Source organism: Netta rufina, assembly GCF_964035555.1.
Source record: "Netta rufina genome assembly, chromosome: 19".
In the NCBI taxonomy this organism is placed as follows: domain Eukaryota; kingdom Metazoa; phylum Chordata; class Aves; order Anseriformes; family Anatidae; genus Netta; species Netta rufina.
The window spans coordinates 5,284,223-5,428,401 of record NC_140143.1 but is presented as its reverse complement, the minus strand read 5'-3'; the positions used below and the strand labels follow the sequence as shown (position 1 = coordinate 5,428,401).

Sequence of the window (144,179 nt, the reverse complement as noted above, 5' to 3'; positions counted from 1 at the left end):
ACAGATGCTGTCTTGTGGTGTTGCCAGAAATACGATGGTTGATCACTTGTAAGTTTTAATACATATATATTTCTTTCTTCACATAAAAAAATCAACAAAATAAAAATAAACTGCACATCTCTATCATAAATCACATGCAAAAATAGATTTGAAGCAATAATTGGGGCTATTACAAACCCACAGAGGCAAGATACTCAAATGTTCGGGGTCCTTCAGCACCGCTTAACGCACCCAGCCTCCAGCTTGCCACTGCAGCGTTCGTGCTGTTAGGTGCAGGCAGGGCTGAGCAAGTCAAGCAGGAAGCCGAGCTAACGTGCATCCCTTGCATTCTGTTTCTTGCTTATGTGGATTCAAGTCAAAACTTTAGTTCCATGGTGCTAGGTTTAGTGACTTTTTAGCACCATTCAAAAAGGAAAAAAATAACTCTCCCCTACCCTCCACCACATGCTTTCCCAAGCAGAGTCCCAAGGTGCTCATATTCACAAATACATCTCGAATTCATTTTATTGTTAGAGGACATTCCTTCTCAAAAAGAAAGAATTCACTTCTAAGACTTTGAGGAAAAAAAAGAAAAAAGAAAAAAAAGAAGCATTTTACCAATGCTTATGTTTTAATAGAGGTCAGTGAATTATTTAGACACAATAGTAATTATTCTGCAAATATATATATTTCTGTTTTTATAAAATTAGAATGTCTTATGCCTACAAGCTCCTTCAAAGCCATCAGAGGTGTGATGATCCCAGCTAAGCTGACCTTAGGACCTGAAAACAAGCTAAACTTTCTGGGTTTCCTTGATACTGCCATTCTGGGGAGACAGCCTGGTTGGAGAACCTGCGTCTTTTTTCCAGGTTTTAGCCCGTATTTATTTTCTCTTCAACTGAGATTGGGTACTGAGTTCCCACAGTAAGAGGTGAGTGCCCAAGCCCCACCGACTCCTATGAAAGTCCCCCCAAAAGCCTCTTGACGCCCCGCTGGGTGCCCAGGCACTGCCTCGTCCCACCAGGCTCTGAGCAGGCACAGGGCTGCTGCTGGACGAGGTCACTGCTGGAAGCCTCTGCTCCTCTGTGGCCGTGACGTAATAAATCTGTGATAGCCAACCTACAAAACTACCATCTTCCACCCCTTCCATGCCCAAAAGAAACTAAATAATCATCTGCAATTTTTTTTTTCCCAAGCTGCCTCTTATATTTTAAAGAACATTTTGTGGTCACAATGCAGTGCAGTGATGGCTCTAGCTATTTACGTACCAGCCCATTTCATATACTTAATTTCTGCTGTTCAGGCATCACCCCAAGAACACTCATAACGAGGGCGATGAGAAGCTGTTGCATTTTGCTATGTTGCTGCTAAAAACGTATCCATAGCAGTGGCTGGCTGCCTGAGCCCCCCACTGTCACAAAGCCTACTCCAAAGGAAAAACAAGGTTTATTTCATAGGGGATATAGCAGATACGCTGACTTGTACCAAACAGTCAGCCTCGTTTCTCTACCCATGCATCCAGTAGTTTATACTGACCTCTAGAAAATAACTTATTACACTTTAAACTTCGCTGCAGCACATGGAAATTCAGTTCACTGAATAAATGGTCCACAGGCGAGTACTGCACATTAAGGGACAAGTTGGGTGCGTTTGAGGAAAAATACTGGAAAAATGCCATTGATGTGAGGATATTTTTAATGCTGAACAAAATGTTGGGTCCTTCGCAACAATCTCCTGAAGCATGAATAATTATTTAATGGAATGAACAACCTTTTTATTTGAAAATAACGTCAAAACACTTAGAAAACTGTGAGCAAGACATGTAGCACCATATTTTCCTCACATGTTAATAACTGTACGCAGTGCGTACAACTGTATATGTGAACAGAGATATATATTAAAAAAATCAGCTGGAAACAGATTCTAGCAGCAGCAGCAGAATTAGAAAAGACTATGTTTTTTATTATATACTGTTTTTCTGCCTTTATAAAATATTGTATTGTCCAATTAATAGTTGACTAAAATCCATATTGTGCTTTGTCCCTATTAAATAGATTATTTATGTGTTTCTGATGGAAAATAATAAAGTCTCTCTTTTTCAGTAATATGGAACATCCTTGAAAGCCGTGTTACTTCCATAAAAATTTAATTTAAAGCACAGAACATGCCGGTGTGCCAGTGGCAGGCTTAAAATATTAAAGATAAAAAAAAAAACAAACAAAAAAAAACAACCAACAAACCCCTAAGCATTTCCTTTCTGTACAATAATGGAGAATATATATCTTTGCTATATATTTTAAACATGGAATAGCTTTTTCTCTTTGCTATATATAATATATGTCTTTCAAAATACATTGTCAGTATTTGTACTTGAAAAATACTGTACAAAACGAACATACTATAATTATTCTGTATAAACTTTATACATGTTATAATATCTATTCTTTTGGTCTATAGTAAACACTTAGATTGATTGGATTAACCACAGTATATGACAACACCATCCCCTTCTGAAATACACCAGTGTCTCTTACATTCATTTCTCAGAAGTCCACTTTATATTAGAACACACGTGTTCAAAAGCAAATAGAGTTTAAAACAATAAAGTTCAGAACCATCAGTTCATGTCACACTCAAAACAACAATCACTAGGAAAAATGGGCTTTGCAAACCAGTGACTTCTTCTAACTGAATAAAAGTGATTTTTCAAACAGCAAGATATAATCCACAGAAAATATATTACAAAACATGGGAAAGAAACAACTGAATTTAGGTTATTTAATTTGTAATCACAAAATGGAACTTGAAGAAATGCATAACTAACTGGAAACAGAAAAGCCCCTCTGATTTCAACATCGGATCTGATTTGATACTATTAATTTTGTTGTTTCAACTAATTATCCTGCTTCTTATACATGCGCTCCCCATTGCAGGGATACAATTAGCATGCTCACATTAATGTGACTTTTACTTTTTAATTTTATTTTGTTGTTAAAGACATTAAAACTTCTGTTGAGTAGGGAAACCATCCTACGTCCACTAGGAACATCCGGGCAGCATGCGCGCTAGCGTACAATAGGATTATTGCTTCAGGTACAGACAGTGCAAAATACACACGCTGTGGTCTATCAATAGTACTCCTATCTACCTGGGGTCTGTGGAAATAAAAGGAACCTTAATAGCTATAGAGAAGCCATTATGGGATCTATAATGAGTATAGCTAACTCAGTCTAACAGCACTTTAAATCTGAAGACAATTATCACCAAAACTTAAAATACAACAAAAGCAATCTATAAATTAATAACTCTGCAGTGTAGTACTAAATTATTATTTGTGCACTTTATTAGCGTTAACTTTTCTGATTAGACATAAACAATAGCTTGTTACTCTCGAAAAACTGAGATCTACTTTTTTTTTCTTTTTTCTTTTTTTTTCCTTTTTTTTATAATTTATACTGGGATCTTTCCAAGTAAATCAGGAGGATGGAACTGGTTACAATAAAATAAAAACCCTAATCTGAAGCAGCACTGAAAAAAATATAATAAAAAGCTTACTATGGCGGTTCTCAACAGTCCAGGTAAAAATGTGGCACCCTTTGAAGAGGGCTTCGTAAAAATGGGAAGTGCCGAGATGCGTGCGCACGCACACACACACACACACACACGACATGCACACGCACACACATATACAGATGTGTGAACACACATGTGCACACATACGCAGGTACACGCATACGCAAACAAAAAAAAAAGAACGTAAGTCAGTTTTGTTTCTGCTTCTGGTAAAGTGCTGAAGACAGAAAGGTTGGTTTGGGCGTGGTGCTATCAAACAGGAAACACATTGTCCATCTATTCAAATGCCAACCCGCAACCGAAAAAAAAAAAAAAAAAGAAAAAAGAAAAAAACCCCGCTCCCCTCCCTTCACTTTACAGGGGGCCATGTCGAGCTTCGTACTTCGCAAGGACGTTTTTGCATTTGCCCAGCTCTTTCCGCAGGTCGGCCACCTCCTGGCGGAGAGCCGAGTTCTCCTTCTCCAGAAACGAGGCGCGGATGGCGATCTGGTTCTCCTTCAGCCTGCGGGCATCCCTCGACCGCTTCGCAGCCATGTTGTTCTTTCTGCGCCTTGCCCAGTATTTGTCATCCTGCTCATTAAACACAGAAGGAAACAAACAAGATATTAGATTTCAGTAAACTGAGCAGCCAGCAGGATGTGCTCTCGGCCACAGCCTCGGGGCTGGGCATGACTTAACACCATGGATTTTGCTGGCCAGGCCCTATTTTGTTTGCGAGGCCTACGAGCCCCGACAACGCCAGGCACTGCTGGGACAGAAGTTACAGATTTACACGGCATAACCCAGGCAGGGAGTGCAGAGACCTGCCTGTATTTCTGCCAGAATGAAAGGGGCTAAGCCCCTCATCCTGTTGAGCATGAACTCCTCCAAGCACAGCCGAAGCGCTTTTCCAGCAGTACAATCCCTCGCACATCTCCGCTGACCTAGTTACAGTTGGCACATCCACCTTCACGTGTGATGACTCATGCTACCGGTTGCTGGAGCAGTACTAATTACTTCTTGTATGTCCCTGCTCATCTGTTTTGCCAGCCAACACCTGGTTCACTCTGCTTGTTGGAACCATCCATGTCCTCTGTCATTCGGCTCTTTCCCTACAACACCCTAAAGGGTTCACGTTTGCACTCTAGAACAGCAAGTCACTGGAAGAGGATCCCTTGGCACAGCTTTGCAGCCAATTCAGGAATGGCAAAACAAGGACGGCTGCTTTGGTACCATACACAAAGAGATTAGTACAATAGGCTTTGACAGTGAATAAAAAAGCATTTGCCAGAAATAGGTCCACTCATCTCTAAAGTTTCATAAGCTAACACATTCCCAAAGTGTTGTCCTTAAAGCTTTGTCTCTAGGATATCACCTTAGTTGCATTTGTGCATCAAAGACTGTAAGTCACTACTTAATTTCACTTGATTTTCTGGCTCTTCTAATGAAATGGCCTTCAGTGAAATGGCAGCTTCTGCACTGCTGTGAAAATTAAGCCCTAGAAATTTGGAAACTCACTAAACACGAAGTGGGCAGAGTGTCTCAGGAAAAGGGAAATTCCATCCCCTGCAGAGTGATAGAGCCACTCAACACTCAGACTGCCTGGTCGAGCTGTCCAGCTCAAACTTGCCCTCCCAGAGTCATCCCTCCATTTTTATACTCTTACATTTGCTTACGGTCTGAGGGCAGCCCTTGCTTCATCAAGCACCGCAGCACAGCCCCATATCCAGGGTGAGAAACAGGAGCCATCTGGTACTGCACTGCACTGAGCAGGGAAATCCCCCCACTCCCTCATCCTTCTGCAGGAAACAAGGCAGGCCTAATGCTGCTGCTCTGCAGCTTCTGCTGCTGCTTGCACAAGGCAACGCAAGAGCAAAACGACTGCTACAAGTACTCTACAACAGCTTCATACTAGTTTAGCTTTGTGAGGTGTGCAGCAAAGATGATTTGGAGTCAGTGCATCTTTAAATTGCTTTTCACCTGCACTTGGGACTGCCCCCAAAAAATCCGCTTAAAAACAAGCATGCAGCAAAAAGCTATGACCTAAATCTTGTTTATAATTTCCCATCTCACTCCACTCCAAAAAATCAGCTTTAAGCAATTTATTAGTGTGCCACCTAGGCTTCATCCATCTTTATTTTAACAAATTGCTATGGCAAATCCCTTAATCCAGACCCGAAAGAGGTAAGGCTGGCATTTCAAAATCACATGCAACCCAGAGACGATTGACTGGTCTAATCTGCTTACCCGCCCCGAGAACTCAATAGCCATTCCACACGCCAGGGCAGAAGCAGCGCTTGGGTCAAGCACTCTGAACTACGTCAAGGGCATCTGATGCAAGTATCTCAAAGAAGAGAGGGACCCTGAACTGAACCCTTTCAGTCTTAGGCTGAGAACTTGGGTGCTCCATTGCTGCATGCAAGGCACAGACATTTTCCACATCTGGTATGAAGCAGTCCAAGGGCACTTTTGGCAAAAGCTTGCTTTGACAATATAAGGACACTGAGCAGGTATCACAGAATGAATGACACCGAGGAGCAAACTCCAGTCTCCTTACACCTGTGTAGCTGTTTCTGTACTGAACACCCCTCTTTAGGCAGACCTCAGTACACCGTAATGCCAGCAGAGCATCAGAAGCAGTAAAATTTGCCTGAAAAATAATGGCACAGCGCAGATAAATCTTTCTGAATGAAAACTGAGGACACCACATAGTGACACTACTGGTGTTGTGCGCTCTTTTAGCTCACACATTAGCTTCAAAAATAGTGAAGAGCATCAGCTTCCTTCCCTAATACTATCAGTGTGTAAACACATGCCCCCTTCCAGCCTCTGTGTAGAGCTGAAGATTCCCACCAACACCCAACAGGCTTTCAATCTGTATCTTGGGGGGCCATAGCAGAATTCTTCACTGCCTACTTCTGATTAAAAACAACCTCTTGGAAATCACATACAGGGAATAGAATTTGGCAAATAATGACAATTTTCGCAGTTACTTGATAAACTGAATCAGCTGATTAATTTGTTCAGCTCTCTTCTGGCAAGTTCTTTGTTCTTCACATCTCAGAATCAATGAGAAACACAAACAAGTGCTTTTTCTTTTTTAATTATTGCATTATTGTTGTATTATATTTTAAATATTGTATTAAAATACGCTTACTGGCAGAATTATTTTGGTCTGGTTCCCTTCAACTAGTTAAGATCCTTTCACCTAGTTTAGATAGTATTTAGTGTAGTGTTCCCATTCATTGTTATATACAGAGCTAAAGAAACTTCCAAACAAGACAAACTGTATTTCATTCTGTCATTATTGGGGGCCTCCATGGACTACACCCTGTGAGGGAGGGATTCTTCCCTGAAGACTTTACAGTCTCTGCTGATGAGACAGACAGAGAGTGGAGGAAAAGGAAACATGATCAGACTGTTTCATAAGTGGGAAATATGGGACAAAGTAAGCTTGTCCAAGGTCATGCAGGAAGTTTCTGGCATACAAAGGAAATTAATATTGATCTCATGAATTTCAGTTGTTGATTAACATATAAGGGACATTCTTGCCTCAGTCCTCTTCAGAAGTGTTACAGTTTTATTCTACAACAAAGTCATAATTAGCATGGCAGATTTACATTACATGAGAAAACAGATTCAAGCTCTAAACATGTATGTGAAAGAACAACTGTCACAGAGCGTGTACAAACAATGTCATCACCAGTTCCAATTTACCTTCAGGTCATCTGGAATGAAGACTTTGCGAGCTTTCTTAATCATCGGCTGTGGTTTCAGCTCTTCTTCAGAGAATTTGCGCTTACGAGGGTCAAACATCTCCTGGCCAGGAATACTGGAAAGAGCAAGATCTGCAGGGTCAGGTTCGTAGCCAACAGGAACTTGGATAGTCTCGGGATCAATGGGACTTGGTGTGTTTCGGTTTGTTGGCAAGATTTGACCTACAGAAACAAAGCAGGTATTCAGCTATGTTAGAAGAAACTATGTAAATAATATCACTGAACATGACTTTGAAAGACTCTGTAGATAATTTACAAGCAGTAATTCTTAAGCTTTCATTGCAACTTTGGTAGCTACTCTGGCTAAGTATTACATTGCTCATTTTGTAGGGTGTATATTCAGGTCCAGACATGCTCACACTATTATTTTCAAGACTGGTTCCTAATTCTGGTTGCCAATCTTGAATGCCCATTTAGGATCAATGAATCCAACAGAGCTGCACTCAAGTGCAGGCAGAGGACTTACCATGCCAACCTGTGCCTAATGACCACATCCTCAGGAACAAGTCATAAGTACTGTAATTTAGGTCTGATTTATCCATTACGCCATAATCCTTCCCAGTTTTCTCATACACAGATTTCTAGAAACTGACAATGTGTAGTATTTGCAATAGGACAAAAATCTCATGAAAATGTACTGTCAAGCTGTGCTAAAGCACTCCACTAAGGAGATTGCTAACTATTTTCTATGAAATCCTACTGGCAATGTTCTAAAAGACGATGAGGGAAACTAGCAACGTGAAAGGCTACAATGACTGCTTGAAACTGCTCTGCAAAAATGGAAGAACACTTATTTACGCGATGTTGCTCTTTTATGATATATAAAATCTCGTTATAAGGAGCCTACCCCCAGGAAAGCATTACATATGCCATATTTTTCTTTTTTTAATCTTCGATATAGCCTTCAAGACCCCAGTGCTACAGCACCAATTCAGGCACCATTCCCACTAAAAATCCTATTTAAAATCTCAGCCAAAGGTTCCAAAAATAGGATCCTAAAGTCAGCTGCCTAAACACAGACTGTCCCCATGGGCAGAATTTTCAGAAGTTTTCACATGCCTCAGAAGTACCAGCATCGCAGACTTCAGAAGAAGGCCTTGTGATTGAAGGATATATTCTTTAAAAATTTTGGCTACTACCTAATTCACTTTGTCTTTACAGATGTGATGGCTTTCATAATAACTACACAAACATCCTGTGACTGCGTAATATTTCCTTATTTGTGTCTGTATCTGCAATATTTATGGTGTAAAATGGTAAACATTAAACGCCATTTCTAATTCCAAATCAAGGCCAGTGCTAACAATGTAGTTTTTATTTTAATCTAAAAGATTGCAGCAACAATATTGGAGCCACACAGAAAATGCACCAGGGAATTGCGTTGCGCAAAACGGGGCTTACTCGCAGAGAGCTTGTCTTTTGTAACTCTGATTTTAAAATAGCACTGATAAAATCAGCTTCCAGGAAAGGTTAGTAAAGGCCTGGGAGAAGAAAACAGGAGGATCAAAGTTATTTGATTAATATATATATATATATATATATATATCTGTATGAGAGAGAGCGAGAGGAAAGAATTCGTCTGCCTGCACTGTGCCAGCCCTGCGCGTTTCCTCTCCTGCTGCAGGACGTGGCGCGCTGCTGCCAAGGCCCGGGTGCTGAAAACACTGCGGTTCTGGCCGTGCTTCTGGCAAGGGGCCTTGCTGGGTGGCCCTGGGTGCTCGGTGCTCAGTGTTTGGTGTTTGGTGCAGGCACCTGGGCCCTCTCATGGCCTGTGCCAGCGGCTGGCAGGTGAACGCCGGCTGTAGACTCTGGGCGTCAGACACTGTGATGAGACTCATTGGAGAGGGAAGTTTTCATGGGAAGGCTTTCCAGCTAGCCCCGGAGATAACGATAATACGTAGGTGCGTGTTTAAAATGTTTTTATGTCTTTAAAGGTGTGTGGGGAAATCCAGACTATTAACTGTTTTAAAGCCAGCCCAAAAGGCTCGCGAAGCCGAGGCATTTTTGTAGCCTTGCTTTGAACGGGTGGCTAATCTCATTCCAGATACATGGGCTGGCAGAAACAGGCTTATTTAAAGGATTAAATGCAGGAAAGCTTCCTTTAATGTTAGCGCACTTGTATCAGAGCAGCCAGATTATTTTTTAATGCATACAGATATATAGACATGTGCATGTACAAATCTTGCAAATTCTGAAATGCAGCTAAAATGAAGCAAGTCGCCGGCTCTGACTACTTTATAATATTTCTGGTGAGCACACGGGGTGTTCCTACAAATCACGGGGATTGTGCAATCTGCCTCAGCTTTCTAATTGCCCTAAACAAAAAAGCCGGTATTTAAATACAGCTGAAGTTCTAGGTACATGGTATCAGCTCACGTATTGTCATTTATCTCTAATGGGCCATATTATGTAATTATATGAGGTTTGTAATCAGCAGTCTCAAGAAATTTTACAGTATCTCTCTGAAGAAGGAAAGGGCAAAAAAGATCCTTTTAAACACAGGAAAACAAAGTATTGCATCTTGCCAAATGCAACAGCATGAAAAAACGAAACGACATCAAACCCAATAAAGCAAAGAGTGCTGCACTCCAGGTGATCTGGGAGAACAACCTCCAGTAATCCTGACCTGCCTTTTTCCCTACCTGCACCTGTTTCCCTTTGCCCAGTCTAAGAAGCCCTCAACACTAAAGCCCTGGTCCTTCAGCAACCAGAGACGTCCCAGCTGCCAGAGCAAGGCTCATCCAAGGTGACTGCTTTCACTAATGCAAAGCCTGAGAAAATAACGCACAGAGCTGAACATTGCCACCGAGGAGGCTGAAGCCCGTTGTGCTGTACGGCACTCACATGCTCCCACCACCCGCACACCTCTGCCAGGCTGCACTTGCTCCCCCGTTCTGGTGCCCTCTGCGAATTATCAGGAACTGCACTGAGCACAGGAGAGTTAATAAGGGTGTATGAAATCCCAGGCAGAGAAACCAGTATTTCCTTGTCCAGTGTTTTACATTAGGCAACTCCTGGCACTTTGTATCTTTTTATTTATTCTATCAAGTTTTGCCAATAATACAAGCCAGGAACCTGTCTTCGTTAGTTTACTGGCTAATGGCCATTGCATCTATGTGGTGCTGGAACTCCTCGTAACCCAAGACGACGGCGTGGGCTGCGCCGGACTTGGCACTGGTGTTACTGCACTAGTACAGTATGTGGCCTCACGTTACACTGCTCTCCAGCCTCCTCTCCCCCTGTGTGCAAGGCACTTTAGCTGTGCATCCTTCTGCCAAATTTGTTCAGGGTGTTATTTTTATGCACTAAATTCCTCGCAATCAGAGGTAGGTCAAATAAGAACAGCAATCTGAACGTCATGTGCCTAGCAGCCGACTAATCCTCACATCAGCAAGCTTCACAGCTGTCACAACATCCAGAGAGAGAGCCGGTCAGAGGCTGTGATGTGCAAGCAATCAGCCAAGGAGGAAGCCTCCAGTGCCAGCCAGCAAGGCCAGGTGAAGGTAAAGCCCCTCTCTGCTCCATCAGGAGCCAGATGCCTTTGCTGCCAGTCTCTGTATTATTTAAACACTCTGCACTCACGACAGCAGCCAAATTTTCACAACAGTGAAGTGGCTGGGCTGTTTAATGCACTTAGCTTTGTTCTCAATGGGGGCTGATGATTGCCAAGTGTTTTGGAAAGAACTTAGCCCCTCTATTTAAGTTGCTGAAATGAGAGCTCTTCAGTATCGAGCTCTTTTGGAAATCCAGCTGCAGAACTCCACGGTGGTGGTGGTGGAAGCAAGCTGGGAACAATGCTTAATGGAAACTTCCCCTCATACCACCCCAGTGATGTGTCTCAACCATGGCCTGAAGAGACCACAACTATGTCAACACTGGCCTTTTGTCTGGAGCCTTTCCCACTTGTAGAACTCCACTCAAGCAATACCGAGTATGCCAGGGTAGACACAGCTCCAGGTCACTCCCGGCAGAGAAAGGAGCAGGTTTTAACAACCCCAGCAGTTACGGCTGCCCCAACATCTTGCCTTCACTAATGCTCTTGGTGTTGCTCTGGCTCATATTAGCAACAGCGGAAAATTTTCCAGAAGGAAGGGCTTGAACGAAAGTTGGCTGTTCTAACCCTTTCAGTCCTTCTCCTCCCAGTAGAGACTGCCAGCGAGGAAGTCGAACGTAATGGCAATATTTTCAGTGTGGTTCCTTGTTCAAAGAGAAATGGACCGAGGCCATTCACTCATGTCATCTAGGTCACTGAATGGCTGGTAAAAAAAAAAAGGAGCTTTTAATTGCTTGTGATAATTAAAATGCACAAGCCAAAAGTTCAGTAACATTTTATGTATCTACAGAAGTACTTGTATATACCTACAAAACCAAAACACAGAGTTATTGTGGGGAGCTCAATCATGGTATCCTGATTCGTAATTTCTCCCTCTTTAAACATCCTACCAGCTGTGCCCAGGAGACTTAAGACGGAAATAACCTCTTCGACTGTACCACTACTTGACAGACTTATTGTTTGTATTGCAAGAGATCCCTGATGAATTATGTAGAACTCAATTTTGAATCATTCAACTCCCATAGAAATGTGCCTGATTTTCAGAAGATCTCCCTTCTCACAGCCCTTCCACACTTGTCATCAGCTCAGCAGCTGGATGGAAAACAGCGACTGAGAAAAGAAAAGAAAAGGAAGTGGAAATGTTCTAATCAAAATATTTTTCCCTATTTTTTACACATATGATGTTGGAGGGAAGGAAAAGAGGAGTTTCTTATTCAATTTATTAACAGCCCAGGGAGAAAATATGTGTTTGCTAATCATTTTTCTTTTTATAAACTAAAGGCACTTTGGGTATGTCTGTTATACTAAATAGTACGGCAGTGCATTGACACATAATCCTCACCCAGAGCTGCTCTGGAGAACCCCCCTGCTCTGTTGATACCATTTCCAAACCGTTTATCCTGCTGGCAGCTAGCCAGCTATTTGGGATACTTCTCTCACTCCAAATCACAGACTGTCCCAGACTAATCTGCCATCTATTTCTGCATTAACTCTTTGTGCCTCCAGGCAAAGTCCCTCAATGCACAGCACAAGGCAGAGTTCAGGAATCGAGAGAAAAACAAAACAATAAAAAAATATAAAATAATAAAAAATAATAATAATAATAATAATAAAACAGGTATTAAAGTATTCTGGAGGCTTTTAACCACAGACAGTATCTTGGCAGGTCACAAATCCTCAGTTACTATACTATAAGCTACATTTCACCTTCCTGTCTGATTTTCCTGCTCTTAGGATTTTAGTGCCTTTCTGAAACCAAAATATCTGTGTGGCCATTACACCCATCACCTGCATGACAAGCAACACGGCTTCATCTTCCAGCCCTCACATGGACAGGCAAAACCAGCCACTCTGCCCGGGGAGACAAAGATACCTCACCCTCGGGTGCATTTCTGTGAGCAGTTATTAGAGGAGCTTTATTTTCTTCCAAAGCAATAGCGTATCTTGCCCACTGCTCCAACCCGCACAGACATTCCTCTATTTCTTATCTTACACAAACTTCATTCTGCAGAACGTGGGGTGACTGCAAACCCTTCCTGCGGAAAGAAGTATCATAATCCAATGCAACCACAACGTGTTCACTGCCCCTAACACGCACTAAAAGACTGGCACTTGAGAGTGTTTTTAAAAACATGTACTTTTTTAAGATATCAGCATTGTTTACAAATCTTGTGCATTTAATTACGAAAGCATTGTCATTTCCCCTCTCAGCATTGTGTGCCTCCTGCTCTGGGCCTCTGCACTATTATTACAGGCAGGACTGGTAGTCTTATTAAGGTTGCCTGACACTTCCCATTAGAGGATGCCGTCTTCAGTTCCTTAGACCTTTGCCAGATTTCAGCCGTTCTGTTTGGATTTGTATGCGCCAATTCATGTTTCTGCCAGAATGGTTCCTCAGCTTCCCGAAAAAATTTCAGCAAAAATACTTTGTTTTGAACCTGTTCAAAAGTTCTGGCCAGCTCTTCATCGACCAGTACTAGTGGTCTGATGGAGCCAATGTGGCCCCTGGTGCCAAGTCCCAGAGATCCCCTGGTGCTGACCCTACATCCCCCTGGTGCTAAGCCCCAGAGCCCCCAGCCACCCCTCGGCCCCTCACAGCCCCAGTGCCAGCCGCAGGCCTGAGGGGCACTCTCAGGCCCAGGCCCAGGCCCAGGCCCGCTCCCTGCTAAGGAAGAAAATGCAGGTCGTCTTTTCCATTCAGTTTTAAAATTCAATTCAGGCAATTCTACAAGAGTTGTTTGAAGAATACACGGTCGCAGTCGCAAGAATCTCTAAGCTTTTGAATGCATAATTCTTCTGTCCACAGAGCAGTTGTTGTTGTGGAGTCACTCATTTCCCCCATTTTGATTTATCCGGATGGACTCACACATTATTTGCCACGAGTTACTCTAACCTGCTGTGCAGACACAACCAGCAACTTTTCAGGACTTCGCTCCAGCACTCATGACTATTGCATCTGCGTGCTTCACAGAGAGGTTTTTTTTTCCCCTCAATCCTCACAGGAAAGAAGGGGCAGCCCCTCCTCTCTGCAGGTGAAGAAGAGAGGTACAGATACTTGAAATCTGACATACATAGCCTCTCAGTTATCTAACATGCTGTGGCATTGTCTGCATTTCACCTCATCTGTCACTGACTCCTGTTGCAGGCTGGGGGCTGTACATCGATATACGTGAGGGCTACCCAGGGTTTCAAACTGGGCTCCTCACAAAACGGGAAGCAAATACTCAGTGTGACAAGTTAATGTAATTAATTGACTTGCTCGGAATTCTACTAAACTTCATGGCAAAGGAAGTAACAAAATCCAGTTTCTCCAGACAAAATCGCTCCGTCGTTACTGCCAGACTTTCCCTTCTCTTGCAGTTCCTCGTGTCCTGTCACATCTGCAGTAAATGAGGTCAAGATCCAAGATCCTACAGACAACCGCTTCCTTCCTGATGCAGCCCTGATTCAACCCAGAGCTGGTCTGACCTCTGCATTCAAAAGGGAAAGGCAAAAAAAAAAAAAGAGGATATGTAATTAAAGCCTGTATCTCAGAGCAGACGAAGGAGATGGCTGTGCTATCTGAAGCTGCACACGTGGCCTTCATTCTGGTATCTGCAGGCTTTTGAGGGCTTGACTTTGCAACTCCTGCATGTGGTTAGCATTATGTGCATGTAATATGCTACGCCTGATGTGCCCTTCAAAAGCAATAAATAAATCCAAGACACCACTAGGTAAAATTTTCCACGATGTCTACTGTACTTAGGACTCTGCTCTTCTGTAAGATCTACACTCTGAAAACCTTACCCTTGAATCTGCATGAAGGCGGCACCTTCTTCCATGAGGACCTGTTTCTGACAGCTACCAGGAAATCCCCCTCAAAGCAGCTCCTGACAACTGCTGTGCAGGACACTGGAAGTAGCAAACCCCATTTGAAACACTTCCCTTGCACAAATGCTACACAGAAAGCAAGGGGTTTGTCCTGCTCCTGGGACAAGGCACAGGGATTCAGTCCCCCTTAGGAATCCTTGAAAAGCCCAAAATCTACAGTCCTCAAATGACTGATTCTTTGGTATGGCGCTGCTTTCCTTACAAAGACAGGCCAAGATGACATTTAGTGGGGACAGGGCCTGAAGAGAAGCTGTAGGGATGCAGGTGTTTTATTGCAATTCACACTCAGCTCAGAAGCACGTTTCAGTTCAAGATGTTGGTACTCTCTGGTGCATTGGAGCTTCGTGACATCTTTCCGCATATCATTCGCATATAGTAAAGCTCCCGAGAAAGTACAATTCTTTTCTATTTTCTTAAAGGGGAAGATCCAGAAAAGCATCAGAACTGTTAATCTGTTAATCCATTTCTCTTTCCTTACTCCCAGCTTTAGTAAATCAATCCTCAACCAGCAGACTTTAGCTGAGCCTGCTTTAGGTGACAGCCTCATATAGCATCCATAAACACCCCTTTCAAAACAAAGATGACACTTGCCCCCAGGTTGCATTTGTGTCACTGCCAATGTTCTCTGCAAGACTCCTGACCAAGTTCCTCTCGCATTGTTCTTTTTATTTGGCTAATGAACATCCAGGACAGCATGCTCCCAGTCAGTAAACAGGTCTCGCAAAGCCACCATGTAATCCTGAAAGCATATGCCACCCGTGAGTCATGTATCTATTACCCAGTTCTGGTACCCAAGCCCATCTTGTTTGGGTGTGTTATCAAAACATAGGTGAGTGAGATTTCAAATGGCATGGAAAAGCCACGTGAAACAGGTACATTTCCTCCAAGTCCCAGTCAGTAGCTAATAGCAGGCCTGAGAGACAGACAACAGATGCTATCAGCTGCTCTCTGAATATATCCCTTACGAAAAAGGGGTCACTGGGCAGAGTTACAGCAACTTGCAGTCTCGCCTTCTCTTTTGAGCTGTTCTGTACGCAACACAAACCTGAACTACTGCATTAGCTTTTCATTTTATTTACATTTATTTGCTATAAAAGCTACACTGTTGGTGACAAAATTAAATTAAAGCTTTGCAGAGGGTGATTTGTGTAACAATCACATTTTAAGAAGTATAGACGCCAGGAGGAGGACACGCTGTTCCCACAACCTTCTGTGTAAGGCTTAGTACATGTTTTTTTTTCCGCTTCAACTTAATTTAGGACCCCCTAACATGGTTGGGGAAAATGAAAACAAAACAAAACAAAAAAAAAAAGTGTATTTTATTTTATGTTTTTACAGCCCAATAGCCACAGAGGCCTAATTTGGTTTCACATACTAGTTTTATTCTCAATAAGCACAGAGAAAGCACAAGGGCGTGTGGTTGCATCTTTCCTATTGATATAGATATCTTCATTTATAAAGTACACAAATGCATCAGTCATTGTGTAAAAAAAATAGGTGAGAGGAGGAAGGGAACATGCAACTGAGGCCTAGGGAAAATTCCAGGAGACCAGACTGTTGCACATGGATGTTACCAGTGGGCCTGTATTTCTCTGCAGCTGCTGCACAGCGTAGGTTTCCATAGCACATCAGATGCAGACAAAAAATGAGGAGCTGCAAAATTAAGTCTGGTAAAAAGATATGATGACACTGAACAATGGGCAAGACATTGTCTCATAAGTTCACTTCTATATGTAAAAGTCATCTAGCACCAGAAAATAGCTGAAAACGCTACAGTGCTGAGTGTCAAAACCCAAACTACTGCCTGCAGAGATTTCTGCACCTAACAACCGCAGTCATGTTTTCACAGAGAGATGAAGGTAAAATAAGCAAAACATCTCAGGGAAAAGTGACCAAAGAAAACACCATTTACCAAGATCTTTAGGCTTTTATCTTTTAAAAATAGCTGTCATGAAATAGGTATATGATAGAATATTTCTTGAAGAAACTCTGGAATACTTTTTTTCCTTCTTGTGACCTCCTCTTTTCCCCCAGTTTGTGTGTAATGGAGATGTACTTTTTTGCACACTGCATGGCCCTCCGTTGCCAAGCACTCAAAATATTAAATAGCTTGAGAGTTGTCTTTAAGGCAACATGAACTGGCAAATCACTTCACAATTCACATTGTATCGAAGTTTTTAAATATGTCTACCTTTTAAAAATATGTATAAGCAAACAGGACTTTGTTTTCTGAAAGTTACCATTCAGTGTAAGCCAATGGCAACCCTATTTACAGTAAATGTATTTTTAATACTGCATTTTTCTTCCAGTAGCCATAGCTGCAAATTTCGAAATCAGTTGCCGACGCAGACATCCCAACTTTCAAACAATATCTTGGCACTGAAGCATTTCTTTAACAGAGACACTTCTGCCCCCTTCAAATATAGTAATTTTGCCTGCCAGTGAACAAAGCCCTTTGTGTGCTGTGCTCGGCACTTGGCAGCAGCCAAACAAGCAGCTCAACACCATCCTGATCAAAGACAATGTGTTTTCCTACTTTCATGGGCAATGTATCACTGCTATGCAACATCATTATTTAGGGTTTATCTGGGAGGGAGGAAAGGGACAGTGTACTTACCTTCGACAGCTTCAGTCTCAACAATCCTTACCATTTATATTAAATATAACAGTGCATTCCTATAAGCTGATTCCAACATTTGATTATCTGGCTTCCTTTTTATGACAGTGGTCGTATTCTCTAAGTGGAATACCTAAGAGACAGCATGGGTCTTAGAGTGCTTTGTTGTCCAAAGCCTCTGTGAGGATTTTTTTGGGGTCCCAACCCTACATGTTCTGTTCCTCTGCTCACAGCAGGCCACGTGCTGCCCTGCAGAGCACCACAATGTGCCCTGCTGAATGTGGGCATGGGTCTGGCCATGTACCCGTGCCAAAACAAAAGGAGAAACATTGGAGAGATGTAAAGCACTGCAAGCTGAGGGCAGCAACAATTCACAGGCTTGGAAAATTATGTGGGCTTTACCTTTTACACTCCTGTTAACTCTGATTTTCATGAAGTAGGTGGTGTTGCTACAGCAACTGTCATATCACATCATTTCTGCTGTCTCTGTCACAGAGATCATCTTATTTTATCTTAAACTCAGATATGCAGTTCTTCCTCTGTTCTAAAGCTCTCTGTTTTGGATATAAAAAATTACAGAAAACAGAGCTGCACCATATAAATGATACTTTTAAAAATGTAGCAAAGTCTGTAGCATGTTTATTTGTTCTCCTTTTATATATGCAGAAGGAATAAAGAAAATAGCACTGACCATATTTATGGTGCTCCAGAGGTTCAGAAATAAATTAAGAGCAGGTCTCATGATAAAGATGCTTCATGCCACCTTTAAAAGGGTTCTTCCTACAGAAGCAAACCTTGTGTTCTCGTGCACTTCACCAGAAGTAACTAATCCATTCACAGGTACAAACACCTTGCTTCCTCATGCCCGGGTCTATTTATGTACATACATTCCACACTGCTCACACCCAGCTTAGATGACACTTCCATCCACTGCACACAGTATGCTCTTCAGCTCGCATACCTCAGCTGCTTAACCTGCGGCCTGGACAAAGTACCAGCTTTATTTTCACCTGTTTGGGAACATTTCTCCTACCTGCTGGGCATGAGGTGGCTGCCCCTGCTTTGCAGCTCCCTGGCTGAGTGTCACAAGAACTTTGCTCAACCTTGTTTGCCTTCATTTCACTGTGGGGATAAGGTCTTTGAGTACTCCATGCATGAGTGAAACTCAGTAAAATCTTAATCATTGAAGGGCTCTATTAAATTTTTGTTATTAATGTGAATTCCAACTCCAGCATTCACAGACTTTTCCTTCGAAAAATAAAAAATAAGCAACAGTAGTAAATATTCAGTTCCACCTTCAGGCTACTCAGGATACTAGAGAACTAGAGAAAACCTACCGATAATGAGAAGCTATTTTGAAGCCCTGAGCTCCTAACACAGCTCAAGCTCTGCCACAGCCTAAGCCAGTGCGCATTTGTGCCTGCCTCTTTACAAGCGCTTCCAGTCCCTTGCAAAACGATGACTCCAGTCACCCAACTGCACCTCATTGCTACAAGGACAGGCCCTGGGCAGGTGGAAGTCTGCCTACGTGGATCTAACCCTTGGGCAAGAACTGTCTTGTGTCCCTGGTTAAAGGCTGTGTACGCAATTAAGATGCCAAACAGCCTTCAGTTCTGATGATCACTTTGCAAGCTTCATTTCAGTGCCTCACTACAGTTACTCTTTAGATCAATTTCCTAAAGAAATGAATTTTGTGTGGCCGTGCTGTGCACAACTGTGTAGCCTCTTCCCAAAAACTTTTCAAACTGTTGGCCAATTTCAAACAAATTTGGCAGACACGTATCAGTCTCAAATGTATATTACTAACAAGCTTTGTGAAAACAATATAAATCAAAGAAATTCTTAATTCCCTGACCGAAAGGCAGCCTCATGAGCTCTGTTACATGTCAGAGAATCCATGGAGATTTTGCTACTGATGGAACTAATAGGAAGGAAGGAAGAAAATTCTTCACCAAGTTATCATTTGCTACAGCAGTCATGAAAGTCAATTATACTCGTAATTCCAGTAGAGAATGAGAGGAGTCTTTTCACCTTATCCCACCCACTCATTTACTATTTCCAGTAACCACAAGCAAAATTATTTGTTTGACAACTGCACAGTCACTTGACAATCCCTCTGAACTCGGCAGACACATCTAGCACTGATAGCCAATAAAACAGTCACAGACATGTCCTGTCTTATCAATCACTGCAGAAGATGGTCAGATGTGGACAATCAAACTGTCTGGTAGCACCTGAGCATATATTTAAAAGCTGTGTGAGAAAAGAGCTTTTTTTTGCATCACCTGCACCACTTACATAGCAAGCAACTGAAGTTTTCCAATAAGCCCCAGCAGGAGTGTTTGGGAACCAACAGATTTGTTCTGGCAGCAATGGGACATTCATTATTGGCTTTGGGGTAGGGAGTGTTTTGACTTGTTTTTGTAAATATTTTGTTAAAATGCAGGACAAAAAGCTAGATGATGAACACCGGGTAGGACTTACAGCTAAGAATCAGTGTCTGGATTTATGCTGGAAACTGCATGTCTCTGCCCAGCTGGGGGCTAGACACTGACACAGCTCAGTATTTGCAAGACCAGAGACTCCTTCTAACCTTGTTCTTACTCACCTTGCTGTTACTGCTGAGTTACAACTGCTCACAATAACGGAAGCTTGGGGAAGAACAGGTTAAACTTTGCAAAGAAAAACAAGCAGCAGAAACACCTTTCCTCTTTCTGCCTAACTGGATAATTGGTTAACAGGAACCTGCTTGATGGGTTTCAGCAGCTCCTGGAGATCCAGGCAAGGCTGCTTCAGAGAGCGGCTAAAGCTGCTGACTGTATAAACATCTTTAAGCCGACCAACAGGGTACCCCTCACTAGGGTTGTATTTTTTTTTTTTTTTTTTTTTTTTTTAAGCCAAGATTTTCAGAAGGCAATGAAGCAGTTCGTAGAGCAGTGACCCATCCAAACCCAGTAAGAGCAAGGAACTGAACTATTTTAGGCAGAATATTTAATAGACATAAAACAAATCTTAAAACTATCTTATGGCCAGAAGAAATCCATTTCAAAAATGCTGAAGCAAATGAAGGCTAAATTCTCACTGCAACAGAGAGAGCATAACAGCAAGGTTCTCACAAATAAAACAGGTCCTGTCCTGGTAACTTAAGGGGCTAAGAAAAAAAAAAATTATAGTTCTAAAGATTCACATGACAAGTGTGACAATCAATGGGCTTCACTGGATCTGTAAAACCCTTTGGGCTTAATAATCAATACCATTCATGTATAACACAAAGATTTTACTCAAGTAATTAGTGTTCTTGAGTCCAGCTGTGTAAAGAGAAAGTACAAGAGAGCTGATTTTCACATGGGGATTTATACTGTCCTATATAAGCTGTATGTATACGTACATGAGATTAAAAAAAGACAAAACATTTTTCCACAGTTTATCTAAGCTTAAAACTCTAGTTAGACATAAATGTATTATCAAAGCAGCACCTACAGCAATCAGTGAAAAATGCTGGAAGAGATTCATTTAGCATCCTCCATATTCTCATCCCAACTTGTATTTATTCGTCCTGATGTTTCAATTAACCAAGTGCTGATAAACGGACATTTACACAAGCCGAGCTCTAACATCAAGAGCCAAGCTCTCCCTGCCTGAAGCTGTCAGTCGACACCAGCTGAGACTCCCTGCAGGTTTCTTTCTCCCAGACTCTCTTCTTTCTGAGGATGCAGGAGACACTAAGAGAAGGCATCTGTAAATACAAATTCTACAGAACAACAAAGATTTTGGGAGAAGTATGCCAGCATTCACTAGTGCCTGTCTGCTCAGACACAGTTCAAGGAGTCTGATAAAGCAGCCACAAGCACAGGCTTCCAGGCTGATTACTGCCTGTATGAAACCATCCACAAAACCCCCATGCTTCAAGAGAGACGTATGTCCCTTCACAAAGTAACACCACTGCTTGCGATAATGTTTTGTGCCCCCTTCTGAAGCCTTGTGCTTTTGTACTATTCTTTCATTCAAGGGTGCCATCCGAGATGTTAGGGTTTCAAATCCAGAGCCAACTTTCCAAAACACACTGTATTCTGAAAAGCCCATTTTTGTTTCACAGAAAAATAAATGAGTTTGCATCATAAAGCCTTTATCCCCCCAAACCCAAAGCCTCCCATACTGTTAAAAATCAAATCCAGCTTTATTTTCCTGCATGAGTCAGGCTGCATGCAAACAGCTCTGGAGGAAGGCGAGCTTGGGATGCAGAACAGGGCTGAAGTACCGAACCCTGAGTGGGATACTTGTTCTTCTAACAGCACACTCCTATTTCCCTGAGATAGTTGCTAATATTTTCATCTTGAAACTAGAGGAAAGCCACCCCCTTCCCCCAAAAAAGAAGTTTTACAGATTATAAAGACACACAAGGACAGACTTTATTATTTTAACAATTATTGCTATTTTCAGAGCTCCAGCAAAGCTACTTCCTTCCATAATTGGACTTCAATCAAACCCTAGTGAAGCTTTTGATCTTGGAAAGAGTAACAACATAGCTCCGTTATCGGCACACAGGGGGCAAAGAGTAGGACATCAAGAATTTTTCAATAAAAGAAAGTTAATTGCTTTGACTTATATTTACCAAAGGTCACGACTGCAAGTTCTGACTGCATGTACATAACGGTGCACACTGAGAAATCTTGTACAGACTGGCCAAAGTAAGTGTTGGGATTATACTATTTGTGTATTAAAAAAAAAAAAAAGGAAGAAAAAGGCAGCAAAACAATGCTAGATTACTATCCAAATATACCCCAGTGGATGTCCTGCCAAATAGCAAATATGTGGCTGTAAGCTCCAAACTGAAATAAAAGCTTGGCCAGAAGCCCAGAGCTTCACTGTATTTTGCTCAGCTAGCCATAGTCTGGCAGAACAGAGTGAACACATTCTCAGCCACGTGATAAAGAAGCCAGTCGGGCCAAGCTGATTTCCTTGTGTTGGTTAAATGTGATCTTCAGACTGTACACACCAGCGGCTTTGGGAAAACGTGAGAAAGTGGGAAACAACAAGCCACAGGCTATAAACTAAAGGGCAGAAGAAAAATCACTTAAGGGGTTTTGCTTCAACACGTGTCGACAGGGCTGTTTTAAGTCGGGGTTGACTGGGCTCACAGGGCTGAGCACATGCTGCGGAGGTGCTGAGCACCGTGCATTCACCTGGACATAAGCAGTTAAACACCAACACCTTCAAGCATGCAGACCCTGAAAGGACCTGATTCTGAAAAGCCACTGTGAATCCTTCATGGTACAGGATTAGGAGAGCCTCTTGTGAGTAGCTCAGAAAAACACTGCACAGCTTCAAATCCCGTATGCAGGAGAATTAGAGGTACTTAGGCCTCTCAGGGTGGGGCCCAGTAAAGGAAAGTTATGAATCTGATGGTGGTACACGGCCCCCCCAGCTCAGATTTTGCTGACGCTACTTGAACAGCCACCAGACAGTAGTACTGAGCACTGAGGAACATTCACAAAGTGAGATAAAACTTGGCCAGAGGATTCAATCCAAAAAAACGCACAGGGCATAATGGACTAGAAGCTGCCCCAATTATAAGGTAGTATATTTTGATAGCAGTGATAACGTTTTCAAATAACCGACTCAGGAAGGGATCAACAGCATCCCTGGCCAGCAGCAGAGGTGCACGTGATGCTTGAGAGCACGCTGCATGCGGGAGCAGAAAGAGAAGCCTCCAAATGAGCCCCAAGAAGCACATCCCTGCTGCAGATAAGAGCAATGCAGATGAAACGCTCTTGAGAGCACCTAAGAAAAGTGAGCTTTGTTTACTTTCTAACAGAAATAAATTGATAACCTAGACACGTGCAGTATTTGGTGAAATCTGAGAGACACACGAGTTGACAATTACACCTCCAGCTCTTTCCTTCTATTTGGCTCATGATTTCTATTCACGTGTTCAGAACAGCTTCCAGAAACTACCATGACTTTCAACAATGACTTCAACCACGTCGCACTGAGAAAATTGAACAGATAAGAATATGGAAAAGTGTGTCCTAAACCTGGCAGTAAGTCCAGTCCAACAGAGATCAGCCCTTCTGCGAGCAGCCACGTGATTGTGGAGGGATGAATGTCAGGTCTCAGAGCCTGGACAATCTAGGCCTTAATTTATTTATTATTATTTTTTTAAGTGCTGAGGTACCAACTGAGAAAAAAGGTGTTTTAAACAGACAACCAAACTGCAGCTGTCCAACACTTGTAACTGAAGGCTTGAGGTCTAACCTCCTCAAAAGGTGGATATGCAGGTTAACTTCAACTATGCTGTACTCATTCCTAATTACACAGAATCACAGAATTTCTAGGTTGGAAGAGACCTCAAGATCATCGAGTCCAACCTCTGACCTAACGCTAGCAGTCCCCACTAAACCATATCCCTAAGCTCTACATCTAATTCTCTCACATAAGCATAGTTACATGATGCAGGTGTTCAGACGGTCAACTTCCTGCTCCCGTTTACTCAGCCAATGTTACTCTCAACAAATGGCTCAATCACCATAAGGACCAGACCAGTACCACTTCAGAAAAACCTGCACCTTATCAGTACACTGCATTTTGCCCAATGTGAGGTAGAGTAAGGCATTAGGGAAATGCAGTTAAGTAACACGGCAAAATCTCAGTATCCAATTTAAACCCATATTGGATATCTACGCTCTTCTCTTCCAAGAAACATAGTCTTCACTACTGACAGGGGAATTAATCCCTTGCTTATCACTGTACTCACAGTGGTGCAGAGGGCAGGCCCCTACACAGCTGGTGACAAAGGCCAGGCTGTGGTCAGCACCTTGGGACTAACCTGCTTGGGTAGCTGCAGTCCCAGGAGAGGGCTGGAAACCTGAGAGTGGGAATTACACAGAGGTGCCCTACGATTCTGTTTCACTCCCCAGAGCCTGCACACTCCTTAGCACTCCTCAGAGCAGCATTCACCAGCGGACTGGGGCCGTCCTGACCACCCAGCTCCAGGTGCCAGCTTGCACTGCCTTCAGCCCAAGCCCTCATTGTTCCACCCTCACCCTGCAGTAAGCACAGAGAACAGGGCTCCTCCGTGGGGCTGGCCCAACGTACACGATGGGTGTACCACATGAAGTTACCTCACAATGCATGGAACATATAAAAAAAATTTACACTGACACTGTCATCAAAACTTAACGCAGACATCCATACGCTGCTGTGATGAACCTCAAGTGGCACTGAGCTTGGCACTTGCAGTAACTCCAGATCTGCACCTGAATTTTACTCTCCCAAAATTACACTCAAGGCAATGTCTTAGACTTAGCTTAAAATAAAAAAAAAAATAAAATAAAATAAAATAGGCAAAGCAAAAAAAATTGTAACATTTCCATATAAAATTTCTCCAACTTAATTCTGAGAAAGCAGGATGAAACTCAAGAGTTTCCATATAGCTTTTTCTTTCTTTCCCTTCTCTTTTTTTCCCCTCTTTAAAAAAAAAAAAAAAAAACCAAGAAGAAAAAAGAAAAAAAGACACTTCATATAGTATATACCACAATATGATGCCAGTGTCAGACCAAATGTACTTTCAGGACTCAGGTAAGCATTACCTTACCAAAAAGGGTATTGAAACATCTCAGTGCTGGGCTGGAAGCAGAAGGTGGTTCTGTTGTAACAAACTCCTAAATGCCCTGACAAGTATGTGCGTTCGGGGCAGAGGGAAGGGGACGCGAAGGGAGCAGGGGAGTCGACCCAGCAGCGCCGTATTAGACTGCAAGTGTGTTGTGTCATTACAGCTTTATCCCGACACACCCATATTTACAGCACACAATGTACTGTACAATTCACAATGCCAAGAAACTCAACATATCTAATCTGGCAGAAAAACAAAGTCATATCAGGTTAATCCAATTCTTAAATTGCACAACTTCGAAAAGCCAATAGGAAAACAAGCCTTCCCCTAGCTCCCGCTCCCCCTTTCCTCCTCCCAGCACACATACCCTGCCACGACCTACTTTTCTCTTTGATCCCTGAACATTTTTAGCCCACTCTCACTGTCCCATGTTTCTCATTCACTTCTAACCCACCTCCACCCCAGACCCCAGTGGAAAGTTACGCTGATTAGAACAAGCTGTAAAAGGGAGCTTTGTGCAGAGCACTCGGGCTGAAACACACTGTGGAGAATGAATGGCAGGACACATACACAAGGTCACTTGGCCGTGTGCCCACATGTGATACTGCAATAATTGTGATAAGATAACAGGCCTCAAATTTAAACTTGGCTGACTGCAAGGGAGTTTCAAATTTGGCAGTGGAGCTGGAGCGCTTCTGCTGCACCAGAGGAACAGGATGGAGCAAGGTTGCACAAACATTCAGCTTTTTAGGTAAAATAACTTTAGAGAGGATCAAGATCATTCCATTACCTGGGTTTGGTGCTTTTGGGATTTCGCCTGCAAATCATACAGCTGGTTTTCCAACTTCTCTTTTTAAATGAAACCTTAGAGTCACATAATCACACGACTCCAGGAGATGAGGATTTTGAAGGAAGAATAATGGTGGAAAAAAGTTTGACACCCGCTGGCAACCAATTAAACGTAGTTTTTGCAGACTTGTTTCTCAAAGTGAATCACCATCTCATGGTGTCTAGAAGGGTGTCAGCTCTCACCGAAGCACTTCACACACATCAGGCGTTTTAAAGGTTTTATGCAAATTCTCTGATATAGAAAACGCACATTTACATTACAGCTCTTCCTGCTCACTAACATATTCCTATCATATCCAGCCATCTATTTTCATGAAATTTTAGCAGTGTAATTACTCTATCAGAACCTCAACTTGCTTGCCACATTTGCCTAAAATCAACCTATATACTCAAAAATCGCGATCAGGAGCACACAAGAGGCCCCACACACCTAGCATAACGTTTGCTTTCACAGCAAATCAGGCAAGAAAATCCGCAACATCCATCTACCACAATCAGCGAGGGAGCTGCAAGAGTTACATACACAAAATGGCCAAATGCCCCACGCTGTAACACGGGGCCACAGCTGCAGGGATTACAGACGTCATTAACATCTGTATTTCCACTATGCAGCACAAAGAGAGGGAACACAGTGGTATGTCTGATTGCTGCAGGCTCCTTCAAATTAAATCAGTTTAACCCTCTCTGTTGTGATGAGGAGCAGAATTTGTTTTTGAGTGCCAGTTCCTTCTTACTAAGCACCCAGCTGGTTTTGAGACAGACTCTTGCTGGAGTGGGTCTCACTTCCAAACCTTGCAATGGTGAGTTTGTGAAAGTGATCGAAGCATTTTGAATTGCCTCCTTTATTTCAGTGCAGCCCCTCTTATTTTGAGTCTATTTTATTCTCCACAACCTTGAGTAACATAGGCTTCTAGGAGAAGGTTTAGTACTATTATTTCAGTAGTCTCTAAACACGGATTGCTCCATAAAACAGAGCTCTGCAGGAGTATTTTGTCTTTCGAAGTTTCATGTTACTGTTCCTTCCCTTTTCCAAAAGGCAATCTACAGTTTCCTTCCTTGCCTCCTCATAATCTCAAGTTATAAGCAGTTCCTAATGGGACCGCATTTAAATTCAGTTTTGGATGCCTTCCTCTGCATTACTATTGCTGAGTTATCAGGTCACCTCAAATAACACGGCATCCACATACAGGAATTAAGAGTGGCAAGCCTTACAAGTGTTCCAAAAAAGTTAAGGTCCAGTCATTGCCACACAAAGTAATGATCTTGCTGGGGATGGAGAGCCCTGTTCATTCATTTGTTTATTAAATTCAGGAGTACCAACCAGCTCTGTAATGAATTACTTAATCTTTGACCTATTGTCCACAGCCACGTTCCAGAACAAAGAATTTATAGCAAGCTGAGCTCCCTAAGGCTAATTGGAAAAGAACTTTTTTCCTTTAAAACCATTATCCGTCTTCAACCAATCTTTGTCACAAAATGTGTTTTCGCCTCTCTGCTTATACACCTGAATATCTAAGGATGACATTTTGTCACAGACGAGCTACTGCTGTAGTTCACTCTGACATCTGCCTGTAGTAAACGCATGCTAAAACATTGATCCATGGGTACCTGCCAAGTTATGTTCCAGTAATAACTTACATCTTCACTTCAGTTAATGAGGACCCGAGTTTTCTAGGACCCTAATGCAATCTGGATTTTTTATTCTTTGTTCTACAAGTGGCCACACACCAAAGCACAAGCTTATGAGCAAAGGGTGTCAAAATCCTCGATGCCTGTTTTCATTAAACAGCAAATAATATGAACAAGAGAATACTAGCAGTAAGATGAAAAGCTAAAGCTGTTTCTCTAAGAGTTGAGCAGAGAACCCCTAAGCAAAAGAGTGCCACATCAGAGACGCTAAGCAAGGGTGCTGGATGGTGTACAATGAAAATCTGGGCTGAATTTAGCCCTGGCAAGATTTAGTTCAACCAGAGAATGGGACAGGGAAGCAGAACTATACAACAGCTTCAAAGCTGGTCAGAAAATGAGGTTGAACAATAACTTGTAGTCATTTAAAACTTGATGGGTGGCACCTCAGTTACACAAAGCTGAAGTGCCCTAAAGAACCCCAGCAGAAAAAAACCCTGATGAAATGCCTACCAGACACTGCCTTACCTGCCTGCGTTAGCTCTCCCTATGTGAGGTCCCAGCTCGGCTTCGTGACAGACAGCTTCTTTAACACTGTTTGCTGGCTCCTTCAATGCCATTTGTTCATGAAACACCGCCATACAAGCTACAAAATCTGTTTATACTGTATTCATTTTGACATAAATGTGCATTTTAACATCCATTTTCTATATTTACTCCTCACATACAACTTACTCCATTAGCTCCTACTTTTTTTTTTTTTTTTTTTTTTACAGAGCCTTCGCCGTTTACCTCACTCAGAATAGCTCAAATCGCCGTTTTTCTTGCATATAACTTTGTTGAAGTGCTCTTTCCTGATCCTCACAGTCTTTTGTGGAATTCTGACAAAATATTGCAATATATTTTGTTATGAAAGTAAGACTTTTCAGAAGCAAGCTAATGATTATGTTAGCGTGTAATACAAATATTAAATAGCTGCAGGATGTTCTGCCAGCCAAGCTTCTGATTTCAAATGAACTCAAGTACTCTTTACTCAAGTATGTCCTTCCATCCTGAGAAATCTCCACTGGTACGCTGAGACCAGCTACCCCCCTTAAGAAGTCCAGAAAGATCAGTGACAAGAGAATGGATGGTGACATTTTGCTGCTCCACCTAGGAGCTGCTGAAGGAGGACAGTCAACAAGCTGGGCTGAAATCAGTGGCACCACACCAGGAGTAAAGTACTCATCGCTGGGATTCACTGGGCAGAGTCTGGCTGCTGCTGGCTCCCACAACTGCCAATCTGTTGTCATATAAATATGTACAGATTGCAACAATTTAGGATGTTTCCTCGTAGCTTCATCTAATCAGATAGCATCATTGTCTTCGTATACATCTCCTGATGACATCTCGTCTCTTAACTCTAACATAGTGTTTCATGAAAGACTTCATGGTGTACTCACTTCTTAAAAGTCAGACCCCTGCAGCAGACAACCAGTCAGGCAAACACTCTGAACTGGGAAGCAAGGCTAGGAGAAAGTCACAGCATTTTTCTAGGTAAGTGCAACAAGTTCAACTCTTCCTCAAACACCTTACTCAAGGGACAAAACCCACACTGCTCCCTCTGCATATCCTCTTGCTAACACCAGACAGCCCTTACATGCTTACACAGCTGGATCTGTGTGGAAGGCACTGCTCCACAGGAGAACTCAAGCATCAGGCCAGGCACATTTTAAACATATAGTACAAAACCCAAGACCTTTCTTGCTGTTTACTGTTTGAACTCCTAAGTAACTTCAAGTTCTTTCACGTAGTTGAGCAATTATTTAACTAATAATCAACATTTAACAGCGAATATTAAAATTAGATCTTTTGAAAGAGACACAGTGTTCTTGCTTCTAGCATTAACAAGGCTTGTTCGTTCAGCACTTTTTCCCCTTGTTATCATGTGACAGGCTATTTTTAATATTTGCCAGAATATATTTTGCATCTTCCTTTGATCCAGAAAGCAGCGTGCGAGGCTTGCCTGGATATTGCCTTCCCCTCGCAGCGCGCAGAGCTGCGCTTTCCCACTTGACTGCAATTTCGGCACCGGCTGGTAATGGCAGGAGCACGCAGCCACGCACGCGTGCCTGCTGCTCTAGCAAAAGCCGTGCTGAGCAGGCTGCACAGGGGACTGCCACGTGCCCAGAGCACATGGTGGTGCAGGCAGCAGCCATTCAGAGCCTCACGTGAGAGGCAATGTGAAGAGCAGCTCTGGTACAGCCTGCCAGGCGGTTTAGCTGGTCATTCCCTTGTTATCACGTGGGACACCAAAGATGGGGAAGCACCCAGCTCCTCTCAGTGCTGGCTGCAGGTAGAAGCCCTCACCTTTAAGGAACGGGGCTCACGTTATGGCTCACGCAACCCTGAACTGCTTGTAAACAGCGATTAGAGCTCAGGAGAGGGTTCCGCAGACGAGCTGGCTGCCGGGAATGCTGCCCTTCACACTACAAAGGCTGTGCTGGAAGAGGAGGTCACATTAAGAAACACAGGGGAAGGAAGGCTACAATAAAGGGAGTGTTGCACACACCCTTCTGTGGGCTGCCCCCTTCACCAAGTCATTCCCAGTATGCAGCTGAGTGGCCGGATGGAGCAAGAGCAAACCATCCCCGTCGGCATACGCCTATCACAAACCAGTTAAAAAAAAATACCAAAACCCACCCAATTCTGCCTGGTGTCAGTCGTTACGATTCAGTATACATGCAAGAAGTAAAAGATAATGTGCTCTAGATGAGATCTCTCTGCTGAGTACGTACAATAGAGCATTTAATAAATCTTCGTGTTCTTCCAAGAGGGGGCTGAGGGGAGCACACTTCAAACAGAAATGGTGTTCAGCTTTTTGATGAATGCACCTCTGAATCTTATTTTGTCACCGAAAGCGAAGACTTCTAGATCTCACATCTGTATTTCTGCAACAGATTACAAAGCTTGCTTTTCTTTTTTTTTTTTCCCTTAATCTTTGGCAGATCCTTTGCAAGTAGTCTAAGGCACCAGCAATCCAGGCACTGCAGAGTGAAAACCACTGTCACAGGAATGCAAAGACAGGAGTTTTTTTTCCCTAAGCTTCCCATGGCCCTATCCGCCACAAGGAGCAGGACTGTGACAACACAGGGGATATCACTGTGTCAGCAGTATCCCCCCCGACATAGCCCTGTTGCCAAGGCTTTTGCTGCAAACAGAAAATTCACATCTAAATCTCGAAGAACAGAAATCCTCTAATTAGAGTCTTCCACCAGACTTAGCTAATGCTTCTGAACTCTCACTCACTCCATGCGAACCCTTCATGCTGCTATCCCATTTACCCAAATAAGGGTTACCCATAGAAAAAAAGCCAGGTAATAGCAACAAGCACCTAACTTCAAAACATGATACTCCCTTTATATACGAACGGCTATGAATACTCCCAATTTCATTAAATGACACCACAGCGATTTACATTCAACCAAAAAAAAAACAAACAAAAAAAAACAGCAAAAGATCTGCAACAGATGGAGAAACAAGAAAACGTTTGCAGTAACAGGTAGCTTAAAAAGCTAGTTTTAAAATAACTGTTTTACTGAGAAAGACTAATTTGCAACCAACTAGTCAGCACCCACTACGGGGAGAAATAATGTTTCAGATACATCTATGTTACAACAAATGACGGTCTGCAACACTAAAATTAATAAATAGCATTTTGATTTAGAGTGATACCCTGAAAAAGAAATACTTAAATACTTTAGATTCCAGTTTTGAAAAAAAAACAACACCACAGAACATTATCCTGCATCCCTTCTCTCCACAAAGACCAGTTTTTGCATAGATTGCCGAAACAGAAATTTACAAGAAAGCGGGTGCTTACTTTGTTATTTGCTATAGTTCACATAATAAATGACAAACTGGTGAGACTACACATTTTTCTAATAACCAGACAATGCAAACTGGAAATAAACTCAAATTTATAAGGAACCATTTGTTGTTGTTTTGAGTTTTGTTTATTAGTTTCCCACTATTACAAGATCCACGAGGATCTTGTAATATTATGTTTAGAGCCATGGTCAGTCCAGCTTTGCTGAGCCTGACCCCAGTTCTCACTGAAAGGCAATGCAAATTCTCAGATCTCTTCCAGAGGTGGTATAAAACACATATCTAGGTGACACCACTAGTTTCTAAAGAGAGGTAAGGCTTGCCCTTCAACACATGCACAAAATTAAGTTATCTTATGTCACTTCTGTGTAGACCTCTGTCTGAGATACACCACGCACGCATGGGAGACATGTTTGGTATCCACACTCATGTACACATCCTTCCCCGTACACAGCCTATGCAAGTCTCAGATTTTTGGCCAGCTACATGTGATATACTGATGTTAAATTCTGTGGAGTCATTTAAAGTAGGGATGCGAGAAGCACAACATTTGACTCTTGCTTCAGCCCAAGTCCACATCATATACTCAAACAGTCCATCAAAAAATTAAGATAAAGATCAGTGGAGACAAAACATTTTAAGAACTACTATCACCTAGAAAATTCAGTCTTCCTAAAAATAATACAATCACGTGGAATTAATTTTTATTGAAATTGTGTACTTCATACTATTTGTCTTGAGTTTATTACAATAATACAAGTCACAACAGCCACATATATTGAAACAGTAACTCACACCAATTAAAAAACCTTACTTCATGACAGCTTTAAAAGAGTCTTTAAAGGTCTTATAGGATTTATTAACCAAAAGGCTCCACTATAATAATTTTAACATTTAGCTCCAGTCTGACTTTAATATTTCAAAGCAGCACATTTGCCTCAGCGCTTTTATGACAACTTTAAATGATCATTTTTATTTTCACTAGAAATGTTTTTAATACTGTGTATTTTAAAGATCACTCAAATGCTAAAATGCATGACGATCCCTACAAAAAAAGATTGTCAGATTTTTATGACAGCACAAAAAAATACATTAATCTGACAATAAACCAGACTACTGTTAATTAAGTCATAGTACCTATCTGTAACAGGGGAAAAAATCTTAAGAAATGGAATGGAGCTCACCCTTCCAAAAAAAAAAAAAAAAAAAAAAAAAAAAAAGAATATAATCCAAACCTATTATTCTTAGGACAAGATGGCATAGAGAAAAAAATACCTTCAGACTAAGGTGTTTTATCCTACCCCAAGAGACCTGACTCCTTTTACAGCCATACATAAGCATACAGTTTTAGTGAGAAAAGTTTATAACCCCCAGCTGTACACAGCTTAGGGAAAAACCCAAAAATCAATGAAATGAAAGCAAGTCATGCAGGCAGCTGATTACAAATAAATTCTGACAGGTGATCATTAAAAGCCTGGCACAAAACCAGCCTCCCTTAAAAAAAGAATGAGGACGGATTATCTGCTTTTAATTTTGTGTGCAGAAGTGACAGAAAATGGGGTAGCATACCCACACTATTTATAAGAACTGGCTTGGGAAAATCAGGGTAGGGTTTTTTTTGTTTATTTTTATTTTTTTTAAATATTCCACTCTTGCCAACTCCAAATATATTTCAACTTTGTGAACCCTCATGAGTTACTGGTTAACTATGAAATGCCTTGAAATTGAAATACAAAAAGTAAAATCCACATAACGTGAGTAAATGAAATCCACAACTAAACACACATCTGACGTGGGGCCAAGGAGTCTGTTGACAGGTTTGGGGGGTTTTGCGGGGTATTTTATTTCTTTTTTAATGAGAAGGGAATGTTGTAGATTTTAAGACTTTTCCACTTCATCCTGCTCCACAACTTTTGTCCTTCTATTTATTTATTTTGCCTCCTTATCAGATGATTCTGACAATGACTTCGCACGCTGAGCATGGCAAGCGATCAAGCAGAAGAGAGAGGAGTGGTTTCCTGCTCCCAAGAGCACACTTTGCTCTAGCAAACCTTGTGTGAGCAGAAGAGCACAATAACTCACCCTTAAACTTTTTTTTTTTTTTTTAATAAAAAAAGCAAAGCTCCATGTTTTCCAAACTTTCATGCTAACAAAACTCCCCAAACCACGATCTCAGCCATGCTGGTGTCAAGCCATAGCAGTTATTCTGGATTTGTGTTTGCTTCTAAAGGGATGATTTAAAGTGTTAACAAACAAATAGAACACTTCCACTGATACCAAACGGGTTTGAAACACACATTATGATCAGAACTTGACTCCATGATGCCTTATTTTCCCATAGCTTAAGGTAACCGTAGAGGTAATTTATCTATACTGGTCAGAGTTACACTTAAGTTTATTCTGCTCTAACCAAGATTATAATGCAGTTAAAAATGTAGTTCCTGCCCCACATACTGTGGCAAATTTTACTGTGTTCAGTACAGAATAAGACTGCAGCCAAAATTCCAAACAGGAAGCACCATCTTTAAATTTCATCTTCAAAATAATTACTTACGCTAAGTCTCCTATGCTCTTGCATCAAATACTAGTCAAGAAAAGGAACGCTCACTTTCATGGTCCTCCCTGTTTATTTAACACCATGGCATTTACGCATTACTATTCTGCTTGTGTATTTTTTGCTTGCCAACAGCTAGGCTACCAATGAAGAAAAGGTGACAGGAGTTTCCTTGGAATTCCTGCAGCTTCCTGACATAATTTAACCAAAAATCCCTGTGGAGCAACTTAGCAGTATCTAGAGTGGGGCTGTTTTTTGCATGCAAATGAATCATATTGGCCCTCTCTAAACTGCCTGCCAACTGTACAGTGAGAAGTAATGATTTACAGTGGGGAGGAAGGCTCACGCCAAAATCCATAGGAAGGTCTTAGGGCTGATTTACCTGGTCTGACCGGGCTCTGCATGCAGTTCTGCGACACCATGCCTGGATGGACTGAAGTAGAAGCCCTGCTGCTGAGGTCCATGACAGAAGGTGATGCTGAGGTAGCTTGCTGGAGACCTGGCTGGTGTGGGCTATGCTCGTGCTGGTTTGGGCTGGGTGGAATGCCATTTTCTGAGAGGAATTCTTCCAGGTCCATGTATTCCAACTGGAAAGTGTCTCCGTCATATGGCAGTGTCTTGTCCCATAATGTTGGGCCCAAGAAAGCTGACTGAGGGACTGTGGTACTGGTGCTGTCATCATCTAATTTCTTCTCTTTGTCTTTTTCTTTACCAAATGCTTAAACAAAACACATAATAAATATATAAGAGCTGAGTAACAGAAATATCACTGCTTCTACTTATTTTCCCTGCACTCTCAGGAAATGTAGAAAACGAATACCTGCTTTACAAAAATAACTCCCTTGATTCCCTCTGGTTAGAAGAGAAGTCACATCAACTGAGCACCTCTGCAGGATCCAACCTTCCCCCTGCTTTTAGTTAACAATTCCACTGCGTGCATGGATTTGAACGTCAGCTTCAATAAATACTAATGGACTTAAAAGCAAGCATTTGAGCTAAAACCAGCTGGAAGACGTCGCTATATTCTGCTGAAAAGGAATGGTCTCGACCTCAACTTCAAGTATTTATTATCTTGTCACACTTGAAAAAAAAATAATTAAGGTCCTAGCCTTGCTAGTCCTTACACAAGCAAAGTAGCCGTCAAATTAAATGTGTTTCGCTTGCTTTGCCTGCCTCATACTATGCAGTAAATTATAAAATAATGTATTATTCAGATAAATTATGGTGATGTTAATCTTACTAATGTTTTAACATCACTAAATTAAGCCTGACAGCCTTTTTTTTTAAAGCCTGACAGAAGAGGGATTCTGACATGCAGAGAAAAATTCAAGGGTAGCACGAAAGCATAAATAAAAGTTAAAATCCCGTTTCCTACCTATTCCCACAACACCCAGTGATTCCAACAAACGGTTTTAAGGGAAACTGGGAATTTCTCCCAAATATTTGCAAGGTTTTAAACAGCTAAAGCCTCCTGCCCCACGCCGTGCCTCGGCACCCCCCGGACCACCGCCTGCAGCCCCGGGCAGCCCCCGCAGGGGCTCGGCGAGCAGCACGGGGCCTCGGGCCATCACCGCGGTTACCTCACTGCCGGGGGGGGCAGCACAAAATGAGAATAAACCTGGCGATATCGGGGCGGGGGCCGCCATTTCGGGGCGGGGGGAAGGCCGGGGGGTCGGGGCTGCCGGGGGAAGCCTCACCGTCATCGTGAGCGAGCGGCAGCTTGAGCGGGTTTTCCAGCAGGGACTTGAGCACCCCGTAGGTGGGAGGCAGGAACGGGGGGGTCAGCGGGAGCGGCCGCGACATGGTGGGCTCTGCCTCGGGGCGGCGGCGGAGGCTCCTTCCCCTTCGGCTGGCGGAGCGGCTGCTGGACGGGAGCGGGGAGCGGGGGAGCCGGGCAGAGCCGAGCCTGGCCGGGCCTCGGGGCGCCTGCAGGCCGCCGGAGCAGGGGAGCGGGAGAGGCGCCTCCGCCGCGCAGCGCCCTCCCTGCCGCCCTCCTGCCGCCCGCCCGCCGCCCGCTCTGCGCCGCGCGCCCCGGCCGCGCGCCCATGTGCAGGCGCTGCCGCCGCTGACGTCAGGCGCGCCGCGGCCTCGCCATTGGTGCGGGGGGACGGGCGGGCGGCCACGCCCCGCTTTAATGGCCCCGCCCCCTCCCGGTGGTCCCTCCCCCTTGGTATGACCACGCCCCCTCCTTGATGACCACGCCCCTCGGTGGGTGTAGCCCCTCCCCTTCCCACAGCGGCACGCGGCGGGGCGGGGCGGGGCGGTTGCCATGGTAACCGTTGCGCGGCCTCCCAACGGCCGGCCCCGCGCGGCGCTGAGGGGAGCGGCGGCGGCGGCACCCCCGTTAGGGCAGCCCCCACCCGCAGCCCGGTCCGTCAGCTCGGGTCTCCGTTGGCCTCCCTGCAGGGATATTAGACCCCCAGTCTCCCACCGGAGGCCCCACAGAGCTCCCTCGCCGGCAGCACGGGAGGAAAATGGTGTTGGCCCGCAGCCGGGGTGGGCACCGGCTGTGGAGGAGCTTTCCACATGGCACAGAGAGCGAGAACGGGGTAACAGCACAGCAATGTGTGTGGTACCTGGGCAGGAAAACGAGCAGGGGGTTATTAAGTGATTGTACACATACCGGCGGTGCCCCAGATGGCCAAATTGCTGGTTACTGAGAACCTCTAATTACAAAAGTACAGAGTGAGGGACGTAAAGAGAGCAACGATTGGCAAGGCGTGTGGAGACACGGCGCACAATTCTTTTTTGTGCAATAGAAAGAAAAAATATAGGTTTAGGAGATTTGGTAGGCAACAAAGAAGAGTAAACAGAAATAGAAGATGTAAAGGTAATAGGGATATTGGGTAATGCCAGTAACAAGCAAGATTAGCTAGGGATGTAATGAAAGCTCGGCTTGGGCAGAATTACTGAAGTTTTTACGGCTATTGATGTAACTGACATTTCAGACAAAATATACCCAAACTAGCAGCATTTTCAATGAAATCGAATGACATGAAAACTGTACTGTTTACCACTTGGCACTGAACAGGATAAACTATGTTTAGATCTGCGCAGGCACAGAACAACAAGAAGCAACAAGACATGCTGAGGACCAAACACAATTACAGACCGTGCAGGAGCTGGGAATTTCCTGGCTGAGGAAGCTGTAACAACACTTTCCAATACATGGACCAGCCAGAAAAACTGAGAAAAGCACCCAAGTACTGGCGGTGCTGGAGCTGTGCTCTTCAATTTTGCACTGCAACAGGAGCAGTGATTTAACTCCAGTCTTGCCACACAGGCAGGTTTTGTTCCAACCAGCCTCAATTCACAGGACACTGAGCAGACTGTGGGCAGGTATCTGCCCGTTGGTGATGGCTGCACCTTCTCGAGGGGCCCACTGCTCATTCGTGCTATTTCGGCCCCTGGCCGACCCCTTGCACCACACCCCGGGTCAGGCCAACACAACCCTGACCCAGCTACCTGCACGCTAACTGGACTTCTGCATTTTCCAACCTGCTAGAAGTACAACTGGGTGTGTATTCTTAGCGTTCACGCAGAGCAAGTTTATGGCTTGTGAAGGACCGTGACAGCCATTTAGTTTTGTCTAGAAGGCACCTTGACTGGTCCCCAACTGGAAAACCAAAAACCCTTAGACAATGCTTATGATCGTGTCCTTGGTGTTTCCATCGCAGAAACGTGATCAGATGCATGGTGCGAAGATTGAATTTTTCGAACTGCATACATGTAAGTTAATATATCGCTTTCCGAGTTTTTTTTTTTTAAATTTAATTTATTTTGTAGCAGAGAAAATCTGAAGAGACCACTACAGCTGCCAACACCGCCACATGGGGGGCGTCCTTCCACCTCCACACCAGGACCCGATACCAGTGCCTCAGGCACTCGAGCAGGGCTGGGGGCACGCAGGGACCTCAGCGGCAGTGCAGCAGCTGATGCAGGCTTTGTTTTTTGTGTGTTTTTTGCTTTTTTTCCCTTGTTTTCCCTCAGCAGGGAGTCCCACAAACGGGCACGTGCGGGGCCACTTCCCCACAGCCCTGCCCTCAGCGGCCGCCCCCCTCACGCGGCGGTGCGGGGGGGGGATTAGGGGGGAGCGGAGGGAGGGGGCCGTTAGGCGCGCGAGGCCGTCACGTGAGCGCGCGGCCTGACCTACTTTGGGCCAATGGCGGGGCGCGGCGAGCCTGGAACCGCCGCAACGGCCGCGCCCCGCCCCGCCCCCTGCCTCGCGCCTCGCCTCAGCTCACCTCGCGCGGCCCCGGCCCCTGAGGCGGCGGCGCGGGCACGCGCACGGCCCCTGAGGGGGGGGTCCCGGCCCCGCCGCCTGCTGCCTCCTCCTGAGGGAAACGCCGCCGAGGCACGGGGCGGAGGTGCACGGAGGAGTGGGGAAGCCTCAATATTCAGCCTCCTTGAGCTCTGATGTGCCCTAAACCAGCGAAACAGCCCCGTGAGCGGCTGGTGCGTTGCTCAGGTTCACAAAAAGCCCCGCGCCTGGCTGCCCTCACCGCCACCAGGGCTGAAAACCAGCAGCCTCCGCAGGGAGCAGCTCCCGGCAGCAGCTCCAGGGCTCTGGAAGGGGCCCCTGCTTGGCTGCCCCAGCCAAGGCCCTCCCCAGTCCCTACAGCCCCCAGTCCTTCAACGATTCCGCAGACATTTGCTGTCCACCTGGCGTGCAGCAGAGCAAGCCCCAGGGCCACCTCGCACAAGGAAGAACCGTGATCTGCCCCCACCTTTTTCAGATTTTTTTTTTTTTTTTTGAAGACTGAATTGAATGTAGGAGAGACAGGTTTGGAACTGCTTTTGGGTGATGGCAGAGGAACTTCTCTTAAGTAATCTGAGGTGGTTCCAAAAGACATTCCAGTTCTCAGAAAAATAAGAATTACTAGTTGCTGCTTATGTGCTGTGAGTTGAAAGATTAATAATTTTCTCTGCCAACATTTACAGTCAGCCCTTACCATGACAGTAGATCAAATACATGTACGTGCCTGGGCAGCTGACCTGGTTTGAACCCAGCAAACGCTACTCTCAATGATGACTGCATTTTTGGAACAAATACTTTGTTATGCTTTTTAAAGCAACCGTAACCTTGTAAAGCATTAACCAGCCTCTCAAGCCTGTTTCAAGTGCCTGCTGCCTTGGGGGATTATTTAGACCCGGTAGGTGTAACCAACCGGTTAAATGAGATGACAGAGATGGACAAAGACAAGCGATAAGGAAATAGCTGGCCAGTTTTGCAGTCGGACATTTCTCTGAATAAGGACAACTCCCAGCTGGTGCCAATGGGAGAAACAACTCGATCCTTCCATTTATTCCTCTGCGCTCCATTCCTATTCCTTTCTCACTTTTGGCTTGCATGCAGCAGGAAGACAGTTAGAAATAGCTGTTCTTACATGCTCAGGCTGTTTGATTTTGGAAGTTGGCGCTGGTTTTACTGGAGATGGAAGAGCACCCACGAGCAGAGAATAAAACAGGCAGAGCTGGAAAAGGAGGAAGGAGTGAAAGGTACAGGAGCTGAGCATCTCCCTCCTTATTCACAGTTTCTATTGAAGCCAGTGACCCAGATTTCTCTGACTTCAAATGGCTGTTTTCAGTGAGCTTGCCAGAGGCATGGTGCTGGGGAAGGTCAGGCAGAATTTAGCCAGAAGTATTCTGCATGCATAGGCTTATCGGATCTGGATCTGTAAACCTTGATACCAAACACCCTGTACCAGACCAGTACCCCCTGGGGTCCAGTCCTACAAGGCCCCTGCCCTAAGCCTGAGATTCCTGTTTGTCCTGTACTTGTGCACTCAGTTCACTCCTGGGTTTCCCCTTTTCAAAAAATAAAAAAATAAAAAAATTGGAGAGAACCCAAACCAGTTTTAATCCCATGGTATTATTAAGACCCCAGAAATACAGTAAACCTTGTTTTTTTGGCAGGGAAGCCTGATCTGCAGGACTTTTCCCAGTTTTCCAACTCGCAACAATCAAGCTTGTAAACAAAAGCATTAAGTCATGATATGTCTCATTAGGAAAGATGATTTTATTTTATTTTTTTTAACATGCTCCCACTTTCAGTTACATGCAGCAATGGAAAAGGTTCTCAATATCAATGTCAGGCTGCAGCACCCTTCCTTAAAATTTATCCTCATGTCTCTTCTTATGAACCATCTTATTTTTTAAATCCCTTACTGGGGATTTCAGTTGGAAACTAGTTGTTATCTCAGTATCAGAATATACACATCAAATATGTTTAATAGCAGCATAGCAGGTTCCTGTATTTTTGGAAACCTACTTTGCAAATGCCATAATGCAGAGATGAACAATGAACACCATTTTAAGATGAAAATGTACCCTGGATCCTGTGCATGTATCACCATACTTTATTTGACAGAGAAATTCTGATTAGATCGCTAAAGATTACAGTTTAAAAGGGCTTGGGAAAAAAAAAAAAAAAAAAGAAAGTATTAGTAACTTGGATTTTTTAAATGTATTTCCAAACATAGAATCAGCTTTACTAATACTCGTTGAGCATCCAATCTCTGTGTTTCAGTCATATGCTTCAGTGTTTATCAAAAGAAGAGGAGGTATTTTCCTATAATCAGTTGTTGGCTCTGCCTCAGCAGCATCCAGGGCTGCTGCTTGCTGTGACGCAGGATGGAGCAGCAGCACACCAGGAATTGTGCTGAGTGCAAGGAGCAGATGCCGGGCACCACGAGTCCTTCTACCTCTCCCTTCAGCTGCAGTCAGCAGCCCCGTGCAGAAGTCCTGCTGCTCATACATTCTTTTAGAAGAGTGGATGAATTACTCGCATCTCCCTTAAGGGCAGATGTGTATGGAAAAGATGTACAGTAAAAGAGATGCATAGTAGTTGCCATTTCAAACATGTTCAGCTTTGGTAAATTGTTTCCATGCATTTTAGTGAAATGTGTAAGTTAAATAAAAGCAAGGGTAGCTGACAGCTGCATCATATAAACCCTAAATACCCATACAGACACAAGAAGCCATAGAAAGATTGCTTGCTTGTTTCTTTATTCTGCCTTTTTTTTTTTTTTTTTTTTAATAAAAAGACTTGTGTTTTCTTTTAAAATTATCTGCCCTGATCTGCAGAAATGTAGATGCATAATTGACTATATTTGGACTAAAGATGTTCTTGCTTGTATGTTTTCCTGGTCAGGCACTTAGACTATAAGCTATACTGAAAGCCTCAGGCAGAAACCTATCCTGACATATCCATCAGACATAACTAGTGTCATATTAAAACAGTTCTCTATTAATTTTTTCCCATTCACTTTTTAAGCCTTTAAAAAAGAATCTTTAAACTAATTAATTGCCTTGCAGAGTAAGTTATTCTTGAAGGTTCACAATTAGCATTTTCATAGGTGGTGGTGTTTGTTTATTTTTTTTTTAATGCCAAAAGGCAAAAGCATACTTACAGCCATCTGACAGCACGCATGCAAGGAAATAAAGATGTCCTCCTGTATTTTCCCTTAAATGGCTTATGACCTGGAGAATACATTATTTTGATTGGCATAAGAAAGAAGGCTGTGATCTTATTTTTACTGTTTGCTATAGTTGTTTCAAACTTATCAAAGGAAGAAATAGAGGCTTTTTAGATGGCTGCTTGCCAGCATCACTAATCAGAATTTTAATGAGATTTTTTTCTTTTTGAGTCCTAAATTAGGTCTAATTAACGGTATATAAAGCAACTATACAATGCCATAAAGGGGATGCAGCCTGCTGTCTCTTATATAGGATGTGTTTCAACCTCTTCACAAATAGAATTGTTTAGCAAAATACACATTTTCATGCTGCTTAAATGTATGCAGGTTTTTCTTTACTGTTATGCATTAATTAACAAATTGCCTTTAGAAAATAAGGCCCTATACTTTCATAACAACTTTGAAATCTCTGAAGGGGGGTAACGCGAGTGCTTATGGCTGAAGCCGTCTCTGATTGCCACTCACTTTGACTTTGACAGACTCCTGAAAGCTGCTGTCCAACACATGCTGCAGTCACAATGACAGGGTAAGCTGTTCCCTTTTACTTCCCTTAAGTACTCCATTTGCCATCATCACATCTTTGGATAGACCATGTGTTCCTATTGTTTGTGGGGTGGATAACTAGCCTGCAGCTCCCATTTCCCAACCATCACAAAAGGCACAGTTATATTTAGGCTACACACAGTTTTCCTCCGAGCATTTAGGACAGAAAATGATTAACTACAAAACATCATCCTCAAAACACAGCATTGTTTCTTCCCCGGCAAAGTATATATTGCGCAAAGAAAGAGGAATAAACCAAAATGACATTTCTCTTTCCCCCTTGCAAGATTTTCTTGGTACTTACGGTTCCCTCCTGGGCTGACTTATCTGAAACATACAAAACATTTTTAAAAAGGGAAGCATCTTTAATTAGAGTTGCTCATATGCTGCTTAATGCAATTAAACACCTAAAAGTATGGAATTACAACATCTGCTTAAACAGAGCATTTTATTCACAAACTGAGACCATTAACCAGGAAGTCTCTTGCAAAGCCTTTTTCCAAATTTCATGTTTAGTAAACAAATCTCATTTCTTTATCCCTGTTAAGTCCATATCACTTCTGATTCATTTGGCTTGTGAAACTAAAGATGATTAGCAGCAGTAACAATGGGGGTAAAAAAACAACAAACCATAAAAACACAAACAAAAACACCACCACCACAAACACACTAGAGCACAGTGGAATAGAATTAAAAAAACCCAAGCAGTCTCCCTTACTCAAACTCCAAGTCACCAACTCAAGCGGTATTGGGCTGAAGTGCTCAGAGCACTTTAGCAGAAGAACACTTCAAGGGCTGTTCTGGACCAGGTCTGTCTGGAAAGCCACAGGTAGAGCTTATGGTAGTTGGCAGTATCTGTAGTTAATAAGGATAGTCTGTCAAGTGCCCATTGTCTTTGAACTAACATCAGACACATTCTAAGTAAGCTTAAATAGCCGTTTCAAACATGTATTTCTTGAAGTGTGTAAATAAATATATTCACAGCAATTTTAAGGAAGGAGCCAAACCACAGGACAGAGCGAGCCAGAATCATTTTGCATCTGTTACAACACTCAGGATAATGTTTTGGTTGATTTATAGTGGAAATATTTGTTTTTCAGCTGGAATTCTGGTAACTCAGAACAGATGTTCAGAGCAATGTTGGAATACTGTCTACCCATCCTTCGCTGTTGAATCAAATGGTGTTACACATTTAAACTAACCAAGGTTAGGGTAACCTGAAATCTAATACACTGTGAAGTTACTAATCTTAGGAAAGGTACATAGTAAGGGAGGTGCTGATGGAATCCAAAACAATTATTTTTCCATTTTATTAGAATCACAGGGCATACAATGATGCATACAGAAAATTAATAGATCTATTAGATTTTATCTGGTTTGTGAGTGGGGATGGAAGAGAAGTGTTTGTCTATCAATTTTATATTTTTTCAAACCTTTGTAGTGTTGAACGAACACATCTTCCTGACTTTTTTCCACCCTCACTGAGCTAGGAAATGTTTCTTAAGGAGAGAGAGACAGATTCTCGTAATGAGGAAATTATTTATTTCTTCCGAAGAATTGTCTAGTTGTCTTTCAAATCATTAATAATTCAGCATATTATTAAAACTCCTATTCATATTACCTGAAGACCTCTGACTACAGAACAGACACAAGTATAGCCCTCTCTTCCCCACTGGAGTTACTCACATCCCTCAGCACTTTGTCAGAGAAGGACAGGGAGGCTCTGTCCCTGCTCATTAAGCTAGGTTGGTAGGCAACATGATCTGAAACCAACTGACATCTCTGCATTTGCTTCAGTGGCACTGAGCTCAGAAGCGAACAGCATTTCTCCCATTTTGCCTTTTTTTCCACCCCCCCCCCTTTTTTTTTTTTTTTTTTTTTCCTTCTTCCCCCTCCTGTGGAGGCCAGACAAATAGCATCCAAAGCTATTCGCTGATGCGAATTCCAGATTGTCAGTGGAGTTGTGCCTGATGCCTTTACCTTACGTCGGCTGTTGTTTCTTCTAGGAACTTTCAGCTTCTCTGCTACAACATTCTTGCTTCCTAGGAAAGAGCCACATAAGCTGGCATGCAGCTATTTAATGCCTATCCCATTTGCAGCTATGTTTCTTTCCAGGTGGCATCACTATATTCCTAACAGCTGAAAGCATTAACGATGTCAGAGAGGATTCAGTTACTCAGTTCTGTGTGGAGAAAATGCTTTGAATTGCAGTTACTGCATTAAGCTCTTGAAGATGTACACGGAGAGGCTCCTGTATTGATCTGATGCACAGCCAGCAACACCTGATAATGCCCAGCCCAGGGAGGGCTGCGTGCTGCCAGGGGTACGGTGCCCGGTGCTCAGCCCCAAGTGCTTCCAGCAGAGAACAGGAGAGGTAGAGCACGCCCAGCACAGCTTTTGTTGGTCCGAAGCTGTTTTACACCTGGGCCTCCTCTGAGCCATCGCTGTGTGCATTAGCATTTGGAACAAATGGAATCTCAGCACAAGCCTGCTGTGCAAGTGCAGTACAAATGCAGATTTTACTAGGATGTATTCTCTGCAAGCAAGTTAGAATTTGTAGCGGTGACATGAGTCGCCTCCGTAGATACCATGGATACAGGGTTTCACCCGGTAACTCCGTTAGGTACACTCCGTACACTCAGCTTGTCACAACACTTTGTGCTGGCACCTGTAGGACCCGGTGTTGCCTGTTCTGCTTCTTCAGACTCTTCTTCCCTTGTCCTGGCCAGAACCAAAGCCAAAGGACACTTGAGATGTCTCCATGGCCACAAAGCCTCCATGTAACAGCAGCAAAAATCCCACTGGTGCAAGCTTCTAGGCAAGCTTTTTAGAATATTTCTGTATTTTGCTCAGACATCCAACACCATTATTTTTTTCTTGGTCATTATCTGACTGACTTGCCAACTGTTGTATTATGTGAGTTCTTCCTTGGAAAAGCTGTCCCTTCTGTAAGCAGTGCCATATTGTCTCATTATTTGAAATTTACTTGAGCAGCAGGCTTTAGACCTGGGCATCCATGGGCTCTCACTGCTATCTGCATCCTGTGCCCTGGTCATAGGTTTAAGAAATGGGGTCATCCTTGGTCTGCTTATAATCCATTACACTGGGGTTTCAACCTTAGAGACTAGGAAACAAAACTGTCTGTAAGTGAGAAAGACTTTTGGAAACCAGAATGGAAGCAAAGCCCAGATTTTTCATATCAGGTGACAAGGCCAGAGCATCGAATTACAGTCAAGGAAGAATGGATCTTGACCTGCAGGAATTAGGCTGCCACTGAGGAATGCAGATTATAATTTTGAAAGGACACTAGATCCAGAAAGCTTGTGTGGGAACTGGCACAAGTGCATTTAGGAGGTACTAGGCACTTATGGAGGGGGATGCAGAGCAGTAACACCTGCTATGGCTTTCCCTAGAGCTAACAGGGCCCCTCAAGAAGGAGATCCTAACGGGGTGGGTAGAAGCATGCCACAGCTCTGAAAGGTGCAGGAAGATCTCGAGAGTAATGTGTAGCCCAGGTGAATACTTACAGGAGTTAGCTATGTAATTTCATTTATAAATAAGGTAACGAGCTCTGTTGTGACACTGACAGATTGCAAGCTGGACACATCAGCCGGGTACACGTTTCTAGCAACGAGCTCTGCAGCAGTACATTATATTTGCCTGCACCTCACACAAGCACCCTCTTGTTTCTCTCTCAAGCCCTGTTAATGCGTGGTTCAGAGGCTGGGAGGTGGCAGCTGCTTAGCACCTGAGCTGGTATTGATCTTGGACGCTACAGGTTGCTGCACTTTTCTAGAACAGACAAATTGTCTGATAACTGCTCCTTGCAGGAAACCTGATCCAAGAGCTCTGCCAGGGCAAGAGGGTTCAATCCTGCCGGGCATGGAACACTTCTCCAGGGCTGAGCCATCCTCAGCCCATCAGAGGGAGGTGGAAGCACTCCCTAGGCTGCGTGTCAGATGGCTTGAACAGGAAATCTGTGCAGGATGCTGCCCGTAAGAAAGCACTGATTGCTTGGGGTTACTGGTAGGTAAGCACGGTTTACTTATGAGTTGCACCAAGGTCCTTTGGAAGCCAGTCAAAAGCAAGATTATGGTAAGATTAGTAGCTCATAAGTAATCTCTGCTGAAACAGTTCACTCTCACTGGGCTGTTGAAGTTTCTCTGGTACCGCACCTCACTGCCACGCAGACTGGTTTTTAAAATCAAAGACATCTGTGAAAACACTGTGTTTCTGCCATACATGTCAGAAAAGGATCGGTCTTTTCTGAAAAGGTAATGCTGGCTTTATTGTAAATGTGAACTTTCCTGTCCTCTAAAGTTGCTTGTAAATTTTAATAGGAAGTAAAGTACGCATGAGTTTCTGGGCTAGGATTTTGTAGCTCTAACACACGTTGCAGTTACAAATGCAAAACTTTGCACTTTTGGTTCATTCAGAGAGCACATATTTCAGCACTCAGAGACAGCTTTATGACTGGGAATCAGCACAGACAGCACCAATGAGAATCTACAAATCAACTGCTGAAAAAAAAGATAATTTTAAGCTTTCCATTTTTATGCTAGGTAACAGGAGGTGTGATTTTTTTCCCAATATTTGGAGGAGTTCCTCTCAAAATTACAAAACGCTGTCTGATTTCTCTCGTCTCCAGGCGGCGGGTGCTGCAGGGCAGGAGCTGTTGGGCCCTGGCAGGAGAACGTGGCACCGAACTCCACGTGTCCCCCAACAGCCCAGCCCTGTTGGCCCCGCACACCCAGAGCTGGGGCCTCCCCAAGGTCTCTTCGCTTTCATTCAGGCGTGGGGTTTCTTTCTGCTCCAATAGCTGCCATTCCCTGCTGCACACAGAGATGTCAGCCAGGTTTCCTACAGCAGGATTTTGCTCTGCATGAAAGTTTTCCATGTTTCCGCATCCCCTGGCTTTTTGGTCCCTGTCTTACAGCTGCTCATGTGGCTGCATAAAGATCAGAACAGCCTGGTGCCAAGTGAACCCGCAGTGGTGTGCTCACAGGCAGTTCAAGAGGCAAGCTTTTGCCTGAACGCTGGGATCATACCAAACTAATCAGGTTTAGTAACTTCATATGCCTTGCTGTTTGCACAGCGAGGGCAACGTTTGCTTGCCTCACACTGCAGAGGAACTGGGGTGTCCTCACGAGTCCTGGCCTTGCTGTGAATGCAGCAGAGGCTGCCCTGGAGACCCTGAGCCACTGCTGCGGTGGCCCCAGGGGCAGCCTGCCAGCAGCCATCATCTCTGCACCCAGAATCATGCACAAACATCCGGACAGGGGGAGCCTGCTTGTGACCTGGATTCAAGAGGCTTCACTGTTAATCCCCCCTCCCTCCTAAAATTGCATGAACTGGGGCTATCATGGCTGAGGTTCTTATCCAGAATCCGCATGTAGATTAAAAAAAAAAAAATCTTGACAGAGAAACTTGCAAGAAAATCTGTTAGGCAGCAGTCACTAGTGGTAATTACCATGCTTTCATCTGTAGCTGTCATTGCACTGTAAAAAGTGGCTGTTATTCTCATTTTAGAGAAGAAACAGATGTTCTAGGGAATTCTGAATAGATTAATACAGAAGTTGCATGCCTAAAAGGTCTTCTAGAAAATCCCATCATTATCACACGGCTGATTTTGTTCAGTACACCCAGGAGTTCTGTAGATTTGCTGCTCGTGCTTTGCTTTGCTTCTCTTCTCTTCTAATTTGCCTTGAAGCAATAGTTTTAGTTTGGAGTTTTCATTTTACTCTCATTCTGGGGGAGAGGAAAAGCTGAAATGATACCAGCTATCAGCACTTTCTTTTCAAGGCAAACTTTCAGGTAGGGATTTGTTTGAAAGTTCTTGAGGTTTAATTTGGTTTTGTGATCAAGAGACACAGAAGTCGCATTTGTGCAATCCAATTAGGCTCCAGCCCTGGCAGGGACATGGCATAATGCACGTACATCCAGCTGACTCGCTGTCCTTCCCTGCTCTCAAAACCTTCGGCCTCCATGGCAGAGCCGTGCTTCTTATCACAGGTACTTGGGATTACTGCACACTCAATTTTCCTGTTTGGGAGGTGCCAGAGATGCAGTTTTTCCCTTGGAAACATGGTAGGTGACAGGGAAAATTGAGAGCTGCAGATAGATGTTGCATTGGTATCAGTACCGTGAGTAACTACCAAAGGCAGTCAGTACTGAAAGTGTCCAGGAGGCTGGGCAGTGTTCTCGGTGTTAATAAGGAATTAGAAGCATTTCTGTGGTATCTCTGCTCACCTCTACTCATTTAATGCTCCCACCCAGAATCAGAACCTGTCACTACCTATGCTTTTTTTTGGAATGAGAACTCTCCACTACGATAAACTGAAAGGTGTTAGAGCAAGGAGGAGCGTACCTGGTAATGTTCCTCTCCAGGAACCAGACCTCACGTGCTGTGGGTTCAAGGATGAGATGCCCTTACGGCGGGGCTGCATCCCCCAGTTTGCACTCCCAGCTGCACCCAGTGCCCTGACTTGCCATTCCAATTTGGCTGTAGCAGCCACAATTTCTCCTTACTTGGAGAGCGGCAATTTCTCCCAGCCACAGCAGAAACCACACAGCTAATTACCCTGCTGTGCTGCTCACCTCTGTGCAAAGTATTGTCCCTCGCCTGGGGGAGTCCTCTTGTAGAACCCTCCTGTGCTGTGGCAAAACTTCATTCCTGCAGGCTAAGCAGTTTTCTTTTAAGAGGGAAACTATATTTTCTGAACATGCTGAAGTTAGAGGCCTTTTCCCTTACTTCCCTGACACTGTATTCACTTGTAAGTAGGTTAATTTGTGTATAGGTGACAGTCAGGACAAGCAATGATAACAAACCTTGACTGAAATAAATGCCAGAGCTTTGTAGCAAAATCTCTGAGCACAGCAGTGAAACAGGCTTTTTGGTTATCTTCAGCCAGCCACGGGACTTCCCACTTGGTGTGCATTTACTGCTGATTTTTGTTTTTTTATATCATTTACCGCAGGGACCTAAATGGTTATTGGAACAAGGTAGCCCATATTACTATGCTACTTTTGTACTGCTTCAGCATATAAAATCAAAACTAGTTAAGCGCAAACATATTTTTGAGAACTTAGCTTGAAGTGACTACACATGAACAAGATGAGATTAATTGCATCTACACATTTGCCTTTAACAAGATGATTCCTTTTAGCTGCATCTTCCAAATAGCCAACAACACGACAGTCATTCTTTAACACAGCAGGTGTCCTATTTCCTGTTTCTCCGCATCTTTATCATTTACAACACTCCTGTAGTTAATGTGAAGGAACAGTATGTTCCGAGAGTGACAGGCAGCTTTCTTAATGGGCTCGTCAGCTCCTCTTCATGCCATGACATCAATTATGTACACTTGTCTTTGACTTGGAATTTGTAACCCCCACGGTGACTAATTACAGTACCTAACGTTAGGGTCCCTGGTGACACAGACTAGAGATTAATAAATGCAGTTCAGCCTACTGCTCGGGGACCAAAAACTTCACTGTCCCTGGAGAGCTCAGGGCTCTGGGTTTTCTGAGGCTATTGGGGTTGGAAAGGAACGGTGACACATTACCAGACTCTTTGGAATAAAAATTAAAGCATTAGAAGGAACCACAGTGCTTTGCCTTTCCAGAGATCCTTTCTCTTTCTCATATCAGTGCTATTATTGTTGTATTTTTATTTTAGGCCACAAACATAATTTTATTTCTTTTTCCATTTTAATCATGTTTTAATGAGTTCTCTTCCGATACAAGAACAAGGAATGTTCTTAATGATAATAATAATTGGGCCACAGGGAAATATTGACTGCTTAATAGCTAAAGAGCGGAGTACTTTAAAAGAGATTAAGGCATTTCTGATCGGTTTGTGACTTCTGGAGGTCAGGGTGAAATCATGACTTACCCAAACTGTGGCAAAACTGATGATTTTTTATGGTTTACGTTTACCCAAGAGGTCTAGCTATCAAACTGACATTCCCCATAATGGTATCAGCTCCCAATTTTGCATTAGTTCACCTCATCTGTTATTGACGCAATGTAAAAGGGACACGTCTCTTGAAAAGAGGTCTCTTAAATCAGAGACATCATATTAATTGCAGCTTACCTGCCCAAAGGTGTTTCTTGTCTCAGCTGTGATGCTCCTGGAACAGGCTGGCTGGAGGCTCTGTGGGTCTGCAGCAGTTACAGAGACCACCAGCTCCTGCAGTACTCTGACCCTGCAAACTCTGGGCAGGAAAATGAACAAAAGCTTGGATACTGGTAGAAGAAAACACTCCTTACAACTCTGATTCAAACCTTTCCCTTCAAAGACAACAGTATTTCCTGTTCTGTACAGCTGCATTTTCCAGGTAACAAAAGGCCCATTCCATATTTTTTTAAGCCATATGACTTAATACGGAATAATACACACCTTGCATCTTTCTGGGAAGAGAGTTCAACACTTCTACCTCGTAGTAAAATAATTTATCTCAAAAGAATGTTGCAAGAGTATCAAACTATTAGATCTGTGGCAAAATCAGCTACTGCCTGGAATAAGCAACAAATAATCAAGCCACCAAAAATGTGAAAAGGATCTGGATGGCACAGCCTGCGAGACAGCTAGGATTTTTAGTATTACATGAAAACAATCCCCAGGGAAAGGCAAAGCTGGTTACAGAGGACAAAGGGCAGGCTTTCTTCATTAGTATTTGATTTTTGGTGCACTATCGTTGCAGGCAGTAAGGGGAAAGATTTACTAAGGTATTTAGGTACCTAAACATGACTAGCAGCATTTATAGCAGCATCTAAGTAGGTTAGGTGCCTAATTCCTATTAACTCCATCAACATCTTTAAGCTGCTGACATCTTTGCAAAGCTAGCCCCAGAGCTGGAGCAGCCAGGTGCCTCTGTTTAGACTAATGGGGCTGTGCTTGCTCACGGCTGCTGCAGCCCCAGCAGATGTCTCTTGGAGCAGAGTGCTGCAGACACCAAACGAGGACCGGGAGCACAGAAGGCTGCTGAGCTGACTTGAAGGTTTGCTACGGACTTAAGCTAGAACTCTGCAAAAGTCACTTTGACCAGTATTTGCAAAAAGGGCATGGAAGTTCAGTGTTACATTTGGAACTAGCAGTAAGGTTGCTGGGTAGCTCTCGGGGAGTTTCTTGAGCAGAGCATTAAGAACCCCATCAGTTCCCAGAAAAGCCACTTCCACAGGCTATGCCACAACAGAACGTGCAGGTACAGGAAAGCCTTTCCATCCAGTCAGTCCTTCACCACCTCGCCTATTCCCACAACCACAAATGTTTTTCTTAAAAGGATTTCCCATGCCTTCAGGTTATGCCTGCAGACACCCTAGCCCTTAGTCGTGGGAGGTGCCAATGAGGCCACGCTACAGGGAGTGTCCATGAAGCAAATATGTGCTGAAATAAACAAGCTAATTGCAAGGATCAGTAGCAGATAGGAAGTTTTATTAGGGAAACAGGAATTGCCCCTGTTATATTGTTTCTCATTTTAGTGTAATTTCTTATTCCTTCATTTACAATGGAGGCCAAAGATGCTGATGGATTTCCAGATCTGGTACTACTGGCTTCTGTTCCTTAAACTACAACCAGGTAGAGTTGGTAAACTATGGTTTACCAGGTAAACTATGTGGGGCTCCAGAGACCTGCACAGAAATTGCAGCAAGCTAGATCTGCTTTTCCAGCTTCCTTTAAAAATTGTTCTTAAAAATATGAGAAAATTTATGTTAAAATAGAAAAAGTGGGATTTGTCCTCTCTGTCCTTTACTGACTCGTGGTTCTGTCCCATTACATGCCTACAACAGTTCCAGAAAATACACAAGAGCAGATTCAATAGCTTGCATAGCCTGAATAGTAGGTGATGAAGTGACTGGTACTGCTTAGCCACATAGGAAGCAAGTACTTTCTATCGCTGAAATCTTTACTTTGAAATACACAAGAGATTTCCACCAGCAGAAATATTTTTAAATACAAAGAGGAAAGGTAATCTGCATCATTTATAGTTTTAAAGTGTATGGTATTAAGCAGGGGGCTTTCTAGACAAAGTCTGAGTAGGATCACCCTTTGAGAGAAACTATTTGAGAACTGAAACTGAAATTCTCTGTGCAGTCTAGCACCACAGCAAACCCACGTGAATCCCGAAGGCTCCAAATAAAATCAGTGTCAGAATAGATTTAGTGCGGTAAGGTTGTGTCCAAATAAACATAGGTGATGGCTCTTACCTTGTATCAAATGTCTGTGCACAAACAGCAACTGCTTTTGTTTTTCTGATTGATCATAAAAAAATCTATAGAGGCTACATGTATTTGCTTACATAATATCTGTATCTTTTCTGTAGACTTTACTGTAGAAAACTACAGTGCAGCCATTACACTAACCTGCTTGTAAAACACCAGTGGCTTAGGACAGGTTAGGCAGTGTGGCTGTGCACCAGCCAGCACACATGCCTGAAAATGTATGCAATGCCCATGGAATAGCCAGCTCATGTATGTATGTGTGCGTGTATTTATCCGGTTCGTCTGTTGAAAGGATCATCGAATTTAGTGAGACACTGAGTAGTGTTCCAAGGAAATTATTTAGCATCTATGAGTTTGAGTATCTAATATGTCTATGTAGGCATTTGTGTTAAGCTACTTGCTTTGATGACAGTGGATGTGCCAGTTTAAGTTTACTGGAGTATTTGCAGTATTTGAAGGGCAGTGTGGTGCAAGTATTCAGGTAAAGATTAATACCAGCGTATACAAGAACAGTATTTTTCAGTGTCATCTTTACATGAAAAATAAATGGAGGTACAGGAATTATTTATGGCCCAATTGCCACTCCCTTCTAAAGCTGTAATTTCTTATTTTAGATGTTACAAAGTACACTTCCGTTTTTTTTTTTCCACATATTTTTTTATTCTGCAATAAAAATGAAAAGTTATTGTTTACAGTGTTGCATATTTTGACAACCGCTCTTTACAAACTCTTTTTAAATTATCCTAGAACCATTTTCTCAATATACGCAGTTCCCCTTAATAAAAATAATTTCACAAAATATTTCACAGAAAGGAAGAGACAAGGGGAGATAGAGAGAAATAACCTAGGAAACAAGTATGCCAGCGTACAAAAATAGATGAGAACATTCGGAGATTCTAGGTATGAAAATGTAGCCTCAAAAGCAGAGAATCTGATCTAGTGGATTATCTGAAGAGATAATGCTTACTGGAGAAAAAGCTAGATAGATGCAGAGATCTGTTTCTAATGTCTTTAATTTCTAGGCAAATTTATAAGAGAGAGGGAGAATTAGTCTCCAGGTTTCTGAAATGTTCTCATCTGGGGGTGGAGGCAGTAAGCAGAGCCGGCAGAATGCCAACATTTTGTCTTGATTTCTCCCCCTCTCGTGCACAGCAGGCTGTGCATTGCATGCTCGGAGCAAGAGATCATTACCAGCTCCTCGGGAAGGGCAAGCAGTATGCGCATAGCTGTCCTCCTCCAGCTGATCTAGCAGAAGGACAGCTTTAAATTGCTGCTAGGTCTCTATAAAGCCTCTGCTGATGAAGCCTGCCTGATCCACAGTCTCTGTCCCTAAATAGCTTTGCCTATTTGAAACACCCAGCTAGCTGTCAGAAAGCCACTAACACAATAAATCGACTGCGAGGGTCAAGTGGAGATTCAAAATTCTCTGAAACAGAAATGGAAAACTGGAGTCTATATGTGATCTGGAACTGCATACTATCATGGAATTATGAACCAAAAGTGCCTGTCATTAATCAGTCAAATTACTACTAAGGCTACAGTAAATATTGCAAGGAATTCAGTACCTTACGTACAGTTTGTGGGTCATGCTCTATGCCATTTTCAGAAAAGGCATTTAAATAAAGGTGCAGCTAGAGTGCCTGGCCCTGAAACTGAAGCACACGCTTTTTGCCTTCAGACTGTTCTCGGGGAACACAAAGGAGGCTATGAAGCACGTAGGAGCCATTGGAGCGAAATACAAATGAAGCATTCAAGTGTTATTGCTATGAGAAATTTTCTCAGAAATATATGTTACTGTGGGTCTGCTGAGCAAGCTCTTCCTCCTAATCCACACCACCTGTGTAGATTCATGGATAATTTGGTTCTGACCTAGTTAAAAGTACAAAACATTTTTTCCTATTTGCTTATTCAAAATATCCTGACATCTTCCAGCAAAGCCTGCAGAAAACTCTTTTGTGAGCTGCACTTTGTTCTCCTGCAGGAAGAACATTTGGTGATGTGCTCTGCAGCTCACAGGCCATATGCAGTAGATTGCTGCACTGCTATTCAAAGAGACTTGACTTGGGTTAAAGCTGTACATCAGTTTTGATTCAAAAAGATCAACAGCCACAGTGTGCCTGACTGGGCATGGTCTGGTCTTTATATCCATTCCCCTGACTAGATGAATTTTTAATGACAAACCTGCTGGATACAGACCTCTAAAAAATGTGGCTGTACAGCTTCATTTCTTTGTATCAGGCAGTAAGAGTGAGGTGAAGATGGGTACGTCAGCCTTTTCAGGGATGTTCTGAAGTCCTGAAGCATGCACCTTAGGAAAATGCAGATTGTAGCCTGTGCCTTTCTCACACTGTTAAAATACTGTTTTCCTTCTTGGCCTGAAGATCAGAGAGAGGGTTTTCCTTTGGGATATTCATCAGTGCCTCTGCAAAGTTTCAGATCCTTCTTTCATTCATTAGTCAACACCTACCATATAATATATATAATACACACACACACATAAAGAGCCTCCAGAAAAAAAACAGCACAGAATCATATATTTGACAAAGCTGGCATCATATGTTGAGCTGTGAATAATGAGATTTAAAATATCTTGTGCTTTTGAAGTACAGTGAAACTTGTTCATTAGATTGCAGTAGCACTCCCTGTCATTTTCTTTATCCTCTTTAAATCACCACCAATGTTTACAAAATGATTTTGTTCTACTTAAAGATCAACTTTGAGGAGGTGACTGATTTCTGCTGATCCTGGAGGTGGTTTCACAGGTTTCATTGTACTTGAAACTTCACAGCTTCCACTGAAGTATTTGATGCATGTATGTATCGGTTTAGCAGAGTACAAAAGTAGAATAATTTTCTTTCTGGCCTCGTATTGTTGACAGAGCATGGTGTCCTCTACCAAACGGTTTATTTTTACTTGACAACTTATCAAAGATTCGTTTTCCTAAAGTCCAACCAACGATCTTAAAAATAAGTATTTGTTTTAAAATACTTAAATGTTTAAAAATAATTGTTTTAAAAGTCATCAGGACTCCAATACTTGTAATAAATTGTCAAATTTCTATCAGCAAAACTCCTTCAAAAACTTCTATAAAAATCAGATTATTCAGTAGTTGCACAAAAGGCATCTATCTACATTACACTCATTAGTATTGGTTAAAAAAAGAAAAAGCTCATCTTGCGTCTTTCAGCAAAGCATCAGCTGGAATTTACCAGGTGAAGTACATCCAATGGCCCAATCTAACTTTAATGCTGGTCAAAACTGTGAAAATTTGATCTCAGGTCAATGGAGTTATGCCAATACAGAAGTCATGAAAAGACTGCAGCAGCTCCCAATGTAAGCCTGATCCCTGCACACTGAACTGGGGCTGGTTAAGGACTGCACAGAGACTTCTGCAGCTTCTGAGGCACCCAAGAACAAACCCACCTAAACAAACAGCAGTGCTCCCTCTGACTTCAAGGGGAGAAGTGTCATGGGGTACTATTACATCAGACTAGAAGGTAATTAGATTAAAAAGTGTGCATCTTCTCACTAATGTACTGAAATTAGACAAACTACTTTTTGTCAGCAGAACGTCCTCAGCTCTTGGACACAGGAGACTCTCTTATTCTATCGTCGTCATCCTCAGAGCAATGCAAGCTTAGTGCACTGGTTACAGGATGGATCCATGATGTTGTCTGGGTCACATGGCTAGAAAAGAACCAAGAAATGCTATTAGGAACCCAGAAGAGGTTTACCAACCTCAGAAACAAGACATACTAGATGGAATCTGCAATTTTCTGGCCTCGTTTTGATCATTACCACACTTTCAAATACAGAATTCTTTTTGTCTTGCTAACTGTGAGATTTTAGAAACAAAATGAGGAGCCTTGTGGGTGCTAAAACGTGGACTGAAGGTCTCAATTCCAAATAAATATGAGAGAATGCTTCTGTAAGAGACTCCTGATACAGCCTAGTGACATTTCCTGTTAATTAATAGAACTGCAGGCAATTAACCCAGCAACAATGTACAGCCCAGACTATCAGTCTTAGAAAACTCTGAGAAGCTAGCAGGGTATTAACATTGCCATCAGACCAGGTAGACACTAAGGCACAGCCGACAAGAGGAAGTTGACCAAATGCTCATCATTAAGGTATTTATCTTCTTACAGAAAAAAAAATATTAAAAAAAAATATAAATATTGATGAATAAACCTTAAAAAGGATGCACTTTAGACATCCTGTAGAACAATTTCTGGGGATGCTCCCACAGCCTTTACACATGAAAGTAATAAAAGGGAGTGTTATTTTTTAAAGGCTTAAACCCTATACTTGAAATGCAGCCTAAGCTGCTTTACAGTTCTTGTTAAGCTTCTACATGAATGGAAAGAACCTGCTCAAGGCTCAGTAAGGACAGACAAATGAAATGGGCTTACTGTTTGAGGGTGAGAACACTGTACACCTTATGATTGGTAGTATCCATGCTAGCCATACTGTGTGTGGGCAAGACACAGCCTCTTCTCCCTTCTGGAATAATATGTTCTTGGTAAAGGAAATAGCTTCTTTTCACTTAAAAAAATCTTGCTAATAAATTCACCGTTTTTATAGTCAAGTCAGTGCAAAGATGAATTTTGTAATACAAGTTCATTACAAAAAGTAGCTGAAAAATATGGCACATAAAATATACACCATAAAAGACAAACAGTTGCTCTCAGTATGTCTCACAGCTTCTAACATATCGTGTACCTAAAGCCCATGCCTATACTCATCTTTCAGGTACATCAGCTTAATTAAATATGAAGTGCCATGATGGAACTACTCTAGATTTACCTTTTCAAGTGAAAATACTTCCCCTTTCTGTCTTCAAGAATGCTCTCTCAAATATCTGACTGTGGAAATCAATCCATTAAAGTAGGAATTTCCAAGACAATGTTCCACTACACTGACTTAATGGTATGGGGGTCGCTTTTCCAGTAACATGACTGGGTTATTTTACCTTGCATTCACACCTTGCATTTGAATTCACTGAGCTTAGACTAAGTTGAATGTGATGAGCGTGACAATAACGTTCCCCAAGAGGAAAATATGATGCTAGCATAAATCACACCTCGAGCTGCATTAACTAGCTAACCTATCTCTGAACTGGTAATCCATGAATATAGCCAGTAATTCAACTGAGGCAGTGTCTTAGTAAGGACCAAGCAAGAATAAAAAAAAACACAAAAACCAACCCTCAGTTCTCATCCTCAAAAAAAAAAAAACAACAAGAAGCTTTTCATCCAGTTTCAAAATCCGAGGCCAAATTTTGCTCTAATGTCAATTAACTGTAAAAGCTTCTGATAGTTCTTCAGTTCTTTTAAACTAGCACTAGATTTATCCCATGAATGCTTCTTGTAGGACAGTTTGTTTTAAACCCTTTGTTAAAATCCTTACTAGGAAAAGAACTCTTATAAATAAACATTAAGTCCAGATAACATGTCTCCCATTGTAGAAAGACACACACAATATGCACAGATTATTTAGGTAAAGAATAAATATATAAACCCCTGGCTATTTATTTTTAGCTCCCCACAAGTGCTGTGGCTAAAGAGCTTTGACATAATCAGTCCAAGGAGATAATCCCAGATTTACTGGTTTGCAGAACATTCCTGTATTAGAAATACATCCTCTCTGATTTGTGTGTTAGGGCCATCAGTATGAGCTAGAAGGAATTCAAACCTACCTCTAGGCTTTGCCTAATTGAAGAAACTGTTCTGAATATTAAAAGATATAGAAAGCCAGCACTACACATTCTAAATGTAAAATGTGTTCCGTTTGCAAATGTTCTTGTTCAAAAGATTCATTTCAAATTTTCAGAGCAATTAACAATATCTAAAGACTTGCAGGTTTTCAAACAAGTCATTGCCATCAGAGGGAAACCAAAGTTATTGTTAGAAACCAAAAACATTTGATCTTGAAGTATGTCAGTAGCTTAGTTTATCTTCTTAACATTACCAAATTACAGGAAAAATTTTAGAGCTTGGAAAAACAAAACATGAGATTTTTTTTTTTTTTTTTTTTTTCTGGCAAAGAAATGGTAGTGAATTATTTAAAATCCCAATATAATTACCCTCCTTATGGCTCTTACTTCTTTGCAAGGAAGATGATTTCTTTTAAAATGAGAACTTAAGACAGTCCTTCAAGAAAAGCATAATTCAAAGAAAATTCTAAGACAAAATTGTGTAAAACGTCTGTGTCTTTGTTAGGTTTTGAACATAATCAAAATGCTCAAAACTTTGCGTTCACCTTAAAGCAAATTCTCCAATTAGGGCTAAACTCTGGATCCTAACAGGGGACTGTGAAGAGTCTTGCAGACTACACAGCTGCTGTAAGTCACTGTGCAGGATGCTAAGCCACAATGCAGTCATGCAGTATTCTTTGGAGCTTTGTTTTTCTTCTGACATGGGACCACAGCCATTAACACCTGGCTGAATTTTTCCACCAGGATTACTTAAAAGGAGCAATCTGGTGCAAGACCCATTTGTCTTTTGAGGAACAGATACTGGGAGGCTCTGCAAGAATAACTAGTTCTTAGCTATAACTAAAGAATTATAATTTTGTAAATAAAGGATTAGAATAAAATAAAACAACCAAGTAAAGTTTGTGCAAGTAAAATCAATCAAAGAGCATTTGGGAAAGACATTTTCCAAACTTGGAACCTACAGGTAATTTGGGAAGGGTTTTTGTATTGTATTTATGAAAAATCATATGATTTGAAATTAAACATTTTTCCCCCCCTCTCCCTCTTTTGTTAAAATTGGTTTAAAGCTGGACCCTCTTTCAATGCATGGAACATACACAGCATATAACAGTAGTCAGTCACAGGGAGATGCTAGGGCCTGGAAGGTGGCAGTGACCTTACCTTTTATTGGCTGTAATAAGATTGAGAGCACTTGTCACTTCTTGGAACTGCGTCCTAAGGTGCCATAATTTTATTATTATAATTATTTGTATTTCCTTCAGGGACTGAAGATTTTGCTTGTACAGTAATTAGAAATTGAGGGATATAAGGTGAAACTCCAGATGAAACTTCTGTAATTTATTCCTTGATAAAACAATTGTCTACTAAGAAAAATCTATGGGCACTTTCAGAAGGCAGTTACCACTAGGATGATTTGTTCATCTAAATAATGTGCTAGATCATTAAAAATTATTCCCAACAAACTAATAGGCTAGTTGAAAATGAAAACAGTACTAATGGTAGATCTGAGCAAAGGCTGAATAAACCCAAAGGTCTGAGCGACAGGATATGCAATCTTCTTGCAGTTTTAAAGCATGACCTGAAATCTACCTCACCCTGGTATTAGCCATCTGCTATTACCCTAAAAGTGCTCTTTAAAAATATACAGTACCTCACAATCCTGTGTCTGTTAAGTAAACATCATAAAAACTCCAGTGCAGTATTTCTGCAGCAGCAGCAGACCACACAGACCAGCAGCGTTAGCTTTGCGCATCCAGCCCTGCTACCACTGCTCCAACAGGGAGGGACAACCCATCCTCTTCTCAGGGTGCCCTGGGGTCCATCAGCCTGCCCCCCTGCTACACCCATCCTGCATGGGACACGGGGCCTTTTGTACAAAGACGCTCAGTTTGCATCAGTCCTGTGGGCCTGATACCTTGGTAAGCAGAATTGGGCCAAGATGACGTAAGTTTTTTCCTACTACAGCCTAGAGCACGCTCAAGGGTTATTTAAACTACGTGTGTACTGAAATGCATTAAAGCCTGAGTGCCTCAGAAGAAACACATACAGAAAAGAACCCTGCTGTGCATTGTTCTGCTTCTGATGGCTTTCTCAAAACCCAGGAAGACCTCAGGAACACACGGCTTAGCCCATAAGTGCCAAATCTTGCCCCAACACAGGAAACCTTACTAGGAGTGCAAATTCCAAATTTCCAGTTCTATTTGTAGCAGTAATATCCAAGTGAATGGATGAAAACAAGACCTCTGATCACACCAGTCTAAGAGTAAAATTACCCAGCAGAGGTAACAGAAATCAACACACTGATTGCAGTGGTATTTACAAGTCTTGAGCAAAAAATAATTTCAGCTTCAAGTATTTCCTCACTGAGGAAACGTTAACAGATGTCTTATATGATAGACCAGAACCTGGACAGTGTGTGCAGTGTGTGTGGAAGCTGAAAGAATGTTTCTCCATTTTGGTTCTTGAAATTAAAAAACAAACAACCACTCAGGAAAAAAAATTACCCAACCAAAAGCAGCTTAAGGTCTTAACATTCTTGTATTACCAGCTCATGTTATCATAAAATCCAATGCAAAGTTTTCTAGTTTTTACATCTGAGGCCATTTTCCTTATAGTCATGCAACAGGGTTTCAGTGGACATCAGAGTAACTGAATTCCCTGCAACTTGATTATCTGGCAAAAAAACACTTCCAAACCTTAGAAATTATTTTGAATTTTCATCTTATCCCAGCTGTCCTTAAGCCCTCATGATTTTTTAGTTAGCAAAATGTCTTACACTAAATCACTGCTGTTTCTTTTAATGTCTTGTTTTCATTCAACAATGACAGTGAACAAAGAACAACCAGGGGGCACAATTTTTGAAGAGGAACATTACTTCTGTATGTATTTATTCCTAGCGACCAATTTGAGACACAGCAAAGGGGCAGGTATTCAGATGCCAGACATTAAGACTTTGTGAAAATAAAAGTTCTCTGAGATGTCACAAGCTGGACATCCAAAAATCAAAAGGAAATATGTCAGGATTACCCAAATTCTTACAGTTACATCTGAAAGTGTTTCAACTGATGTTGAGTTGATGTATACAGAGTTTTAGAATGTTATGCTTTAAAAGTAGTAGTAATAGTTAGAACTTGGTTAGCCTGAGCCAGCTTTATTTAAATATTTGCAAATTTTTGTGACTATAGAACTATTCTTTCCTCTCTTTTTAGATAGGAAGGTTTGAGGATGACAGGAAGGAATTATTTTCAAAGCAACTTCTATTTCTGAGTGACGTGTAAAAAAGGAAAGGCCCAATTTCACAGATGTAAAAAAACTGCATCATTCTTTGAACTCAGTGGAAACAGAATACTCCATGCCTCAAAATATCCATTCCTGCTCACAAACCATCAAAGTTAATAAGATGGGAACACCCACAATAATGATTTTGATAAATATCAATTTTGGTGCAGCTAACTTGCCTATCACTATGGAGGGAGTTAGAAGCAGAGCTGGTCCTGGGTTCAGTCCAGGGGGATTTCAATTGCATGTTCAGTACAGCAGATCACAGTTTTTCTTAGCTTGCTACTCTCAAGTCACTGAAACATAAATGTTAGTGGGACATACAGAAGTTTACTCCTGGATCACCTCTGCTAGAATTTGAACTTTATTGAACTCGATTTCTTCTAAGAAAGGCCACTCCAACCATTACTTAGGTTCTACACTTAACTAGTATATTGTAATACACTAGCATACATGTATACTGTAATGGAATAGTAGAGGGAAAGCTGAACATACATCAATATGTTAGCTTTTGGGGTTCTTTCTTTATAATGCAGTAGAAATGTAGAGTACACTTATCAAAAGAACAGCTTTGTTTTTTTCAATTTAGCATACAGTATGTAAAATCAACTGTGATTTATTTTCCTTTTATGATGATACCTTTAGCTCTAGTGCTGTAAAACATCAGTGTCTATACTACAGAAGTTCATCTATCACACATGCTTTGCTATTCTTAGTTCAGTCATAAAATCATAAACAGTTTCTGTGAATGCCCAGCTTTCAATAAAATTAATGATGGCTCTTTCCCAAGCAAAACCAAACAAAATAGAATAAGATAAAGTAAGTATCTTTTGTTATTTTTCAAAGTGGAAGCTTGATTTGTTAGATATCATTTCAAAAGCTACCAGAACGCATCATGTGTGTTTTTATTAATCTGCATTTTAAGTATTGTTTGGCTTTAGGTTGCTACTGAACGTGAACGAAATTCTATTCTGTTATACTGATACATGGTCAGAGCACCTTCAGTGCCTCTTTTGTCACACTTAAGTATGCAATGCTTCAATGTGAAGCCTCTGATTTCTAGGTAAATTACTGAAAGATAATACTAAATCAAACATTACTGTTTCCTTTTTGCTCTAAGATAGAAAACATCACAGGCTCTAACTTATCTAATGGAAAACATCCCGAAAGATTAACATCTTTGGGAACTTCTACTTGTCTTTCAGGCAAATTTAAGTTAAGATAAATGTTCTTGAGAAAAGTAACCGTTAATTTGGAATAGGTGGAATCTAGCCCTATTAAAAAGCTAGAAAAACAGTGTTTACAGGGGCAAAATTCACAGCTGGTCCTTACAAACTGTATACATATGCAAGGAGTGGGTGGGAGTGGGAGGGAGAATAGCAAGGCCCTACCTAATTTTAGGTGCCAGTCTCATGATACAGAGCTGCCATATGTTAAAGGTGAATATAGTGGGAGGATGGAAGAGCTTAACTCTGATGGCTTTTCTGGCGAAAAAAATCAGTGTCCCAGCAATGCTTTTTTACACTGTTCCTGTGTGATTCTAAACAACCAGTGTATATTAATTAATTAGCATATTTGACACTCCACTTGGGGAGCAAAATTCTGGATAGACTCTTTTGCCTATTATAAAAATCAAACTCAGAAGTCACAAAATCACAAAATCCATTCCATGACAGAACATGCTGTCTTTCTGTTTGCACTGGTGCTGTGCTGTGATTTCCACAGGACTTTAATTCCAGACCATAAAATAAAAGTGAAATTTTGTTCTAGCAGTGGTTACAACACTTACTAAACTCACTCAACACTACTCGTGAACTAAACTTGGGCAAAAATGACCACATAATTAGCTTTAAAAGTGAACAAGATTTACTTTCTCTTACAAAACTTTTCCCATCCTAATGCCACCCAGCCGATTGCTAAGTGCCTACACATCTGAATGCAGGTGAGATGAGGGCTCATTAGCCCTTTGCTGCTTCTGGCCTTACAGCTAAAATTTCTATTCAGGGCAGGAATTTTTACCAGAACATCAGTAATTGAATTTGTCACAACAGAAGAACAGTCTTAACCATCTAATAGGTAAAACTCATTAATATCCAACTTCTTTACCTTATTATGTGGGATCTCTTCAATATACTGGTTCCCCAAGGTCAAGACAAACATTAGAAAAATTGGAGAGGATTCAGTGGAGAATCACCAAGATGACTAGAGGGTTGGAAAACTTGGCACACGAAGAATGGTTGAAGGAACTGGGTTTGTTCAGCCTAGACAAGAGAAAGCTTGGGGGGGTGGAATTGAAGTCTTCTAGTACCTAAATGGTAGTTATACAGCAAATGGAGGCACTCTTACAAGGACATATGGTGACAGACAGGAGGAAATGGACATAATCTCCATCAGGAGAAATTCTACCTAGATTAAAAAAAAAAAAACAACAAAACACTTCACTGTGAGAATAATTAAATATTGGAATAGGGCATTTGGGATAGGTGGTGGAATCTCCACCACTGGAAATATTCAAGACTTAGTTTATAATTTATTCTTCAACCGAAGGTTTGACTAGCTGCTAGCTGATCTCCAGAGATTTATTGCAATCTAGACTTTTCTATGATTTTCTTCTCTGATTTTGGAATTGCAATGGACTGCTGAAAACCCCATTGGGCTAACCCATTTGAGTTAATGAGGTCAGAATCTCAATTCTTCTGGATTGAATTTGCTGATATAAACAAGAAAAGAAATACCAAGTGTAAATTGGGAAGGAAACAGACACCAGTAATGCATTTCTATTATACATCAACTGACGGGCCATGAATCTGGGGCCACGTGTGAATGACTGATGGTATTGCTACATGCAAAATAAAATAGTGCTTGCCTCTCCTTTATTTTAAAGCACACCATTTCAGAACATTATTTCAACACGTATCTCTGGCCAAATTAAACTTTTACTGTCCAGCAGGAGGAAAGCACAGCTATACTACCAATGAAGCTTATCACTGCCTTTTAGTCTACTGGTGTAATTTTTGTCCTCTTGATAACTGTCAATTTATATTTGTTAGACATTTGAAGTTCTTTATCTCCAATGCATACTGAGATGCAGCTCAGAGAGACTTACATTACTGTCTGATACTTCATGGTAAATCAGAGAGGCTTACATTACTGTCTGATATTTCATGGTAAATTTATACACATGACCTTAATGCCTAGCACCGAATCGTGTGAGTTTATGACACTAGCTGTCTAAAAGCTAATTTTCTCACACTTGCCAGTACTTTTTGACTGATCCTTAGCAATCTGGTTGATTGATTATAATTTACTGAGAGACTGAAATGATTTGCTGAGTAGAAGAGGTGATTTCAAAAATTGACTTGAGGTGAGTATTGGACAAGAAGCAGCTTTCTCTTATAGGTGGAAAGCAATTCAGCGTCTTAGGAATATAGCCATGTAAATGTTTTATTCATGTCAGTTATTCACATAAGTGGGTTTCACTTTAGTGTGTAACACAAGCCAGCTGGTTTGCTTCTTTTAAACTCTGATTTCTCATGCACTTCATATTGCTACACCCCCTTCAGAGATATTTATGGAAATTTCACAGCAAGCTGTCTCAAGCTTATGCGCTATTAAGATTCCATTCTGGGGTGTTTACTGCATTAGATTTATAACATATAGATTTATGGACTCAACTAGCTGATGGCCTAATAAAACACATTGGAACTGAAGGCAACTACTAATTAAAATAATATTTGATTGTCTTCAGCATATTGTAAAACTGCTGTGGATTTGAACAGAGCCACCGCAGCTTCTGTATTGTGTCACAGCATAACTGCATAGGAAAAGGCACAATCCACACATAAGATCAGCTAAATTGTGGCTACACTTAGAGAATTATAACACGTTTTTCTATCTGTATACACTGGAGTGGGCTAGTGTTGAAGTAACTCTTAATGCCCTCAAAGATTTGGCTGTTCTAAACAGCAGAGAACGAAAGGATTGAAATTCGCAGCTAAAGAGAACAAGTTTATAGTACTGGTACCAGGACAGTAAAGTATCAACTATTCTGCTAATCCTCACTTAAATGATTTGATTAACTGCTACTGAAAAGGATCAGCTGATAAAGATGGAAGTCAAGCTAAGTTCCTCCTAGAAAAAGATATTTTCAATATTAGGTAGAATTTTCATCTTGAAATCTCTACCAAACTGTTAGAAACAAGAGACTTTTGTAACCCTTGGTCCTTGCTCTAAATAGTTAACTTCCCAGATGGACTTCATGCACATTACAAAGAGTAGTGAGAGGTATGAATTTTCAAGCATAGGAAAAGCCTAGTTTACACTCTGTACAAACATTTGGCACCAGTCATGTAAGCAATGCTAGGAAATAGGTAAAAAGGAATATTAATTATTGTGATGTCTTATTCCAATGTTCAGTTAATTCCATTCTAATGAACTCAATTAAGACCTCTTAACAAATGTGGTTGTTCCATTCAAAAGAACACGGACGGAGATTTCATTCCCTTCTCTGTGATTAAAACAGATAAATATTCCTTGCCTGCCGCATAAAGACTGTCATGAAGAACTGCATAGGACAGATTACAGAAGGTAACAACGATGAAAAACGTGAGCTCCTATCACTTGTAATGCCAGGAGCACATTAAGAAGAGGGAAGAACATTTATGATCCGTTATTGATCAAAGGTCAGAAATGCAAAAATTCCTGAAAAAGCATGCTCATGTGATCTACTCAGTTCTAATCTGTAGTTTCAACATGCAGAGACAATATGAGAAACATGAAGTTTTGTGAAATTAGGATTCCACCACCTAGACTAGCTGAGATTCTACTGTTACTAATAAGCACCTTATTGTTACAGCTGCAACAGTTCAGCATCCAAGTGCAGATCTTAAAAGAAATTTCTTGAGCACATTTAGCAAATTTAGCTTCTGCTGAGTCATCCAGATAAGCACTTGTATGAAAAACACAAGTAACAAAACCAGAAAAAAAAGAGGGAAAGTGTCTCAAGAATGTGAGAATTCTTCTATTCTTGCTAAATTGTATTAGCTATTATATAATTTGTATAATACTATCTTCAAGCTCATTTTCCAATTATGCTGGCATAAACCTGTATTACAAATGTTTTATCTAGGACAGAATCCAGCATTCACCTTAACCCTCCAACTGTGCTGTAATGGCTCCCTTTATCAACAGATGGAGACCAAGGGAACAGTCCTCTATTTTAACAGCAGCTCTCATACTTATTTCCATTGCAATGAAATTGGCTATTGATTCATTTTAATTTCCTTTATTTTTCTACATAAAGTTATTTTTCTTCTTTTTTTTTTTTTTTTTTTATAAATCCCAGAATTTACATCTATCTGAAAATGAAAGCCACGTTTTGATTAGAGCTTGAATGTGCTATCATATATGGTGTGTTTGGAAACCTCTGCAAAAAAAAAAATCACGTCTGCTTTAATACAACTAGCTCAAGGCACCATGGGGTGAATTGAGGACAACAGAACAGTGTGCTTGAAAAAAGAAAAAAAAAATGTCCCTGCTTTTCTTGGCTAGCTAATACATAAACTTCAACATGACTTGTGCAAGAGTTTGGGATAAAAGTAATTGTATCTCAGTGCAAAGATTTGCTGCCCTTCCTGTCTTTTAAGAAGTGAGTCCACCTGCAAAATAGCGTCTTCATCATAACTTTAAGAATTAAAGAATATGTAAATTTCAGCAGCCAGAATATCTAACTATTAATTAAACAATGATTCATGAGATATATGGAATGGAGATGATTTTTTTTTCTCAGCAATTGTTTCAATCTGTTGGAGGAATAATAAAGAAAACTATTATATGAATTAGTTACCAGTATATTGGGAGGAGGGGGGAAGGGCACACTGTGCTATTCATTTCCAGAAGCTTCTGGAAGATACAGTGAGCTACTTCTTTTTCATGCACTTCTTCTTCCAGAACCTGGGAACACAATGGAAAAGAACCTTCCCTAATGTATACCACAAATCCCTATAGCTTTTATCAAGTAGGTCTTTCCAAAGAAGCTTCCAATTCTCTACCTGTAAGACATTAGCAGGATATAAACCGTACTTTTGAGTTGCTAAATAATGAATTTACACATCTTTTTTTAAATTATTCTAGTCTTTTAGAAATCATTACAGAAATCTTATAATTAAGGAAAGCAAAAAAGCAAAAAATAAGGTTTCAATCTTAGTGCTTTTCTTTCACATGATCACCTCTTCTGATGATTACTGACTTAAAGCTTTCGTAGATGTTTTCTTTATGCTTTACATACTCTGTTATTGTAACATCAATATCACCTTTCCTCTAATCTCTGGAGAGTTTGAAAATTTGTTTGCAATAGCTTCCAAAAAAATGCAGGTATCTCTCGATAGACATATTTTTCTGTATTTTTTTCTTTTGGGGGAAAGGAGGGGGAGGTAACAACCGCTCACTATTACAATTACTACATTATTAGTTAGCTTAATCTTTGGCACCCTCTTTAAAATGTATAAAGCAAAGCCTACGGAAACTGCAACTGTTGGTATAATTTATAACTTTCATAGGGTAGAAATCAAGAACAAAAACAGTATATATGCAGAATACAAAAGAAGACTTTTGCAAGAGGTACAGCTTCAGTGGCATTATCAATGGAATAAAAGTTGCTTAACCTGCAGCCTATGACAACGTGAAATGTCAATAATCTGTGATACCAAATTTGTAAACTGCTGTTTAGTATTTTAAGTGTAAAGTCTAGATTATGAGGATTTTTCTTCTAAACGGTACAGCACTTGGAAATCTCTTGATTCTTTTATAATTTTAACTAAATGATTTCAGTCCTGTTCATTCATCATCTAGCAGCAACAGAACTTATGAAACAAGAACTTATGAAGCAGGATATGTCATCAAGAAAAAAACATCAATGGCTAGAGATAGTTCAGAGACAAGGCAGAACTAACTGTTAAAGCAGTTCCCCTCAAGACACCCATTCAGGACAGGAGATAAAATGAAAATTACTAACGTTCTAGTTATAATGCACTATGAGGTGTGCTGGCAGAATCAGAGGAGCAGACACAAAACTCCAGATACTGATGAATTTGGTAAGACTCTTGGACTTTGTGCTCCTTAAAGCCACAATGGAACTGAAATCCATGGATTAAATGAGACTGTTATTTTCTAAAAATATGTCTCTGTCCTGGTTTCAGTTAGAACAGAGTTAATTTTCTTCCTAGTAGCTGGTAGAATGCTATGTTTTGGGTTAGAATGAGAAGAGTGCTGATAACACCCCGATGTTTTAATTGTTGCAGAGCAGTGCTTATACTAAGCCAAGGACGTCTCAGCTTCTTGCTCTGTCCTGCCAACGGGCAGGCTGCGGGTGCAGCAAGAGCTGGGAGGGGACAGACCCAGGACAGGTGACCCAAACTAGCCAAAGGGGTATTCCATACCAACTGACGTCATGCTAAACAATATATAGGAGTGGCTAGCCGGGGGGAGGGGGCCGGACTGCTCGGGGTTAGGCTGGGCATCGGTCAGCGGGTGGTGAGCAATTGCATTGTGCATCACTTGTTTGTACACATTATTATTAGTAGTACTATTATAATCATTGTACTATTATTATTGTTGTTATTATTATTTTCCTGTCTTATTAAACTGTCTTTATCTCAACTCACAGGCTTCACTTTCCATTTCTCTCCCCTGTCCCAGAGAGGGAGGGGGGAGGGTGAGTGAACGGCTCTGTGGTGTTTAGCTGCTGGCCGGGTTAAACCACAACAGTCTCTTAGAATTCTTCCATCTCCCCCAAATTAAGAACATTTAAAAATGCATATATATACTTGTAAAGTTTTTAGGGAATGAGATTTTTTTCCATATCTCCTAGGTCCATTAGAGGGTCAGACTCAACCAGGTGAGTCTCAGTATTGTGGACTGGGGGTTTCAAAGACATCTGAAGAATTGAGTCACACAGTTCTCACTGAATTTCAGTTGGATTTCTGACTAAGCCCTCTAGGACCCTCTGGACAGTGCAGTACTAAACCACAGGAAAGAACAAGTGATGTTGGTAATAAAGACGGACAGAAAACACGTGAACGTTTTCGTTAGCTTGCCTTTTTTTTTTTTTTCCTCCCCGTTAATTCTAAGTTTAAAAATGTATTTAGTTTGATGGGCTTTTATTTCAGCTCTGACCCATTTTCCCTCAGAAATACTCACTTGATGAAGTATTTGATTCCATCTGCTGTATAAGCTTCTTCCCATCCATACGGTAGACCTACGACAAAATAAAGAAATAAGATGTCTCGAAGCTTAGGTGACACAAGGTTTTGAAGTGGTGTAAGTTCAAGCCATCTCACAGAATGATTACAAATGAATTCTCACTCTTTTTGTAGTAGGAAATAATATAAACAATGCAATTTAATAAATATTTGCTGAGCTACAAAGCTATATGCAACTCAACGATACTTCTGGTACTTCTTTTCCAGAAGCTGACAGTTTGGTCAAATTGCAGTGCAGTTAACTCTTTTGAACTTTTTATTTTAATTCACACCCATTAAATAAATAAATAAATAAAAAGGCAAAACAAAAGAAAATAAAAACCAACCATGCCTGTGGTCTACTGAGATCTGTTTTAATTTGTTTTTACAGCTATTACATACAGATGCCAATGACTATATGAGGCAGGAGTCTGGGCTGAATCAAATCCTCTGCTGTCTGGTTTATCACCACCTCCTGTGTTTATACAAAACTCTGGAAATTTAGACGAACTCCAAGATACTTAGAGAGTCAGAGAAAATACATACAGATATACATACGTGTACTTTTCTATGTCTACAGATTTTGAAAAAGGTGAATTTTCTAAGTGCATTGCTTACTTTTGTGATTTACACTAACAATTCTTGGAGCTAAAATATTTAGCACAGCACCATTTAGCAAAAATTAAAAATGAATTTTGAAGGGATGGTGTTTTTACATGTATTAAGAAACTGCTGCCCTTTTCCCTTTTTTAATTATCAAGCATACTAACCTTGAAAATGCAGTCTTGAATTTTGTTCTTAGTTTAGATGTCCCTTCCATGAGAAAGGTGAGTAATACTCTTAATAGGGCATTATATTATATCACAAAAAAAAAAAAAAAAAAAAAACTCAAAAAACTTTACTTTTTTATTACTACTTGTTCAAAATCAACTGTAGAACTTAAAAAGTGCTGGAGAAAGAACCATAAGTCAGTGTGTAAAAGTGCTCCCGATGTATGCTTTTGTGATACTATACTGTAATGTAGATAAGGAAAAGTGCAAGGTCCTTTTTTTTGTAGACTAGAAATATCTATGAAATTAAAAGATGCATGGAAATAGTTCTGCAAGTACTTTAGCTTAAAAGTCGTCTGGAAATGTTAGTGTTTCAGGAGTTAAACAGTTTTTGTTCAAGCCACAGTCTATCTCAAATACCAGCTCATTAGAACCATCTGTGAGCCTGCTTTAGATTTAAAATTTGTATTTGGAGATCGTGCTGGACTGCACGCACCATAGGATGTTTGAAAACTTCATACTGAGGCATACTCTAAGTGAGCACTTTTTTTTTTTTTTAATTCTTTCTTAAAAGGCTTATTTTCTTCTTATTTTCTCAGATTGTCACACCTTTGTTTCTAGTGTGGTCCTTCTCAAAAATCTGGAAAGGGATGACTTCAGTTCTCAAAGATAAACAAAGTTCATTACAGCTACTGAATCATTACTGGCACAATGAAGAAGATACCACCTAAGAGGTAATTATAGCTGTAGGTAGGCACCAAGCAAACAATAATAAGTATGTCTACCAAAACTCCAGAATTCAGAAAGGTAACTTGAGAATTGGTACTTGTAGAACAGCGCCATCGCTGTTTTGTACAGCTTGAAAAGCAAAAAGCACACTGATTAACTTTCTCCCTGTCACTTTTACCCCATATTACTTGGTAATCTCAGGTTTCTTCCCATTTTCAGTTTGGCATAAATCTATACAATCTGCTCCTTAAAAGATGCCACCTAGTGCTTTTGAGAGAGAATAATCCACAGCCACTTCCCTTTAAATACATGGTAGTTGCTGTGTTAACGGTTTTCAGGCTCTAACTTCTATGAAGGAAGGTAGGAAAAGGGTGTTCTAAGTGATAAATACACTAGACTTGATCACTTGTTCTTCCTTACTATTTAGTCAACATGAATATTTTCTAATGATCTGAACGGGAGCAGGATTCATCCTTCAATTGCTTCCATTTTCCCTGGCCTTTCCTCATTCCTGCATGAAACATGAATATCCAAAATAAATTACTACACACTCGCTCAGTTATGAATAAAACCTCAGCAGCTGCTCTGTGCTCACCCAGATCCCATACATCACCTGTTTCATTCAACAGTGATAATTACACTTTTTTCACTAGTAATTTGACTGAACTTATTTCCTTTTTTTTTTCTCTTCTAAATGAAGAATGGAAAGTAGGTAGCAATGATAACCAATGCTCTGTATTCTTTTCTTAACCATTAAAAACTACACTTCTCATACATACTGAATTAATCTGTCAGCTGCAAATAATGCCCTGGAGATATCCCCACAGCTTTATTTGTCTTGCTGACTTTACATGCATTAGGTTGTATGTCCAACTCAGTCTCCATATGCTTCAAAGCTCCACCTACACGTGTTTTTTAATGCCTTTATTTTCAACATTTTCACTCTTTCACTACGAGTCTCACTTCTGTTCCCTTCATGCCCTTCCTTCACTGTTAGATTTGTACTTGTATTTCTTGGTATTTCCCATGGTAGCCAGGAGGCTCTCATGTTTTGCACTGTATTTCCCCAGACATCATCTCCACTTACTTCAAGCTCACTTTCTCCATGAATCATTCATAAACTGATCTACTTCCTAGTGCCATATTTTTTCACCCCCCCCCCTCCCCCAGGGTCAGAGTTGTTATCTTTCCTAGGATTTGCTTTGAAACATTGCTAAGTTCTCACCTGGAGTAAATGTGAGGTAAAGGAGCTCAAATAGAAATGTAGTCTGAAACATACAGGATTTAGCCTATATAAACTGTGGCAATCTTTAGGTTTCCTACATATTTATAATTTCTTCTGTGAATTGCTACATTCTTTGATGAAACTTCATAAATAATATATCTTGGCTGCAGTTGTCTGCATATATAATCTTTTAAAAATGTCAGATTTACTGTATTTAAAAGTAGTTTCCTTACAGCAGAAAATACAAGGCTTTTCGCTATTCAAATATTTGTGATTATTTATCTTTTGCAAGGTAAGGTGAAAATAATAATGCAAAAGTAATTATGCATGCAAACCACATGGAATACAGCCCAAAGCACCCTTTGCCCAAATAGAACAAATAGTCTCCCAGGGGACCACGTCAGCCAAAACACATTATAACCTACCATTATTTTGTTCAGAGTATATGCATCTAATTAGGGTTAATGCAAAGGAGAAGTATATAATTTTTTTGTGAAGAAGAAGAACAACAAACCACTTGCTGTTGTACGTGTGCATATGTGCCAGCACTGCTGCAGCTGGCACCAGTGCGGCACGGCGGTATCCCTGGTGACTGCTTGCCTTCTCAGCTGCAAGACGCCTGCTGCGATACCCACAGTTGTAAGGTTAGCACTGCGTAAGGGGCAGAGAGGGAGTGAAACCCTAGGGACAGCAAATTTTTCCTGATACTTCATAAGGTGTGGATCTCAGGGACCTTTATCACTTCCCTGGGTCAAAAGGACAGAGAAAACGCATCAGCACTGATACTTGGTTGGTTGCAGTAAACAGAAAGATAAACACCAGGCCAAATTATAAACTCGTATAGAGTGACAGAAGTGGAAGATCCTGCCCATTATTTCTAAGACAGAATGCATATACCCTCCCCTGTGCTTCAGTCCAGCTCTCCTGGAATAAAAGTTGCACACAGCATCATCAATCAAGGTACATCACTAAAGGAACAAGGGGGAAAGCACAGAAATTAGGGAAGAACCTCATTTTACTGGGCAGTTTTCAAACCTGTAAGTAGTGCATAATGTTATTCTTTTTCTTCAATAAGCTAGTTAAGAAATACTATTATACATGTAGAAAAAGAAATGTGGAGATCAGCAGATGAGACTGATAAAAGCAGATACCACAGCACAAACGCTCAGGTGAAAAAAGCGACAGTTATTTCCCTAACAGCTAAATGCTGCTGTGTTTTATTTTTCTTATTTCTGACAAAATTACTCAAAGAAATGAGAGATTCAGAGACTCTAGTAGGAGTCGATCAAAAATTTACTATTCACTTGGATTCTGTCTAGATTTGGTCAAAGTGGGACTATTCAGATGATTAAAAAACCAAGTTATATCTTTTGTCAGGGCTAAACAATTTCATGGCTGGAGCATTAAACCACCTCGTCTGGAATTAATGAGGCATCAAGCTTAAAGGATGTAACATCTATCTGGAAGTCAAAAACCACATGGTGCATTTATTCAGTTTCACAATGAACACATTTTTTGACCACCAACAAATAAGAATGTCACTGTTTACGTATCATTTTGCCTAGCTTGGTTTCTGCAATAACACATACATTTTTAAGTAACAGGGCACGATCTACCTCAGAACTACTGATTTATTTATGTTAAATATTACAATTCTGCAAAATTATGAAGTTTTTGAAGAAATAGTAATTATTTGTTAAAAGTATTTCTGATAGAAAAAGATTCACTAAAGGATGTTATAAACACTTTTCTCCATCTTTTGGTAAATGAGGTTTAGAACTCTGATCTCTCTTCAGCATCTGCCAGTTCAGTCAGATGTGCCTATCAGCACTCAAACCTTCCTCCTGCGGCTTCAATCATAATGCAAAATTCATTAGTGAAGCTCTCCAGGGCCTTTGTCTCTGCTCTCTGTGCTATCTAGGCAATGCAAAGAAAAAGATGGGAGAAGATGGAAAAAAGATGGAAAGCGAAAGATTCAACTTGTTGGTTATCTGATGCCTGGTCTTGGACTCCTGAGTACTGCTGGAACATGGGAACATCCCAGATATGAGACTAGAGACCTCATATGATGCAAGACTGGCAGAGGAACTCCTGAGTGAGTTACGTGATTTGGCACAGCTAAAACAAAAATTTGTGGAGGAATATCCATCTTGCTTGTCAACTGTGTTCAGTGGAGTTCAGGCATAAAATGACTCTTTTTTGAGGCTGCCAATAATATATAATTTATTTTAGTATTTATTTGCAAGTTAACTGTAAAAAATCAGGTTCAGAAAAACAGCTTTCAGAAGAGAGTATGGACTTCTAGCTTTGTTTGTATGCCACTTTATTTTTCAGACCATTTCAAGCGCTCTTCCCACAAACAAATGCGTTTCATTTTATGAATAATACTCTGCTAAGGGGACATTCCATTCCTTTCTTTCACATATCAAATTCCGTTCTAAAGAAACTGTTCCTTTTTCTTTTGTTGATTTAATAAAACAAAGACAGAGTAAGTAGTTTTCAAGTGGAGACATCTGGGAAATACTAGTAATTGAAATTTATGCTAATTTAGAGTATGGTTGGCAGATTGACTTGTCTCCATTCAGTAGTGTTCCTAGACACCACACTTCAGAAAAATATTTTCCTTACTTTGGCTATCCAGGGCATGGTGAAAGATGACCTTGTCTTTTCCCATTTCCTATTAATCATAAGATATTGACCCAGTATGTCAGCAAACACATTCATCTCTTAGTGAGACAAATACACCACATTAAGTGACTGTTAAGTATGAGAGTTGAAAAAAAAAATTAATTGCTTCTCATGGTGAAAGCTTAGAAAGATCCTATTTTTATCAGAACATTGGCTTATATGACCAACTTTAACATCTTTATGGTAATTTTGAAATTACGAACTGTTTTGATATAGGTAATCAGGAACAGCATGGAAACAATGGAACTTTTAAGACAGCCAGTCAAATGACATATTTATGGAAATAAGACTGACCTCTGTTCAGTACATGGGATCAGACATTATTATAGACATACTTTTTTCCTAGCTGAGAAATAAGGAAATCCAAATTTAGAACAAACTGCCTAGCATGCACACTGAAGTTCTTCAGAAAGGAGTGAGAGCTACAGTAATCCAAGCAACGTGGTTGCTGCTATGTGTCTTCAAGATGGAGAAAGAATTATCTTCCTGAGACATTACTTTAAAAATGTATCTTTTCAGAAGCTGAATGCTGGAAATACTACTTAAAACAAAAATACATATTTTTCAACTAACTACTAATATTCTCCTTTCAAATAAAGCTTCAGGTTCTGTAAGATCTAAGCTATTTACACTGTTATTAAAATGAGCAGTGAACAGGCTAGCTGAGGCTCATCTTTATCCGTGCAGGAGGTCAGAAGTGAAAGCACAAGATAAGCACACCACACTTAACAAGGGCAGTAAAATGCTTTCTTCTGCCTAGCTGATGGCAAGCAAATGTATACAACCAATTATACAGAAACAACAGAAGTCAATGGAGCTTGCAGTACTATAGCATTACTATAAAACATTCTGACTGCCTTTCAAGGGGAGCAGAAAGAGTGCAGCAAATTAAGCTGAGCCTGTCTGTTTCACCAAATGGAAGCTGTTCTTCCAAGGTGCACTGGAGAAGATAAATACTTTGGGGAGAACAAGGAAGGTAAATAAGCCACTAGCAACTGAATAAAAACAAACACCAACCAACCCAAATAACCAAACAAAAACAAACACTGACCTTTGGATAAATCCTCATTTTAGCCCTGAGGAAAAACAGATGATTCATGCCATCAGCTAGTCACTGGCCAGAATCTATGCGTCTACACCAACTACTGATGTGAAACTGGGAATGTCTCTAAGCATGCATACACCCAAGAGAGACTGCACTCCTTGAAATTCTGACATAAAGGGAACTCAAAACAGCACTGATTATTATTTTGGTAATGTAATAATTGCCTTTCAGAAAAAAAAAAAAAAAAAAGAATTACTTAACAACTTAAATTGAAAAATATAATATTAAAAACATTATCTCAATCTGCTTATAATACAACTAATATGTACCCCATCGGGCCTCCAGTGCCTTTTCACATTCCACATGTTGGATAGTCAGGAGTTCAACAATCAGTTGTGAGGAGGCCAAGATATAATTAAGCAGTACTTAATTCAACATATATCTATTTGGGTCATGAATATAAAATGTCTGTGTAATCATAAGGTCAATAAAGCATAAGCCCTCAGAGGTGAGGGATAATGAAAACAGGGAGGAGTTTGAGACTAGCTCACTCTGACCAAACACTGAATTTTGCATAACCTATCTAGCTGATATTATCTGCTTTTAAAAATGTTTTTCACCTACATAGATTCTTACTAAGATGCTACTGCCTGTCCAGTGACAGTACTGTAAAAATGCAGTGACCACCCTTTTTTGTTCATTGCAACTGAAGCATCTGAGTATAAGGCAGAGGCAATACAGAAAATCAGAAAACTGCAGAATGCAGAAGTCTCCCACTTTATCAGAGAAGGTTGTGAAGAAAAAAAAATCGTATCAGTGCTCCTTATTCTCCAGTGGCTCCCATCTGCTTTACTTTGCCAACTTAAAGATGTTTTATTTTGCTTTTAATGTTAAAAACTACAATAACAGAGTCTCAATTAATGACATGGTAACAGAAATACAATACTCTAGGATCATATAGCTAATAGTGTTCCCCAGAAAGGTCTTAAAAATGGTAAGCATCTTTCCCATGACATTTTTGTCAGTCTTATGCACTAATAGAGCAGCATTTAAAAAAAAATAAATCCTTTCTATCAGTTAATTGCTGAGTCTTTTCTATAGTCTGCATGTATACATTTCTACACTGTTAACGTGACAGTGTCTGTGATTGATGAAGAACACACTACTATTTTCATCACTGATTGAACTACTGAACTATTAAGTTAATTTGAAATTCATTTGAAATTCACTTTGTTTACACCTATGACTCTCTTTAAACTGCTGAAGAGGAGGCAGGAAACACAATATGCACTATAAAATAAGATAAATGGTCTGTAACTAAGGAAATCTACACAAAGGCCGTGTATATATACTAGATTTTAATACTGGTTCCTAAGTTCCTCCACAGGCTAAAAACGTTAAATTCATAGAAGTAAACAGCTCCCTTGAGAACACTCTTGTTCTGAATTGGTACTAGCCACTTCCAGCTAATTAAACTAATCTGGAACAGCACATTCTTCATTCAGCAATACAAGCCTCTGCACACAGAGCATTCACCACCAGGACTAAGTAAGAACAGCCTGGAATACTTCACTGCATGGACCAACTGTAAACCATTTTTTTTCCCCAGCTTCCCTTTTCTCAGTTACTCTTTCTGTTCTGGAATTCATCTGTCTCCTCCTTTCCTTACTGGATCATCTTCTCTTGTCAGCATCTATTGTGCTACCCACCCACTTCCATCACTGTCATCTCACAGGGCTCACTGACGCATGTGATTGTTAAATATAAGTTTAATTAGAAAGCATTCATTGGTAACAAATTAAAATGACTATCTAAAATTAGAATTGAGCAGAAATTGTCTGAGATTTAAAAAGCAATACTATTACATGATATACCTTTACTGCTAAGCAATATCTTACTTTTATGCACTGATGATGAAATTAAGCTGCGCAGGGGGCTGGCACGAACCACCTACAATTTAAGAGACACACAACTACTTTCTGCTGAGCTCATTTCACAGTAAGTACAGACCAAAGCAATAATCAAATACTTTTTTGTTTTGAATTGTGAAAATATATTAACAAAATAGTATATTGCAAGAATTGTGAAAATATATTAACAGAAGACATCCTTTCGGTCTGTTACAAAAGCTGCTGTAAGTACACCTAAGTGAAAGAAGGGTTTAATTTAGAGACAAGCATGACTTCAGAACCAGCATATTAAAACAAAATTGTCAAATTTTCTGAGAGCCTAGAATAGGTACCTTCCTTTTCTTTTTTTCTTTTTTTTTTTGTTCCTTAATAATTTTGAAGAAAAACAAATCCCATGTGCTGAAATTAGCATACTTTATTTTATCCTAACTGTAAAGGCTTCAAATATAATAGTCGTACCAATCGCTAATGCAAGGCAAAATCACCTTCCATAGCTTCCACTTAATGTTCTATACACTTCATGAGATGAGGTGATAGATCTAGTATGAGACTTAGGCACATTTTGTACCTCATTTAGGTCTCCTTCATAAGCATCAAGCAATTATGTTTTGCTCTTGCAAATTCTCCTTAAAATATACTTTTGAAATCTTCCTATGCCACTCTTGGCAATCAACTTTCTCTGTACTTCTTTCCATTTAAATTATCACACTTGTGCACCATATATGTCTAAGTAACTCTGCTAGCCCTCAGCTTCTCACTCCTACCTACTGAAAAAGAAGTGAAGAAATGTGACAACTGAAGGAACTGACAGAAAAGCATGCCATCCCTCTTATAGAAGATGAGCACTGATAGTTTTCACATTCATTGACATTCTAAGCAAGGGGCTGACCCCCTCCTTCACCAGCTTTAATCCAGCTCTCTCAGGATGCTCATAGCTGTAAAACCACGGAAAATTAACTCACCATTAACTGCACAAAAGTACAACTCCTTTGGCTGAGCTTCATGCTATAATGGTTGCTTTATTTTTTGGTACCTGAACTAATGAGACAGTCACTCCCTGACTGGTGTGCAGACACACATACCCACAGACAGACATCTGCCACCCACCTCTCCTGATAACCAGCACACTGTGTCTGAACTGTGCTTGCAAATCATAAAGAGGGATGGTAGCCTTGAGTTTGAGATATTGATCTGGGATTGAGAACCTCAGGGTTCAATTCCAGTCTCACCTATTTCCTCTGACTGTGAGCAATTTGCATTTCCACACTACAAAATTCAGTATTTCTTTTTTCTTTTTTTTTCCTCTTTTGTCAAAGACAGTATACTATAATTATATTAATATAACAAAATTCTGAGTGTTATGTCATCTGAAATTCATATAGGGGGAATTTGGGAAGTACTTACCATCCTGTAAAATTGTTGATTCTAGAGAGTTTTGACTTCAGTCTCCATAGCTACCAAGAGCAAGTACAACTTGTATGGGAAGAGGCACAAAGTCAATTAATTTTTTCATAGCAGGGTCACAGTATGAACTGAACATGTCCATAGACTTTTAAAGGTCTGTTCTTTAATGAAGTCTTCTATCAGAGATGCTGGAAATTAACCTAACAAGACTCTCCTAATCTTGTTAGCTCATCTGCATTTTAAGGTATAATAATATCACTTACTTGTTTTTCATTATTAAAATGTTTTGATTTGAAAGTCAGTACAGACAGTACCTATTCAAAAGCTGACTCATCTTTTCTCATTAAAGGTAAGTGAATGGAGAGGGAATAAATTGCTTTTCTAGCAGCAACAACAGAGTTCTAAAATCTAGGTCACATAAAAGAACTTTCTTAAACACAGGCTTTAGACATTGAGCTGACTTTTTTGTTGCTGTGAAACGTTGAGAATAACACACGTGTTCAATCATTTAGATACGACCAGGCTATAAAATTATTCTGTCCTTATACATGTCACCTACTACTGAGCGACAGGTAACTAAAGAATGGGTTCTAATTTCTAGATCCTGTAACAATACCACAAGTAGGGCCAGTTAGGTGAAAACACTGTTATTCCTCACATTCACCAAAACATGATTTTAGTCCGTGTCAGGAGAGTTCAGGGCTGAAACCCGTTTGTGAACAGACATATCTTTGAAATGTCATTGCAAAACAGGATTAGAATTTGGTAAGACCTTAACTAACTGGATCAGATGTTTGAAATAAATAGGGTGTAATTCAATAAGGACAAAAGCAAAGTACTACTCTAGGTACAAATAACCAACTGCACAAAAGCAAGTGGGGTATATCTAACTAGCCTTTGGTTCAGGAAAAAAGGCTCTTGGAGGGGTAGGAAAGCACCGACCTCATATGAATCAGTAAAAGGAAACTACCAGGGAAAAGGAAAATCATTTTGGGACATAAGAGCTTGTGTGCTATATATTAAAACAAACCAACCTACTAGTCCATTTCATCTCCCATCGGAAGGTCTCAGCTACATAGCATAATGCAACATGCACGAATTGGAGAGAATCCAGAGAAGTACAAGGGTGATAAAAAGGGCAGAAGACAGAGTCTGTAAGGAGCTGGTATTACTGGCTTATTTTGGGGAACAGAAAACTGAATGGAGACACAGTGTGTTCTTCAAACATGTTAAAAGCTGCCACAAAGAGGAAAGTAGGATGTTTTCGAAAACCACTGCAATAAAGGAAAGTGGTAATAGACTTAAACTGCAATGAGGAGGATTTAGGCCAAAGGTTTCTAATGGCAAAGACAATTAAGCATGGGAACAGTTTGCCTAGAAAAGCTGTGGAATACGTTAGACAAATACCTGGCTGGATCCATGCAGATGTAACTCATTTTGCTGGAGGCAGACAGATAGATGCACTACCTACCTAACTGCTGGAGACTCTTTCAAGTCGTATGTTTTTGGATTCCTTGGAGGCAAAGTACTATCTGAGTACTTATTCTATAAACTTGTGTGTGATTTACATTACATGTAGACATTTCTTCTGCTTCCCATTCGCAAGGCATTTATATCTCGTATTCACAGAAGTAATACATTTAAATCTGATCATGTACCAAACAACTCTTCACTTGTCTCCAAGTACTTATTGTAAAATCAAACCAATCCTGGCCAAAAAAGCAGACTTTTTTGTTCCTTTTTTTAAGGCTTGCCAGATAGCACCTGAACTAACACCCCATCAATCACACTAAAAACCAAACCAAAATCACAAAAGTTAAAACTGTGAAAGTTTTTTGCTGTTTGCCACCTTTCCAAAACTATTAAAACACCGATTTGGCTTCACTGGCCTTACTTATTTACTTTTACAGGCATGCCAATGAAGTTAAAAATGGAGTGTACCATTTAAAACTTTATATTCATGTACACTAATTTTACTTTCATTTATATTGGAAATATTTTAAATATTGTACATGATTACATTTCTGAAGTGGAACACTTCTCTACTGTTGCAGTGAAACATTTTCATATTCCTGAAGAGGTTTTTCTTTTTGGAATTACACTTCTACAAACACTGGCAAAATTACGAATCTTCATTCTTATTTATCATGCAGACAAAATTGCAAGTTTAAACAATTTGCAGAAAATTCAATGTCTTGCTGTACGAACAGTTATGTAGAATAAGCTTTTAAAATCTAAACTCTGTCCTTGTAAAATTACATTAAATATGTTTTTGTTTGTTTGTTTGTTTTGTTGTTATTTGGACTGCTATACAACTTAGAATTTTAATTTTTCTGAAGTTGTTCACCTTTGGGTTTCTTCTATCTGATTTTCAGGGTACCTGAAGAGTTGTTGATAATTTTTTTTTTTCCCTGAAACATTCCAATTTTCAGAATGAGGCAAAAATTCAATGATGTTGTCAATATTGCAGGGCAAAAGGCCTCCATTTGTCATCTCATATATATTTGATTTTATGTACTGGAACAATTAAAATTAAATCAAGGTTATTCTCAATTTCCATCACTGAAGATGTAAATAGAAAATTAGAAAAATTTACTTTAATCCCCAAACTATATTTCCTCATTGCACTAGCAGTGAATCCAGATCAGTAAATAAACATGGGTCCTCCTCAATTGAACCACAAGTAGTATTAAAATTTCTCACTATCTTAAGTTTAATATTTGGACAAACTATCAGTTTGCATAGCACCCACAGTTTCTGCATAGTGTCACTTACCCACAGTGTGTGGTTGGTAGCAGGGACCTACAAGCCAGGGCACACGATGAACTGCAAGACAGCTGCTCCTAGTTCCTATAAAGTTTTCCACTGAGCAGAGCTGGAAACCACTAAACCAGTGCCCCATGGAGACTGAATAAAACAATGCATTCAGTGACAGCATGAAGCTTCTGTCTTGCTCTGTCTTGTCTGGCCCTATATTGTCACTACATGATGATATTGAGCAAACAAGAAAAGAACTAAATTCCAAATTCAAGATAAACTGGGAGATGTTTCTGCTACATATGGAAGAGGTTTTATGAACCTTCAGAACCCAGTGAAGACCAGGAGGACATGCTATAGGCACACTTACTCCTGCTCTCGTAGAAGGAAAACAGGATTTGAGAACATCATTCTTGAGAAGATGACAACATTTGGTATAACACTGTCATGCTACTTGAGAAATACAGCACTGGTAGTCTGTGGCAAAAGAGAGCAATTCCCATGAGGTCAAAATTAAGCATGATTCTGCAGGTGGATGGATACTTATGATGTGGACATATTCTAAAATTACCAGTGTGATTCTCGGATTTATCTGCTGCTGCTGCTGCTGTTATTTAATTGCCAACTCAGAAAAGATTCAACAACAAAAGAAATCATTTAGTAACTTAAAGTTATTGTTGTCTATAAAAATGAAATTACCCTCCCATGAAATATTTTTGTTTTGGGGAACAACTCTCCAACCTTAAGGGACTAGTAAAACTGAAATTTTCTACTGGATAAAAGAATTGATAAATTCCTTTACGGTAAAAATCACCTCTTCTGTTTTTCAGAAGTTTCAAAGACATAACACATTTTCATTTCACTAAAATAGTATTTCCTAGCAGAAATATTGTGCCAGAAAATATTTAATTAACAAATATAACATCTATATCTTTAAAGTATACAGCATTGATTTTAAGATTTATTTCATTTACTAGTCAAAAGCTATTAAAAATGGGAGCTGTACAGATACTTTAAGGATGTACATTGAAATTTAATAGCTCTCTACTATTTCTGATTTCAGTAATTCACTGAAATATTTATGGCCTTGCCAGAACAATGAATACACAGAGTTACGTCTTTAGTTATATGCTTCCTCTCAGTCAGGATGAAAAGGTACATTTCTAGTTTATTATCTGGAAGTGTATTATAGGTATGCTATCCTCCCAATGCAGAACTGTCCCCAGAAAAAAATGATCCTGCAGGAAATAATTTTCTCTCCCTGATACTGAAAAGATAAAAAGACAAGCAGCATGAGTTTCAGCAAATGTCAGTGATCAGATAATATTCCTGGGGTCAATGAAGGACTAGTTTTTTGATATTTGGTCTCTGCAAATGCATCTTTAATATGACTAGCCCAACTAATAAAAGTGAAGTTAGCCTGTGTATGCCTATCCATGTTACAGCTGGATTTGGATGCACAAACTAAAAAGGCAGGGGGAACAGGCAGTGCTTACACATCAACATTTTCATAACTTTCCTGATGAACTACAGCCAAAAAGTTGTACAAAATTATAGCATTGCTGTATCTCTAATTTTAAGAACAAAACAGTAATAACATATATGGCATTAATTCTATTACAATAAACATATCAAGGCTGCAATCTATAAATAAAAAGAATATGAATAGTAAACACTATTAACTCTCCTCAAAATAGCAAAATTGTTATACCAGAGGACGTGCTACTCTGCCTTATATCATAACTTTCTGCTACCAGCTTATAATCTTGTCAATGGAATGCAAAAAGATAAATAACAGATTGTTGAATATGGGATTATGGTGGCAACTTCCCATATTATAGTTGAAAAAAATAAACCAAATAGATGGATAGACTCTGTATTTCAGCTGTTAATGCCTGTGATGTAAGTTGATGGTCCAAAAGGTAAAAGCAACTTAACTATCAAGAGAATAAGCACTAATAGGCACTGACCACCAGCACTTTCAATTGCCTTCTTTTTACAGCCAGTCAAGATACATGGAAAATGAAGGCACAGCCCAGGCAACTAAACTTCTGCCTGTGGGATCTTCCTAAGTATAGGCTATGGCATCTAATGAGATCCATATCAAGAAGGTAAACAGGATTTTTGGACAATATGTTAATTTGGAGCTTACTGTAGTGAACTTAAGCATGACTGCCGTGTGTCAGACTTCAGGCTGACAACAGATTAAGGGAAAATGAGGTGAAAAAATAGTTCAAGATCCATTACTTGAGCTCCTGCTGATTAGAGTAGCAGGCTTCCTAGCACTTAATAGATACTGATGACTGGGATTATATCAACAAGAGCAAGATTGTATTTTTGGATAGAAATTTCAGAAGCAAAGCGAGGAAATTAGCAGTCAAAATACTTGAAAGCTATATTATGCTACTGCACATTTCAAAATGCCTATTGCCTGCTATTTTAAGAAGAGAAGTGTGTTCCAGGGTTAATCAGATTTTTGCCATTACCAGGACCAAGCATATTTCTTTTTTAATTTTGTAATAGAAAAGAAGAAAATGCTTTCTCAGTTCTTTTTAGCATGATCTTCACCATATGGACTACTAAGTGCAGCCAGCAACGACTTTTAAATGCTACAGTTCTTCACTGAGGCATTATTATCTTTTGTAAGATGAAAGTAATTTTCTTTATGTCTTCAGGAGATGCTACTATTCTGCAAAGGAGAAAGGCCTCCCAAGACTTAGTGTCTAAAAATAGCTAGCAGTTTTTCAAGATGAAGAAGAACGAATCTTTCAAGAGATGAGCTTGATTATTCTGTTTATTACTTTGATTTGCATTTCTGGATCTTGAGGATCCTCTAGTAGTAATCACTGTAAAACTAGCTTGTTTGTTTGTTTTAAACATTTTTGTTTTTAAACAGATTCCTCACTTAAAGAATTGTCAAACTGATGTCACGCAGCTGTCATTCAACCTACACAGCTGAAAACTGATCTGCAGCATTATTACAGACAAAGCAATATGTACTCAGAGATTTTCAAGAACACACTGAAGTTTTTTAAACCTCTTCCCTCAGGGAAAATGTGATGTTATTACATGGGAAGAGGACAGTTAGTGTGGCTAACTCATACATATGCCATTTTGTCCTGGATGTTGAGGATGATTTTTAACAGGAAAGTCAGTTTTGGTTTGAAGGAATGCTCCACAATCTTGTCTTTACACCTAGATGTGTTTCACATGTATTGCAAATAAATTGAAAAACTATTTTTGTTAGGGCTCCTTTACTTCTCCTTGTTCAAAATGAAACAAATACAGTAAGAGAAGATTAAAATGAAACAAATCCAGAAAGAGAAGATCCATTCAGAAGATAAAATATATCACGATAATTGCCCAACAATACATTTTTATCCACTTAGCAGTCTCAAAAATATTCACTCCAATTCTCTCATTCCTAGAATTCATTAACAAATTGTCATGCCGAAGACTCCTTTCTGGAAATAATGGCATAGCCTTCAGTCTTCAAAGTAGTGCCTATTATACTCTTTTCTTTAATGTATGATATTTATGAAGTGTTACATATATGAAAGCCCCCTTTTATGACAGCCCATCTGCAAGAAAACAGAAGATCACATGGGGAATGTATTGTGTGAATCTGGCATAGAGGACTGCAGACAGAATGCTATTAAACAGTTACTCTGCTTTAACTATTTTTCTTCCTTTTTTTTTTTTTTTTTTTTTTTTTTGAGAGAGAGAGAGAGAGAACTTTAAAGCTTTAATCTTACACACAAGCTCGTCAGAGAACAAGTCTATCTGTAATACTCTCCAAATCTGAATGAACTCAGAAGGATGACGTTCAATCTTTAAATCCTTCTCTGCAGAGCTATTTTTAACGCGCAGGTTCATAAAACAGATCTTTGCTATGGCTCTAGAGCTTTCTAACATGTATCCTACCTATTATTTTTGACACAACCACATGTTAGAATTCAATTGCATTTAGGACTAAAAGTTTTCCTTGCATGATTTCCTGTGTAGTGTGATAGAAACAACTTAATGTGACAGAATACTTCCATTGTCACCGGTGGAAAACAAATTCCCCACTATCCTGGCCACTGTTTTTCTTTTCACCTCCTCCAGTCATTCTAATTCTAATATTTTGGATAATTCGTTTTTATCTTCTTATTGTGCTTCGTTCTCCTTTATACACAATGCATAGATATGTGATGCAAGTAAGATATTTTTCATACTTTGAAATGTTTCCTCGACAAATATACTTATTCAGCCCCCTTCTAAATTAATTTCCAACAATGTATAAAGGATATTAAAATATTTGATACAATGGTTATTGTCACCATAATTCTCCAGCTCTCCAAAAACTTCTGTGATGTGTTGGACCATTTCTGTTTTATTTTTGCAAAGCAATCCATCTAATCTGGATTAGCACTGACACGTCAGACCATCTAGAGGTAAATGCAATCAAAATATGCAACCATGGGAATCCTTTAATAAGCCACAGTTGCTTCTTAAATTTCCAACTGCATACAGTTTATTACAGTAACTGGTCATGAACTAGCATAATTTTGACCAATGGGAACAGAATTCTGTTAATGACCTAACTGAGGGAATACACTTATCTCCAATAGAAACTGCAGGCTACATTCACTCCCTAAAGCAATAAAATCTTCATTAAGACTCCAGTTGATAAATGTTCTCATAAATTCAACAGAATAATATTTTGTAAACATTCTTTTACGAAAATAGAACATCATAGTCAGGAAATTCTGCTGGTTTTACATGATTCTGGAGATTTTCATATTCCTCATTTTGACAATAAATTTCTGCTTTAATTTTTCCAGGAAAAAGTATTCTAGAATAAATTTATATTCTAATTATAGTTTGATAAAGGTGCATATTCAGCTGACACTGAATCTGCATTGTCCTTTGGTGCTATGAATGATTTATTCTACCAGTTCACACTCAATCTTAAACAAAAACCATCTATGTACTCTGTTGCTGAATTGATACCAGATTTAAAAGCCCTGGAGGATTTGTTTACTTAAAGACATTTCCTAACTTCACAATTCCACGTTTAAAAATTCTTAACAATAATGCTCAGATTTTCTAAAGATTTGGAGAAATCTACTCATTCTGATGCATTTTTTGCATCTCAGAAGAGGGTTTATGTTTGTGTGGTTTAAGATACTGAGATCTTAAAGCTAATATTCCAAAACACTGTCAGTTCAGACTGCATTCACTATATGATTTTTGTTCAAAGCCCACAAATGTCAACAGAAATATCCCACCAATGAGTTTCAGATTGTGTCTCTTGAAACAATGAAACTCAGGACTCTAGAATCCCATGTGATGCTTATTTTTGACTATTTCCTTCTAATGATTAGAGCAAGACAATCTTAAACCACATAAAGTCATTGGTATATGTTTTTTGGAAGAGTGATGAATGCTATTGAACAGAATTAAAATAATTGTTTAATATTTTTCCATTTCTTCTTTTCACAAGCTATTTTTTAGATAAAAGCTTGTTGATAAATGTAAAAGTAAAAAGACGGTGCATAAGGCAAAGGAAACTGAAGAACAAAAATAAAAAGAGAAACTGGATCCAGTGAGGGATCACTATACCTCCAAGAGATCTGCTATGTGGTGGCAAATCACTGACATCTCTATTACCAGCCACTGGCTTTAGTGCACTCTATTACAAGTCATTAATTTCAGCTGGCATAATGCTCATCACTTGCCAAGATGACCCTTTCATAATGAAGTGAAATATTTTGTATCTTTCTGTATTATTAGGTATTTTCAGAAATGTCAACATACTTCCTTTTTTAAGCTCCAGAATAAGTAATTTCTTGATTTATTAAACAGGTATTCTTATTAAAACAAACAAAAAAGAGTAATACTTCTTTCCTTGGCTTAGTATAAATGGATGAAACTTTCAACTGAAAACTAACAAAAAAACCACAGTAGTTTCAACTGGCAGACAAGATGCTAAAGCTACAACATTTGATGGAAGAAATGAAGTATTTATGTGTGTATATACAAACACAGACACACACACTCACAGTCTACTTCCAAAATGGCACGGACAGACTTGGCAAGGTCTCTGGCTTCTGCTGCAAGAGCTGTGGTGACAGTTGGTCCAATCCTTCCCAACCGAAGTGCTTTAGAAGATAAGGTTATTCTTCTGTCACTAATAGCAAAAAAAAAGTGTTTGTTTGTAAGACTAGAAATATAAAGATTTATTTTTAATAAAGTAAAGCTGTGTTTCTAGATAGGTGTTATTCTCATTCTATGAACCAAAAGATTAACATCACCAAACATAAATTTGTCTCAGAAGTAGTTCTATCTACATAGCAAATGTAATAGGAAAGTTGGATAGTTCAGTTAGAACAATGTAGTTCGTGCCCCAAAAAGTAATATCAAAACCTCAGCAGATGTCAGAAAAGTAAATTCCTTAAAATTAATTTTCATATTAACATTTAAGAACGGACATTACATTCGGGCACCTAATTCTTATCTTCTTTTCTTTTAGGGTGTCAGTTTGTGACCTTAGCTTTGAGTTTTATACTTCAATTTGTTTACTAAAATGAAGTCTACAACCTTTATAAAACATGCAACATCATTCTTGTGTAGTGCCAATGGGAATTGCATTTAATTGTTCAGGAGTAGCATCTGAGAACACAGACAGCTACAGTAAATAGTTTATTTGATCCTGCAGATCTTACTGAAATAAAGTTCCAGCTAACTTTAGTTAAATAGACTTGAGAGCTTTACCAAAAAGGACAGCAGGATAGAGTCAAAACAACTTCAGTGTGCTATGTTTGCATAACAGTATCTGGGATAAATAGGCACAATCAGGCAGATATTCAAAAGGGCCAAAGTCTTGTTGAATGCTCCTAGCTGTACCTTTATAAACAAGAAAAGTAATGAAACTTAAATGGAAATACATGCCATCAATTTATTAATACGCAATTGGATTAGTGATGATGCAAATTCACTTGGGCAAAGGTAAAAAAAACAAAAAGAATAAATAAAAAATTAAGAAATGTTAGGGTTGCTTACAATTTTAAGTAAATCTTAGCACAAGATAATTATTTTATTGCAACATGCAGACGGCCATAACTATGCGAGTACTAACTCTTTTAATTTAATACTCTGTTTTTTAATGAAGCAGCATCCTGAAAGCTTAGTTTTTAATTCTTTCCCACAATTATAATTGCATTCAGTAACATACTGCAGAAAACTATATGAAAAAATAGCTACAAAACAGTATTTGGAGACTTTGAAACAATCGTAGAGGTTTTCAGTATTACATGAATAACTGCCATTTCATCACAAAAGAGCTCAGATCTGCCTACCTTAGAACTGTTGAGGGAGTAGAGTTATCTGAAAGGATTTCATGCACAACCTGTTGGCCATAGTCAAGAAGTTAACACTTTATAAATCAACACATTCAAGAACTTGATACTTTATAATTAGATGCTTTATTTGGGGACATGGGATTTGATTTGTATCTCGAGAGACTACAGTCTAGTCTTTCCCATCCAGGTGTTTAAAACTATTTCCTATTCAGTTTGACCCTTGGCTACAAAAACTATCATCAGAAGTTACATAATGATACAGAATTGGTTACTGCAGTGAACACAATGTTATTATCCTGGCTATTTTCATTTTTCCAAATAATTTCTGCTGTCTTTTATTTTTTTGCAAGTATAATTTAATCTGTATTTCCAGAAAGGACTATGATTGGAAATATTAATGCACATAGAATGCAAATTCATGGCACTGAATCTGGTCAAAATTTGATATATCCTGAGCTTGTCAAATCGTTATACTTCAAGAACAACAACAACCCTTTCATCTTGAAAAAGATAAATGTGCCGGTCATATTAAGTTATAGTTATTCATATTATTAAAATAATGAATGAAATTGATTCTAATTATCTTCTCATCTTACATTGTGATAGGATACGTTAAGTGACAGTACACGTTGGAACAGGTTGCCCACAGTGGTTGAGGAGTCTGTATTTTTGAAGACATTTAGAACCCAAGAGGCCAATGTCCAATGCTTTGAGGAGAGGGAGATGGACTAGATGGCCTCCATAGGTTCCTCTCAGTCTCAACTATTCTGTAAGTCAATTTAAAGGCAGAACTAAAAAACCAAATGAACAAAAGATAACCCCTTTGCATGAAATAAATACCATAATGTTACTTGTTTGTGTGATAGCATTTTAGAATATTATTAAATATTAATTTTCTGCTTTTCCCCCCTCTTGGGGAATTTCACAGAAGTTGATATGTTTGTGAAAAATTATGTTTAAAATATCTGTCCAGTTTCATTTGTTCTGTGTACAGCAAGGTACAAAGACTAAGTAAATTCCTACACAGACCTATACACTTTTACACCATATCTAGCAAGTTGGATCAAGCTGTGGAATGGTTTCTACAAACTATAGTTTATAGTCAGCTTATTATGTTTATTCCTCAGAAACATCAGTACAGCACTTTCCAAATAAAATGCTGCTAGAAATGATAGGCAAAGTTACCTCTATAAATTGTAGTAATTTTTCAGTAGCCACCTCAAAGGTCTTCCTAGCCGATTCTGATTTCCGCAGCTGGCAGTCAAGTACTGTAACTCTCTTTCTCAAGTCTTGGATGTTATCCTGGAAAAAAGATTTGGTCCACACTGTTTTAAGGTTTTTATTTTAATCATTTCTTTCATGGCTCATGAAGGTACAAGGTGTGAATTAAAAGGTCTGAAAAGTTTAACACATCATCTTTTCAACCTTTCTGAAAAACATAACTGCTCCTGAGGTAGGTTTGCCTGATCTACTAGTAAGGAACAACTACACATTTTGGATTATGATATCAAGGTAAATTGAAATCGGCATGTAACAACAGTGATAGGTCTGAAACTTCAGATTGTTCGAACTGATTCATGAATGGATGAAAAATACTGAACTGATGCTGGCAGTACCTATCAGCAGGGTGGCATAAATAGCCAGCGTGTGAACGAGCTCAGTCCACTAGTTTGCATCTGTACATCCTTGGGCCAACAGTAATTACGGCATATCGTGAAGAAAATTACCCCCTAGGGTTTCTCTACATGCACTTGTATAACCTATTGATCAGTGTTATGCATCCCTTTTCTACTTCAGCTACAGAGAATGTGAGCCCCAGCTACCGAGTCTGACTCATTAGCTCGAGTTCTGGAGGATCCAGGCTCTGCCCTGAGTCCCCGGTACTACTGTTCAAGTGTGAGGACCACGAGTGAAGTCTTCACATGTACACAGGCACATTTGTTTAGGTAAGATATTTGCTGAATAGAAGATCTAGAACAAAATATGCTCCAAAACTAAGAACATATCACTATCATTAAAACAAATTTTCATATCCTGTAGGTAATCTTTTCTGATAGCCCACTACCTACTATAGAAGTTGTTAAAAAAAAAAAAACACTCCCAAAAGCCACTTTTTATTATCTTTACTTGAGACAAATGAATGCACCCATTTGTTTGTACATAATGTACAAAGCAGCAGAATCACCATCACTTAGAATGCCAAATAACCTCTCAATTAAAACATCTTTTTTTGTAATCTCACTGTCCACTGCTGGAGAAGTAGCTGGTCAGCCCTCCGAGACACCATACTCTTTAATATTAAAAAAAAATATATATATATAAAAATCAGCTACATAAAAATATATAAAGACTTTATATCAACTGTACAGTTACCTGATATAGCTGCCTGATATAGCTACCTATAGTTACCTGATGGTGCTTTTTTGAATAAGAAACACACAGAACCAAATCTCACTTCAGATTTTCAAGTGCGCAATCAGAATTTCAGGAGTTCAAGCTAGCATCTTAGAAACAAATCTTTAATACAGCAACCCACATGCTCTGAATTTCTTAGTATTTTTATATTTATTCAAGTCCTAGAAAACAAATAAGACTTTAAAAAAAAATACATAAAAGCTGGGGCATCTCACCCAGATGTTCAGAAAGAACAGCTTCTACGGTGTGATACATCTTATCATGCACACTCACAATTAGGTGAGAGGAATTCCTCCCTGGGAATTACAGATCATTGCTATGTTTCTTCTTTGTAAGCTTGTACACTATAGAGGTCTGTTTAACTGTTTTAAAGCCTTTTAATGTTGAACTAATTCTCATGCTGAAACGGGGACCATTTCAGCAGGTTTCCTGCACCATTAATTCCTGTGCACATCCATTTTTCATGAGAAAAGAAGGTAAACACAAAAATCCCGACCTGTCTGCAGTTTTTCAAACTGTGTGTAGAAAATGGATCCTCAATTATGGGGAAAAATTAAAAAATGCTTAAAATAGTTTATTCCTTAACATGTTTTGAAACGACTTACTGAAAATGAAGTAGTTTTAAAATATGAAGCTCAATTAAAAAAAGAAATTTCTCTGGCAGAGTACTGTTAGTAGCTTTTAGGTGATTATCTTGATTAAATCCAAATTTACTTAAGAACAGTGGTGGACTTTATTATCACTATTATTTGTCTAACAGAAATATAAAAATATTAAGACCACTTGTACATATATACAAAAGCATACAAATATACATATAGCCTTTACAGAGGATATATCTGCAGTCCGGAAACTACTCCCTGTTCTAATGCTTGAGATGTTCCGTATTGACCTATGACCCACATATGCTTCTAGCTCCTGTTTTTGCAGCCCCAAGATATCTGGATAAAGGAAGACTCATACGCTTCACATTACCCCCTTCGCTCCGCATCATTCCAGTTATTGAATAATACAAGACAAACAGTGACCTACTTTAGGAAAGCAGATGAAAAGAAAATGAAAACAAGATACATGACAACAGCAAGGAAACCATGGTAACTACGACAGGAGACTGGCTGCTTTGCTTACTTTATTTTGGCCAGAATGATCAGTGAGCTGAGCCTTCAGCTCTACGATTTCAGCTTCTAACAGGCGAATTACTTCTTCATAGTCCATCTCCATACCACGAGCCTGTCTTTGTGCAGCTTCAGCAAGATGAATCCTACTTCTCAAGGCTCTTGTCTCCTCTACAGCTGCCTTGGCTTCCTATAGATTACAGAATTTAATTGAAAAGTTACAACTCCTGCTAACAACAAAGGTTTAAAAAAAAGTGCAGATTTAGCTTAAAAGTACTGGAGTTGGCAGTAGGGCTACCTATTAAGATTCGTGGTTAGCCAATTCATTTCCTGATTTTTCAATTAACGATGCACAAAGAAAAAACAGGTTTTTACAGAGTGAGATATTCCTGAGAAGTACATCATTACTTCTATGACTACGGAAAATCTAATTGAATTAAAAGTTTTATATAAATGTATCTGATGCTATTAATTTGTCCCATCATTTCTGTACAAGATTAACTACTTTTAATTAAATGTTATTTGATATTTTACTATTATTGCCCGAATTCACACCCAGTTAAGAGTTTCCACATCATATAGATGGACTTCTAATGCAAGTATTCAGTCTAAACTTTTCTTAAAACTAGTGCTGTTTTCAATTTTTCTGCCCAGTTCCTGCTCTCATATTGTATTCTATGTTATCACAGAAGAGTGTTATTTAAAATTTATATATAAATAAAGGAAAACTAGAAAAAAGAAGCTGTTAACTTTTAATTCAGCTGAAGTAAACGATAAATGCTGTAAAATCCAATTCAGAGAAGGATATTGCTCACTTCATTTTACTACTGAATATTAATTCAAATTAACTTTGGTTTGTAAATTCAAAAAAGTCAAACAAAAGATCAGGACAACAGCTTAGTTTACACTATAAAAGACTGAACTGCTCAACATACAGGCTCAGTGGCACCAAAAGCAGTAAACCATCTTTCCCCTTACCTTTTTATTAATCTGGAGAAAATACTTTATATGATTTTCCTGAACCTTTAAAGTTATAACCTTTAAATTGAAAAATTCACAGAACTAGAAATTCTTTGCACAAATTCCTCAGCTAAGGATATTGAAGTAAATAGGCTATTCCTAGTTTACCTGTTATATCTTATTATTATAGCTATATCCTGGTTGGGAATGGGACTAGAGGGGAAACAGGACAAACAGACACTGAGAATCCATAACCAGTAGGAAGTAGCCTGGACTTGAAGCCACTTTTCCAGAGAAATCTAAATGACCACAACTTCAATTTTCTGTGGAAGAAATGTGATATAATATTTAACAGGTGTTATAATATAAATGTCTAGAGGGGTCAGTTAAACTTAAAAATGAAGATTTAATTCAATTATTTCCTAACTCAGAAGCATTTCTTCTTTGCAATCAATATTCTTTAAGCCAGATTTTCCTACGCTTTGTCTTAATGTTTTTCCTGTAAAATGACCACCAGATCTACCAGTCTCGGTTTCAGATGATTTTTAACCTGTAAACAGTTAGCCTTTATAAACAATATATATTTGTTTCATGCCATAAGTAAACTAATCTGAATGACATATATAGGACATCATCTACCTCACATTTACAATGGTTTAGCAACATAATACCAATTTGGATAATTGCCAGGGACATTCTGGTCTCTTAGAAAATAAAGCATTAAAAGAAGTAATCATACATGTAGCAAACAGCAACACCATTAGTGAATACAGATGACACTGGGTTTATATAATATAGAGCTTTCTATTATAAGTGATAACAGATACATTTAAGTAACCTTTACTTCGACAGCAAGTACACTTTTTTTTTTTTTTTCTTTTAGAAGCACAAGAAACATTAGATTCATCTATTCTACATGACCTCCACCTATACCTGGAGAAGCAGACTATTTGAAAGCTTACTGCTATGTGTCTTTCTGTTATTCACCTAGCTTTTTTAGCACTCATGTTTGCACAGCACTAAGAACTGTGCAAGGGGACAGTACCGAAGCACTCACCAGAAGACTGACTGTGGCTCACGAAGGCCACCAGAACAATGCACCCCTCCTGCAAGTGGCTCACATTAATTCCTTTTCCTCCAAATAATGCAGCGAACACAAGGACTTCTAAGACATTATGAATCTATACCCACAGAGATCAAACTTACTGCCTCTGTAGAGGGGTGGGTCCTACAGATATAAAGGATATTTTCATGCCCTTAAGCAGCGAAGGTACAGTTCAGTAATAGGCTAGAGGTGGGGAAAAGACTCTTGGAGACAAAAGTGAAACAATACTTTGGTAATAAGTTTGCCAAATATAAATGAACACAGATGTTTGACAAAGGCTAGTATCGTAAAAACGCACAAATGGGAATTATTTATATAAACGGACATCAAATAAGTCATGGGAAAATTGCTATAATGAAAAGGAAGGTCTTTGTTTTGAAATAAGACCTCCCTGAGTTAAAGGTTTCATCTCTTATAACCCAGAAATGCCTTTACTCGTCCATTGTTTGTGCAGAAATCCAACTGCTGAATATTAATTTCTCTGTAATAGCAGACTAAGTATGACCAGATTTCAACAGTGAAAGACCTAAAGGAATAATTAACGAACAATGGGTTCTTATATTACAAGGAAACAATTATCCACATTATCACTGGATTTGCAGAATTTTCTGACAAACCAGAGCTCTTTGCTTGAGCAGAGAGGCACAAAGTGAATGATAACATCAGTTTTCCCAGTTCTACAGTTACCGAATTTGGCTCTGCAGAGGCTTGGTGGGTTCTCTAACTCGTACAGGTAAGGGGCACCCACCAGAGAACAGATTACAGCATGCTTCAGCAACATTTTCTCTTGTCCCTTTCAGTTGCAGATATCAAGGAAGACACAACAGGAATGGAATCTGCAGCTGCTAAAAAGTGCAGGCTAGAGCAGAGAAACCGAACCCTTACAGACCCAATGTATTCGCGTGCAGGTTTCTTACAAAGCCAGGTATTTTTCCCTTGAATAAATTCAAGTGTTTAAAGTAGGTTTCATCTGAGTAATATTCCAGCCACCACAAACACTGGAAGAAAGGCATTCTTTAAGCTACCTGAAAAAGTGTAGCAACAATTCAATTATGCTTATCCATTCATTTTACAAAAATAACATATTGAAAACATCATTTAAAGAACTTCTATTATCTTTATTATATATTAGAATTAGAAAGTTAATGAAATAGAAATAAACCAAATGCTTCTTTCAGGCAGGGTGAAATAAATTACATACTGCTTCCAAAATAGCAGCCATTCAAGTCTGAGTCTTCAAAACACCACTTTTCCTCTTAGAAAACAGAAGCACAGAATAGCAAATATTACCCCTATGAAATAAAAGTCCAGTGGAATGGGATGCCACAAGCAGTACCCTAACTTTATCATCTTTCACATTTTCTGTGTTTAGCTAAGGTGCTTTGGCTGATAATGTTTGCATACAAAAGCTATAGTAAAGAAGAGATCATTCAGGTTGGTATGACCTTGGACTTCCAGGCACTATAGAATACAGTCAGACTCCTCCAGGAAAATAAATCTCAGTATTACAGATCTCACATTTGTAACACTGACAAGACTTCAGGTACTCAAAAGCACCACTCTATGTTTTGTGCCAATTTCAGCTTCCTTAAGATTTCAGGGAAGACCCAAAAGGTATGGAGAGCAATATCACAATCTCAAATATTTTAGCTATATTTCTAATCATGAGAGTTTCTATTTATCCTGTTAGCTACCCATTCAAGCACCACTTAATGAATGGGTACTGACAAAGCACATCCATTAACCAGAATATTTGTATGCCTGCCCTAATTAAGTTGCAATCTCTGGGATTCACAAATAGCAGACAATGGAAATACCACAAAAGATACTCCTGTATAGGACTGGTAGCCTGCATCCTCATTTAACACCTTGTTTTTTCAGGAAAGCAATGAATTAAAAGTTTAAATTGTACTGATTTCAAAAGAACTTAAACCCATAAATTGTATTTGTTTACTTTGAAATGGGCCATTAACTCTCAGTAATGTTCCTGTTAACTCATTTCACTAACTTGAGCTGAAGCAGGAAATCCTCAAAGTATACTATTTCCTCCATTCTTGAGATTTTCTGTTCAATTTACAGATGCTTTCTTCTTTGAATTGACACTAAGCTCTCTTTGCTAAGAGCATACTAGAGAATAGAAGAAAAGAAATCCTGAAATGGCTACTTACACAGCTGAGAAAGTTGCAGAATCTTTTGTAAAATAGCCCCCAAACAGCTATGCGTAGAAAAAGTCATAACTTTAATGCTGACTCAACTGACTTACAGTGCTGAAAAATTCCACTCTACTACCAACTCCAATAGTGAAGATACATTTTTAATAGATAAGCAAGAAGAAGGCAGCATTTGGGTTATGGCTTCTTCCAGACTGGCAGCAAGAAGGCTGGGAGGTTGATTTAGCTAGTACATCAAGAAAAAAGTCACAACTGCTTTTTTCACCCTGACTTTTCACAAAACCAATTTTCATGTTATTTCTCCTGAAATAAAACCACCTTACAGACATCACACCCATAATCTTTCAGAAGGTTATGTGCAGTCTTTCTGTCTTTATGCTTACATGTGGATAAGTATCTCAAGTTCAAATCTAAATTGTACATTGTACTTTTCAAGATACATCCAGGTGTTTGCTGTAGGAAACACAACTACCTCTTCTGAAACCCTGAGCACCTTCAATGCAGAGTAACTGGCTGTAGCCATATCTAGATGTCTGAGGATTCAAAAAGAGCTTCAGATAAGAAGCCTGGCAATTACATGGCAATTAGTACTCAGTAGCCTATTATTTTTTGAACTTCGTATTACCATAAATCTCAGTGTCAATATTGGTTCTGAACTACAGATACACATATATAAAATACTAGAAAATAAGTAAAGTATAAACAGAACTACAATTTCAATCAAAAGCCTACTTTTACCTCCTAAAATAGGTCTCAGATTAAAGCACTGCTGAAACTACACATAACTTATTGTTTCTCTAGTTCACTGTCTGGAACATTTTCAACAGCATTTACTTAAAACACTCAATAGAAAGTCTGTATTGTTCCCTGCAAAGCTGACCTTCATAATCCTATGACAGTACTTGACAGAAAAATTAAAGTAGGAGGACCTCATGAGGTAGAAAACAGGTATTGCTTCCAATTAAAACAGCTTCTGTGTAAGTCTACCTTGCCAGTAAGAGCAGGTGTGTGAATTGAAACACCTTATGTGAAGTTCCCGATGTCCAAATTGTTTGCATTTTCAAGACTAAGAACTTTCTACTAGTTTTGGTTTAGACTGATAGACTGAACGCTCATTAGCAAATGGAAACAGACTGAACGCTCATTAGCAAATGGAAACATGAGGTGCACTACTGTAACACATTTCCAGTTAAATTTTATCCAAAAAATAATCTACCTTTTTTCATTGATGTTTCACAGTGTAGAGGGCAACACCACAATATTAATAGAGAAAGCTTTCAAGCAGCTCTCTCATATACGTGGAGTAAAAGATGACAATGGTGCTAAACAAGAAAAGGCATATATGAGCCATAAAGTAAAAGTAATTTTAACATAATAGTAAACATTAAGATTTTTAAACTACATTTTGCATTTTTACAAAAACATCTGATGCAATAGATAGCCTTGAGGAACCTGCAATGAATGTGTGCAGCAGTATGAGAGAGACTTATTCTCTCTGACCGGCTCAGAAGAAGAGCTGACAGGAGGATGTTCGTAGGAGAGGGAAACAGGAAATTTACTTGGTTTTGAATCTGGGCTATAAACAAAGTAAGACTTAAATATAATTGGAAGCTTGCTTTAAGAGACACAAAAGAAGGTTAGATTTCATAAGAAATTCAGATTTCTTCTCTCACAATTACAGACAGATATAGAGACAGAAAGAACTTATTTCTCACAAAACACTTAATACCATTTATTTTTCCTGGTAAACACCAGGTAGCATCGTCAGGCCTATCCATTATTTCATACCTAAATTTCTTGTTGACATATAAAATAGCAAAAGTTAAGATTGTAGATTAGGCATACTGTCACCTAAGAACAGCAAAGTCACTTAAAGAACACTTAAGATGAGAAAGGTACTACACTGATATCCAACTAACCTGATCCAGTTTGTCTTATGGTTCCTACGGTTCCTAACTCAGTTCAATAAAAAAGTATAGTCTCCAGGTCTAATCAACAGCTTTGTAGTAGCAAAATAAACACTTTGAGTTGAAATCGGTGTTAAGGTACAGTCTATACAAACATCAAGAGAGCAAGAAGTCCTCCCTCCTTCTTGCCAAGACAGAGAAAAAGAGATTTTATTTTAAAGAAACTCAACATACTTGCTTGATTGTTTGTAGCTCCTCTGTTAACTGTTTCTGTAAATTCACAGATTCAGACAATTCTACCTGTAAAAAAAAAAAAAAAAAAAAGAAATAACTAGTTATGCAAGAGAGAGTTTGTATTATTAACTTGCTTACAACTGCTATGTTTCTAGGTCATGCCACGCTCCACTAATAATGTTGAATAAACACAAACACACTTATCTGAAAAGTTCTGGTGGAAATAATAAATAATCAAAAAGATTTTACTATACCTGGGACAAAATCAATTTTTAATCTGTAAAAGCTATTTTTTTCAGAGAGTTCATCGATATTATGCTGTTTAGGTTTCTTAAGCATGCTAGCATTATACACTGGACACTTCTGCAATACAAATCAAACACACACTCTAAGTCTCTTGTTACCTAGCCACCTGGTAAATGTGCAGAAAAAAGACTTCTCTGTGACTTTAATAGATTGCTGTACAACCTAACATTCACATCAGGAATGTTCAACGGTGTTCAATATTGTTTGTATGTTTGACCATACTTTCCCTCGTCAGCTTCCACCAGAGGCCTGTAGTAAGGCTACACTGCTGCAGGCTGCACCATTTTCAGACGGTTAAAAGTTCTAAAGATTCTTTTTTTATTTTTTATTTTAAAGTGGTTGTTCAATAGTTGTAAGCATTGGTTTAAAAACAGCTGTAACCCAAGTTTTAAGTAAAAATAAACATATTAAGTGTTTTTGGTTTTATGTCTTTTGTAGTGTATGTGAAAATCTGTAATAATTTTGCAAACAGATTAATTCACCCTCCAGTTAATTTCTTTCAAAAGCATTAGCATATGCTCAGACACTCTGGTTACTAGGATCACACATTTCTAAATAAAATTGCTATGCAAATCAGTCACTTCTCCAAATTCACTTTGGTGAAATGTCTGTTTAATCTCATCTCCCTGCGAATCAGATTAAAAAGCGTGTTAGTATTCAGTATAACAAATATAATTCATGTTTTCCAGAAATACATTGTGAGCATATGAACTTCAAACATAATTAGGCTGTTTACTCTGCCTTTTTATTTATTCATCGAATATTGCACATAGAATTCAAAAGAAAAACAGTAAAGTACACAATATGTACACTCAAAAAATTAGTCTCTAAAATAAAACAAGTTGAAATTAAGCATTACCCTTAATTTGTTCATTTCTTTTAAAGCTTCATCCCTTTCTTTCTTAAACTTTTCCACGTCATCCTCCAAAGAACCACAGGTTACAAACTGTGCATAATTAAACAGGCCTGGTTAGAATCTAGTGTTAACCACATCTTCCGCATCTTTTACATCCAATTTTAAAAGGTCTCACTAATAAAATGAGAAGATAATCTTAATTTTAAAATTATTCAAAGCTCTGGAAAACATTACTGAAAATACTAAGAGTTTTAAAGGGAATTCTGACCAACTTATCTTCCAAAGGATTAATTATTTTTCCTGTTAAAAAAGATTACCAAAACCCACCAAGAATACACATTAATTGTCCCTGTTTTCTTCAATGTTTTAAATAGTACATAATTTTATTCAAGTATTCCTATGTTACAAATAGACTATTTGGGCATTCATTCTTACACGTTACCTCCAGAGTAAAGCAACATTCCATCTAGGAGTAGTTCACATCAATGGGCCCCATAATTGTTTATTAGTCACATAGGTAGTAGCAATACATATTCCATTTAAGAAACCTTGGTAAATCACTGCTGTCCATACTTACGACTCACAACATAATTACATGAATTGCTTTCTGCAAAGTAGGTTGCTTTAAAAAGCTTCACAGAAACTAGGTTATCTTAAAGCACAGCATGATACAGAGCTGTTCTAAAAACCTGCCCAAGCTTTGGAATAATCTCACGTATACTAAGCTCTCCAATAATCTCCTCACAACAATTAAACACTGTACAAACACATACTTTACCTGTGAATTTAATAAACCGGCAATATCATTGATCCCAAATGTTACAGGATTTTGGCCACCATCTGTTGCATTCAGTTGCATGGAGAACAGATTCCTTGAAACTTCAACGAAATCTAAAAAACAGTTTAGCCTGCAGGTTCAGTTTAGTAGCAGCATCACTAGATGCAACACAACTGCTAACACCACAATGTAAGGCCTACTCTTTATAAATGCGGTGTCTGTTCTCCCTAACCTTCCTAAAGGAAAATGTAATTCTTTTACGTTTTTGTCAGGCATGTTTCTCTGAATAGAAAAAATTGGTAAAGCTGGTAAAATTAAGAACATGTCTTGGGATGAAATGCTTCTTCAGTTGTGTAGGAGAAGGAAAACAAAAGGTGGTACAAAGTTCAACCTCAAAATACCTGATTAGAGATGCTGTACATTTGGCAGGCCTGTGTGAAAAATTAAGAGAGACCTGCACATCTGTTTTACACCTGTCTTCTCAGTGGATTGGATCTTCTCAGAGGAGACAGTCTCTCTGCAGCAAAAAAGGGGCAATTTTGTGCTAGTTCATAGTTCATCTTTACATTTGCAAGTAAGTCCTTTAAACCCCTGATAGAGAGACCTGGTAAAATTGATGCTGAGCAAGAAAGTTTTATATATAGACACTGCAGCATTTGTAATCAATATAGCTATTAATTTAGAACGTAAAAAAGAAAACGTACTGCTATGATATGAGAGAAAATTGGAAATTTAAAGATCGGTTAGTGTATACCACATAAAACCTGATGGAAGATCCAACATATCTAGTGATAAGATACGTGAAAATCCAGTGCCTTTTTAGATGGTTTAGTACAAGAAATTGTTTTTCTTAAACCAGTTCTTGATGCTGTTTTTCATAAACTTCAGGAAAATTGAAATTACCATGTCTCACAGTTTAACACAAATATTCTTAAACTGTTAGTGTCACCTACCAAAATTGTCATAACCAACAGAAAAAAAAACTCATTCCCATCAGAATTAGATTTAGCTAGAAAAAAGACTGTGATGGTCTCCGTGCAAATGTCTCTTCACATGCAATAACTGAAAGGTTCTTGCTTGTCACAAACCAAACGAGTTAGATGGTCAGTTGGGTTAGTTGCTTCAAGAAGTCACTTTAATCACCAATACTATCCCAAAGAATTTTTGGAACAATTACAGTACCTATCCTAAGAAGTAGTACAGTATCCATCCTAAAAAGTAGAGGCCTCCACATTTTAAGGGGTCTTGATTATCTGTACATACATATTGACTTGGACACAGAACACTTCAAGAACACTTCAAGAGTGTTATCTTCGACAATTATTTATGCCTAAACTGAAAGCCACTATTAACAGAGGATCATTTGACTGCTTCTTAAAACATAAAAATAAACAGCTCAGTTGTTTAAAATGCAAACCATTTTATTATTTTAATGAAATCTTTTCTTAAGGAGAAAGTACATCTGTTGAAAAAACTCACATTATTCAAATACTCTACTTTCATGGCAAAAATTCAGAAATTAGTGAGCACAAACCCCAAAACTTTCTCACGGTTGCTCTTAATTAAATTTGTAATTACATTTACAATTACTTAGTTTCAGAATTCCAAGCTTATTTTTATAAACTAGAATAAGGTTTTTGCCCCAAAGTATTATTTTATTTGCCGTAGCAACCCAATACTGAGAGAAAATGTATTAACAGTTATTATCTATCATTTCTATATTCATACATTTCATTATTTTTCTGGGTAATTAGCAAATGATTACCTCCGAAAGACACTGTTCCTTTAGAATCTTTCTGAAGTTGCTGCCTTAGGGTTTGCTGCTGTTCAACTGTGGGCTGAATCCCCAGATAATTCAATGCCTGGAAGGAAAAAAAACTTACTTTGGAGAAAAAAAAAAAAAGGCTATGGATAATGACTGCAGGGACATGGGGGAGTAATTAAAGAGCTGCACTTCAAAGAGCTTTTGTATCATAGTACACTCTCACTGACAACACTTTTATTCCAGAGACTCTTTGTGACTTTTCCTTCTAATTGAGAGATGTTCAGATATTATTTAACCTTGAATAATGATGAGTGTAATAAGAAAAACCCTTTGTCCTTAATAACTTCCTTAAAAATCCTGAGGGATGTTCAGATTCCCAGAAGAGTTAATCAGTAATTAGATTAACAAAAACAGTAATTTGCCCAATATATAAAATGAAATACTGGCCTACAACCTGAAACAACTACCCAAACAGGAAATTTCATATGTATTTTATACCTTAAAGTTTGAACCTTGAAATATTCTCCAGATGTTTTACATATATCATAAAGGGGGAGATAGGAAAACTTAAAGGATGTGAAGTGTTTACCCTCTCCAGCTTTTCTGCTTTGAGACGAATAGTAGAGTTCAAGAAAGTCTTCCTTCCTTGCAGCTCATAATCGTCATTCTGGCTGGGTGCAATGACTAGAAGAAAAAAAAAAAAATGAAATAATGATTCCGTTGTAATGCTTCCTTTGAAAAATCTGTTATGTAGCTGTTCTTCAAATGGATGCCAGCTAAATACCCACTTGCCACAATAAAAACTAATATTTAGATTGACTTTTTCTTTAAAAAAAGGCATAATGCTAATAAGAAACAAAAAATATAGGTATCAATAACAAACTTATTTGAAATTGTCCATCAAAAACTGACAAGTAGCAAATTAGCAGATAGAAACCAGGAATAACTTCAAGAGATTCATCAAGCATATGGCTTATACTTGTGGTATTTTCTTTTCTCTCTGTAACTCTGGAAACAGAAGGGGAAACACACTTGTGAATTTCAAGAGAGACCTTCAAGACACACCCTTGGCATAATCAACAGTTCCTAAAAGCCTATCTAGCAATCTGGAAAATACTGTGAAAGAGAGGGAATGACCTGTTGCCAACTAAGGGCTGCATGGAATTACTTTAAACTGCATTCAAACAGGCTCCTCTGCATGTTTTCCTGGGGAAGAGCTCTTTTCCAAGGACTACCTACCATCCGTTAAGCTCTGTATCCAAAGTGTTCATCACCTCCTGTCTAATTCTTTAAATCAGAAATGCAACTATTTTATGCAATGTTAACTAGTTGCATTAATTAATGCATTATGGTGAATCTATTTCATTTCCAGTATTTACAGGGGATTAGTTTGAGGAGAAGAAAAGAAGCTAGCAGTACTCAGCAGTCCCTGCGCAAGATTTCAAAAACACTGCTCCTTTTTTTTTACTTTGTTCTAATGGAAGTTGAAAAATGCAACCACAGCTTTGTCATGTTTGAAACACAAGAAACAGCAGCCTTTGGAAGCCCTTGAACACAGACAACTTTTTTTTTTTTTTTTTTTTTTTTTAGGTGTATTACACTATATAAACAGAAAAATTCAATGCCTGTTTTTTTTTTTTTTTTTTTTCCCAGAATAAAATAAAATACTTGCTTTTATTCATTATTTATAAACTTAATTTAGATCTCAATTAATTATTTCCTTAATGGACTCTAGAGGTACTCAAAGCAAAAACACCATTTGAAAGCTACAAGACCATGCAGATTCAGATCCTCTCAAAAGAAACAGAAGGAATCACACAGATTTTTTTTTTTTTTAATTTCACGGTATATCTGTTTCCAAGCTTAAAGTAATTTACATCCTCTTTATATGCCAAAAGCATAAATGAAAACATCTTGAAAATCTCTGACACTAACACCTCTCACATGCTATATTAAATTCTGAAGAGATTGGGCTAGAACCTCAGATGAATTGGCATACTTTCTTTCAACTCAGAATGAAAAAGCTTTGTGTATGAGTTTCTGCAAGAACTTCTTAAAATTGTGCTGATTTTTTCTCTGAGCATTTAGAAATAATCTAAGAGCTACTTCAGTTTTTCAAGGTTATCCTTGAAAAGGGGCAGCGTGAGAGAAGTGGCAGCTTTGGCTAAGGATGTGCTGTAACAAAAACGAAAAGTGACATGAAACTTCAAACTGGAGCTGCAAGAATTTAATTTCTGCTTTCTACTCTATTAGCTATGTTATTCCAATAGACTATGGCCTTCTTGGTCTCTTTAACAAAGAATGAAGCTCCTGCATATTGCATTATATTAATCAAGAGCCTTGATTAATATTCTGAAGGCTATTCTGAATATATTCAGAAGTAAGACTTTTTCTTGTGCCTTTGATTTAATCACTGTGTTTTTAATCATCAGTATGACAAAACTGCGTGGTCATTAAATGCCATCTGTATTCAATAATACGTCCTTTCCAGTTTCAAAAGTTCACATTCAGTCAGCTCACCCTTCACGGAAGGAAGCAAACTGGGCAGGTTTGCAATATGGAGACTGTTTCATTTAGAATTAGGATATCTAATTAGGACCATAATAAGCCCAAGTGCAATTTAAATAAAGTCACTGGAGCAATATCTAATATGAATCAGATTCTTTATGTTTGTACTTCACTTTATAAGTCTTCCCCTCAGACATGTAGGAGCACAGGTTATTCTTACTTAATGCTGCCCAAAGAAAAAAAATATAGCTCCAATCTTGATATAGAAATACAAAACAGGATCAGTTATATTATTGTTTTATTTGAGAATCTCACAGTTATGCCTGTATTTTCACTGTTTATAAATACAATGCATATTGGTTTCCCAGAGGAATTATAACAGTTAAATTCAGATTTGGTTCTGACCAAATTCTAGAACCTTTATTTTTTCTTAGTGTTGTTTTCATAAGATATATTCAAAGATATAATCAAAGGGACTATTGTCTTAGTTTGAATGCCATGGCTCTCATATATAAATATACACATATGCATTTTATTTGTTAATAATTGAAAAAGTCTTAAAGAGGTCTGCATGTTGTTTCTATCCTTCCAAATCCTTGATTTAAAAAAAAAAAAAAAAAGTGTAAGCAGTATATATCCACAGAGTTTCATCAAATCAAGAAAGCACAGTTTCTATGGTAACCTAATCTTGATCTATATGTGAGTCTTCATTATCTGGTTTCTACTGAGTCTATTATCATTACTGCTATATAGCAAATGTTGTGATCACTCATTTTTGTTTGGTTTCAGCTGTTTGTTGCTATATCTGACAGAAGTTACTGTACAATCCATTGATCTTTATCCTTTATTTAGTACTACAAAAATGGTGCAATATTACTTTTTTTTAGAAGCCTATAGAGTCCGTACTATTTTCTGTTAAGACAATTATTGAAGAACAAAAGTGTGACAGGGAATTAAATCAGCATTTACCAGGAACTGACACATCAGTAGGACTGCTCTCTGCAGAAGTAATTGGAGATTGCTCTTCCATTTTGACTCCAGTTTCCATCTATGAAAGAAAATCAGAAGTCATGAAATACCATTTTCTGAAGTAGGTCACAAGCCAGACTTGAAATACACATTAAACTAAAAGAGAGGGAAAGGAAGGAAGTCTAGGGGGAAAAATAGGGCTGGACACATCCAAACAACTCTAGCAGACAATGCAAGGCATGGGGGTGGGGATGGTGAGAAGGTATGCCACTCAAAACTTAGATCGGGGCCTTATCAAAAGCTTAGATGGGGTTGAATAACTTGACAGATGAAGACAGCATAGCCCCTAGGCAGCCTGCTTCAATGTTTATAGCTCTGACAGGAAATGAAAGTGGGCAAGAATTTTGGGTAGGAACATAAAAAGAATTGAGAATCCCCTGTTTTGACTCTGTTTGACAAGGAACATTTTATTTTATTTTATTCAACATATTTCCTCAGTTTATATTAACGAGTAATAAGAATACTCACAGCATTAGGAGTGACCGTTGAAACAAGCTTCCCATCAGGAGACGCTAGAGGACTAAGGACTGCAGCTTGTTGTCCTCCATATGTTCCAGAAGATGTTAAGAGACTGGAAGGACGTGACAGATTCTCTGAATAACTGGGAATATTTTTTTGTCTTATAAAAGCTATCTCCCAAAAACTTTCAAACCTAAAATTAGAATTAAAAAACTTTTAGCATACTGTATACTGTTCTGTTTATAAGAGTATGTATAACAAGAACAGAAACTGTATTTTCCCAAACACTGTGCATGATTATTCCTTTCCATTTTTCTAATAGGATGTTCTATTCTCTATTATTAGAACAAGCAAGCAGTGCTTTAAAATATATATATATATATATTTCAAAAAGGAATTAATATATCATAGTTTTAAAGTGCTAAAAGGTTTGAGTCTTTTTATATGGCACAGTATTTCAACTGTTTATTTCAGAAACATGAATATAACCTGTGTTTCCTCTAAGCATCCATGACAAGACTTTTCACATTAATGCAACAATTAAGATTATATAGTAACCCATTTTGGAATTAGCAGTTTGGTAGTAACAGATACCTCATCTTTGCTCTGTTGATTATACTTTTTGCTTCTTCATAGGAGACGCCAATCATTGACTCTTTGTTTATGGATACTAGTTGATCTCCAGGCTGCAATCGTCCATCCTAACCCATAGCAAACAAAAAAAACAAAACCACAGATTTTGTGTTAACAACTAACACTGCAGGAGGAACTGTACAATCACAGCATGCACTCTGCATCTGTTAAGACATGAGACATCAAGAATGGCTACACATTTTGCCTAACAATTTTCCAGAAACAAACAGCAGATCAAATGATGGAAGAAGATAAAAAGACACAACTTACCATTGATTTTAACAACATAGAAAATGTAAGGACCCTAAAAGCAGCTTATACTGTTTATCTCACATCGAAACCAGATTTCTTATGTATCCTTTAATTAACAGTGGAAAACAACCACTTCATTCAGTAGAAATAATTATTGTATAGATTTTCATTTAATAAATACTAAAACTAAATTGTCTTAAGTAAATCTATGAATGTAATTCAGTTTTTTCAAGGTAGGAACCTTCCCAAGATGGTACAAAATTCCATTTCAATCAACTTGCATTCCCACATAGTTAGCTGGGCTTCACCTGAATAAAAAACACGATTGAGGCCTCACGTAACATATCCTCTTTTTCTTTTCTTTTTAACGTATGTATAAAGTGAGAAACTAAGGCAGATGTTCTATTCTCTAAATTTACTGCAATCATTTAATCTGCATGACAGCAATCATTTTAAAAGCTTCATCAGACAGAACGGATCTCAGTGAAATTGTGTCAAGAAATCTGGACCCAGGGATATACTTCTGTTAAAAAAGAAGAAACCACAGAGAGTAATTTTTTTCAGCAAGGAGTACCAACCCATCTGACTACAGGAAATTTCTTTGCTAATTAACTCAGCTGAGAGCAGAATTAATTTGTTTTTCAAGAAACAGACATTCTTGGCTATACACAGGACTTTTCAGGCACTTACTATCCACATTCATCTCAAAGAGAACAACAGATTCTTTCTATTAGGAATTCACCGTTCAAAAATACCTTAGAAATAATACTGTCAACTTTGTGCTTCTGTTGAATTATTCATTGCAAACTTTCTACCAAACACAGTAACATATCACATTTCTGCCTTAGAAACTGTAAGACAAGACTTTAAATATGCTTGGGTAGATTCTTTACTAATATAAAGCTTTTTTTTTTAACTCACATTCTAAAGAAGCCTGAACAATTTAACTGAAAATGATTGTCGTTCACCTACATATTATACGTTGTCCATACCTATGGTTACAGTGTAATGACATTTGTGTAATGTAATACACACAAAACTATACATAGTATGTCCGTGTTCTTCAGTTTTTAAGAAATATTTCATAGAAGCAATCTGACCGTGTGAAACAAACTATGTACAGAGGAAGATTCGTAGGAAGTAAGTGAAATGTCTTTTTAAGACCGGTATAATTTTACATATTTGATTGACACATACATCAAATTTTAGTTATGTTATTTCAGCCTATGATAGCACTTTACTACATTTTCCATCACATAGAAAAGCTCTAGTCTAGAACCTCTCTTGCATAAAGCCTGCTGTAACATATCAATTTCAATGCTGCCCTCTTGTGGCAGAGATTTAAAAAACTCATAATATTTAGGTTTCTCAAACACCTAACCAAGCTGGGGAAATTACTCTAATATTGCTAAATGTACTGCATACTAATGGCTTGGTCTCACTCAATCAATTATAAGCATGAGAGACTGTAAATTATATATATTTACAATTTGAAACATTTTAAAAAGCTATAACAAAACAGCAGAAAACAGAAGAATTATTACTATTTATTCATTAAAAAGTCTGGCAGAAAATTACATTTTTTCTATCAATCTCTGCCTTTTGGGATTAATCTTAATCTACAAATATTCAGTTACAAACAGTTTAAGACTGTTTTTAGGGCAAAACTCTTTGGCTGTGAAATTAAGTTGTACACTCTCGTTTGGCAGATGGCAAACATTGGTTTATCTACACATCAGAATAACCGTAATAACACAGGATGAAAAGAAGACACTTGGATAAACAGTTCTGTGTACTTGAATCAGACAGCTGTTATTTATTCATTTTTTAAAAACCTACAAGACCTCCTGTTTTACATACTGCAGTTGTCATAAATGAAAATAGTAATCAGTAATGATTCATGTTTTATTAGTCTGCTCTATCATTTTTTTTTAAATTATTATTCGTATTTCCCTATACAATACTTTTCAGCTGCAAGGATTCAGCTAAACCAAATACAAAGGAAAAGTGATTTTTTGAATGTCCAAGTGACAAAAGCCATGTAGATGTAGTGACATAGTTTAGTGGTATGGTTTAATGGTGGATTTAGCAATGGTAGGTTAAAGGTTGGACAAGATGATCTTAGAGGTCTTTTCCAACCTAAATGATTCTATGATCTATGAAAAAAAAAAGATGCGAACTGTGTGTCTGTCCCATCCTTGATGATTAGCTTGTATCATGTAACCTCTTAAAAAATTGCTTTCTTACTTTCTGCTTTGGAAATTGGGAAAATAAGATCCTCATGTACCTTACACAAACTCATGAATAATTTTCATTACCATGTAACCATGCTGTGGTGTAATAAGGTAATTCTGTCTAGGGAGAAAGCAAGGAGAAACACAAAAGAAACAAAAATGAAATTAGTATCTATGATACAAATGTATGTATATAATACTAAAGTATGTATAAAACGAAGGCAAAAGTACAGGGGACTGAACAGTGTGGCAAGAAGAGGTTTTTATCTACCTTATGACAGTCACCACCAGGAATAATTTCTTGAATGTATACCAAAGGCCCTTCATTTCTGTCAATTCCTCCAACAATATTCAAACCTAGGCTTGTTCCCTTGCAAACAGAGATAATCTGAAATGCACTATCCCTAGGAAGAGAAAGAAGGAAAAGTAGAGTTACTTCACAGGTTTAGACACTCACTAGAGACCCACAAGTGATAGTGTCTATCTTGTTGATCTCACTAATATGTACCACAGTAACCAACAGATAAAATGGACACAATCTTAATGTTCAAGCACTATCCTGCCTGCTATATTACAAAATCAGCAACTTCAGGTGTTACTTCAGGCAATTACAAGAGGAAACAATATATTATTTTGCAAGACTAAACTTTACTACTATATCCCAAGGGATGACCTACCTACAATGTAAACCAGAAGCATTAATTTGTTATGAGATACTGAGATCAACAGTCAACCTGGTTGATCTACCACATAAACAATGAATAAATGAGATAAAATGAGAAAAATAACTTGCAAAACCCAAAACTTTGTAATATCAATGGTATTATGTTACAGGATTTAAAAAACAGTAATTTTGAACACTTCAATGCTCAACCCAAAATCTTCCTCAGTTGCCAAATACATTTTCTACATCTCACACAAGAGAGTTACAATCAGCTTTGGGAATTACTTTGGAAGCTTTGGTGATGGCGCAGAGACAGAATTATTTCTGCTAATGGTGGTAATAATATCCTTTGGAAGCAATTGAGGACTCTGTGACCTTGAGGATGACCCAGACGAAAGGCTGTCTACAGGTTTTCCTTTAAGAATAGAAAGGACAGGGGAAAAAATAAAAAAAAATAAAAAAAAATGTAAAACACACATTTGGGAAAAAGCACAGTTTCAAATCATGGGCCTATTTTCATGTTAGAAAGCAGAAAACTATAAGCAATCAGACAACCAAAAGAAAGTTTAAGTCTATGCAGCTAAGAATTGAGCCAGGGGTTCCAGGAATAATTTTTAAATTATAGCAAGGGATGATTTTTTTTTAAACTGGGTGAAAAAAAATCACAACTGTCTTTCCTAAAGAGTAATTGACCATGCTGTATAAAGACATTCTCACTAGACAACAATTCCAGGAGCATTAGAATTTATGGTATTCTAGTTCAATTTTTTATTATTACTTTATAATCTCATGGTATCTTTCATCTACAAATACCAAACACAGTTCACACTACTCATTAATTAAAATTGCTGAAAGTAGATGGCAGAACATTTGTCTTAGAGATGGGGAAACCTACACACAAACAAGTCAAGTTAAATGTTTAGACTACAAAGTAAATGTTAAAAGTCGTAAGTAGACACGTGCTTAGCCTGACATTCTCTTGCTCCAGTACACCCTTTCCCCAAGTAGAGTTTTCAGTGCTGGAGCCTAGTCCACAGAAGCATGAAGATTGTCCTACAAGATTATGTCAGGATGGGAAGAAATCTCTCACCAGCTAATAGCTGTGTTGGAGAACTTCTTGCAGAGTTGGTGTCACTGTGAGAGCCATACTTATCCATCAGGTCAAGAAACTCTTTCCTGTGGAAATAAAAAGTTCCTCTTTGTCAGGACTTGGCATTAGTTCTAAATGCACCCTTTGAAATCTGCTAGTGTCTCTGCTGAACAGTTACAATTCCTCAGAAAGCAAAGTTCACCCTCAACTGAAAGAGGAAAGCCCTGTCAGATACAAAAGCATTCAGAAGAAGCAAGAGAAAGGTAATATAATCCAGAAGAATAAAGATGGAATAGCAACAGACTATTGGTAGAAAAGCTTAATTATTACCTCTCTTTACCCTGGATTTCAAAACTTTCAAAACTTGTAGTTCAAGTCAGCTACAGATAATAAGACACGTGGTATTATTTGGGTCCAAAACAAATTATTTACATTAGATGGAATCAGATAATATACCCATAGCATATTTGTATCTTTAAAGAATGCTTTTATTTCAATTAGTTTGAATGAGAACCCAGAAGAGAATGGCCATCAAGGTTGTGGCATTAGCCCTAGTCAAAAAGAGTACAGAAAGAAATATTCATTAGTTATACAAGAAGAAGTAAAACAGATACAAATTCTAAACTTCCACTTTGCTTTCTCAGAAGTATGTGGTCCATTTCATCAGAGGTAGATATCATTATATATTAAATATTTTATGTGCTTGGGCTTTGCTTATCTTTTTCACGATTAAATCTTTTAAAAAGCTCCAACTGATAAAATAAAGGGCAAATTCTTCAGCTGTGCATGAATATTTGAGCTATCAATTCTCATTCACAGTAATGTCTTGTTCTACAGTACTAGTTTCCAGGATTGTGAGTAACACCAGTCACAATCCAACAGGAAGACATTTGCAAAAAAATGTTATCCATCTGAAATACATATTTGCTTACTACCTATAATTTCCTTATACATGCCTTGAAAAATCTATCACAACATATGCAGATGAAGACAGACCATAAGCAAGAGCTTTTGCTGTACTAAAGCACAAAGCTATGCTCATTTTACGAAAAGAGAAGTTGTAAGTAGTTGTTCTTTCAACCTCATGGTGAATGGTGAAAAGAAAGTTCTGATTCATCTTTCTGTGTAAAGCTTTAGAACTTATCTTTTTCCTTTCCTACACAAAAATATAAATTCAGACTTGATCCACAGGATTTAGGCAGGCACATTCTCTGTTGCCTGTTATCTTCACTCCAAAGGCAGTCTTGCTTTCTTTGCTATCCTGTCTTGCTTTTCGCTATACTTTGTGCAGCAGGAAAGCAAGTGAAGCCACAGTAACAAGCTGATCTCCTTTCTTTTCTTCTGTGAAGAGCTACTTTGAAACATGAACTGTGATAATTTTTGTGTTGTTTTTAACCAGAGCAGTTTATCCTAATTGGAAATGATTAAGAAGTAAACCTTATTCTGACCCTGCTTTTTAAACTTTTTGATTTATTTTATATACATATATATATTAATATATAAATCTATTGTATCTCATTACAACAGATTTCATTAGAAATATTGCCAATTAATTAAAATATTTTCGTAAAATTCAATGCTACACTGCAAGTTTTCCCTTTCATTCATTCATTCATTCATTCCAGTTTTGAGATGGAACAAGAAAATTCAACTACTGAGCTCAAGCTAGAGGCTCTTAACAAGTAATCTAAATTTGATTAATAATTATATTTCTTTTAAGACCAATATGTATTTGAAGCTTTTAAATGAATCAAATCAGATGAAGGCACTTATCAATTAACCAATAAAGTTATAGTTTGCTCTCATTTTTGACAGAAAGAAAAAAAGGTCAGTTGCACTGTTGAAAATAACCATCAAAAATAGAAGTTCTTTGCAGAAATAACAAATGGCAAAAAAGCAGCAGAGATGAAGATCCTGTATTACATGTGCTAAAAAAGCAACAAGTAATAATAATCTTAATAATCTAATATTAAATGCAGCCTAATATAAAAAAATATATTTTTAATAATCTGAGCTATGACTATCTCAGTAATAAAAGATTTAAAAATAAAATGAAATCTAGAATGGTATAAGCCAGCAGCATCATCAAATTAATATTATAGAATTAGACAGAGAGGACATGAATTAACTGATTGAAGTAAGTTTAATTCCCACGTAATTCCAATGACCACAGAGGGTTACTGAAGTCTGTCGGATGTATTATTAAAAAAAAAAAAAGAAAACAAAGAGAGAGACAGAGAAAAATTATTGAACTAATGTAAAATCCAGGGAACACACCCTAACACAGTTCAGTGTAAATCAAATCTTTTATCACAGTCACAAAAAATTACTTCAGAGTTGTCTGAGCAAGGGTCTGTATGGAGTGGCACATTCTGTGTAGGGCACTGGGCATACCACCAGAATGGTAGAAGGACTGATGGATTTTAATTATTCAAGGAGTTTAGAGGAACTAGGTCAGTATGCTTTAGATAAAAGCAGATTAAGAGTGGACCTCATGTATCTAGGCAGCCTGAAAAAAGGAGAGATCAGAGGCTACAGTACAGAGGCATTTAAATTTGTTAAATACAAAAATAAAGAGGTAGAAATGGGACCCTTACGTCAGACAAAAACTAAAGGAATTTGGAGAAAATTCCTTTATGGAGAGACTACTCTAAGTGGAACATACTAGCAGTGGCAAATAGCAGCAGCTACTCTCACCATGATTATCAAATATAGTTGTGTAACAGCAATTTCCTGCAGAGATTTAAGTCAAAAGGGGATACAAGCCTAGATCCTTATATTTCCGATGATTCTATGCCAATATTGGTTCATATGCTTAACTTTAGACAATAAGATTAAAGCGATATTTAGCAGATATGTCCTTATAATGGAGGTATTTTGGGCTACCTACTGCAGCGATCAGTTTAACCTACTTATCCAAACTAATTCAGAGCTCATTAGAGACTGAAAAGCAAACTACAGAGGTGAAACAATAACCAAATTTGCCTTTTCAGAAGGCAAGACCAGCTTAAATGACAGTTTTTTAGGAATGTAGGTCTAATGCATTCCCTCATTTTTTATTATTTTCACATGTGAGATGTGTTAAAAAATCCTGTAATCATAGCAAGTAATTCTAAGGGTATTAGCTGGGAACATAACATTTCAATCCCCTTCACTGAACCGAAATTGGCCAGAGCTTACCACTTTAATTGATGTGAGCAGTCTCATTAAAACAAGTATTCCATTCCTCACTGCCCAGGACACTAACAAAATGAATTGTTATCAAATATAACATTTAAAAACTGTGACATATGCTGCAATTTTGTGATTAATCCTAATCTGAAAAAAAAAAAATATATATATATATATATGTATGCCTTCTCAGACTTAGTTACTGCATTAGATTTTGTCAGATTTGAGGTTAACGCAACACTTTATTTTTCTCTTACTTTGCTTCTTCATCTCTGGCAACTAGCAGAGACATGTGATTAGATGCTGAAGCTGTTCGCAAGATGTCAACGGCCCTAGAAGGAGGGAGAAAAATAATAAAGTAAATATACCAGGGTTCTGTCAAGAAGTACACAGTAGGTAATGTTAAAATGATGGGAAAATGAACAAATTCTTAATGTAGTTAATAATCTTGACTGCCAGATACAGAGAAAAAAGTTTGTCAGCAGAATAACCCAAATTAAACACTGGAGAACTGAGCAAAAAACAGACTGTGGTGAGTCTGTGCCTGACGATGGGAATAAACTGAGATTGTTCTTTCTTTCCCTTCCCTTTTGTCCCCATCTCTTCTTGGTCCATCCTACTGGACCATGGACCTCCTTCAGGATTTACAGCCTACACCAGATAAAGAATACTGCTCAGATATCTTCCATAGCTCAGGATTTCACTCACAAACATATACTGTAATTTTGCATTGAATTTTAATTCCACATCTTACTCAAAAACTAGGCTTCACATTGATCGCTGGTGATCCAGCTACAGGAACCATAAAACATACTCTACATTTTTTCCTAAGCAATGCCTCCTTAATCGTCCCATTACAATGATACTTGTTAGCTGCACCATTTATTCTCACCAGTATTCAACCAACATGTTAATATAAAATATCATAACAGCTTAATATGCTTTAAAGGTATTTTCACACACATTCAATAATCTGCATCATTACAAAACTATCTTATTTTACCATTACGAAAGCATTTAAACTCATTTCACTTTTCTATGATAGTTTTGCATAATTAGTTTTATAGGATAAATTCATTGCCAGTTCAACTCCTGTGACCTTAGCGGAGTTGTGCTCATTAATCAGTGGTCGATATGGCCACAAATAAATAAATACATACATTTCAAGCTCTAATGCACATCTAGTCAACAGTACAAACATACCTTTCATTGGTTACTCCAATTAAGTTTTCTCCATTGACATCCAAAATGAGGTCTCCCGTGAGCAAACGGCCTTGTAATGAAATCAACAGGAAAGCAGTGAACGTATTATATCATGGTAATAAAACAGTTTTTGTTTTCTTTCAATTTTATGTGATCTAATGCATAAACAACCTTATGACATTCAGCAGCTTAGCTTCTGATCCTGATTTATCTATGCCTGATAGTCTAGTCTTACTGTGGTGAGACTAATAACAATCAGTCAGTGTTACTAATCACAGAACAGCTAAAGAAAATAAATATTATTTGTATTAGAGCACAAATATTTGCAGCACTGGAATTCATAGTTTTGGAAGGAACTTTTGGCTGAATGTTGCTGATAACATGCATGTAAGCTGCCTTGTATGAATACATTTATGTTTTATATTTGATAAAGACATCTCTAAAATATTTTTTTTAGAACTATTTTTACTTTTAACCTTTTGCAAGTCTCAAGTGCAGGAACTATCACTTTTGAAGTAATTATTTTAAATGATCAATCTGCATAAGAGAAGATGGCATCTCAAAAGAGCTTTTTATTTACAACAGGTTTGCAAAAATACATTTTAAATTACTTACTATCTACAGCAGCAACACCTCCAGGTAGAATTCTCTTTATGAAAATCCCATAATCTTCTGCAGTTTGTGCCCGGTAACCTCCAATAATTTTAACTCCTAAACAACAAACGAAAGAAACAGGCAAGAACTTTTTATTCCATCTAATGCCCTAAATGGATTTACAGTCAAATCCATAAAATTTGGATAAATTAAACTTCTACTGATGTCAGTGTGAACTGGAAAAGCTCACCAAGTGCTTTTAGTTCTGGTTTACTCTGAATCAACAGAATGTGCAATCTAATTACCTAATCCATTCTGACAATCAGAAAAAGAAATGCGGTGAACAGCTCGATTGATTCCATGAGGGCCCATAATTGTCCTATGAAATAAAATAAAAATCATTAAATCTCTAATGCCATATGTGCATATAAAGCTATGTTAATACAGAAGAAATTACAGTGACCATGTTTTTACCTCTAATACAAACCAAAACTAGTCTTCTTGACTGTCAACTTTACATTATTTGATACTTTTGTGCCACCCCTCCCTCCAGTGAAAACTCGATCATAAATATGAGATAAGGGTAAAATAAAGTATGCTTAGTTTCTTTCCATTCTCCCCAAAGTTTATTTCCATTCTCCTCAGAGAACTTCAGGCAGAATTCTGAATCCCACTTACAGTAAAAGGATTTAGATTAAATAGAAGCAACATTCCATGACCTGGTCCAGCTTAATGTTTAGGCAAGAAAAACACGTCATAACATCTCGGATCAGTTAATGAATACTAAGACAGAACCACAGCTAAGAAAGTGCATACAAAAACATTTGCTAAAATATCTAACATAAAACTTTGTGGTTATTCATGAATGTAAGCTTTTCCCTCCAGTCTTTCATTTCTTATTCAACACTGTTCTGTTTATAAAGGCTTCTTTCCAAATGTTATTGCCTGCTCCTCTGTGTACCCTCCAACCCCAGGTCAGAATTCCAGGATGGCACCTGCAGCTGTCTGAAGGCAGATGAGCATTTTGTATGCACGTGATAATGGGAAAGAATTAAATAAGTATATAAAGTAAAATTAGAGCCTCGAAACCCATATTTACAACTCCATCAGAAACATTTCCAGTGTACTGCTGTGAGAATGTAAAACATTAAGAATTCCTTTAAATCCAGAGTAATTTGCCACGTTTTACCACTTGTGAATTTTCATTTTGATGAACTACTATAGAAAAAAATTTGTGTCATAGATCCTTTGTCTTCCCACTACCCCATTTTTGGAGAAGATTCACCAGATACCTTCTCCAAAAAAGCAGAAGCACAATTTAGGTTTTTCTGCTTTGACCTACATACATATTGTTCTGTATTAGATAACAAGTAGTATTTTCTAGAGCATGATGTTGAAGTGAAATGGAACAACTAGAATTCATTAGTGGGGGGGGGGGATCAAAATGGAGGACACAGTGACCCAAATCCTCCCACGCAACCAAATCCAGCACCCAGCTTCAACTCCTAGCCTGAAACTCGGTATTTCTGCAAAATCTGGAGTACATGACATTAAGGGGTGTCCTGCCAGGGAAGACAGAAACCCAGAAGGTCCAAACGTTCCTAAATTCCAGGAGAAGGCAAGAGATTCAGGTTGCAAAGAACATCCCAAATCTTTCATTTTTGCATAGGAAAACTGGGTGAGTCCTTTATCAAGGAGTAAGCACTTAAAAATAAATAAATAAAAACATTTGTTCCACAATCTCAAATTCCCAAGTATTTGCAAAATTATACTTTGCTTCAGAAAGGCTAGCCATTAAGAATACACCCAACAATTAATCTTTAGGCTAGAAAGGTCTGATGAAGCATAGTCAGTGTATTTTGCCACTGCCCAGACTGCACATGACCTTGCTATGGTGTGAGAAAGCATAAGACCCACTTCATAAGGCTAAAAGTGAAACAAATCACTTCTATTTTTTCATAGTTTGAAAGGACAAATAAACCCTAAAGTCTTGTTTTTTCTTTAACAAAACTTTTTTGGGTAAACTACTTCTATAATACAGCAGTGGATCATTTTGCATTATTGCTGAGTACTGGCATCTCAATTATCCCATGAATTTAAGCTGTTTTAAGGCTGAAAGACAGTATACTAGTCACTTTCTTTACAGCTCTGTCCTGATTTGTATCCATCTTTGAAAATTTAGACGAGAAAACATGATTTTTAAAATATGCAATTATTCTTTCCATTTTCTTTCCTGTTTTGCCTTTTACTAATGTTGTTTCTTGTGCTGCCATACTCTCAGCAGTTTTCCCGTATTAGTCATTGGCTTGTATATTACAGAGATCCACACACGACTGTCATTTATTATTTAATATGTATTCTTTCCAGTAATAAAAATCTCAACTTAACTGCATTTTCCTTAATTAATTTCTCTGCACACACCCCTGCCATAATAGTCCATCAAGAATATTGTACTTTGAGGAGTAGCAAAAAAGTGGCATTGTACTTATGAGGAGTAGCAAATCAAGCTATCTCAACACATACGTAGAATATTATTATTGGTTTAACCATAACTTTTGGAAAAAAGAAAAAGCAAGAACAAATGTTGAGCTTCAGCTTTACACAGTTTATTTCTGTGAAGCTTTAGAAGATCAAATCTCAGATTTTAAGTTTTCAATATTTCAAGAGAATACAGATATTACAGTATACGTACACAAAGATCACGACATTATCAAATCAGGGCACAGAGCACATGATACGAAAGGATCTACGTTTCTATAAGTAACAGGCAATGTTTTCAAGACAGATCTAACATAAACTTGATTCTGACTAAGAGGATACAGAGAATATAAACCAATCGGCAGCAGTAACAAAAAATAATTTGTGTTCTTTGTAGAAAAAGATACGAATTAAATAATCAATTAAATGTCACTGCTGTTTCCTATAGAAGTCATATAAAAATACTTGCAAGCAACCTTTTAACTCACAGAATAAAAAAAAAAAAAAAAAAAAGTGAGGCAATAGCTCAAATCAACAAGCTAGACCATGACTTTGTTACATTAAAATTATGAAAAAATATTAAACAACACTTCAGCTGGAGTCCTGGAATGCTAATAGACTAAGTGAACCTCATTTTGTGCAGATGTTCTAGTAAAGACAATTAAAATGAAGTCTTGGACACTTTTTTTCTATTACTTAGTTATCAGCACATACAACAGCTTTCTGTTTTATACCTTCTAGAGACTTATCAGTACACGTGGCTCTGGATGTTAATTATTCTGTTCTGTATTCCTGAGAAATTACTAGTCATTTATGTCCACAAACAAAATATTTAGCTAGACTTATCAATGGAAGAACAATACCCTTCCCTCAAGAATAGATATTACTTGGCACTTATTCAAAATCTTAACGATAAAAGAAAGAAGCAGCTGAAAATGGCTACAGCTGTTAAATGATCTCAGTTGTACCCTTCCCAATTACAGGCTAGAAAAACACCATCAGAACCCAAAGGTTAAGCATACCAGTATAAGAGAGAAAGACCATCGAAACGCTCCGGTTCGTCTTCATCTCCTGGTGAGAGCAAGGACATTCTTCAGTACAGCAACCAAAATACACTGGAGGTTTCCAGTTCAACGGGATAAAGGTTACCAGCAGGACAATTTCTGCCACTAACCAAAAAAACAAGTCAAACAGACAGAGCCCGAGACGAGTGTCTCTGCCTACTTAATCTTCTCTGAAACCCTCTGCGTCACATAGGCTAATTCAGCTATCCAGGCAATGTTTACTTTTTCTGTTTGAAATAGCAATTTGTAGCAACTTTAAAGACTGATAAATGCAGAGGAGGGAAAAATTACTTGCATTTATTAAAACTGGGATTATGCAATCTATAGCTAACAGAGAGCAGATTAAATAATTAAACTTATTTATTCATGTTCTTCCAGTTATTTATTTACATGCTCCCTGCAAACAAGGTCACAAGAAATAACTTATGACCTTTCCAAAGCAACCTGCCTAGCAGGCTGGGTTATATACATCCGCACACAAAAGGGAAAGCCCACAAAGCAGACAGACTGAAAGCATTAAGCAAATGCCATTATGCTATTACTTGGCATTCTCAGTTACAGTACTGACTTGTGGCATGCTTTAACTTGGTTTTTAGTCTTTCAGTATCCACCAGTCAGAAGTTTACACAGAACTTGGGCTATGTATTTTCAGTAGAAACGGACACTGACATGCTTGTTTTTTGTGAAAGCAGGTGAAATTGGTACAAAAAATGACTGCATTTTGTTACATATCCTAATGACTTTTAAAGCATGAGCAGGTGAACAGTAGATATGATTCTCTAAGTCCCATTTTCCTAGAAATTATCCGTGAACTTTGTTTCTGAGGCTTATTCTTTTAAATATAAAACATTTTAACTTCCTAGTGAATGCTCAGAATTGGCATTCTTAATCTAAATGAGCCTCAAAAACAATCCCCTACATTTCAATGCCTACTTCCAGAAATCCTTTGTCCTTGAGCTACCAAAAAAGCCACAAAGCTTTGCAGTGCCTTCTTATTTCAACAAACCCAATGGAACATCAGAAAAACACCTGAAGGAATGATTTTCTGTCATTGCATTGAGAATAGTTCCAAAAATAAAAACTACACAATTGTTTCCAGAGGTAAGACTGTTCTGACATGAGGCTTGGTCTTTGCAGACACATGCATGTTTTTGGAAGTTCTGAGCTTCTCACAGCAGTTCAATTACCTACTGTTTTCTTTCACATTTATAGCACAGTATACACTCCCATGACTGCCCCGTTTTCTAAAAGATCTTAAAAAATTGCATTTTAAAATGAAAACCAAATATTCTGTGCTCACTAAGGCCTTTAAATAGAAAGATGAATCCTGTCTAAAGCAGGGAGTAAACCTGTGATGAGACAGCATCTGTCAGCGTCTAGAGCCTCACAGTGGGACAGCTTGGCTATGCAAGGAATGCATATGCTTAGCTAATGCACTGTGGTTTTTTTTTTTTTTTTTTTTAAAGTTGTAGTAACTGTGTTTTTATTACCATGTAATCATTCTGAGAAAACACTATTTGTGCTTATAAGCAATGTGCTATGTGGTGTTCAAGAATTTTGAGGTCAGTCCCTAGTGTCTGCAATCCATGACAAGCAGAAAGGTGACGTGACCTACAAGAGACAGAGGCAAAGTCCAGTGATGGAAATGGGAAAATGGGAACATAAAAGCAGCCTTCCCGATGCCCGCAAAGTGAAGGACTCCCACTGACCTCATTTGGAGTGCTCACATACATTTAGTGATGAAAACGTGTGCCTTCGTAGTCTTTCCTAAATCAGTTTAATTCTACTAGTGCCTCTGGTGTTAGTCCAAAGAAGGAAAAGTCACTGATATTTTAAGCATCGTATCAATTTGATTAGCTCCAGGCAAAGTTACAGAAGACAGCCAGTAAAATACCAACAGCTCCCCTACCACAAAATTTTAATTGTTCTTAACACCAGTGGAGTTCAATTTGTGGTATCAGTATATAGAGCATTTGTCAAAACAAATCACTCAGAACAATGTAGCTTTCTCACAGTGTCATGCTTTTTGCAAAAAACACACACACACTTAAAAATATGACTCAAGGCTATGCGTTCCCATTATTAAAAAATAAAAATTGATTTTTATTAAACCAGACATGACAAACTTCCCAACAATATATGCATATATAAAGTAGCATTAACCTCCCCATTCAAATTACATTCAAATTCAAATTACTTTTTACTCCTAGAAGGAGCTTGGAACATAGTAACGCTTAAAAAAAAAAAAAACAAAACCAAAAACAAACAAACAAAAACAACAACAACATGCCATAAAATCTAGTACTTGCCAACAAGACTAAATTTTTCAAGAGATTATTTGTTATTTGTGCAGCAAGCAGACCAAGATTTGTTTTCAAACAGTGAGTAAACTATTCTCTTTGGCAACATTATTAATTATGACTCACCTTTCCCAAAAGAAATTTTGTAATGCTTTAGCAACCGAGACAAATTACAGGATAATTTAGTAGACAGTAAAAAACATCTGCACAATCTTTTGTAGCAAGATTCATAAGATCATTTATCATAAGTAAAAAAGGTCTTTTACGAAAACCCAATACAAGTGAGTTATGCAACCATAACCTTTCAGGTTCACAAACCCTGAAAGGTGAAAATTCGTTATGACACAGCCAACAGCCAGCATGAACAAACACTTTCTTCTGATCTATCCCAAAACACTAATTATTCAAAAATGTATTTTGCTGATTAGGTCATAAAGATTAAAAGAAAACATGTATCATTAGGTGGCAGTTGTTAAACATGAAAAAAAAAAAAAGCTTGAGCAACCTTGTAATTAAGTAGAAACATTAATGGTTTGAGGCTAACCCCTTGCATAGAGAAAAAATGTATTATTTAAACTTTAGGTAAGCCTCAGTTAACATCTAATCAACTACATTCTTAAAGCATTGTACATTGATATTGGCTCCCAGACGAGAAAAAAAAGTATAGAAAATCAGTCTCACATCACGATGTAACTCAAGTATGGTTTTGTGCACCAGTTTCATGTTAAGTTCTTATTTGATAAACTGCTTTTGGAATACAGGGATCTAGCGATCTAATTATACAATATACCTTGCATACGAACCTAGCATAACATAGCTGTTTTAGAGATATACCTTTGTATTATACACCCTGTATTTCCATGACAATCAGAGCAATTGCATCTTCAAATCCCAGGAAAAAGGAGTTTTTTTTTTTTTTTTGTTAGTTTGTTGTTGTTTTTGTTTTTTTAATAAATGCTTTGCGTTTTTTTTTTTAAAATCAAGTTATTCACAAAGTGGTATAATTCAAAATCTATGCTAAATTGTTTGACAATGCCTTTGAGTACTACTAGCTGGAATCTATTGCATAAACACAATAAATGTCATACAGTTCAATAAAAGCTGTCTGTGCCCGTTTTTAATTATGTTTTTTGATGACAGTGTTGGCATGATTATTTAGCAGTCTGGGAGGAGTCTGAACTTATGATTTTCAATCATGATTAAATCCAACTTTGTCCTTTAGAATTTGACCCAACTTTTAAGTAGATAACATTATGGTTTACAGAATTAATATAACTGTCATTATATATCCCATGGCACTGTTTTTAAAACAAAAACAACAAACACCAAAAAGGTGTTTCCAAAGCACTGCAATAAAACACTTTAGACATACTTATTATTCTTTAAAAATAATGCATTATAACTCATAAATTCCATTCAATGTGTTATGTTGTTATAGTTATTCCATACACACAAGGAAGTCACTGGTATTGGTGTTACCTTTTGTAAGAAGTTGCTACAAACTGTTTCAATACTAAAATTATTTTTCTTTAAGACACCAGCAAAACAAGATCCTGCTAAGGAAACTTCAAGAATTTTCACATTACAAGCCAGTACTTTTTGCATTCCTGTATGTGCGGAGGAAAAAAAAAAAGTACTTACTTTTTATTCAGGTTTGTTAGGGGATCTGTACTGGACATCTTCAATTTTATTAAAAATTCAAAATGAAGAATTCTGAAACACGAAGCACTGGCTCATAACCAAGACAATAATTGCTGTAAAAAAGGAGAAACCACTTTTTGAAATTTATATGGCTATGTTTATTTTAAAGCACTAATTCTTATTTATTACTGACTAGCAGAAATCCAGTGGGAGAATTTTCATGATAAACTAGACACACTTCAATAGTGAAAACAGTACGCAGATAATTCAGACTTAGCTGTATATTGTACCAAAACATCTGACAACCTAATTGACTTTTAGTTCATGAGTCAGGAAGTAGAGGTAAAACTGAACACTCTGTGATTAAAAACTTATATATACATATAATTTAGATTCAAATACCAGGATAAAATAATTGTGAAAGGTAAAAATAATGTCTGATTTTCTTCTAGCAAAGATTAGGTGAGTGTAATACTGTCATAGACAAGATGAGGTGTTCCATGTGTCTTTTTCACATTTTTTCACTCGCCATCCAATATTCAGCACCTCTGGAATTCTGACTTGGAGCATGTGACATGGGCCACAAGGCATGCACGATGGGGTTATGGACCAACGCACTGCATTTTTATTATCTCACACAACAGGTTTTAAGAAATGTGGTCATAAACGTACTGATTTACGGTCATTTGAAAAATTTCTGCAAAAGCCCCAATGCAAAAAATACGTGTTTGTATTGCTGGCAAATTTCCTGACCTTATGAGCTCTCTGGCTAAACCTTCACATGGCCAAAGACTACACAAAGCACTGCCCTGGAGACACGGTACGAGGGGTAAAAGGGGGCAAATGTTTCCCCTAACACTGCTTCCCGAGCAATGCGTATTCCCTCATCAGCCTCCGCAGTAACACAGCTTCATGCAGGCAGTTTATCCCTGTATGAAGCGATAAATTCGGTTTTGGAAGGCACCAAGTCTTCCTGCAGCAGAGAGCAGTGAAAGTTTTCAGATGTCTCACTGGAAGCGCAAAAACAACGCCACAAACCACAGGAGAAATGCTACGAAGCACGGCTTCGCTTCGGGCTTCACCGCTGCCTTACTTTTAAAGCATCCAAACTTAAAGCGGAGCGGCACCGGGAGCAGGGCAGCGGGGCTGTGAGGGGGACGGGAGCACGGAGGCGACTTCCAAGGGCTTTGGGGCTGCCCCGGCGCCCTGAGGCGCGACCCCAGCCCCCGCTGAGGGGAGGGCAGCGGCCGCCCTCGGAGACAAAGCCCGGGCACGGGGCTCGGCTCGGTTACCTCGACGCCCGAGGGGTCCGCCCGGCCGGGGAAGGAAGGGAAGAGACAACGGCGGGGTCCTGCGGGAGCCTCCCCCCCAGCCCCTCAGCGGGGCGAGCGGCAGCGACCCCCCGACGGCGGCGCTCGCTCCCCTCAGCGGCGCGATGGCGGCCCCCGCCTCCCCACTTCTCCCCTCCCCGGCTCCGTGAGGCGCGGAGCCGGCCCCGGCACCGCCCCGCGGGCGGAGAGGAGCGGTGTGGAGGAGGCGGAGCGCGGCACGGGCCCCGCCGCCATCTCGCGATAGGGGCCCGGCAGCGGGATGGGGCCGGGCGGCGGTGGCCCCTTGCGGCTGGCCCTGGGGCCGTGCTGCCTCTGGGCCGCGGCGCTGGGGTGGGCGCCGCCGAGGCTGGCGGCCGGGGCTCGGTACGGGCTGTGGGCGGCCACGCGGCGGGGCGCGGCGGCACCTCGGGGAGCCCGCGGGCTGCGGGGCTCCAACCCCTTCACCCGCGGGCAGGAGGAGGAATGGCGGCGGCGGAACCGGACGGCGCTCACCTACATCGCCGCCGCCGCCGTGGGCATGGTGGGGATGTCGTACGCGGCCGTGCCGCTTTACCGCCTCTACTGCCAGGTACCGGGGGGGCCCCGACCGCCGCTTTCTCCTCCTGGGGGTCCGCGGGGAGCGAGCGGCGGGGCTGAGCGCGGCCTTTGCCTTTGCCCAGGCGACCGGGCTGGGGGGAACGACGGGAACGGGGCGCGGCGCGGCGCGGATCGAGGAGATGGAGGCGGTGAAGGAGCGGGTCGTCAAGGTCACGTTCAACGCCGACGTGCACTCCAGCCTCCAGTGGAACTTCAGGCCGCAGCAGAGCGAAATCTACGTGAGTGGTTTCCTCCCCTCCGTCCCTCCTCTGACATACTCACAAAGGCGGCTCGGAGGCTTCGGGTTCTGCCTCAGGCGCTTTGGTCGCCTCACGTCCCGATCCTGCAGGGCCCTCGGCTTGTGCGTTTGGGCGCTGATCTGGAAGAAAACACAGCTGGGGCAGGCCCTAGAGCTTACCCTTCCCAGCACTGCTTGGGAAGGCAGGGCCCCTGTCACAGCAATCAAAGGGTTTCTGTAAACTTTTGATTTCTCTTGGTTAAATGGTAGCTGCCCCTGACCCTTCCATCAAGCTACCAAAAGGGATTGCTGTGTATAAATCCACATATTAAAATAGCTCTGCATGCTGAGAAACTGCTGAGAGTAACAACACCTCAGTGACAAAACGGCTGAGATTCAAAATGCACACATGTAATGTCGCTGATGGTTTTAATTGATAATGTGGGTGAGTTGTCTATAAGCAAAATGTTTGTGAAATAGTGGAGTAATCAATTTGAAATGGCAAAAGAGAAGATGAAGTCAATCTACCTAAACTCTAAAGGACTCTGGGGTCTGGAGGGTTGCAGGGTATTAATAATCACCATGCAATTACTTCATACAGGTGGTACCAGGAGAGACTGCACTGGCCTTTTATAAAGCGAAAAATCCTACTGACAAACCAATAATTGGAATCTCTACTTACAATGTAGTGCCCTTTGAAGCAGGACAGTACTTCAATAAAATACAAGTAAGTCAGAGACAAGTGATATTTTTTTTCCTAATTTTAATTCTGGATTTTACTCTGTATGTATCAACATTTTAAGAAAATATCTTAGAATTTTCACGTGGTGGTGCATCTACTCATTTTTAGACTTATCTGCATAAAAAACTTCACTATGTGTCCAACTAAAGTGGTTCCCAAGTATATGATATTTAGTACAACTTACTTTGTGGGCAGGCAGTAATCATTGGAGCTAGCCTGGACAAGTTGTGCTTTTAGACATTTCATTAAAGCTAATTTTTTCCTGTCACACAAGAGGAACAGAATTGTTGTCCTCTTGCTTGTATGGATGATCCTTCCTTAGGTTTTAGAGACATACACGGAAGGGGAGTTGATTTAAAAAATAAAATATTCTCTTACTTTGGCAGGGAAAAAGTTCACCATATTTTCTAATTATTTTTTTCCTCCCTCCTGCAGTGCTTTTGTTTTGAAGAACAGCGTCTGAATCCTCAAGAGGAAGTAGACATGCCTGTCTTTTTCTACATTGATCCAGAATTTGCAGAGGACCCTAAAATGGCAAAAGTTGATTTGATCACCCTCTCTTACACATTTTTTGAAGCAAAAGAAGGACAGCACTTACCACTTCCTGGATATCAGTAACAGGCAATCTCTACATAATTTGACTTCTACTGCCTGACAACCAGTTTTGAAACTATTTTTCCATTAAAGGAAAAACTGCTGGAGTACTGTGCAATATGAAATGATATTATTAAACTGTGGACATATGCTGGTGTTACAAAAACATGTATTTTTATTTTATGTTTTTAAACTTGTGCAGTTGGAATGTTACTTTTTAGGAATAAGTAGGAATATTACTTCTCTATCAGAGAGCAGAAGAGAACTCCATTCATGGAATAGAGAGGGTTGTCTCAAAGCTGTCTTTCTATTGGATGATATATGTTAGATTAATTCTATGAGGAAAAAAAATAAGTGTCAACTAAGATCTTTAAATACAGAAAACCAAATCAGCTTATTGAATATCTAAAAATGCACTGCTGACTGAAAAATAACTAGCTTGTATTCAGTGAAAGATAGTTACTTTTTTATAGAGCAACTTAATCAGTTCACGAAATCTCAAAACTAAACAAAGTTAGACTATTGCTTTGTAACCCTCCCATAGCACAGGAGGATAGGATGATTCAGAAGATGATGCTCTCTTGAATTATTACTGAATCAGTAGTTCATTTGGTAAGAGCAGACCGCTCTAAAACTGTTGATGTTTGAACGGGGAACAGTAATTTAAATGTAAGCATTTCAAATCTGGGAACTGCTTGCAGAAGCATGTGATTTGAAAGGCAAATAATCTTATTGTTGTCTTTGCATATGTCCTGCTTGGTTTCTATGCAGAAACTTCATTTAGAGTATCAGAACTGTTAATGATTCTTCTGTCACTCCTGAGAAGGCTGTACACTAGGCACACCTACACAGAGAGAAGCTAGAAATGCTTTGAAGGGAAAGGCGGTACATAATCAACTGCTCTGAATTGCAGGCTAAATTAATAAGAGATGTCTCCTCAGAAAAACAAAAGAATGTCAACCCCATTCAGTCTGACAAGGTCTGTCCAGAAACATACCACCTAGGTACTACTCAGTGTTTACAACTGGAACATGTAAGCCTGTATTTATGTAACTTTTTGCCATTATCTATGGGATAGGCATAATAATAATTTATCATAGTCTTGCAAATAAGGAGTGAGTTGCAGAGCAGGTTTAAGTGACATACCCATTTTCAGACAGGAATTAATCTCAACATAGCATCTCATCTGATAGGCCAGTTCTTTCTACCCTTTTCAGTGGATGAGATCTAATGAGGTTTAGACTAATGGTTGTTAAGACTCTAAAAAGTTAATGGAAATAACTTCAGACTCGATTATGTTTGCATACAATAATTAAAAAAAAAGTGCCCTTCTCTGAAAATAAGTGGAAGCTATGTTTAAAATGCATTTTTGTACCAAATAGCTTTTGTGTTTAAAAAGATTCTCGATGACAGTGTCTTATCTTCACTGTGTATTTATTAAAGTTTTAAAACTTTTTCATTATTGCTTTCATATCTCTTATGCATTTTATCCAGCAGAATGTGGATCCCACACAAGTGAAAAGCATCTGTATGAATATATCAGCAACCTAAAATTCCAGGTGTGCTTCAGAAAAAAATGCGATCAAAACTAATCTTGGAATGTAGGAGAGAAAAAAAAATCTCACCTTGATTATCTTTAATCCGTTTTCTTTTTGAAAGGTGAACTGATTCTGGAAGTTTTCTACACATTGCTTTATTCTGGCCATGTGTTTTAGAAGACAAAGAATAGTCCCTTGACGAGTTTCATAAAGATGCGAGTCTTTCCCTGAGTTTGAAAGCCCAAGTTTGCATGGATACTGAGCACAATCCAACAACAAAACAAGCTCTCTAACTTCAGTAATTAGCCTGTTTCCTCACACAGCCTTCGTATCTGTAATTTTGTATCTTTAAATATGGAAAAGTTCAGTTAGTAATCATTTCATTATGGATTACCATATTGATATAGCCTATTTAAACTTGTTACGCTTAGGCATGCTAGGGTTTTAACGACATAACTAAGCTGTAGAAATAAAACGAATCCACCTCAAATCCTATTTTCTAGTTTTCTCAGACTGCTGTCCAGACCATTGCAAATAATGAATGAGAAATAATGGTAAAGAGGCTTACCTTTTCACCTCTGCTTACAAAAAAACCACCTTTACTTCCTCATGGTGTTCTATTGGTCCAGCTAGCTGCAAAACTGCTAACTGGATAATTGAAACACCATGGATTTACTCTCAAATACTTCTAAAATGGTCCGCATTTGAATATGCGTGTCAGCTGGTAAAAACTCGTAAGTATTGGGGGCTAAGTACTCAGTAAGCATTTGCTTTTATTGGGAATTGTACACTATGAAAATTGTACAAGACTGAGAACTTGTTACACTTAACAGTTAACAATGAACATTTAAAACAGTACTTAAAAGCAGCCAGTTTGCTTATCAGCTGTGAACATGAACCAAGTTCTCAAGATTCGTATCAATTATAAGTTAAGAGAACTCTATCTATTAAAGTGCAGATTTAACATTCAGCATTAAAATAGACAAGGCACTTCATTTATTGAAAGATAAAACTGTCATTAACAGGTTTAAACAATTTGATTAAAATAAATGGATAACTAATGCTCAACTGCATTGTAGATGATTATTTTTCCTTCACCAGAAAATAATCTCTGCAGGGCAGGAATGTTGGAAGAAATGACTGATCCCCTTCCAATATTTACCAAGTAAATAAAAGTAACAACAACGTAGCAACAAGCAGCTTTTTTTCTGTTCTGCTAATCATGGATGACAACACCTTACATCCCAGCACAGGTTCTTATTTAAACAAAAATCCTATTATTTATCAGGGTTTTACAAAGAAAACAAAACCTGTATTCAGAATATGAATATAAGAAAGTAACCACTGTACTTGAGTTATCTGTCAAGAGGCCCAATTTTCAAACAGTCCTACATATCAAAAAACCTTTACAAATTTCTAGGGAGATTAACATAGGCCAAAATAGAAATTGGATTATGCAGTTTCTTCAAATATGACGTTCTGTTTCTTCCATACGGAGGGATGAGCAGTCCAAAGGAACAGCTATCTCAGAAGAAAAGCTTTTTTCTACAGCTGTGAGTCCATTTAGTTTACTTTTACCAGATGTCAAGTGTTAGTTACTTCATATGCAAGTGACTTTGAAAAATGTATTTTAGAGGCTCCAAAACTTAGAGAAATAAAAATATAAATAATGTAAGTTACCTTGAAGAATACACAAACATTTAAGACAAATTCTCAAGATGTAGATCCAAGTAACTCTTTCACATAACTTACTGTTCCAATACCTATTGTTCAGTGTGTAAAAATCCAAAAAAAAAAAAAAAAAAAAAAAAAAGGTTCCTTGGTTCCTTGTGGGTCCCTTCCAATGTTTCAGGACATTATACAATTTTATGATAGGAAGCAGTGCCCAGGACCAGCATCAGAGAGTAACTTGTGAACTTGTGTGCTCAGTAAAAGACTTCACCTCCCTCTTCAGCATTCTGTATCCTTTTTAACTTCTGGCTTCAGCACAGTGACATCAATTTCTTCATAAATAGCTCTGAAAGAAGAAGAACAGGGCAACTCCTACATCACAGTTTTATTTAGACAAAATGCACCAATGAAACCCTGCCCAATAAGGAACTGCCAAGAGTTTTAAGTTGTTTACCTACTAAAGTAACATGAGTAGCAGGTTGCCTGGCTTTCTACAGAAGCAAGAACCAGTCCTATGGTGTGTTTGTGACTATACGTTTAAGGAGGAATTTCTGGACATCATCACTTTTGATTAAATGAACTTGGAAACGTGACTGCAAAATACAAATGGCCTGCATGCCGTGAGACATGTAATTATTACACTACTTAAAAAAAAAAAAAAAAAAAAAAAAAAGAAAGCCTTGCTGAGATTTTTCTACCTCAGAATTTGATGGTTTCTCAAAGTAAGTTTTATGCAGATGATTCCATTTTTTTTTCTGTTTACTGTTAAAAATGACAATGTAAGTTTCTTACTAGTTTTCTGCCTATTTGGTCCTTTGGAGATTCCTCAAATCCATTCCCATTGGTAGCTTGTATTTTAAATAGAGAACTTGAGATTCAGCAGAACATTTTTTTAAAAAAAAACAAAACAAGATCATCTTGAACAGAAATTAGGTTGGCTCATAGAATCATAATATGGTTTGGATTGGAAGTGACCTTTAAAGATCTCCAATTTATATTAGCAATCCAGTTGGTCAGCAAACTTGCTCTGAATAGTGTGGTCTTCTCTCAGAAGAAAAAGACATCTCAGAATTCTTGTTTGGCACCTAAAAGAACTGCAAATTATCTATTTTAAAAGCTACTTACTCTGTGGGAGCCAAAGGATCAAATTCCATTATCTCGTAGTAATGAGGTGACTGTGACTTGTTCTTTGATGTGGCTGAAGGGTAAAGACAGTTAAATACAGATTGAAATGTAACTGAAAGAACACTTATTGCATGTTTTTTTATATCTTTCTGAAACTAGCAGATTTTCTCCCATTTATGTAGTTGCTTTAAATGGGCAGAGAAGCCACGAGCTATGTAAGATTTTTGTCAGTGTTTGTTGCTGTTCCTAGTCTTTAACAGGCACTATATAAAGCACTTAAGTGCTAACAAAAATAAATTATAAATAGATTTCTGTGAAAATTAAGAAGTCTGCAGTATTTATTACCTGCTGGTGACGATCCATTTAATGATGTAGTATATCCAGTCTGCAGATTTACTGGATTCAGAGGCACTGGGCTTAAAAGAGTTGCCAGCTGAGGAAATCGAGCAAAACAGTACATAAACAGATTGATCTAGGAGAACCTGTTTGACTTAACTTGCGTAAGTGCTGACTGATCTTTAGACTCTCAGACTATATCAAGTAAATTCCAAAAATAGGTCAAGAGTTATAAATCTAATTAACCTCCCTTCCCCACACAATGAAGTTCAAAACATCTTTTAGGGTTATATATAGCACATTTGTATAATTTACTTCTGTGTAATTTGTTACACTACACACAGGTGGCAGTACAGCTGTCTCATTTTACTTGCAGTTTAAAATAAGGAGTATGAGTATGTGTTTGTGGGGCTGCTTTTCTATTTCATACTGCCTACCACAAATTCAAAACAATACCTTGAAACCCGTTCATATTCTTTGTATTCCTTCTGTCATGGCTTTTTTGTCTGCAGCATATGCATTTGTCCTATGCTGTATTTGAATTTTAATTTATTTCTTTTAGAGGTGCTTATTTGAGATATGAAATGCACCACAGTAATATAATGGCAACAGGAAGAGATCGCAGCTTGCTTCACACAGTAACAGATTAAACACAAACAACACAGCAACTTTTTGCAAACTCCATTGAGATTCTGCTAGACCTAAAAAATACGCTTCCACATTGGCACCTGTGGTATCACCACAGGAAAGTTGGCCTGGTCAGCAAATACAGAGCATTCCCTGATGTCCGGAGAAGCGCCGCAGAGCAGATCTTTAAATCACATTTGGACAGCAGTCAGGGTAAATCCAAACAGTTCTCCTTATGACAGTTGCCAGCAAGGACAGATTATTCCAAACATGAGCGTTACTCACATTGCTGTATATATGTCCAGCTGGGGTGATTCCACTATTGTTTTGTGCTTCAGTTGTAAATCTAGGAGAGAGCAATAGTTTCTCAGTTACTTTCAACGTATTAAAACTACATATCACAATAACTGCATTATTATTTTTAGCTGGTTTGTCTTCACCATATGTCACAACTATGCAAGAGCAAGTGGGCCAGTGTCCCATTTACCTAATAGGTGGGAAACCACAAAGATTCTTTTTCCTATCTTAAACCATTCTTCTTGACTCATACCATTCATCTATTTCTCCCTTTAACCACAGCACTGGTAAGACTCAAGCAGAAAGTTGTATATATCCCAAATATGTTGAATTTAGGTTATGTTTGTCAGTATTTAAAAAGAGCTGCAGGTGTTATATATTTAGCATACAGGTAGTTTTCACTTGTTTTACTTGACTAATGTGTAGAAGAAACATTAAATAGCTCTGTTCTCAGAACTTACTATGAAAATTTTGTATCAATTACAGAGGGCTAATAGCTCCGATTATTTTTTTTTACCTGCTACCATTTCTTGATAAGAGATTACTCACGGGAATTGCTGAGCTTTTGTAGTAGTTGCTAAATCTAGCTGTGGATAAATTGACGGATAGTGTTTTCTTACATCTTCAGGGTGTGCAGATATGCAATCTGAAATTCAAAGCAGTACTTAATGACTGTTTAAACATTATTAATCAAGTGTTCCATTACTTGCACTACGATCATTGAAGGAATTAAGTTTTGTTTGGAAGGTATATCAAGAATATGAAATGAATTCTGTTTACTGCATGAAAGACAAAATTATAACAACTCTGATAATATATTAGTTGTAATATATTTATTTTCTTGTTCATCGTCAGAACATCAGTAGTGCTATATATGGTATATACCAATTTAAACTCCTTTCACTATTTCTAAAAACTAAAATAGAATTATACGCATTTATTTTTTGGAACATATTCATGCCTTTAACTTAGGTGTATGGATACCCCTAAAGAGTGGATAGACAAAGACTTTTGAAATCAGTAATTCAGGGTACCAAAGTTCGGAGCTTTAATCGCTCCTTTCACTATGAAAGAAGCCTAAAGTTAGATGAGGTAAATACGTTTCTTGAAGTGAACTGCTGTTAACATCAAGTGCCTCCTTGAAAAAAATTAAGAAATCAAGGGAGTACAAGCAAAGCATATCTCCGTTTCTTTCTTCCAAGACTACAGAACAAGCAACTACCACACTGTTTCAAGAGCTTTATTGTACAGAAAACTTTTTTTTTTTTTTCAAATTTAAGAAATGTGGGAGAAAGATTATTGCTTCCACTGTAAACTAGTTACAAGGAACCTTATACTATTTTTTTTAATATATATATGCACATCAATCTTCATGTTTCTTCAAATTAAGGAGTATCTTAGTTTACTCTCTTACAAGGAAAGTCTTGATCCCTCCACTAAGCTTGTGTTGGTTTACTTTAGGAAATCAGCCGGCAAGGGAAATATGCATTCATCACTTACTGAGGCCTGAAGACTGAGAGGCTGCAGAGTCAGTTCCCAGCACTGTTGACACTGGACATGGAAGATCTGTAGAGAGGTCAAGTAGATCACTTGAGGGAGCAGATGGCTGTTTCCTGTACAGCTTAACATTTAAAAAGGGACACATTATTATTTTTTTAAAGGAACATGTATAGTTTTAAATAAGCAATTTAATTGTATGTGTGTGTGGAAGTGATAACTAATGAAACAGAAAAACTTTCTGGAAAACATGAGCTTCAGCAAGGGTGCCATTTCAAAAATTTAGGAAAATTCAGTAGTCGGATATGGGACTGACTCAGTTCCAAAGTATAAGGTTGTTCAGATGTAAGTCTGCTTAATCCTGTAGAATTATATTCATATTACTTGTGTGTTATTGTGATTCGGTAAATACTTAAGAAATGGATTTTTTTTTTCAGTCCTGTTTCAGATTGGAAGAGCTTGAAACCACAGAATTTCCCAGAGCACAGAAAAAAGGTTTCCCTTGTTTCTCATGTGAATGTGAGAGAATTAAAAGCACAGCCAAAGATTTTAATAAAAACCACATGCTTGAATCATATGGGTTTGGTCACACCAGTTAAAAAAAAGCATTTTAAACTTGGAGATGCCTGAATTAATATTAAAATACACAGGCTGCACCATTAGGACTACTAACTAATCCAACAGTCCATTCATCAAGTAAAAACATCTACCTACATAACCAGGATGTAGTAACAGCAGTTTTTCAAGGGAAAAAAGATTGTCTTCTGCCTTTCTTTAATAATTATCAGCTGTATTTCAGCATTCACAATGCTGTCATTTTCCTTCTGAGCCCTAGATGACTGTTCAATTATGTCTTACGAGAAGCTGAAACATGCAAAACTACTTTGGGCAATATAATTAACAACCATAATGATCAATTGATAAAGGACAGTCAGATTTGCTACGAGCCATTATTCACAACTCAAAAGGCTTCAACTTCACAGAGAGAAAAAAAACATCAGTAACAGTGAATTCTGATAGTTTAGTAGTATTTCGGTATGTAAATACTTACAGCAAAAAAGTGAAATAAAACATAGTTCCCCACTTCATATAAGGCAGATAACTAATTGTGCTTAGCTATAGAGGTAATAAAATGGAATTTGAATATCTCTCTCTTTCTCTTTGCCTCATTTTTCTCCATTAAGCTTCCATCTGAGATTTGACATTCTTTGTTACTTTAGTTACAAAATTTACATGGAATTCTGCAAGTGAGACTTCTGAAAATCAGTAAGAGCAGTATCATCCTGCTGAAGACAGCAGGCTATACCTCTCAATTAGAGAATAAAATGTTGCTTATACTTGAAAGATTTTTCACACTGAACAGAAATAGGAATGTTTATAGTCCCGCAGCTCACAACTTCACTTATTGTTACTCACCTCTTCACGTTCACGCTGTATTCTCTGATTCTCCAAGAAACGAACTCTGTTTCGAGAGAACCTGTTAAAATTACAAAGCTAGAGGTTTGTTCTGAAATTACAGAAATGTGCTACGTAAGAAGCTGGCAGTTGCAACCAAAGTCTGATTATCAAAGGACTGCAGATAGACACCAGACAAGCACTACAGGTGTTTTTCTCTGGGGCACTGCTGTGCTGAAAATCTGATTCATTTTACTCCAGGGCTGTGGTCCTCTAATGATCTACACTACCAAGTTAGCTTGTCCTTGGGCTCACTTTTGGAGACAGCCATCTGTTTCTTCCAAAACAAACCAAGGCACAGCTGACAAAGTTTGCCTCTGTTCATACCAGACAACTGATGGTGAACATGCACTGTGCCAAATCTGGCTCCCTCTGACCAACTGTGTCCCAAGAAGGTGATGACTGAGGCCCAGTCAGGTGATATTCAGCACCTGTACAGCCCATCTGTTAGATAAGCAAGGGTCTTGGATCCTTAGGGGGGCATGGACATGAAGTCTGTCCGCACAGCTGCGCCTGGTATTCAGGGTTACCATACTGGTGAGTCCCACAAAGATAATATATATGTAGGGAGGAACAGAAGAAAAAAAACAAACAAACTGCAGAACAACTATTTATCTGAAATACACTAAGTAATTAAAAGTTGCTAAGGCCACTAGAGGGAGTTATTGTTACATATATATGAGGCCAGTTTATTGCACAATGGTGACTGCTCCTTACTTAATTTGGACTCTGCACTAACAATCAGAAACAGAGAATGCAGCATGACTTGTCTTCAAACAATGCACACAGTATGAAACAGAAGCAACTAGTTAAAATCAGATTGTCCTTTACACATCTCATTGTTCAAAGGGAGATCCAAAAACAAATCTTTCACAACAAACATTAATGAAATTTTAATGCGTAAACAACTGTAAAGTGCAAATGCATCTGCACTCACAAAGACTTGCTACGTACAACCCCTAACATCACAGTACTAAAATGCAGAAGTGTTCTGTCCAGTTTCACAATGGCCTATAATTGCTCCTTCAATCACCTGGTGTCTTCTAAAAGGAATTTTTTGAATTATTCATAATTCAAGAAGTTCTTAGCATTTCTAGCATTCTTCAATCTTAAAAATATAACCCCACTCCTGACTCACATGGATTTACAGATGCTCAACAGAATTCTATTTTTGCTTTACTAAAATTAAACACTTTGTAAAGCAAGAAGTGAACACAGAATTCTTTCAAGAGTTAGTGCAAGATGTGATGACACTGCTGGAGACACAAGAATAAGTGAAAACTAAATGATGTCAAGATTAGGCCCAAAGTTTGTGCCACGACACTTAGAGGAATAAGTAGGTTTTCAGTGTAGCAGTCAGAAGAGGTTTAAAAAGAAAAGCTGATGAAGCTCTTCACATCTATTGTGTTTAATCGTTAAGACATCTGAATGTCAGCAGTCTTCCAGAGAAAAGTTACGTATGAGTAATAAATTGAATACTAAAGGTAGTGATAATACTCTGAAGGTCCAGGCTTTCTTGTGCTGGCAGAAGGGTCATAGGCTTACGAAGTGTACATTATTAGCTCAGCTCCTTATAGTGTAGTCATAACCACAACCGTCAAGTGGCCACACCAACATTTTTACAAAATGCTTTTTTTTTCCTGACAGCCCTCTGACCTTCAAGATGAAGCCTGATACCAAAAAGTTACTACATTTTTTTTTTGTTCATAGTATCTCATCTATGCATCTCAAAGGAATCATCCCAACTCTGAACACATACTGCAATATTTAAAATGCTTACTTCAATTAAAATAGATCTTAGAGCATGCAATTTCTCCCTGTGGAATGACACTAGGAGCACAATCGAGCCCAGCATTCTTCATTTACACTGAAGAACAAGAATAAAGATGTGGAATTTCACTGTCTGCTCAGAAGGGGAAAGGATTTCAATGGCAGCAGTGTAGCTAGTTGTTACCTTGGAAGCACTTTTTGAAGCGAAGCATGTTAAACTCCTGACTCTTGCTTTGTGTTGCGTGACTTAAACAAGGGTCATTGCTTTAAAAACTACAGGTAAGGTAAGTATCTGTTAGGAATGCCCTTTCTTTCCTCTATCCTGCACTACATGAATACCCTCTAACACATTTCTCTCATACGTCCAGGTTTTAGAACAAAGTAAAGGGAAATCAGTTTACCTCTAACACCTGTCAGAAGTTTATAGCATTCTGTACAAGGACTGCTACCTGAAAAATTTGTCTCCTTAATGCCTATCTATTGACTGACATAAGAAGTAAGGGATAGAGGAATATGTAATGGACTTAAATTCACCCAAACCCTGTAAGTGAACTCTTCAGGTCTCCCTAGAAGATCCTGTTTTTCACATGCATAAAGCAAATTATAATTTGTTCCTGGAACCATTGTCCTTGTTACAAAAGTATTTCTAGAATATTTCCTAGCCAAGGAGGACCTAAACTACTTAACATGGAAGGCTAGTTCCTATTAAACCAGAATGCACTCCACGAGTATATTCACTGTGATACTTTGGGGGATAATACTGAAATTTTGAGTTTAAATTTGATTTCTTTTTTGCTAGCATCTATTCATGCTACCACTGATATAACAGGCAAATACAAAGGATGTCAACAGAAGTATTGCAGTGCTTCCATGCGTGAAAGAAAACATTTTCTGCTGTAAGGCAGGTAGAACAGCTTGTTTCAATTCAGTTGAGAAAAGCAAGTGACTCTCTTAAGCATGCAATAAAACTGAATGCTGTTCCATGGCTGATTTCTGCAGTAAAGCTGTCCAAGTTATTCAGAAAGGACAGCAAATATTCTTTCCTGGAAGTGTATACATGTAGCAAAAGTAAGGACCATCACCAGGACCAAAGGGTTTGTAGCAAACTGATGGCAAATTCACTGTGCTCAACCAGAAAAGAGCATCAAATTCTAAAATTATTTCTGTTTGTGTGCCTCCACCTAATTTCCTGTCTATGCTGTTAACTTGTTTTACCACATTCTAATAGTTTTCTAACTAGCTTATTAACTGCTTCTGAAGTGCTTAGGGGAAGGCAAATAAACAATTTTCTCCTTTTGTTGTCAACTTTCTTTTCTGGATTTAAGGAAAGAAACGTCTCCTTGTAAAGGTTCAGCATTAGTCACATAGATCACCTGTATCCATTAAGCGTGCTTATCCAGTTAGGACACCAAATGTGAGAAGAGAGACCCTGTACTTACCTTTCATGTCCCAGAAGAACATTATTCAGATCTTCATTTACTTGTATTAACTCAACTATCACATCTTCATTTTCCACTGTAACCAACAATTCCATGATTCTCTCCTGCATCACCCGACAGGTCTTATACAGTTTCTGCCCGAGGGAGGGGAAGAAAAAAAATAAATCACAACTGTGGTCTCCTAATTTGTCAGTTCTAGAGAAGAATGATAAGACAGTCGAGTACTGCAGACTCACAGGTAACATCCCTTCATTTATACAAACCACACACATACCAAGAGTTGCAAATAGCGTAATTTTCATGTCTTTGATCTCTGCAAAGCCAGGCTGACAACTCCTACCATCACTGCCAGCACTCCTACCCCTATGGAGCCCCTACCCACGACCTTCATTTCTGAAGATCCATCTGTCTCTGAAGTCTAAATTTCAAATTGCAAAATAATGAAGACCCCTCTGGGTGATGCAGAGCACGTTTGATTTGAGTCTGATTGAAGCTGATTAAACACAGTAGGACACTTCACATGGCTGTAACAAACGTGATCCTGGTTCAACATCTGCTTGAAGAAAAGACAATAGTAGTGTACAGGACAAAAGTGCTCTGTGACACAAGTCTGTGCCTCTTCCTCTGAGTGGGGAGGTTTGGATGCATTTAATTCATGCACTTTTTGAGAAAGCTACACAAACCTAGCAGAATCACCTGACAGGAGATGTATGAGGATTTACTGAGTAGATTTTTGCATTATCGCCAATTGAAATGGAAGTTAGTTTATTTACATTCCTCCCCCCTGCAGATTTTGCATGTTCAAAGGAACACATTCTTTAGCATCAAGAGCTTTATCTCATCCAAAATCTTTTTTCCACAGCAGATTTTGCAAATGCTGCCTGGCTCTGCTTCAGGAAAAAATAAAAAAAGGGGGGGGACAGGACTTACTCTGTTTGCACACAGCTGTTCAAAAAGTGCTCTGCCATTATTTTCAAACTGATCTGATTTTTCTCCGAAAACATATACACAAAAAAATCTACATGGAACTTGTGTAAATGGATATTTTATGCCCCTTAGCCAAATCTGTGTAAGGATTACACAGTACTATATCTCCTGGTATTATATTTTCACAGCCCAGGATAAAACACACAAAAATGTATTCAGTTTAATGCACGTAATTAAATTTTAAACCTCTTCAACTCCACATCTTACTACATTAACCCCATTCCAAAATGTGTATTTCTTATGGATCTATTATACAGGCAGACAGGTTCCTTTGAAAAAAATCAATATTCAATAAGTAGTAAATTGAGATGCTCATTTCAAGCATGAATTTGCTAGGCTTTGCTCCTACTCACCATGAAACATGTACTCTAATGTTCTGAAAACTGGAGTGTTATAACAATGGACTACCAGCTGATATAAAATCAGTGATTCCAACGAATTTGTGCTAATGCTTACCAGCTGATGATCTGGACCTAAATTCCTGCATGTCCATCAAGTATGTCTATTCCCTATCCAGTACAAGTGTTTGTTATTTCTTTTGGTTGATACTGGCTTTCAGCTGCTCTTGAACTTTTCTTACTGGTAAGCATGGTATTTTAAGAGAAATCTGCTATCTTAAGCCTTGTGTAGAACAGGGTGGAGAAAGGGAGGAGCTAGTCACTAACAAAGCTACAGAACTGAAAGTATGCTGCACTGATAAAGTTTCCCCTGTTAAACTTTTCATTAAGAAACCCTGGATACTCAGTAGGACTGATATTCATCTCCAACTCACTCAAAGCCTAAACAAGCAGCTCTTGTAATAAAGGACTTTGTTCTCCAACAACAAAAGCCTAATCCAAGCAATCCAGGTAGAGCCACAAACAAACGGGCACTTTAAACATAGTTAAAGAAACAGGCTAGCCATGCTTGCTGTTCTGTACCACTCAGTGCATAGAGAAAAAGAACAGTGAAACTAACATAGAAGGAATGAGTTTTTAGGCACTCCCCCACAAATGGGAACTCCACACCCTGTCCTCAACCTTTTGCCAACAATTTTATTACTGGGAGTGCCAATAAGAATCCACTGCCTTGCTGTGGGCAACCTAATACGCGTACCCACACACAGAAGGGCCATGCTGTAGGAGCCAGGAAACCACACTTTTTCTGTTTCACCTCTACCTCCTTGGACCAGCAGCTCCACAGAGCTCTGCAAAAGAGACAGTGGTGGTGATGTCAGGAATTTCCAGGGGAGCAGAAACAGCTGAGAGATGGATTGTCTCCTATCTGGTTCCCCCAGGCCAGCAGTGCTGCCCGTCACTGACGATGAGACACAGGGTCAACTACTGCTCTCCGTATCTCAGTGAGAACCCATCCATAAAAGGACACAGCTGAACAGCACAACCCTGAAGGCAAACCAATAGTACCCAATAAAAAGTTCCTTGCGAAGGAATAATTCTTCACGGGGCATGACAACCACACCAAAGGCTTGTAAAAATTACATCAGTTCTTCAATGCATTTGATGTTGACAAATTACCAAAAATGTTTCCTTTGCACAGAAGTTTGGGGGTAAGTTTAGAAACAGAAAGGTGTGATAAAAGCTTTTTGAATTCTTGCAGAAAATATGAAACAGCAAAAGTCCATTTAAGATAAATCACTACTGAAATACTAAAGTAATACTACATTTTTAATCTCTAAAACAGAAAAAAGCCTGAGCAAATAGAATGTATGTATATTCGCTATCAAATCTAAATGACTATTGCAATACGCTTCCTTCAGGCTACACTTAAAGAGCACGTGGCTTCACCTATTGCACAGCAAGCTCCCAATCTTTGAGGTCATGCACACAAAACCAAGGCTTCGTATTCTTCACTGCCCTTCAGTTTGCCTTTAAGGTACTGGTAATAATAAAGAGAGCCCTGCAAACTCCAGGATGGATGAGAGATTGTGTCATCACCTGTTTTCCCAGAAGGCAGTTGTGTTCACCTGGAATGTTCTCAAGCATGTTCTGTCAAACAGCCCTAACAGAGAACGCTCCATTATGAAATTCCTTTGCCCTTGGAATTCCCTAGAGCTTGAATTTATATTGCAAACTGTTTTGTCCTGTCACGACTATCTAGATGTCAGAGGAAGGTGAAGGAGATGAGAGAAAGCTGAGTGAAATCAGAGATTGAAACCTGAGTTTGGTTTCCATTTTGCAGTTTGAATCCAGATGTTATGAGAAAGGGTACAACATATTCTAAAATCAGCTTTGACCAAACAAAGAGTTCCTATGACAGAGTTAGTGCATACCTGTAAAAGATTCATATCATCCGGATTTTCAGAGCCAGGAACATTTTCTTTTAATATTGATGACATGACTCTCACATTCATTTTTGCCATATCCAGTTCACTGTACAGTTTCCCAATCTGTTCAGTTCAACATGACAGAATATTGTGCAGGTGAACAGAGTGAGCAGAATAATTCTTACCTCTAATATGTACTTTCTTCCCCATTAGGTATAAAATAGCTAATTAGCATTATTTTACTCCAGTGACATCCCTTGAAAATAGGAATTATCTCAGCTTTTCTATGTCCAATCACACTAAGATCTAAATCTGATAACACTACTTGTTTTCTGCATGTTTAGTGCCTCTCACTATTGAGAAGACTGTTACTCTTTTTAGTTAGCTACAGGCCAAGCAGGAAGAGAAATGAACTGTCCTTTTCTTTCTAAGAATAATCCCTTATTTGCATAAGACACTAGTCTTATGCAAAAGTAAGTTTGGCTTTCTCTCTTATCTTAGAAGTAACTTTTATTGATTTGCATAACAACATCATAAGAGATCGTGAGAAATTCTCATGCTCAAGCAAATGATTCCACTTTTTGGCTGGGTACAACCTGGCATTTATCCAAGTGATTTCTGTGTGCTTTGCTTTGGCAAACCACCACGTAAAGCATTTTCAGGAGAATTTCACCAGCACATTTTAAGCAGAAACTCCCCCTCCCCTCCAAACCTGTAGTAATGTACCTGCTCAGCAGTCAACAGTAACGTTGGGCCCGTGGGAAGAGGCAATAAGGTCCGTTTGGTGGGATTAGCAGAAGATGGTGATGACTTTGTAGGATGCTGAGATGAAGACTGTTAAAAGACAAAAGAGCAGAGCTTGAGTTTAACAGGAGAATTGAAACTGACATCCAGATGAGAGTGCTACAAAACGTCTCTGTCAGACTAGACACTGGGCATTAGCTTTCGCATAATCAATGCTCCCAGGGAATTTGTTGAGCAAGGTCTATTTATAAGAATAAATCTAATAGCTACTTTGTAATGAAATCAGGCTTGGAATTCAAGTATCTTTTAAATGGGTTTGCTAGCAAATCCCATCACAGATAAAATGGGAATGGCTAAGAACAGGCTGTCTCCTTGACCTCTGAAGCCAGGGAGAACAGGGAGAGTCCTTCCTAAAGTGCCACTGCAATTTTACAGCAAAGACTAGTTTAGAATACATTTACGCCTGGAAGCAGAGACAAGGTTGGGGTGTTTCTATTCGTATTACAGTTGAACTGACTGCAGTAAAAAAGACCCTGCACAAAACTGCATAGGTCACATCCTTCATTTCTTAGAGACTGAACTAAAAATTGCATTCAGGTCTGCCGCTGCCTAGATCAACGGAAGGTTTGTGACTGACTTTAATGGGCAGATATATGTGGTACACAGAATTGTCTCTACTGCAATCAGTGGGGAAAGATTTATTGTCCAGTGAAAGCACTTTCTTTCAAATGTTCACAACACAGCTTGTTCAAACAGCCATAAATACCCGAGCTTTTGCACACTTCACTATTCAGTCATCAAATCAAACTCA

At 38.8% G+C, this 144,179-nt stretch overlaps 4 protein-coding genes across 5 annotated transcripts in view; 1 reads left to right on the top strand and 3 right to left on the bottom strand.

Moving 5' to 3' along the window:
* Positions 1-3,905: 3,905 nt before the first annotated feature.
* HLF (HLF transcription factor, PAR bZIP family member) lies at positions 3,906-35,658 on the bottom strand (the record flags this gene model as incomplete). The annotated part of the gene is made up of 4 exons (XM_084298718.1): positions 3,906-4,122; positions 7,249-7,469; positions 34,238-34,573; positions 35,553-35,658. The coding sequence occupies 4 exons, from the start codon at positions 35,656-35,658 to the stop codon at positions 3,907-3,909; spliced, it is 879 nt and encodes a 292-aa protein (XP_084154844.1). The 3' UTR covers position 3,906.
* A 17,191-nt stretch (positions 35,659-52,849) lies between these two features.
* On the bottom strand, positions 52,850-125,564 carry STXBP4 (syntaxin binding protein 4). Of its 2 annotated transcripts, XM_084298382.1 has the most exons (24): positions 125,431-125,564; positions 124,139-124,251; positions 120,156-120,302; positions 116,961-117,034; positions 116,677-116,772; positions 116,062-116,131; positions 115,116-115,190; positions 111,688-111,773; positions 110,883-111,012; positions 110,205-110,337; positions 107,409-107,515; positions 106,824-107,007; positions 106,296-106,374; positions 103,408-103,502; positions 102,819-102,915; positions 101,054-101,166; positions 100,279-100,365; positions 99,114-99,179; positions 92,750-92,926; positions 90,392-90,508; positions 89,204-89,253; positions 87,908-88,035; positions 69,292-69,349; positions 52,850-55,787 (listed from the first exon to the last, which is right to left on the bottom strand). In XM_084298382.1, exons 3-24 carry the CDS (start codon positions 120,221-120,223, stop codon positions 55,676-55,678), a joined length of 2,202 nt encoding a protein of 733 aa, XP_084154508.1. In that variant the 5' UTR covers positions 120,224-120,302; positions 124,139-124,251; positions 125,431-125,564; the 3' UTR covers positions 52,850-55,675. The 2 variants fall into 2 exon arrangements, with proteins under 2 accessions (XP_084154508.1, XP_084154507.1); XM_084298381.1 differs by lacking the exons at positions 116,677-116,772; positions 116,961-117,034; positions 120,156-120,302; positions 124,139-124,251; positions 125,431-125,564 and having other exon boundaries at positions 106,824-106,926; positions 116,062-116,125.
* A 136-nt stretch (positions 125,565-125,700) lies between these two features.
* On the top strand, positions 125,701-129,277 carry COX11 (cytochrome c oxidase copper chaperone COX11). The gene is made up of 4 exons (XM_084298417.1): positions 125,701-126,037; positions 126,129-126,284; positions 126,885-127,010; positions 127,461-129,277. Exons 1-4 carry the CDS (start codon positions 125,729-125,731, stop codon positions 127,641-127,643), a joined length of 774 nt encoding a protein of 257 aa, XP_084154543.1. The 5' UTR covers positions 125,701-125,728; the 3' UTR covers positions 127,644-129,277.
* Positions 129,278-131,035: 1,758 nt separating this feature from the next.
* The window catches only part of TOM1L1 (target of myb1 like 1 membrane trafficking protein), a 14,954-nt gene continuing 1,810 nt past the window's right edge, over positions 131,036-144,179 (bottom strand). The window contains exons 3-12 of the mRNA XM_084298683.1: positions 143,351-143,458; positions 142,631-142,747; positions 139,375-139,508; positions 136,127-136,187; positions 134,714-134,834; positions 133,763-133,859; positions 133,202-133,262; positions 132,299-132,386; positions 131,954-132,026; positions 131,036-131,174 (exon numbers count right to left, since the gene is read on the bottom strand). Coding sequence (XP_084154809.1) covers positions 131,108-131,174; positions 131,954-132,026; positions 132,299-132,386; positions 133,202-133,262; positions 133,763-133,859; positions 134,714-134,834; positions 136,127-136,187; positions 139,375-139,508; positions 142,631-142,747; positions 143,351-143,458 — 927 coding nt within the window. The 3' untranslated portion in view covers positions 131,036-131,107. The remainder of the gene's footprint in view (positions 131,175-131,953; positions 132,027-132,298; positions 132,387-133,201; positions 133,263-133,762; positions 133,860-134,713; positions 134,835-136,126; positions 136,188-139,374; positions 139,509-142,630; positions 142,748-143,350; positions 143,459-144,179) is intronic.

What these genes read in the sequence shown, in the direction of transcription:
- STXBP4 (XM_084298382.1), bottom strand. Translation starts at nt 120,223, where the DNA reads ATGTCCTTGCTCTCACCAGGAGATGAAGACGAACCGGAGCGTTTCGAT. An exon ending in ATTGGAGTAACCAATGAAAG is followed by an intron (nt 115,191 to 116,061) that starts GTATGTTTGTAC and finishes CCCTCCTTCTAG; the next exon opens with GGCCGTTGACATCTTGCGAA. An exon ending in AGGAACAGTGTCTTTCGGAG is followed by an intron (nt 101,167 to 102,818) that starts GTAATCATTTGC and finishes ACTGTTTTTTAG; the next exon opens with ATTTCGTTGAAGTTTCAAGG.
- COX11 (XM_084298417.1), top strand. Translation starts at nt 125,729, where the DNA reads ATGGGGCCGGGCGGCGGTGGCCCCTTGCGGCTGGCCCTGGGGCCGTGC. An exon ending in TTTACCGCCTCTACTGCCAG is followed by an intron (nt 126,038 to 126,128) that starts GTACCGGGGGGG and finishes GCCTTTGCCCAG; the next exon opens with GCGACCGGGCTGGGGGGAAC. An exon ending in CGCAGCAGAGCGAAATCTAC is followed by an intron (nt 126,285 to 126,884) that starts GTGAGTGGTTTC and finishes TACTTCATACAG; the next exon opens with GTGGTACCAGGAGAGACTGC.